This window comes from Carcharhinus amblyrhynchos, chromosome 26 (assembly GCF_965287045.1).
Source record: "Carcharhinus amblyrhynchos chromosome 26, sCarAmb.v2.hapA, whole genome shotgun sequence".
NCBI lineage: Eukaryota > Metazoa > Chordata > Chondrichthyes > Carcharhiniformes > Carcharhinidae > Carcharhinus > Carcharhinus amblyrhynchos.
Genome location: NC_137349.1, coordinates 38,925,128 through 39,047,023, shown reverse-complemented (window position 1 = coordinate 39,047,023; position 121,896 = coordinate 38,925,128). Strand labels below are relative to the sequence as shown.

At 47.8% G+C, this 121,896-nt stretch overlaps 1 protein-coding gene across 2 annotated transcripts; it reads right to left on the bottom strand.

The window, feature by feature from the left end:
* Positions 1-6,626: 6,626 nt before the first annotated feature.
* plppr3a (phospholipid phosphatase related 3a) lies at positions 6,627-108,635 on the bottom strand. 2 transcript variants are annotated; one of them, XM_080212885.1, is made up of 8 exons: positions 108,280-108,635; positions 69,074-69,196; positions 45,998-46,183; positions 42,651-42,780; positions 32,612-32,807; positions 22,285-22,342; positions 18,706-18,879; positions 6,627-10,578 (listed from the first exon to the last, which is right to left on the bottom strand). In XM_080212885.1, exons 2-8 carry the CDS (start codon positions 69,152-69,154, stop codon positions 9,283-9,285), a joined length of 2,121 nt encoding a protein of 706 aa, XP_080069011.1. In that variant the 5' UTR covers positions 69,155-69,196; positions 108,280-108,635; the 3' UTR covers positions 6,627-9,282. The 2 variants fall into 2 exon arrangements, with proteins under 2 accessions (XP_080069011.1, XP_080069012.1); XM_080212886.1 differs by lacking the exon at positions 108,280-108,635 and adding an exon at positions 57,982-58,076 and having other exon boundaries at positions 69,074-69,180.
* Between the last annotated feature and the right edge of the window lie 13,261 nt (positions 108,636-121,896).

Genomic DNA, 121,896 nt, shown 5'->3' with positions numbered 1-121,896 from the left:
TAGGGATGTAGGGTTGGACCTGGGTGGGATTGTGGTCAGTACAGACTCGATAGGCCGAAGGGCCTCTTTCTGTACTGAAGGGTTCTTTGAGATGGTCGAGCTACAGTACCCTTCCTGAACTTGGCACCTACATGCAGTGGATTGTATCAGTGAAGATGTTGTGGAGCGGAATCCAGCTCTATTTTGGAATTGGTCTTCCCAATCCTGTTGGATTCATATTTTGGAAAAATCAATGGGAAGGAATGGAAGTGATTCTCCTGCTTTTCCCAGACGGTGTGAGGATTACCTTGGCTTCCTGCCATCAGTTTGTACTCCTCCCAACAGGAAACTAATTAAAACCTGACAAAACTCATCACAACACAGAATTCATCCAAGGGACAGCTGAGAGGCTGCTTGACGAGCACAATCACTGCTCTGCAAACCCACCTCCTCATCGCAGAGCCACTGCTTGCTCTGCTTTCCCTCAATAGCAATCGGCCATCTGCTCCTGCCGACGTACCACAGCCCCTCACGTACTTACCGTCCTCTCTAATGACGGCTCCTCACTCTGCCAGCTGTCCTCTCCCTGATTCACCATAGGTGTCCTCACCCACATCAAGCCGAATGTGACTCCAACACAATTCTGGATGACAGTGAGTCAGACGGTGCAGGAGGAGGGCATTTGTTTCCGCACTGACTCCCCGACGGAGCATCTTACCCATGTCCTCCACCCCCCCCACCCCGATCCCCGTAACGCCGTGCATTTACCACTAAGGAGTTACGAAGAGCATTCAGGAAAGTGGGGTTCAAGCCACAATCGGGGATGTTTCGAGACTAGCCTCGTACTTCACGTCGTTAGTGTACGCTTAAACTGGGACCAGATGCTGGGCAACGCGACAGCTCAGTGACTATCACTGTTTGCTGTGCAGATACATGGATTCGGGCCTCTGTCTGTGGGAGTTTGCGCATTCTCCCCGTGCTTGTGTGGGTTTTCTCCGGGTGCTCCGGTTTCCTCCCACACCCCAAAGATGCGCTCTTAGGCCGATTGGTGTAACAAATTGTCCCTAAATTAGTCTTCCCTCAATGTGGAATGCCATAAGCATAGACAAGGGTCAAGGGTCAGGGGTCAGGGGTCAGGGCCTGTTTCCCGTGCTGTGTTGTTCTTTGTTCTTTGATTGGGCTGAATGGCCTACTCTCATAGAACATAGAAACTACAGCACAAACAGGCCCTTCAGCCCACAAGTTGCGCCGATCATATCCCTACCTACTAGCCCTATCTATAACCCTCAATCCCATTAAATCCCATGTACTCATCCAGACACCTCTTAAAAGACCCCAGCGAGTTCGCCTCCACCACCACCGACAGCAGCCGATTCCACTCCCCCTCCGAATGAAAGATTTGCCCCTCTCACTCCTATTTCTTCTGTTCTTACGCTGTACATGGGGTGGGGGGGGTGGCAGAGCGGTCAGCACTGCGGCTTCACACCACCGAGGACTTGGGTTCGATTCCCGGCTTGGGTCACCGTCTGTGGGGGGGGGGTTTGCACATTCTCCCCGTGTCTGCGTGGGTTTCCCTCCGGGTGCTCCGGTTTCCTCCCACAGTCCGAAAGACGCGTTGGTCGGCCGCGCTAAATCCTCCCTCACTGTACCCGAACAGGCGCAGGAGTGTGGCGACTCTGGGATTTCCACAGTGACTTCAATGCAGTGTTAATGTAAGCCCACCTGCGACACTAATGAATAAACTTTAAATGAAAGAAAGCATGCGCGTCGACCCAGTCCCGTCTCTGGATTGAACACAGTGACATTACCCGAAAGATGGTGAGAGACACACAATCAATGGGATCTTTTGGAAGCAGTTGCTATTGACACTCTGGATGAGATTTTCTGCCCCTGTTGAATGTCAATGGGCTTTTGGCTGGTCTCCCATGGGTGTAATGCCAGGGTGCAGGAAGGGAAACCCTAACTTGGCATCTCACTTAATCATCTCCAGCGCCAATATTGTTGTTCTTGCTTAAACTTCGGCTGAAATCACAATGTAATAATCTGTATTCCTTTTGAATATGAATATTGAAATTAGCCTAATCAAATATTTATTGCCTGGCATTACTACACACACATTTAAAGAATATGAATTATGCCTCGATCTATTAAGACTCTACTGTCTTTAGCCCCTGTTCCGGTAGATTGACTTGTTCTTTAAATTTAAATTGATTTGTCTCGGTTACATTTATAGATTTGCCTGTTGATAATGGAGGTCTGGATTGTGTTCAATGTTTGTATTGTGTCTTCTGAAAAGTGTCAGTTGTGCCTCAGCCAGCAACATTCTCACCTCTGAGACATAAACAGATTAATTCCAACTCTCTTCTCAAGTACTTAATCCAGGCAAATACTCCACGATGTAAGATATCTGCACCCTCCAGTAAGATCATGGCTCACTTTCTGTCTCAACTCCACCTTCCCGTACCATACAAGCTCTTTAAATTTGAAGTTTTATTTATTAGTGTCATAAGTAAGCTTACATTAACACTGCAATGAAGTTACTGTGAAAATTCCCGAGTTGCCACACTCCGAGCCTGTTCGGGTACACTGAGAGAATTTAGTACCTAACCGGCACATCTCTCGGACTGTGGGAGCACCTGGAGGAAACCCATGCAGAGACGGGGAGAACATGCGAACTCCACACATCATCTCCAAGCTTACATTAACGCTGCAATGAAGTTACTGTGAGAATCCCCGAGCTGCCACACTCTGGCGTCTGTTCGGGTACAATGAGAGAATTTAGTACCGAACCAGCACATCTTTTGGACCGTGGGAGGAAACCCATGCAGAGACGGGGAGAACATGCGAACTCCACACGTCACGTCCAGTGCTCAAAATCGAATCAATTCCTGGGCTGAATATCCTCAATGATTGATTTTCCGCAGTGCTCCTGGCTGGAAAACTCCAAAGGTTCACAAGCCTCCAGTTGCAGGAATTCCTTCTCATCGCTGTATTTAATAATCTGGCTAAAATAATGCAAATAATTTAAAATAAATAGAAGGGAATGCTGTCACAACGGGCGCGATCTAATTAGTTCACCAAGTCGAAGATAGCAGGAAGGCAGTGGGCAAAGGTAAAAATTAGCACAAATCAGTCTGCTATCCCCCCAGAAAGAGTGTGAAGGCCTCAAACATGAAATTAATGCAAGTTAAAAGGATTTACCTTGCTCCCACCCGGCTTCTTCCCATCTCCTGGAATGACAAAGGATATTCCTGGTGCGAAACATTGGCTCTGTTCTCTCTCCACAGATCAGGCCTGTTGAGATTTCCCAGCATTTTGTCTTTCAGATTCCAGCATCTGAAGGAGTTTGCCTTTATCTCGGCTCATCCAGCACGTGGGCTAATAAGGAAACAAATCTCGGTGCGGGTTAGGACCCGGGCAGCAGAGTTCTGCAATTAACCTCAAGTTAATTCTTACACAATTAGAAAGGAGAGCAGCTGAGAGGGCATTCAAATAGCCCAATCTCGAGATGAGGCATGCAAGAGGGTTTCAGCAACAGGTGAGCAGACGTCGCAGCAATGTTGGGCTGTGTTAGGGAGGAAACGTAGATGGTCTGAGTGATGGCGTGAATAGGCGTGGGTAACATAAGAAATAGGAGCAGGAGTAGGTCATCTAGCCCTTCGAGCCTGCCCCGCCATTCAATAAGATCATGGCTGATCTGAAGTGGATCAGTTCCACTTACCCGCCTGCTCCCCATAACCCTTAATTCCTTTGTCTATCAGAAACCTATCTACCCGTGACTTAAATATATTTAGCGAGGTAGCCTCCACCACTTCAACGGGCAGAGAATTCCAGAGATTCACCACCCTTTGAGTGAAGAAGTTCCTCCTCAACTCTGATCTAAACTGCCCCCCCCCCCTTATTTTGAGGCTATGCCCTCTAGTCCTGCTGTCCTTTCTAAGCGGGAAGAATCTCTCTACCTCTACCCTATCCATCCCCTTCATTATCTTATACGTCTCTATAAGATCCCCCCCCTCATCCTTCTAAACTCCAACGAGTGAAAATATGCCACAACACGACTGAACAGCAAGGTGGTTCTCACCGGCTGACGTATATCCCTCAAACCACGCCACAGATTACCTGGTTGTTGTCACATTGGCGTTTGTGGGATCTTGCTGTGCAGATCGTTTCTTACGTAAACAGAAGCGACCGAAGCAAAAGTGCTTCACTGACTTTTGAAGCAATTTGGGGTTGTTGTGAAATCAGGCAGAGCTCGATCCGGATGGGAAGCTTTCTTCCAAAAGGAGAACTTGGGATCTGCTCAATTAATTGAAATGACCGATTAGATTCTTGCTTCAATAACTATTTTCTCATAGAGTTCCTACAGTGCAGGAGGGGGCCGTTCGGCCCATCGAGTCTGCGCCAACCACAATCCCAACTCCCGTACCCCCACTCTGCTCATCCCCTGACACTGGGAGCAATTTAGCACGGCCAATCAACCTAACCCACACATCTTTGGACTGTGGGAGGAAACCGGAGCACCCAGAGGAAACCCACGCAGACACGGGGAGAATGTGCAAACTCCACACAGACAGTGACCCGAGCCGGGAATCGAACCCAGGACCCTAGCGCTGAGAGGCAGCAGTGCTAACCCACCGTGCTACCGTGCCGCCCCTTCTTGGTATCTATTTAGTATCTATTTTAATCTGCTGCTCATTAAACTACTATCCTGGTTTATCTGGGCTCATACAGGGAGTCTATACATTTTTAAAATATCTACTGATGAACAGAATCATAGAATCCCTACAGCACAGAAGGAGACCCTTCGGCCCATCGAGTCTGCACCAACCACAATCCCAACCAGGCCCTACTCCCGTAACCCCACATATTTACTCTGCTCTTCCCCCGACACTGGAATCAATTTTTAGCACGGCCAATCAACCTAACCCGCACATCTTTGGAGTGTGGGAGGAAACCGGAGCACCCGGAGGAAACCCACGCAGACATGGGGAGAATGTGCCACACAGACAGTGACCCGAGGCTGGAATTGAACCCGGGTCCCTGGCGCTGTGAAGCAGCAGTGCTAACCCACTGTGCTGCCCGCATTTCACATCTGAACAAAACTTGAATACTGAAAATACCGCTAGTGTTGTTTATACTGACACTCCAGTGAAGTAGCCCCTCAAACCAGCTTTCTTGTGTTGCTTTAGCAACAGGAAAGAAAAATATCTGTCTGACATGTTAGTGCTTGGTGCTTGTCATTGGGCATGTGTAGCATTTCTGTTCTCAAACGTTGTAATTCCTCAGTTCAGTTGCTCCATTCGCCACCCCAACCTTCTGTGGTAATTCGCACAACACCAACAAGTTACATTTAAATAACCCCTTAGGCAAACTAACTAAGGTGCCTGATCAGAGCATTATTAGACAAAATTGTAACTCTCAGCCACATCAGATGAAAGTAGGACAGGTGACCAAAAGCTCAGTCAATCTGATAGGTTTTAAGGAGCATCTTATAGAAGAGAGGCTGGGATGGAGAGACTTATGATGTGGAGATGCCGGCGTTGGACTGGGATAAACACAGTAAAAAGTCTGACAACACCAGGTTAAAGTCCAACAGGTATTTTGGTAGTAAATGCAACTAGCTTTCAGAACACTGTTCCTTTGTCAGATTTACATAGAACATAGAACACTACAGCACAAACAGGCCCTTCGGCCCACAAGTTGCGCTGATCACTTCTATACCTACTAAGCCATAGACCTATCTCTAACCCCCAATCCCATCAGATCCCATATACTCATCCAGAAATCTTTTAAAAGACCCCAGCGAGTTCGCCTCCACCACCACCGACGGCAGCCGATTCCATTCACTCACCACCCTCTGAGTGAAAAACTTACCCCTGACATCTCCTCTGTACCTGCTCCCCAGCACCTTAAACCTGTGTCCTCTCGTAGCGACCATTTCAGCCCGGGGAAATAGCCTCTGAGAATCCACCCTATCTATACCTCTCAACATTTTGTAAACCTCTATCAGGTCGCCTCTCAACCTTTGTCTCTCCAGGGAGAAGAGTCCCAGCTCCCTCAACCTATCTTCATAAGGCATGCCTCCCAATCCAGGCAACATCCTTGTAAATCTCCTCTGCACCCTCTCAATAGCTTCCACATCCTTCCTGTAGTGAGGCAACCAGAACTGAGCACAGTACTCCAAGTGGGGTCTGACAAGGGTCTGATAAAGGCAGGGAATGGTCAAGCTTAGCACCAAGGCAGCCGAGGATGAGGCCTGCATGATCAGCAGGAAGTGGTTGAGGCAGGGACATTGACAACATTTCTTTGGTAAGAAGTCTGACAACACCAGATTCAAGTCCAACCGATTTATTTGATAGTCAAATAAATCGGTTGGACTTTAACCTGGTGTTGTCAGACTTCTTACTGTGTTTACCCCAGTCCAACGCCAGCACCTCCACATCATAACATTTATTTGGACAGACACACAAATAGGAAAGGTTTAGAGGGGTATGGGCCAAATGCACTGACGGGTTCTATGATCCTATGAAGGCATGACCTGCCAGTGAACGAAGGGTTAAAACTGGGGCGGAGGAAGTATTGGTCCTCATAAAGAGAGGATTTAATACATGCTGCTTTTTTAAAACAATGTTTATTGAATTCACCATTAATTCTAAAACTTGCTTCTGTCCAAATGACACATTCAAAGTACAAAATATCTCAGTACATAAGAGGCTATCATTCAAATCACTAGCGTAGAGCACAATAATCGGCTTCACTAAATCGGGTATATCATTCCTCACAATTAATAATAAACTTATTCTATAAACAGTAATCATTCAGACAGACTGTTTACAACTAGTCTCCACCGTCTTTGTCAAGTTCTATTTACACACAACCAAATTTTTTTCAATGCTGGGTTTCCACCAGAGTATCTGCGGTTCAGTCGCGCAAGATTCCAGATTTCCAGGAGTCAACTTTAACTCCGTTCAACTCTTTATTGTCTCCATTTCATTTGATGGTGTCTTGTGTCTGTCTGATCATCTCTACTGATGGACAGACTGTCACTTCCAAAGAAAAGAAATATGCTGGAATATCTGCTCAAATTACCATTGACCGATGAACACACAATGCGGACAACCTCAATGACCCCAGCATTGAATCTCAAGTGCTTCCCCACTCCCCCACCTTGGTTAAATCCTCAATAAGGAATGGCATGGTTGCTGCGGTGGAAACTCCTTCTCGAGGTCTAAAGGGGGTTCGAGTCCCAGCTTCACATGAGTTGACGATGCTTAATAAAACAAAACTGTCCAATCTTTCTCACATCAGCACGCGTCACTAAACATTAAGCAGGCGACTATTATTTTCAGTTGCAAGTTACGAGTAAACATTCTGGCCAGAATTCGCCAGTCTCGCGTGCTCTAACGCTGCTGCCAGCGAGAACGGAAAATTTGGCGCTCAGCCAGAATCCACTGCAGCGGGACTGGAGAATCCCGGCCGCGGGCAAGATCGGAGAACTCCGACCTCTGTGTAGCTTTCAGAGCAAGGTGGTAACATTCATAAAAATGACTGTATACATTTCTAAACCTGGTCATTAAGAGGCTCACAGGCAGCTGTAACAGCACAAAAAAGAGTGACGCAACTGCTCGAAGGAAAAAAATGTATCGTAATTCTGTGCAAAGCTGCCCTTTGCTCCTGAACAGGTCAAGGGTTAACTGCTCCTCCTTCCCAATCCATACGTTTCTCACAGCACCAAATCCTTGCTATCCACACCTCCCGATCTCCAACGGAAGGGAAGGATAGTGGATCTTACTTGCTGGAGCTGGTTCCAGAAGCTGAATGGCCTATTCCCCTTGCTGCATTCCTCTGCACAGTTCTGGCACCAGCGTGAATCTTGGGCAGGCGTGGTGGACCTTGTAAAGGTGCAACGTGGGTGGATTGGAGTAACAATCAGCAAGTGGCTGAGAATTGGTTCATTCAGACTTGTGCTAATAAGTCTCAGTGCTAGCCTTGGGAAGAGCTTCAGCCGATCCCAAACCGTGGAATTATGTGCAAACTTCAGACTTAACCTAAAAGGAAATACACTCCAGACAGCATCATTTGCCACCCACACGCTAAGTCGGCACGGGTATTGATATGGACTCTAATATCTAATTAATATATTGCATTCCTATATATTGCTTGCATTTCAAAACTGGACATGTCCTACCTATTGACCTGATAGTTTATAGTAGAGCTATTTCAGGTTTTGCATTCTCCCAGATCATAGTGATCATGTGCTGGGATTCATTCACAATAGTTCTTAAACTTAAAACAAGAAAATGTTGGAAATAGTCAGCAGGTCAGGCAGCTCCTGGGGCGTTCGAATCTGAATTAACATTGTACGTCGATGACCCTCCAATTCTCTCTCCTCAGAGGCCGCCTGACCTGCTGAGTATTTCTGCTTTCATTTCAGATTCCCAGCATCTGTAGTATTTTGCCTTTGTTCAGTTTTTTTTCTCTTAGCTCAAGATTTCTGCCTCGTTCTAGCAAGTCAAGTGAGAGATCGCTCGGCTTGCCAATTTACAATCAATAAATCACGTCAATGAAAAAATTTTAGCACCCAACTATCTGTTATACAGTTTGCAGGTTCATGCCCACGCTTCTTTTGGCAGGGTTGGCTATTGTTTGGCACAGCTATACAAAATTCATTATTGTCTACACGTCTTTTACAAAGTCTCATGCTTGACTCAGGATGCTGACCAGAATATTAAATAGTATTACACCACTGGGGTTCAACTACTAATGACACTAATTCCATTTCTTGCTTCTGTAACCATTACCAATTTAAAACCACAACTTAAATACAAGACCACAATTCCAGAAGTTTAAAAGCAGATAAGAACACAAGGAACATGCGAGTTAAAATGGCCCGTACATCCTGGCCTCTTCAGTAAGTCTGACGAGCTTCGGGACATCCTGAGGTACGAAAGATGTTAGAAAGTGGAACCTTCTCTTCCTTAACAATAGCTGACCAATATCTCATGGAGTGTCTGGGACATTTAGGAATCGGATCTCTACTGCTGGCCCTCTTGCTTTGTTCTCCAAGTCAAGGGAAGGCTAAAACTGCAATTAAATCTGTACGTGGTATGGATTACCAGCTGGAAAAGTTTGAAGACAGAGATCTCCAGGGAAACTGTTTTATTGCTCCCAGTTTGTTCCACGTCGGAATAAATGTATTGCATGGATAGCTAATTCCCAAGAGTTAAGGATGGCAGAGTTGGATGCCCTGAAAGCTTCAACAGGATATGTACAAGAGGTGCCCCTCCATCGTAAGAGTCTTGCTCAGTCTTTGAATCTCCTGTTGGCTTGAAGTTTCTTGAAGTAAGCGTCCTGATCGCTATCCGCGCTGGCTTCCCGCTCGCCTAGGAATACGGGGTTGGGTTTTCTCCTTAGCGTCGAGTCCCGGCTCGAGGCAATGGTCAGCGTCTCCGAATTGGTTTCGCTCCTCTCAGCTCCGGCGACGTTGATCGTGGCCACGCTGCAGAAACGGGTATCTTCCTGTTCCAGGTCGCTGGCGGACGAGACCGGAGAGACGCCGCTGTTTTTGGCTGATCGGTAGCCCCTGTAGTCCCTGTTCAGGTCGTTCAACTCGTAGGCATCGTGGAGGTCCGTGCTGCCCTGGGGAGATTTCCACTCCCAGGGTCCCACCCCGCCGTTTCCCGAAGAGACGTGCACCACGGGGTGGGAGCCGTGCGCGTCGACCGTGACAATGCTCGAGGAGTCGCGCTCCGAAGGCGATTTGTACTGCGACGACTCCGAGCTACTCGATCCGTCAGAGTGTTTTGGCGTCACCGTTATCATGCTCTGCTGGTTCGACATGGCAATGACTTGCATGATGCGCGGTTGGTTATTGGGCCTGGGGACGCCCCCCTTCTCTGCCATGAGCATCCACTTGGCCCGCGCCGAGTTACTTTTGGGGGAGGTGCAGACGCTTCCTTGGGTCTCTTCGGGAATGTGGACCAGCTGGGAGGGCCCGGGCCTCGACTGGATCAGCACCCGCGCGCCGCCCCCTCTCTCGGAGTTCCTGGCTTGCACGGTGGGATACAGGGAAGACGGCGCCGGCTCGTCTTGGTCAAACCCCGCGCCCCTCAGCTCCAACGCCGCCCTCATTTGGGGCTGCGACTGGCTGATAGTCGGGTCGTGGTCCAAAGACATGCTATCGATCGACTTCTGCTTCCACTGGGAAATGAGCTGCTTGGACCGCGACGCGTCCATGGAGACGTGGATGGTCATGTGACGGCGGGCGGCTTCGTCCAGGTTCGGCGTGTTCACGCGGGGCAGGGTGTTGCTGAACGTCACCATGTTCTCCTTGCCCATGGGGCTGCGCGGGGCCAGCAGTTCCACATCCACGCTGGCACGCTTCAGGCTGTTCAGGGAGTTCTTCTCCCGTTGCGCCAGCTGGTGATCCAGGCCGTCCAGCCTGGGCTGCGGGTTCAGTTCGTCCGTGCTGAGGGATTTGCTTTGCTGATAGACAGAGTCGTGGCGGAGGTGGGTCAGGGGCCTGAGCCCACCCTTGGGGGGAGGTTTCGCGGGAGAAGCATCCTCCGAGGCCTTGAAGTTTCCGACAGCATGAAATCCCTGCGGAAGTAAAAGACGGAAGGATAATATACAATTTACCTGAGTGAGATACGGCTCGACTTTTTGAAATTAAGCAACATCTGTATGGAAGCGATATAGAAACAGTTCTTAATTTAAAAAACATTGTGCTAAGAAATAGGAGCAGGAGTAGGCCATCTAGCCCTTCGAGCCTGCCCCGCCATTCAATAAGATCATGGCTGATCTGAAGTGGATCAGTTCCACATTCCCGCTTTCTCCCCATAACCCTTAATTCCCTTGTCTATCAGAAACCTATCTACCCGTGACTTAAATATATCCAATGAGGTAGCCTCGATGAGCTATGTTAGCACCAGGGAATTAAACTCTGTTACCTCTCTGAAGTGGGCTTGGATTTTTCTCACTCACGGACTCTGTGCCATCATAACTTAACTGCATTTGTTTCCCCACTGGTACGGCATTCACCACAATCCCTTCATTGCGTCAAACCCTTAACTTGCATCCCTGAACAAAACTATAGCAGAAGAGCTCACAGCAAATGATCTTGTATTGAATGTGTAAGCCATGCGGCCCAACCAATGGTAAATGGATATGGTACGATAATAATGTTTTTTTTTTTCTTTTTCATTCACAGGTTTTAAGTCGGTCCGCCTTGTTGTCCAACGAGGGGCATACACGCGATGGGTCATACTTGGGCTGCTCTTGGTTGTTCGAGATTGGCCTAGTGCTTCATGTCGTTAGTGTGTGCCTAAACTGGACCAGATACTGGGCAAGACGACAGCTCAGTGACTATCATTGGTTGCTGTGCAGACACATGGATTTGGGCCGGTGTCTGTGGGAGTTTGCGCATTCTCCCCGTGCTTGCGTGGGTTTTCTCCGGGTGCTCCGGTTTCCTCCCACACCCCAAAGATGTGCTGTTAGGCTGATTGGCAGTACTAAAGTGTCCCTAAATCAGTTTCCCTCAATCTGGATGGCCATAAAACATTAGACAGGGGTCATGGGTGGAGAGGGGGACTGGTGGTGTTGAGATGGCGGCGCGGGTGGGCCTGTTTCCCAGGCTGTTTTTGTTCTTTGTTGTTCTTTGTTCAATCTGTGCTACGAGCTTCCTCACACCAAACTTAGTCTAATGCTACCAGCGTATATCTTTCAAGCCTTTGGCCAGAATTCTCTGGTTGTTCACGCCAGTGGGGTTCTCTGGTTATGCTGTGGTGAATGGAGACATGGCTGAGTGCCAAATTCTCTGTCCTCGCTTGCAGCAGCGGAGAATTTTGGCCATAAGTAACTTACTGAGGAAGGGTTTCGAAACCCAGCTTATACTTGCATTGCATAAAAGGTTACAGGATCAGACAGTCTTGGAGCTTACACCATGGAAACAGGCCCTTCAGCCCAACTTGTCCATGCTGCCCAGTTTTTAACCACTAAGCCACTCCCAATTGCCCACATTTGGCCCATGTCCCTCTATACCCATCGTACCCATGTACTGTCTAAATGCTTTTTAAAAGACAAAATTGTACCCGCCTCTGCTACTACCTCTGGCAGCTAGTTCCGGATACTCTGTGTGAAAAAACTGCCCCTCTGGGACCCTTTGTATCTCCCCCCGTCTCATCTTAAACCTACGCCCTCTAGTTTTAGACTCCCCTACTTTTGGGAAAAGATGTTGACTATCTACTTTATCTATGCCCCTCATTATGTTGTAGATCTCTATAAGATTATTCCTCAGCTTCCTACGCTCCAGGGAGAAGAATCCCAGTCTATTCAGCCTCTCCTTATAACTCAAACCATCATGTTCCAGTAGCATCCTTGTAAGTCTCTTCTGCACTCTTTCTGGTTTAATAATATCCTTTCTATAAAAGGGTGGCCAGAACTGTACACAGTATTCCAAGTGTGGCCTTACCGATATCTTGTACAACTTCAACAAGACGTCCCAACTCCTGTATTCAATGTTCTAACCAATGAAACCAAGAATGCTGAATGCCTTCTTCACCACTCTGTCCACCTGTGACTCCACTTTCAAGGAGCTATGAACCTATACCCCTAAGATCTCTTTGTTCTGTAACTCTCCCCAATGCCCTACCATTAGCTGAGTAAGTCCCGTCCCAGTTCAATCTACCAAAATGCATCACCTCGCATTTATCTAAATTAAACTGCATCTGCCATTCGCCAGCCCACTGGCCCAATTGATCAAGATCCCGTTAGAATCCTAGATAACTTCTTCACTGTCCACTATGCCACCAAACTTACTGACCATGCCTCTAAAATTAAAGATATAAAGCTTTTTAACATGATAAGGGGATTTGATTGGGGAAATGAGGGCAAATTATTTCCGCTGGTGGAGGAATCCTGGTCAAGGCAGTTGGAACAAAGCCAATTTGGAATGAAATCAGAATATGATTCTGTCTACGCAAAGGGTGGGATTTTCCGGCAATGCTCATCCTCAACCCAGAAAGTCCCACCCGAGGTCAACAGACCTTTCTATGGTTCGCCGTTTGCCTGCTCCAATTCCCGTGGAGGTCGGGACGGTAAAATTCACCCTAAAAGCGTCGAAAATCTGGAATTTTCTCTGCTAAAAGGCTGTCGATGCAGAGGGTCGGTTGACATTTTCAAGCCTACGGTGGCTATGCTTTTTTTTTGTTATGTAAACTTAGTAAAGCGGACAGAGCAGAATAGGGCTAAAACGCTGAAGTATGGATCTGCCAATGGTAGGACAGGCTAAAGGGGCTGAGTGGCCTCCTCCTATTACCAAATTTGTAAAATAGTCTAATAAATCATAGAATCCTACAGTGCAAGAGGCCATTCGGCCCATCGAGTCAGCACTGACCACAATTCCACTCCATAACCCCATACATTTACCCTAACTAGTCTCCCTGACACTGAGGGGCAATTTAGTATGGCCAATCCACCTAACCTGCACAGCGCGTGTGTTTTAAATGTTGAATCCCTTTCAAATGGCAACGTCGTCACAGAAAACCACACACACTGCGTCACAATTCTACAGTAATATGGAACGATGTTTAAGGCGTCTCGGTAAATGGCTTTCTTCACTTGTGATGGATCACTGCGCAAACAGCACCCGTCCTTTCTCAAGTCTCGTTTACAAAAGGGTTGCTTCAGTAAACCAGGACGCTGCTGTAACATTTGCTGAGCTATAATTATCCGAGAACCTTCACCGCTTGTCAAGTCCAGATGTATAATTAATGCCCATCGCCCACACTGTGGTGAAGGTCTCCATGGAAACAACGAGTTGGCAGATGTTGCGGTGGGCAACTCCTGAGTTATTTCACGACTCAGCTTATCCCCTCGCTCCGCGGTGAAACTCAGCAAGGTGCCACCTTTGTTGGTCTCGACTTGCAGTTGGACTGGGGGGCCTTGCCAGATGGGCTCACTGAAGGAGAACAGGGACGGGAGTAGGAAGCTGGCAAACAGCAGCAACGGCAATGCAGCCAAGAGAAGGAGCAGCAGCAATCTCTTTGACAGGCATTTGGTTCCCTGGTTGGGATCTAAGAATAACTGGCTCATTATCATTGCCTTTCCAGCTCGACCCAACCCATGAGCAAAACAGTGAGATTTTCGAACCAAGCTTGGCATTTTTAGAAATCTTGATCTGATATTCCGATACACTCCTGCCAATGCAGTATTATCATGCAAGATAGCTGCTGACACCACTCTGTCTGTGCGCACTAATCCGCACGTGCGCAGAAATCCAAAAATGTGCACGCGTTGGGTACTCCTGTTTCCTCCCACAGTCCAAAGATGTGCGGGTTAGGTTGATTGGCCATGCTAAAGTTGCCCTTAATGTCCTGAGGTGCATAGGTTAGAGGGATTAGTGGGTATAATATGAAGGGATATGGGGGTAGGGCCTGGGTGGGATTGTGTTCACTGCAGACTCAATGGGCCAAATGGTCTTTTAATCCACAGGCGATTCGGTCCGCCTTGTTGTCCAACAGGGGGCATACACGCGGTGGGTCATGCGAGGGCTGCTCTTGGATGTTGCCTAGTGCTTCACATCGTTAGTGTACGCTTAAACTGGACCAGCTGACGGGCAACACGACAGCTCAGTGACTATCACTGTTTGCTGTGCAGATACATGGATTCGGGCCGGTGTCTGTGGGAGTTTGCGCATTCTCCCCGTGCTTGCATGGGTTTCCTCCCACACCCCAAAGATGTGCTCTTAGGCTGATTGGTGTTAACAAATTGTCCCTAAATTAGTCTCCCCTCAATCTGGTTTCCAATGTGGAGTGCCATAAGCGTAGACAAGGGCCGTGAGTGGAAGAGGGGACTCACAATGTTAAAATGGTGGCGCGGGCTCGTTGGGCCGAAGGGCCTGTTTCCCGTGCTGTGTTGTTCTTTGTTCTTTATGATTTCTACGCCAGTTTACCCAGCACAATGCCAACTGGTGTTACTTTGTAAGTTGGTTATTGCAATATGCTGGAAGACTCCCTACAGTGCAGAAGGAAGCCATTCGGGCCATCGAGTCTGTACTGACTCTCCGAAAGAGCATCTTACCCAGGCTAAGCGCTCAGGATAAGTATAAGTTGGGTTCATTTCTCGTATTGACGCTAAAAAGACAGAAGCAGAAAATACTGGATAAACTCAGCAGGTCTGGCAGAGGGAAAGAGAAACACAGTCAACGTTTTGAGTCCACCGGCCCTTCTACAGAATTCAAAAAAGAATTAAAAATATGATAAATTATACGTTGGGAGAGGGGTGTGGTTCTGTTAGCGACAGAAGAGAGGCAGGGTTGCGGAAGAGGGAAACAGTTCAGTGGGAGCAAAACTGAACAACGAGAGATAAGTGATCATGTGGGGATGGGACAGGGGTTATTTTGGGACAAGCAAAGTGGTCTCCAGTGTAGAGGAGACCACACTGGGAGCAGTGAACACAATAAAACAGAGTTGAGAAGGTGCAAGTGAAACATTGCTTCACCTGAAAGGAGTGTCTGGGATCCTGAACAGTGAGGAGGGGGGTAAAGAGGCAGGCGTTACACCTATACTAGTAAATCTTATTCAAGAAAGCTACGGATGACTCAAGAGAAATGCTCTTCTGTGGTCGGGGTACGGAACAGAGAGCTTTACTCTCTAGCTGTTAGACTTGATGTGGAAACATTTTTTCTTCTCCTGCTTCCCAAAAGTGGGAACAGTTCCCAAAAGAGTGAATGCTTTTCCTAAATGTATAAACTCATACAAGATTGCGAGGGGCATGGATAGTCAGAAGCTTTTTCCCCAGGGTGGAAGAGTTAATTCCTCAGGGGCACAGGTTTGAGGTGTGAGGGGCAAGGTTTAAAGGAGATGTACAAGGCAAGTTTTTGACACAGAGGTTGGTGGGTGCCTGGAACCCATTGCCTGGGGAGGTAGTGGAAGCAGAGACAACAGTGACTTTTAAGGGGCATTTGAACAATAGGATGGGAATAGAGGGATATGGCCCCTGGAAGGGTAGGGGGTTTTAGTTGAGTCGGGCAGCGTGGACAGTACAGGCTTGGAGGACCGAAGGGCCTGTTCCCACGCTCTAATTTTCTTTGTTCTCAAGGCAGTCTGACTTAAACTATGCTGAAATCCATCTCTGTGTAACTAATGACAAAAGTGAGACAGTAACTAACAAAGAAAATTGAAAGGATATTAAATTGGATTCTGGTGGCTTGATATTGAGGGGACAAAGGTTAGATTTGGAATATAAATACTCTAATCATAAGATCATTTACTGTTAATGTCTTTTGATGCCCAATTAATGAGGAACTATGGTTCCAGGGCAAACCGCGTCCCCATTCTGGTGTTTCCTATCGATTGTACAGAATCAGAAACTGCCTTGTTAATAAACATTCCATCACTCAGGCTGGAAGTGGATTGAACTTAATCAAAATGCCTTCGTGTAGCAACGAGGACTGGGCTGAAAAGGAGACAAAACATCAATTGTAAACAGTGACCTGCAGCACAATTAAACTGGGAGCAGATTGCCCTGAGTGTGACGGTTTGGGCCGACAGGTTTAATTATTCAGTACTGGAGCTTCCCGTTTGATAATCAGCTAAACGTTACAATTCTCCGTGCTGTCTCATTGGCCAGGTATGGTGAAAGGGGCCACGCCTGATTGGGATCAATGACCTGGATCAACGGGGAGTTACAGTCACCATCCCATTGCTGCTCTACATTCCTCCTGGGACCTTCCCAAGCCCGGCTTTGCCAAAAACGCAGAGCGTAGTGTCCCTCGGAGAGATCCGCGGCAGCGGAGTGGAGTTGGAGAGAGTCAGCACAGGATACGGGCGACACGGTAGCACTGCTGCTTCACAGCTCCAGGGACCTGGGTTCGATTCCCGGCTTGGGGTCACTGTCTGTGTGGAGTTTGCACATTCTCCTCGTGGGTTTCCTCCGGGTGCTCCAGTTTCCTCCCACAGTCCAAAGATGTGTGAGTTAGGTTGATTGGCCATGCTAAATTGACCGTAGATGCATAGGTTAGAGGATTAGTGGGAAAAATATGTACAGATATGGGGATAGTGCCTGGGTGGGATTGTGGTCGGTTTAGACTCGATGGGCTGAATGGCCTCTTTCTGTGCTGTAGGGTTTCTACGATACCCACGTTTTACAGCTGCCATAAGGGCAATTTAAAATGTCCAGTTTGAACAATAGTGAATGAGTGAGAGAATGGGTGAATGAGGTGATTAGGGTGCATAGGTTGAGATAGGTGGTACATAGCTAAGTGGAGTGGGTGAGGTTGTAGCTGGGTGCGTCTGTTGGTGGGCGAGTAGTTGAGTCTGGGAGGAGTTGGGTGCATAATCAGGTCAGAGGTAGTTGAGTGGTCATGGGGGTTACGCAGGTTGGATGGTTGTTGGCGGGGGCTAGCTGGGAATGTTAGTTTAAGGAGTTGTTGAACTGGGGGGGGTGAACAGCGGTCGGCAGGTCAGTTCTGTCGTTACCCAGGAGTTAGAGAGGTTTCAATGCTCTCACATTTCTTGGGTAACTATTCACATAAGAGAGTTAGAACTATCTGAAGTCTTGAGTTCAGATTCTGCGACATTCACCAAGGGTGTCGGGGAGCAGGGAAATTGTTCTTTGGAAGTTGAAATGTCCCTGACAATTCTTACACAGGTCAGTGCGTCAGGACTATCACAGCGTCCCGACACGCAACTTAGTCGAATGTTCAGTCTCTTAACAATCTGGAGACCAGAAGATTTGGTTCATCGACTTCGACACTGCCAGATACCAGCCATGGCTCAGTGGGCAGCACTCTAACCTGTGAATCTCAAGTCCCATTCTAGGGGATGTTATGGCAGCACAGTAGTTGGCACTGCTGCCTCACAGCGCCAGCGGCCTGGGTTCGATTCCCGGCTTGGATCACTGTCTGCGTGGGTTTCCTCTGGGTGCTCCGTTTTCCTCCCACAGTCCAAACATGTGCAGGTTAGCTTGATTGGCCATGCTAAATTGACCCTTAGTTTCCCAAGATGCGTAGGTTTGGTGAATTAGTTACGGGCTAGGATATGTGGTCTGGCCCGTGTCAGATACTGTTCCGGAGGGTTGTTGGAGACTCGATGGGCCAAATGGCCTCCTTCTGCACTGTAGGAATTCTATGATTCCAGAGGTACAAATGCAAATCCTCGGCTGATAGTCCAGTATAGTTTTGAGGGAGTTGATTTTAGTAGATCAGATGTTGAACTGAGGTCCTATTGGTCCTCCTGATAGATCTAAGAGATCCCATAGGATTATCTGAAGATGAGGAAGGGGTTCTCCTAGGTGGCCTGGACCAACATTGATTCTTCAACCAATGTCAACGAACAAATGATCTCTATTTTTCCCATAGGATGGCTTGTGGGGAGTGTCAGGTTATGGCCTGTGATTACTGTTCAAAAGTACTGTGTTAGCTGTAAAATGCTTCCTACATCCTGAAGTCCAGAGTGTGGCTGTATGACTAAAAAGATGCTTGTTCTTCATTTTTAGACGACCTTCAGTTTCTTCCGTTGAGATTCCTGAGGGGCGGACCTGCTGGGAGCATCTCCTGACATCGCAGTGCAAATTTGGCAATGGCCTGTTTACAATGGGAGGTGGCAGAGGGAGAGGGGCTTTCCAGAAACTCACTAACCACCCCCCCCACGCTGCCGAGCATAGATTCGCACCACATTCCCGGCTAACCCAGCACTTACAAGATGACGTGAGAGGCTGCACACTCACCAGATATGCCGCGATTCCTGCCCCGAAAATGAAACCCACGTAGACATCGATGGGGTGGCTCCTGTACTGGGTAATCTGTGTCAGGCCACAGATACCGGCAGCAATTGCAAAGGCAAAAACTAGCACCGGCTTTAGGAGTTTGGTGCAGTCAGATATCGTCGAGTTAAAATACATCTGGCAAAAAAAACATAAAGATTTTGTTCAGTCCCTTAACATATTTCATCATTTAGTCAAGTCATGGCTGATTTCTATCTCAATTCCATTCACATGCCTTGGCGCCATATAAGAAATAGGAGCAGGAGTCGGCCATCTAACCCTTCGAGCCTGCCCCGCCATTCAATAAGATCATGGCTGATCTGAAGTGGCTCAGTTCCACTTTCCCGCTTTCTCCCCATAACTCTTAATCCCCTTGCCTATCAAAAACCTATCTACCCGTGACTTAAATATATTTAGCGAGGTAGCCTCAACCACTTCAATGGGCAGAGAATTCCAGAGATTCACCACCCTTTGAGTGAAGAAGTTCCTCTTCAACTCCGTTCTAAACTGCACCCCCCTTATCTAGAAGCTGTGCCCTCTAGTCCTGCTGTCCTTTCTGAGCGGGAAGAACCTCTCCACCTCTACCCTATCCATCCCTTTCATCATCTTATACGTCTCAATAAGATCCCCCCTCATCCTTCTAAACTCCAACGAGTACAAGCCCAGTCTATTCAGCCTCTCCTCATAGCTCAACCCCCTCAACTCCGGTATCAGCCTATCTCTTGCTACCCATACACTGACATCTATTGATCTTGGTCTTGAAAGCTCCAGTCATCTGCCTGCTACAGGCTTTCCGATGAAAAAAATTCCACATTTGTGTGAAACAGTGCTTTCCGATTATCCTCCTAACTGGACTCGTAATTCTTCTGAAATGATATGCCGTCATTCCTGAATCTGCCATTAGAACAAATAGTTTCTCCATTTCTACCTTGGCAAATCCTCTTGGTGTTATCTCATAGATTCTTATCATAGAACCCTACAGTGCAGAAAGAGGCCCTTCGGCCCATCGAGTCTGCACTGAACACAATCCCACCCAGGCCCTACCCCCATATCCCTACATATTATACCCACTAATCCCTCTAACCTACACATCCCTGGACACTAACGGGCAATTTCTTAGCATGGCCAATCAACCTAACCCGCACAGAAATACACCTGGATCAGATCATCTCGTGGCTTTTTCACAGGAAAACAAGTAAATTTATGCTATCTACTCTCGTAATTTAATCTCTAATCACAAATCTCAAATGACACCCAGCGTGGCTACGACAAAGGAGAGCTATCCTTCTTAACCTTTCTCGACTATTCTGCAGTCTTTGATATGATGCATCACACCATCTCTCTGCTACATCGCTCCACCAGACTCCAGCTGCACTGACCTGTTTCCCTTCTTTTCCGTCATATCGCTTCACTTGCGATGGCTTCCCTTCCAGCTCCCACCCTGTTATCACCAAGAATCAGCCCTCCCCACCTCACCAGTCTCGCCTACAACATCCACCCAGCATGGTTTTCACACACAGGCTGGCGGTACCCAGCTCTCCATCATCAACACCCCTCTCCACACCTCCAGAGCGGTTAAACAATCAGACCGCTTGTCTGACATCGAGTACTGGGTGAGCAGAAATCTTCTCCAACTGTACAAGAGGTGGCCCAAAATCTTCATCTTCAGCTCCCCGTCCGTGCTAACTCTCCAGCTATCAACTCATCCATCACCCTGGCAACTGTCTGAGACTCATCCAAACTGTTTGCGCCTTGCTATTATATTTGACCTCAGTGTGACATATCCACACCGTCACTAAGAATGTCTATTCTCACTGACATATCGTCTGGCTTTGTTTCTGCAGCTAAACCCCCTCATTCATGCCTCTGTTACCTCCAGACTTGATTATCCCAATGGCCTCCTAGTTCAGGATGGTCAACTGTCCCGTATTTTAGGGGACTGTCCTATTTTTGACGTCACTGTCCTACGTCCTGGGTCTCTCCCGAATTCTGTCCTTCAAATCTGGAGAACGCACAGTGCCACCCTCCTGTTGTGCCCACTCACTGACCTGCCACCCCTCCCCGCTCTCGGCAACCTGACCCCTCACCCCGTCCCTGTTCCGATCCCTCCTCTCCGTGCTCTCACTGACTTGACCCACCGCCTTGCTGGCCTTCACCCTGGCGTGCTCTCATTGACTTGACACCACCCCCCTCTCCCCGCCTTCCCCCTCACCCCCAGCGCCCGCTTCCCGCAAGCCCCCTGCTGTCAGACACAGGCAGCATTCCACCACCACTTCTCCCCGCAACGACCCTCCACTCCACAACCAGCTGCCCACCCCCCTCCTCCATTCCAACGGTTGGCCATTCTGTTCTAGTTCGTCTCCCACACTCTATTCGAGTCATTCAACACTCTGTTGCCTGCATCCTCACACTGATTCCTCAGGGGCGGCACAGTGGTTAGCTCTGCTGCCTCACAGCGCCAGGGACCCAGGTTCAATTCCTGGCTTGGGTCACTCACTGTTTGTGTAGAGCTTACACATTCTCCCCATGTCTGTGTGGGTTTCCTCCGGGTACTCCGGTTTCCTCCCACGTTCTGCATTGACCTGAACAGATGCGAGAGTGTGGCGACTTGAGAAATGTTACATTGCAGTGTCAATGTAGGCCTTACTTGTGACTAATAAATAAACTTTAACATTAGGCAACGCCTCAATATCAAAATTCTCACCCCTCCCCGTCTCTGAAATCGACCCCGGCTACACAGCCCCCTGAGATATTTGCACTTCTCCAATTCTGGTTTCTTGAACATCCCTGATTTTACTCCCTTCACCTTCAGCAGCTTGGACTCCAAGCTCTGAATTCCCTCTCTGACTCTCTACCTCTCTTTCCTCCGTCGAGACACTCTTTAAAAGCCTATCTGCTTGACCAAACTTTTAGCCTTGATCTGCCCTAACGTGGCTCTTTGTGGCTGGGTGTCAAATTTTTATTTTCAACACTCCTGTGAACCACTTTTGGGATGTTTTATAACATTAAAGCCACTATATAATATAACTGGTTATTATTATATTGTCATTAATCTGGTGAATCTCTGTTGTAGCCCTCCATAGCTGATCTATCTCTCCTGGGATGCAATATACAGAACTCTGTGCAGTATCCCAGACAGAGTCTGGCCAAGGAACTCAGGTGAAGACAGATGCAAGTGACACAAAAACCTGTTCAGATTACAACAGAGTCTCATCATTACCCCTCAGGGCTTTGCAATTTTATCATGGCATATTAGACAGTGTTGTCACACTCCTGAACACAAGCTCTCCGACTATTTAAGGAGTTGGTTATTATTTTCCTAACGGGAAAGTTTCTAAGATCCAAAATTATACCAGGGTTTGGGAACAATCCGATTCAATATAAAGGGAATGAATGGAAATAGCAGAAATAATAGGAGTGACTGAGGCATTCACAAACTCAATGAAAAGTAAATGTATTGAGATTCTGTGGAAGCTCAGAGCAACAAAATAATGACCATTATACGACAAGGATTTCCATGTAAGATTCAAACAAGGGACTCACCGAGATGTAGACTGCAGCAAAGGCCGAGATTGTGGCATGTTGGGAAGGGAAGCTTTTCCTGTGGATCAAACATAATGCAGTTTTATGTTAGTCACAGTGAGCTCATTGTTTATTCCAGTGCTGGGATCAGTAACTCTTCCTCCTAACTCTTTAGAAAACAGCCGTTTTAGTCATCGTGGCATTTCAACAGAAGGACGGGTGGCACAGTGGTTCGCACTGCTGCCTCACGGCGCCAGGGACCCGGGTTCAATTTCGGCATCGGGTCACTGTCTATGTGGAGTGTGCACATTCTCCCCGTGTTTGCGTGGGTTTCCCCTGGGTGCTCCGGTTTTCTCCCACAGTCCAAAAATGTGCAGATTAGGTGCATTGGCCATAGTCAATCGCCCCTTAGTGTCAAGGAGATTAGTGTGGTAAATATGTGGGGTTAAGGGGACAGGGCCTGGATGGGATTGTACTGAGTGGACTCTTTGGACCATACGGGCCCCTTTCTGCACTGTAGGGATTCTATGACCTAGCTCCATAGAACATAGAACACTACAGCACAAACAGGCCCTTCAGCCCACAAGTTGCGCCGATCATATCCATAACTACCAGGCCTATCTATAACTCCCAATCCCATTAAATCCCACGTACTCATCCAGAAGTCTCTTAAAAGACCCCAGCGAGTTCGCCTCTACCACCACTGACGGCAGCCGATTCCACTCACTCACCACCCTCTGAGTGAAAAACTTACCCCTGACATCTCCTCTCTACCTGCTCCCCAGCACCTTAAACCTGTGTCCTCTCGCAGCGACCATTTCAGCCCTGGGAAATAGCCTCCGAGAATCCACCCTATCTATACCTCTCAACATCTTATAAACCTCTATCAGGTCACCTCTCATCCTTCGTCTCTCCAGGGAGAAGAGACCTAGCTCCTTCAACCTATCCTCATAAGGCATGCCTCCCAATCCAGGCAACATCCTTGTAAATCTCCTCTGCACCCTTTCAATAGCTTCCACATCCTTCCTGTAGTGAGGCAACCAGAACTGCGCACAGTACTCCAAGTGGGGTCTGACAAGGGTCTTATAAAGTTGCAGCATTACCTCCCGACTCCTAAACTCAATCCCTCGATTAATGAAGGCCAGTACACCATACGCCTTCTTGACCACATCCTCCACCTACGAGGCCAACTTAAGAGTCCTGTGGACCCGGACCCCAAGGTCCTTCTGCTCTTCAACACTGCTAAGAGTCTTACCCTTGATATTGTACTCCTTCATCCCATTGGACCTGCCAAAATGGACCACTACACATTTATCCGCGTTGAAGTCCATCTGTCACTTCTCCACCCAGTCTCGCATCCTATGTCTCGCTGCAACCTCTGACATACCTCCAGACTATCCACAACTCCGCGTTAAGATTATGTCCCTTTACTCCAACTGGAATGAATAGTTTCTCTCTATTTACCCTCATTTAATCACACCTCATTTCTCGCTTTGGCAATTGGGAGGGGAGGTCTTGTGACGCAGTGGTTAGTGTCCCTGCCTCTGAACCAGAAGCCCTGGGTTCAAGTCCCATCCCAGGGCTTGATGACTAAGGAAGGTTCATTCCTAATAGCTTGAATGTCAACTTGTAAATCCTCCCAAACACACGCCAGACGGGAAGAATGGGGGCTATTGCTGGTCAGCCATGTGATGGAAAGAGTATTAAAGCCTTTACCATCACCGTCCATAGCTCCAGGCTACAGACTGCATGGACCAGGGATGCCATGGCAATACAGAATGGACGTCTACATGCTACAGTGAGAAAAAGCAATGGCTGAGGAATGTGTTAATAGAGCAAAAGGCTCTTGCCTATCCAAGGAACTGGGCCATTAACATAGAGCAGATGAAGACATTTTATGCAGAAGAATTAGTGGAGGAATTAGCACGACCATGGTACAGAAGTAGATCCACCGAGTTACAGCATTGATCTGACTGGCCATGGCCACAGTTCAGACTACAAGTGAAAGAGGAGCTTTAATTGTCGCAGTTTTTCATTTGACCGAATACGAATGTGAAAAAAAAAGTCAATTCTTTTTAGTAATACAAGGTCCTATTCTCTGGCGGAATAGTGAATAAGCCTGTAAAAATCCCTGGCAACGTACATAATAATTAAGCTGCTGGCTCGTGCAAGCAAACTGAGTCATTGCTATTCATATGGAAGTAAAGCTGGGTCACACTGCCAAGAAGAACAGATGTGGGCTCCAAATTATATGGCAGAACTCACCTCTTAAAAAGCTCGCAATGTAATAGGTTCTCAATCAGTCCAAAATGCCTCCTCGTAGTTAGGATGCCCAATCAATGCAACCAGATCCATATGAGATAAAAATTGATTAAATGATCTTTGATAAAAAAATTGAAATTCAGTCGTCTCCTTCTCTGAGCTCACCATGCTAAACTTCCCTGGGGTAATATACTGTCCAAGATCTGAATGCACCATTTTCTGCAGCTTCTATCTTTTCCACTGGCTCTCTTTGAGCTTATCTTGCTCACCTCCTGTTCCCTTAACCCGATTCCCACTAAACTGCTGACCACCCACATTCCCGTCCTGCTGATAACGCTAACCCTCCACCTCTCCCTCAAATTTGCCACCATCGCAACTTCCTCCCCACCACCCTGCCAAAAAAGCAACACTTAGAATCATAGAAACCCTACAGTGCAGAAAGAGGCCCTTTGGCCCATCGAGTCTGCACCGAACACAATCCCACCCAGGCCCTACCCCCATATCATACCCACTAGACCCTCTAACCTACTCGTCCCTGGACACTAAGGGGCAATTTCTTAGCACGGCCAATCAACCAAACCCGCACATCTTTGGACTGTGGGAGGAAACCGGAGCACCCGGAGGAAACCCACGCAGACACGAGGAGAATGTGCAAACTCCACACAGACAGTGACCCAAGTGGGGAATCGAACCCAGGTCCCTGGAGCTGTGAAGCAGCAGTGCTAACCCACTGTGCTACCCGGCTCTGAAATAGCCCAGCAAACCATTCTGTTGCATTAAACGGCTACAAAATAGGAAAGGAATGAAATTAGACTGCTCAGTATCAACCCCTTCATCGTCACTTGGTTCTTGGCCCTCTATCCTCACCCTACTGACTGAGAAATCTCCTTGTTATTAACTCTCAAATCCGTGTTAATCTTTCCTGCATCATCCTGTAAAGCGGATTTCCTGGTTGCTGCCACAGTACTGAATCGAATGGAGCTCAACCCTCAACCCCACCTGAGGTGGTCCCTCTGTTTGGCTGATGTCCAAAACTGGGTAAGCAGACATATACTCCATTGAAATATCGGAAAAACAGACGCCATTGTCTGTGTGTCCAGTTTCAAACCCTATTCATAGAATTTCATAGAATTATAGAATCATAGAATTCCTACAGTGCAGAAGGAGGCCATTCAGCCCATTGAGGCTGCACCGACCACAATCCCACCTGTCCCCTATCCCCATAGCCCCACATATTTACCTGCTAGTTCCCTCCTTGGTTACTCTGTAAGGGTAGACCAGACCATTCACAATCTTGGCATTTGAGTTGACGCTGAGATTAACTGAGTCCATCATCAAAAATACACACTCCCACCTCCACACCAGCGTCCACCCCTACCTCAGCTGAAACCCTCATTCAGGGCTTTCTTCCCTTTAGGCTTGGCTATTCCAATGCACTTCTTGCTGGTGTCCCACCTTCCCCCCTCCACAAACTTGAGCTCATTCAGATCTCTGCTTCCACTATCCTAACCCACGTTAAGTCATCTTCACTCATCGCCACTCCAAATTCAGCGCCATCTCTTCAACCTGCTCCAGAACTACGACCCTCTGAGATCTGAGGGGAGATTCTCCCCAAAAAAATTCCCAGTATCGGATTTACATAAAAGCTGGAGTAAATTCCGCTTTTTTTTTTACATCGGGAGTTTCAAAATGAATCTCTCGCACTCTGTGGAATGCACCAGCCTGATTCGCTCCAGAAACAAGCGGGCAGGCCTTTCCCCACTGGAGAGGCCGGCAGCAATAGTGCTGAGTGAGCCACTGCGCACGCGCTGATCCATCAGCGCCAAGGTCAGCACATGCGCAGTGGCTCCGTTTAGCCAGCTTCCCGATTACTGGCCAGCGCCATAACGCCCGCATTGCCAGTCGTGCAAGCCATCCCCCACGCTGGTCCCCTGAATATGCCTGGGCCAGCCTTGACACCCCCCCCACCCCCCCAGCACCGATCCCGCCCCCCCTTCCGCAGCTCCAACCCCACCCCACAGCAGGCCAGCCCCAATCATTGGCCTTCCTCCTTCTGTCAGTCAACCTCAAAAGTGCAGAGTGGTAGCGGGAGCTCTCACCCCCACCCCACAGAGATCACTCCCCGGAGGCCCACGCACATCAGTCTCCTGCCGTCAAAGCTTTCCATCTTGCACTCATCAGGACAGAGGCAAGAATGGCAAATTTCAAAGGGAACAGCAATTTATACAGCGTGAGAAAAAAGAGGGTGCAGTACAAATTGTTGCTGCTTTTGAAATTCAGCATTCTATCCTGATGAGTGCAAGATGAAAAGATTTGACAACATGTCTCTTTTTCAATCAATGCTCAAGTTCGGTACTGCCAAGCAACTGTTTTTCTTTCAATCGAAATAGCACTGTGGGAAATCTCGGGGGTGTTGTCTATCATAAGCCAGCTGATTGGAACTGGTACTGAGGCCAGACAAACATAGCAACTGAGCCAGAACAAAGAACAACCAAATGCCAATGGAATAAAGGGTCAAGATCGCAATGTTTCTGAAGAGCGACGATAAGATTTCCTACACTCCAGCTTGCCACGTACTCTCAATCATTTCTAATTGTTTAAAAATCAACGTTCAAAAATATTGGAAAGCCACTTATTCAATCAACCATATTCCAAATTCTGCTGCTTCACAGCTCCAGGGTCCTGGGTTCGATTCCCGGCTCGGGTCACTGTCTGTGTGGAGTTTGCACATTCTCCTCGTGTCTGCGTGGGTTTCCTCCGGGTGCTCCAGTTTCCTCCCACAGTCCAAAGATGTGCGGGTTAGGTTGATTGGCCGTGCTAAGAAATTGCCCCTTAGTGTCCTGGGATGTGTAGGTTAAGGGGATTAGTGGGTAAATGTGTCGGGATATGGGGGTAGGGCCTGGGTGGGATTGTGTTCGGTGCAGACTCGATGGGCCGAAGGGCCTCTTTCTGCACTGTGGGGTTCTATGATTCTACATTCTCTGAAAGGTAAGATTTAAATAGGAGCTTGAAGGAGTAGGCCATTCAGCCCATCAAGTCTGTTCCGTCAACCAATATCATGGTTAACCAATATGTTAATGCATTTTAGCTCCATATCCCCTTATCTCATAAAAATCCATCAACGGCTTTTAAATGTTCCAACTGACCCCCAAAATCCACAGCCTTTTATGGTCAAGAATCCCCAAGAATTTGGAAGGAAAAGTGCTTCCTGATCTCACTCCTAAATGGTCTGGTTCTGATTATGCCCCAATGTTCTTGATTCTCCCACCACAAGACAGGATCTAACCATCACCCCATGACATTCAATGGCATTACCATTGCAGAACCCCCTCCCACCATCATCCTTCATCAGCAACTCAGCTGGACTAACCACATAAATATGGTGATTATGGGAGTAGGAGCCCTGTGGTGAGTAACTCACCTCCTGACTCCCAAAAGCCCGTCCACCATCTACAAGGCGTGTTCTGGAATACTCACCACTGCCTGGGTGGGTGCAGCTCCAACAACACTCAAGAAACTCAACACCATCCAGGATAAAGCAGCTGCTATCCCCTCCACAAACATTCAATCCCTCCACAACCGACTAACAGTGGCAGTCGTGTGTACCATCTACTAAGATGCACTGCAGGAACTCACCAAGTTCCTTAGACAGCACCTTCCAAACCCACAGCCATCTAGAAGGATAAGAACAGCAACTACCTGGGGGATACCACCATCTGGGAGGTTCCCCTCCAAGTCACTCACCGCCCTGACTTGGGATAATATCGCCGTTCCCTCACTGTCACTTGCTCCAAATCCTGGAACTCCCTCCCTAACAGCACTGTGGGTGTATCTACACCTCAGGGACTGCAGAAGACAGCTCACCATCATCTTCTGAAGGGCAACGAAGGATAGGCAATAAATATTGACCTTGCCAGTAACGGCTGCATCCCATAAATTAATTATAAAAAAGGAATTAGCTCTCTGTATCCAGCCTGTAGAATTCTTCCAATATTTTAAAGACTTCAATCAGATAATTCTAAATCTTCTGAACACAAGGGAATCTTGACTCATAATTTAAAGCTGCAATTCCCAGTATCATTAAGCCTTTTTATTTAAAAAAACTTACTCTAATTATAAAATTATATCCTCAGTGTAGGTCTTATTAAAGTCAGTACCTCCAGGGTTCAAGGTCGAAACACTGCCAGTCCCTCAACCTATCTTGACTGGTGATATCAGGTCCTTACTCCATGCCAAAAGGATTTGCAATTCAGGAAGGATTGTAATGTATTTTAAAAGCGAGACTCTGATTTTTTGTGCTTCCAGCTACTTAATATCCCATTCATTCCCTGCTTTCTGGCAGTCAGAGTCTAATCTAATTAAAGCGTTTATATTCCTCACGGCCTCTCCTGTCTATGCCGCAGAAATATCATTTGTTGTGCCTCTATTCTTGCTATCAAACATCTAGCAATCTTGGCTCTTGTGTTCCTGACTTGTCTTTGAATATGACTTCTTTTTCTGGCTTGCTGTTGAAACTTGAAGTTTCTCTGCTCTCCTACTCCCGTCTCAATGTTCCTTGGATGTACATCAGGCAGTTCCATCACAGGTTTCAGCTTTAGGTGATAGGTACACGGGGGCGGGTGTCTGGTGAAGCCGGCCTTGTTAACTGCAGGGAAGATAGAAAGGCCTGGGAAGTGTTGTGATCGGAGAGTCAGCACCAACACATAGTGGATCAACCTTAGTGAAGCAGGCCACGGCCAAACTCTATGCACAACAGAACTGGAGGGGTGCCAGGGCTGTGGAGCAGGAGGTCCCTCAATTTAAATCACGGAACCGTACTGGGGGGCATCGCATTGGGAAAGCCACATCCTGCTGTACCTCTGACCACTTTTGGAGGTCCCCATCCTATACCCTCAATCACCTCTGACCTTGTTCCCTTCTGGAACCTGGGCCTACCACTAGCTGCCACTGCCCCTGGAGAGCTACTGGCCTCCGATTGGCTGGAAGCTCTCGGCGAGCATGCTGGGATGTCTACTCCAGCGAGCGTCCTTAATCCTCAGCCAAGCCTGATATTGGCCAGTTAAGTGCTCGATGGGCACTAAATTCTGGTGAGCATTCTTCAACTCAGGACGTTTCTGGCAATCAATAGATTCCTATGGGTCGTCCAACATATTTTATGGCTCGCCTGTCTCTTACATCGGAGCTATTGGGGATCTTTTGTGAATGTCTGTCTAAGCTGTGTATGTTTATCGATGTCTCTTTTTACATCGTAAAAAGTCTGACAACACCAGGTTTTAGTCCAACCTATTTATTTGATAATATACTCACTAGCTTTCGGGGTTACCCCCTTCGTCAGGTGAATGGAGAGTTCTGGCCTCAGACAGAGCATATAAAGCACAGACAGTTTAGAGATTACTGATTAAAATGCGAATCCTTACACCTAACCTGCTGTTCAAGACCTGAAGTGGCTGATAATGTGAGTGGAAGGAGCACTGATCACAGTTTAAAGAGATGTGTATTGTCTCCAGACAGTACAGTAAGTGAGGTTTTGCAAACCCAGGCAAGTCATGGGGGTTACAGATAGTGCGACATGAACCCAAGATCCCTGTTGAGACCGTCCTCATGTGTGCGGAACTTGGCTATCAGTCTCTGCTCAGCGACTCTGCGCTGTCGTGTGTCGTGAAGGCCGCCTTGGAGAACGCTTACCCGAAGGTAAGTACTGTACTGTCTGGAGACAATACACATCTCTTTAAACTGTGATCAGTGCTCCTTCCACTCACATTATCAGCCACTTCAGGTCTTGAACAGCAGGTTAGGTGTAAGGATTCGCATTTTAATCAGTAATCTCTAAACTGTCTGTGCTTTATATGCTCTGTCTGAGGCCAGAACTCTCCATTCACCTGACGAAGGGGGTAACCCCGAAAGCTAGTGAGTATATTATCAAATAAATAGGTTGGACTAAAACCTGGTGTTGTCAGACTTTTTACTGTGTTTACGCCAGTCCAACGCCGGCACACCCACATCATGACTCTTTTTACATCCACAGGTGATTGGGTCCGCCTTGTTGTCCAACAAGGGGCATACACGCGGTGGGTCGTGCGAGGGCTGCTCTTGGATGTTGCTTCGAGAGTTGCCTAGTGCTTCACGTCGTTAGTGTACGCTTAAACTGGACCAACTGACGGGCAACACGACAGCTCAGTGACTATCACTGTTTGCTGTGCAGATACAGGGACCCGGGTCGGATCTCCGACTTGGGTCGGTGTCTGTGGGAGTTTGCACATTCTCCCTGTGCTTGCGTGGGTTTTCTCCGGGTGCTCTGGTTTCCTCCCACACCCCAAAAACATGCTTTTTAGGCTGATTGGTGTCAATAAATTGTCCCTAAATTAGACCTCCCTTAACCTGGCGCACGTATAATTCTCTAAATTTGCACCCCCTTTATTGTGGTGTCCAAGAGGCGTAGACAAAAGTCGTAGGTAGAAAGATTGGAAAGAGGCGCTCACTGAGTGTTAAAATGGGCGGGGCGGGCTTGTTGGGCCGAAGGGCCTGTTTCCTGTGCTGTGTTGTTCTTTGTAACTGCTTATATATGGGGGCTACAGGGAGTGGGGGGGGGGGGGGGGTCGGGGAGTGGGGGGTTGGGGGTTAGCTCCTGCTGGGGGGAAAGACCCCTGCTGCAAACGTGAAATTCCACCTCAGGCCCCGAGCACAAAACTCTTGGCTGACATTCCAGGGCAGTGCCGAGGGAATGCAGCTCTGTTGGAGGGGGTTGTCCTTTGGATAGAATATTAAACCTGCCTTTCCTCTCAGAAGGACGTAAAGGATTCCACGGCGTTGCTTTGAGGAAGAGTCGGAGAGCTTTCCCTCGTGTCCTGTCCAATCAGCGATTAACATAATCAGGAGAAACAGGTTTATTGGGTCATTATCGCTTTGCTGTTTGTGGGAGTTTGCTGCGTTCAGATTGGCTGCCACTTTTCCACCGTTACAACAGTGATTACACTTTGAAAGTACGTCATTAGCTGCAAGACCGTAAGACGTGGAAGTAGAATTAGGCCACTCGGCCCATCGAGTCCGCTCCGCCATTCACTCACGGGTGTTTTGTTTTCTCAACCCCATAACTCCTGACCCCCTTATTAATCAAGAACCTATCCGTCTCTGTCTTAAAGACACTCAGTGACCTGGCCTCTATGAAAGAGGCTCAGTAAGCCCAGCTAGCCACCTCCGTTACTCAAAAGGTGTCAAGGGACATGGGGCAAGAACAGGAGTATGCGTTGAGATAGAGGATCAGCCACGATCACACTGAATGACAGAGCAGACTCAAAGGGCTGAATGGCCTGCTCCTGCTTCTATTTTCCAGCTTTCGAAATAGAGAAAGGCAACAAAGAAAGGAGCAATGGTGACGGTACGTTACAGCTCATTCAGGGGGTCCCAGTTGCACCTTGACATGTTTGTTGTAGTCTGGAGCTCTGGATAGAGCTGGTAGAGACTCCAATGTTAGAAATCATAGAATCCCTCCAGTACAGAAAGAGGACCATTTGGCCCGTCGAGTCTGCACCGACCACAATCCCACCCAGGCCCTACTCCCATATCCCTACATACTTTACCCACTAATCCCTCTAACCTAAGCATCTCAGGACACTAATTTTTAGCATGGCCAATCAACCTAACCCGCACATCTTTGGACTGTGGGAGGAAACCGGAGCACCCGGAGGAAACCCACGCAGACACGAGGAGAATGTGCAAACTCCGCACAGACAGTGACCCGAGCCGGGAATCGAACCCAGGACCCTGGAGCTGTGAAGCAGCAGTGCTAACCCACTGTGCTACCGTGCTGCCTCCTTACTCTGGCAATTTCTTTGCCAAAAGAAAAGTATGTCACTGTAGACGTTCTTTCCATTACATGGCTGACCAGGAATCCCTGCCGTTGGAAGGATTCACAGGTCGATGGCCAACCAGCTTGGCCATGTTATGAACACACCTTCTTTGTCAAAGGACAGGAGGGAAGGGACTCAAACCCAGAACTCCTGGCATCGAGACTGGGACACTATCCGCTGCACCACATGACCACAGAATGGGTAATAGCAATGCCTGAGACTGAGGATAAATCGGTTACCTTGCGGAGACGATAGCGTGGTGGTCTGAGCCAGAGCAGATATCCTTTGTGATGTACGGGTTGTTGTCACAGGAGATGCCATGCAGGGTATAGTTGGGCTTACACACTGTTAGAAAGAAGGGAGCGTGGTAGCCAGTTGCTAGCTGGATGATGTCAGTCACAAGGGCTGTAGCACAGAGTCCAAATACATGCACACCTGCAAAACCAAAACAGAGAGAAGATCATTGATGTTCATTCTGACCACAGCCCATTCTGCAAGAGGTAAATGCCATCCCTGACCCCTACTCGGACCATAGCCACTTCCACCTACAAGTGGGACCTCATCAGTTACCCCCTCCAGGGTGAACTGTGTTAGCTGAACGGCTGGACCATCACCATATTAGAAGGAAAGAAAACATCAGCATAAATCCCACGGGAGGTCTCAGGCAAGGTCAGTGCCTTCAGCAGGTAAAGGCTAAAAGGAGGTTAGCTCAAAGCCTTCCAGCTCCATCTGGAGGAGCATTCACAATGCTAACACGGGGACTTACACCCAGGCTACACCTCGCAATGCCAAAAGAGTGGCAGAAACAGGGACAAATAACTGAGAAACGAGGCAAGAATCTTTTCTTTCATTGCTGGTTAGCCCAGCCTCCCTAATTGCCCTTGAGAAGGTGGTGGTGAGCTCAACCTTTGCAGTCCATGTGGTGTCGGTAGACCCACAGTGGCGTTAGAGAGAGGGTTCAAGGATTTGGACCCAGCGACAGTGAAGGAACAGCAATACATTCAGGATGGTGTGTGACTTGGAGGGGAACTTCTAGGGGGGGGGGGTGTCCCCAGGCACCTTCTAGATGGTAGAGGTCACGGGTTTGGAAGGTGATATCCAAGGATCTTTGGTGAATTCCTGCAGTTCATCTTGGAGATGGTATATCTGGCTCCCGCTGTTTGTCATGGGCGGAAGGAGTGTATGTTTACAGTGGCAGCATACACTTAAGCAGGAACACGCTGATGGCAGATGAGAAAAACAGCAGGCTTAATTACATGGCTTCACAACTATCCGCTGATAATAACCCCCCAGTCCCACAGCAAGACTATGGTAACTTGGATGAGATAGCAGAGAGAAACAGATTTGCATACCCAGCCAGGGGAGACAAGATAATGTCATTGGATGAGAAGGGAGGAAGGAAAAGTGAAAGTAGTAACAGTTCGTCACCCTATCGTTCTCCAAGTACAAATAGAGATCCAAAGAGAATGGAATAAATAAAGTTAATTGATCCTTGTCTACTTTTCCCAAATCATCTCAACTTAATATCCCGAGGGAGGTACCTTGAGGAGAAAGTTCCCAAAAATAAATTTCTTTGCCTGAAGAAAAGTGTGTCACTGTAGCGTGACATTTGTAAATCTATCTGTAATTATTCCGATAGTTATAGAGTTTGCAGCACAGAAGCAAATGGTCGCAGGAAGTCAATGTAGGTGTACACATGTATCCTTTCACCCCGTCTGCAGGTAAGAACATAAGAAATAGGTGCAGGAGTCGGCCATCTAGACCTTCGAGCCTGCCCCGCCATTCAATAAGATCATGGCTGATCTGAAGTGGATCAGTTCCACTTTCCCGCTTTCTCCCCATAACCCTTAACTCCCTTGTCTATCAGAAACCTATCTACCCGTGACTTAAATATATTTAGCAAGGTAGCCTCCACCACTTCAACAGGCAGAGAATTCCAGAGATTCACCACCCTTTGAGTGAAGAAGTTCCTCCTCAACTCCGTTCTAAACTGCAACCCCCCCCCCTTATCTTGAGGCTGTGCCCTCTAGTCCTGCTGTCCTTTCTAAGCGGGAAGAATCTCTCTACCTCTCCCATGGATCTCATTCTGCACCGGAACAATTCTGTGTTTCTACGATCATCCATCCTATCAACATATCCTTCTATTCCCTTCTCCTTTCTGTACCTCTCTCTCTTTCCCTTAAATGGTTCCTGCTGATCAACCCAGGGTATCAGCCTAAAGTCCATTCAGCATGCTAGAGACTACTGTTTCTGATAGCTGCTAAAAAATCCAGCACTGTTAAATGAGAGGGGTCAGGCCCAATTTTAACCATCAGCTGCTTGCAATAAAACTAATCTTTAGTGCTGATTGCCTCGATCTTGCTTTGTCTAGACTCCAATCCTGGGCAAAGACCCTCACACGCTCTCAATGCAGCTATTATCCACCAATTAATGGTTAATTAATCCTGCAATTTGAACTATGGGCTCATCTCAGTGAGATCTGAATTAAACCTGTCAGGGTGTGTTTCCCTTAGGCTTTGGCAACCTCCAGAGAATTGATATTGCTCTAAACACTGGGAACTAAAAGACAGACAGATTTCCAGCGACGCGCAGGAGCCTCACGCAACGTGCTCACTGCGTCTAAAATTTTGTTGCTGGTCGGACTATCTTCATCTCTTTGCTACAGGGAGAATTATTCATCAGTGCAGCTCCCCGACAAGGCAGCGAGATCCCTCTGGAGGAAACTGCTCAGATGGCAAAGCATCCAACAAAGTAAAAACTTTCTTTGAAGTAAAGGGCAAAGAGGCAGATGTTAGCTTTCAAATTCATTACCAAAGCAAAAATCAAAGGCAGTAATGATCTTTTATAACAGAGACGAGAGTCAAATCCAGATTGAGACAGCACCAACTGCTGGAACACATCCCCACAAAGTAAGTTGTTGGGGGCTGGATGCAACTGGACTCGCCACAGTGGCTACAAGAGCTGGTCAGAGGCTGAGAATACTGCAGTCAGTAGCTCACCTCCTGACTCCCCAAAGCCTACCTACAAGGCACAAGTCAGGAGGGTGATGGAATACTCCCCACTTTCCTGGATGGGTGCAGCTCCAACAACACTCAAGAAGCTTGACACTACCCAGGACAAAGTAGCTCTGCTTGGTTGACACCAACACACACATTCACTCCCTCCACCACCGATGTTCAGTAGCAGCAGTGTGACCTATCTACAAGATGCACTGCAGAAATTCATCCTTAGGCAGCACCTTCCAAATCCACCACCACTTCCGTCTAGAAGGACGAGGGCAAAAGATACATGGAAATACCACCACCTGTAAGTTCCCCTCCGAGCCACTCATCATCCTGACTTGGAAATATATCGCCGTTCCTTCACTGGGTCAAAATCTTGGAATTCCCTCCCTAATGGCATTGTGGTCAACCCACACAAGATGGACTGTAGTGATTCAAGATGGGAGCTCATCACCACCTTCTCAAGGGCAACAAGGGATGGGCAATAAATGCTGGCTGAACCAGCGACGCCCATGTCCCACAAATAAATAGAGAAAAAAGTTACACAGTGTGAATCCATTCAGTTTAAACTGACTCTGTGTGGGGTCCCAGTTGATTACTCCTCCGTGATGTGGTTAAGGTAGCGCGTGTTATTATAGAACATAGAACATTACAGCGCAGTACAGGCCCTTCGGCCCTCGATGTTGTGCCAACCAGTGGAACCAATCTAATGACCCTCTAACCTAAACTATTCCAATGTTATCCATATGCCTATCCACTGACCATTTGAACACCCTTAAAGTTGGCGAGTCCACAACTGCTGCAGGCAGGGCACTCCACACCCTTACTACCCTCTGAGTAAAGAACCTACCTCTGACATCCGTCCTATAATTACCACCCCTCAGTTTAAAGCTATGTCCCCTCGTGTTAGCCATCACCATCCGAGGAAAAAGGCTCTCACTGTCCACCCTATCCAATCCTCTGATCATCTTGTACGCCTCAATTAGGTCACCTCTTAACCTTCTTCTGAGTTGAAGCATTGTGGCTTTAAGTCCTGCCCCAGTGACCAAACACAACTTCTAAGCTGACACAGCGGTGCATTACTGAGGGAGTGCTGCATTGCCGCCTTTCCAATGGGATGTTAAACCCCTCAGGCAGAGGCACAAAAGTTTGCATGACACCATTTGAGAGGGAGGGGAATTCTCCCAGTGTCTTGGCCAATATTTATATAACTCAGCCAACGTCACTAAAAGAAATGATCTGGTCGTTTATCTGGTTGCAGTTTGTCGGAATTTGTAGCGCCCAAATTGGCTGCTCCCTCATGTCACAGCAATGACTAAATTTCATTGGATATAAAGACTGCAGAGGGATCTGGATAGGCTGAGCGAGTGGGCGAGGACCTGGCAGATGGAGTATAACATTAGCAAATGTGAGGTTATCCATTTGGTAGAAATAATAGCAGGAGGGATTATTATTTAAAGGGCGAAAAGCTGCAGCATGCTACAGTGCAGAGGGACCTGGGGGTCCTTGTGCATGAGTCGCAAAAACCCAGTCTGCAGGTGCAGCAGATGGTCAGGAAGATGAATGGAATGTTGGCCTTTATAGCGAGGGGGATAGAATATAAAAGTAGGGAGGTCTTGCTGCAACTGTACAGGGCACTGGTGAGGCCGCAGCTGGAGTACTGTGTGCAGTTTTGGTCCCTGCATTTGCGAAAGGATATATTGGCCTTGGAGGGAGGAGGTTCACCAGGCTGATACCAGAGATGAGGGGGTTAGCCTATGAAGAGAGATTGAATAGACTGGGTCTGTACTCGTTAGAATTTAGAAGGTTGAGGGGGGATCTTATAGAGACTTACATGATAATGAAGGGGATGGATAGGGTAGAGGTAGAGAGATTCTTCCCGCTTAGAAAGGATAGCAGAACTAGAGGGCACAGCCTCAAAATAAGGTGGGGGCAGTTTAGATTGGAGTTGAGGAGGAACTTCTTCACTCAAAGGGTGGTGAATCTTTGGAATTCTCTGCCCGTTGAAGTGGTGGAGGCTGCCTTGCTAAATATATTTAAGTCACGGGTAGATAGGTTTCTGATAGACAGGGGAATTAAGGGTTATGGGGAGAAAGCGGGAAAGTGGAACTGATCCACTTCAGATCAGCCATGATCTTATTGAATGGCGGGGCAGGCTCGAAGGGCTAGTGGCCTACTCCTGCTCCTATTTCTTATGTTCTTAAAGTACCAGAGGAGGTTCTGTGGTTCTGAAATCATGATGCATATGGACAATCCTTTTTCTCTCTGCCAATGGAGTGCTGGGAATAGGGAGGGGCGATATGGACGGAACCCAACTAAGGTCCAGTCATGTACTTAACTATCCAAGTAGCAAATTATTAATCGCCAACTTCAACTGCCCTGATGTTAATCGGTATAAGGGCATAGGTGTTACATTCCCTGATACAATCGTGGACAGGCTCCCTTCATTGCTAACACAGCAATCCATTTATAATGGCCAAAAATGCAGTTAGTCAACATAAGTGTGGAGCCAAGAAGAGTTTCCTGCTTTTCTGGCTAATCAAATAGGATTGGTAAGGAAGGGAATTCCAGCTGAGTGCTCGGCTGATGAAGATGGATAACCTCGGCGGAGGGGGGGGGATTATTTGTTAGAAAGCCTGGTAGAATTCATATGGTGTCCAGAGCAGGTCTGTGACTAATCTGATTAGTGTCTGATAGGAGTGTAGCTTAAACTAGACACGCAGCGATATTGTGCTGACTGTCCCGGGGCAGTCAGAGGGAATTTGACCAACGCGTGCAAATAAGCTGTGGCTAGTGTTACCCTGATCATTTCTATTTGTGACATTCCCAATCAGGGTGGGTGCCTTTGCAGCTTTGCAAAGTGTGTAGAGCAGGATCATTACGTTAATTCCCAGTTTAAACCACCTTACTTATCAAAATTAGAGAAAAGTGTGGGCTAGGGTGACTTTGAAGAGCATAAGAACATAAGAAATAGGAGCAGGAGTAGGCCATCTGGCCCTTCGAGCCTGCCCCGCCATTCAATAAGATCATGGCTGATCTGTCGTGGCTCAGTTCCACTTTCCCGCCCTCTCCCCATAACCCTTAATCCCCTCTCTTATCAAGAACCCATCAACCCGCGTCTTAAAAATATTTAGCGAGGTAGCCTCCACCACTTCAACGGGCAGAGAATTCCAGAGATTCACCACCCTTTGAGTGAAGAAGTTCCTCCTCAACTCCGTTCTAAACCGCCTCCCCTTTATCTTGAGGCTGTGCCCCCTAGTCCTACTGTCTTTTTTGAGCGGGAAGAGTCTCTCCACCTCTATCCTATCCATCCCATTCATCATCTTATACGTCTCAATGAGATCTCCCCTCATTCTTCTAAACTCTAACGAGTACAAGCCTAGTTTATTCAGCCTCTCCTCATAGCTCAATCCCCTCAACTCCGGTATCAGCCTAGTAAACCTCCTCTGCACTCCCTCCAGGGCCAAAATATCCTGTTTAGTTGTTTAGTTTGTCAATGAATACTGATACACTGAATTCCTTCACCCGAGGGCTGTACCTGTTTCTGTCTGAGGTAGACATCGTCTTGTACATGAGCTAGGTGCTGGGGAGAATTATCAGGGCCACAGGGAGCTAGCTTTGATTAACTAAACCCCTGGAGAAATTTCCCAAGATTTTCTTCCCCAAATGGGTCTTTTTTTTTAAATCCACTCTTTTTGCCTCTCCCAATCGACAATGTGGTTTCTGGGTAGAGGATGGGGTTAAATATTTACGGAGATGGGTTTGGAAGCAGGATTGGGAGCGAGGTGAGAGGATCTCATGTCGAGGCGGATCCCAGTGTGATCTCACTCCTGAATGATCTTCTCAGGTACAGGATCTGACCAGAAACACCCACTTGGCAACAGCAGGAAGCTAATGAGACTCAGTGAAGTCCCCAAATTGGTGACACTGCTGGGATCTTCCTGATAACAGATGGGATTCCCATGGAGGCTGGAGCCAGTCATTGACTGGTGACCCTGGGTTGTAGGGGAATTATGAAGGGTGAGTAAGGCACCCTTTAAATCTTCCTCCTGTCACAGCAGTGGGTGCCAGAGGATCTCCCCTCTGCAATAAAGGCCATATTTGATCTTCAGAGGGCTCCCCCACGTTGAAGTGCCCCTGCTATCTCCTACACTCAATAGCACCCACCTCTCTCGGTTCAACTTTCCATCACTGTGGACCCTCCTATTGAACATAAGAAATAGGAGCAGGAGTAGGCCATCTCGCCCTTCGAGCCTGCCCCACCATTCAATAAGATCATGGCTGATCTGAAGTGGCTCAGTTCCACGTTCCCGCTTTCTCCTGCCCATTCTTTGCTCCACACTCTATCCTCAACTGGATTGGGCTCCTGGAGGGAGCTTGTTAATTGGCTGCATCATGACTGACATCCTGCCCCTGAGATTTCTGGACCCAGTAAGAAGTCTCACAACACCAGGTTAAAGTCCAACAGGTTTATTTGGTAATAAACCTGTAATAAATCTCTGCCTGTTGAAGTGGTGGAGGCTGCCTCACTAAATATATTTAAGATGCGGGTTGATGGGTTTTTGATAAGCAAGGGGATAAAGGGTTATGGGGAGAGGGCGGGAATGTGGAACTGAGCCACAACAGATCAGCCATGATCTTATTGAATGGCGGGGCAGGCTCGAAGGGCTAGATGGCCTACTCCTGCTCCTATTTCTTATGTTATGTTCTTATAAACGCCACTAGCTTTCGGGGTTTGCCCCTTCGTCAGGTGAGTGGGGAGTTCTGATCACAAACAGTGCATATAAAGGCACACACAGTTCACAAAATACTGATTAGAATCAAGGTGCAGACAATGTGAGTGGAGAGAGGGTTAAGCACAGGTTAAAGAGATGTATGTTGTCTCCAGACAGGACAGTTAGCGAGATTTTGCAAGCCCAGGCAAGTCACGGGGGTTACAGATAGTGCGACATGAACCCAAGATCCCGGTTGAGGCCGTCCTCATGTGTGCGGAACTTGGCTATCAGTCTCTGCTCAGCGACTCTGCGCTGTCGTGTGTTGTGGAGGCCGCCTTGGAGAACGTTTACCCGAAGATCAGAGACCGAATGCCCGTGACCGGTTCTGGACCAACTCAGCAAAATCCGACCCTGTGTATTGTGCTGCAGACCACATGCTGTATGTGACTGACTGGAGGAACAAGGGGATCTTTTCCTATCTGTCAGTGCTTGTATATTTGGACATAACTTTGGTCTATACTGAACTCTACAATACAAGTTTTGAAATGGGGAAAATGAATGGCATCATCTGACAGCATCAAAATCATGTCCAGTATTGGTTGAGGTTAGTTATAGGTGTAATGTCCTGCCTGTGCTCCATGTGAGCTGTTGAGAACATGGTACTGAGTAGACCCCATACAATAAAGCAGGATACTCTATCTATATAGACACACAGCCAGTGCTCCTAATGAGAAAATCCCTCTCAATACATTTGAACTGACGCTGGAGAATCCAGTTTCATTGCGGACAGAACTATCAACCATCACGACCCAAGGCTGTAGGACTCTCTTGACGAAACTCCTCCACTTTCCACTCACCACTACTCACATTCAGAAAGGTCCTTTGAAGTCCATCTCTTCAACGCTGCCTGAACGCAATTTATTGCGGTCGCTGGAATCTGAACCCAAAGGAGAGAATGCTGGAAAATCTCAGCAGCAAAGCTTTGACAGAGGGTCAGCTGGACTCGTTTCTCTCCTCACAGATGCTGCCAGTCCTGCTGAGATTTTCCAGCATTCTCTCTTTTGGTTTCATCAGCGCTGACATTCCCCTTCCTCCCCACTCATTCCTTGACTGCTAATCACTGGGGCAATCCATTCCACCTCCAAGGATCAGATGGAATCTAAAGACAAGGGTGCCGTTCTAACATGATGTTATGGACATGTAACTATCACAGCTCATCACACTCTGGGCGGGGTTTATGTCTTATATCTAGGCTTTTCAGAGAAATACAGGGGAGAATTTTACCTCCCTCAAGGCAGATTCTGAGGTGGGGTGAATGGGTGGGATTCTCCCCCAGGGTCCAGTCCACCCTGATCCACTTCTGTATCTACGGAGGCACTCAGGGGGCCCAATTCAAGTTTCAGACTGGCAGGAGTAGGGAGGTTACGTTAGAGAAAAGACTCAAGTGGGAATGGGTTTGGGGGGTGGGGAACCTCACCGTGAAGGCCATTTCAGATTTGGGGCACCCTCTCCTCTGAGACTTTGGAGCTCTGGCCCTCCCCCCCGCCCACCACACACCCAGACTACCCTCAAAGCCACGATCACACCTCCCAAAACCCCAGGGTGTGCCCTACCCTCCTGCATGGGACTTCTCCAAGGTCCTGTGACTTAGTCCCAGACAAAGAGTACCACTTCAGGTTACTGCTGCGCTGTGCTTGGTGGGTCTGGAGAGCCAGTCAGACCCGCTGACCAAAGGCAGACGGAATCCCACCGGCTACCAGTCAATGTGAGGGTTAAGTGGGAGCGTGCTTTTGAAAGTCGGTGGTAGTGGGTTACGTACCCATCCTCGGGGTGGCAAGTGCCGAGCTCTCTACAGCCTTACAATTCTACCCATAGAAAAACCCCTCGAGCCCGTGGACACGTCAAGCCTTATGATCAGCGGTCTCCAATCAAAAGTCAGAGCTCCTATATGGGTACAGATAGAGCGAATGCAAGCAGGCTTTTTCCACTGAGGCTAGGGGGAGAAAAAAAACCCCAGAGGGCATGGGGTAAGGGTGAAAGGAGAAAAGTTTAAAGGGAATATTACAGGGGGGATCTTCACACAGAGAGTGGTGGGAGTGTGGAATGAGCTGCCGGATAAATGCGGGGTCACTTTTAACATTTAAGAAAAACTTGGGACGGGTTCATGGATGAGAGGGGTGTGGAGGGAGATGGTCTGAGTGCAGGTGAGTGGGACTAGGCAAAAAAAAAACGGTTCGGCACAGACAAGAACGGCCAAAAGGCCTGTTTCTGATGTAAGTTTCTATGGTTCTATAACATTGGCTGGCTAATCCTTATTTTCCTTGGCTGCATTAATCTGACCAAAGTGGAGTCTCAATGTGTAATCTGCGCCCCTCAATGAAGATTTACCATTTGTTATGAACTAATTGACAGAGATCGATTGCTGCGATTAGTCACTGACCCCCATTACTGTGGATCATTGCCAGAGTGGGTGCAAGGTGAACAAGATGTCTTTGTCCAATAATTTTGACATTCCTACAAAGTAATTTGACGAACAGCGTGTACAGTATTACAGAACCTACCAACAAACCTTACAGTCCGCCTCAGGAACGAGTTGAAGTTACATCCTCCCGCATTAATGCTGCCCTCGGAACCTTCTTTGTTCTTCAGTTTTGATTGGCAGCAGTAGACGATCCCTTCTCCAATCATAATCTGAAGCAAAAGATAGGAGAAGTGTGATGCAAAGAAAACGGCTGCAAAATATACCCTCCGCGATTTAATCTGTCCCCGTAACCGTTTCACCCTGGTGATTTCACACCCTCCATCACAGTTCCAGTTGGACTCCAGACTCAATCGAGTTCCGAGACCCAGTAGGCAGTGTAATTCCAGTGAAGACACACTCCTGTCCTCGTCTTGAACTGAAGATGCGATCCTTAAGGTTAGGTTCATTTAATGATGCTGTTTTTAAAATGGATTTTCACCCACAACACTTGCATAACCTCACCCTCTGACAGTATCGATGCCGCCGACACTCTAACCATGACACTATTCACATCCCCAACCCTGATTCCAGCTTTCATCCCTAACAATCCAAAGATGTGCAGGTTAGGTGGATTGGCCATGCTGAATTGCCCCTTTGTGTTCGGGGGACTAGCTAGGGTAAACGCAGGGGGTTACGGAGGTAGGGCCTGGGTGGAATTGTGGTTGGTACAAACTCGATGGACCGAATGGCCTCCTGCTGTACTGTAGGGATTCTATGATTCCAATACTCATGTACCTTGCCCGTCTCTGACAATGTTTCCACCCACACTCCCACAATTCTCGCCCCCGACAATCCTCGCCCCCTCCCTCGCCCCTCACAATTCTCACCCCGCTCCCTGAGCCCCAAGTCTCAACCCCTCCCTCAGCCCCAACAATTATCACCTCCTCCCTGATCCTCAACAATTCACACCCCCTCCCTCAACAATTCACACCTCGTCCCTGACCCTCGACAATTTGCATCCTTCCCTCAACAATTTGCACCCTCTCTCCCTCAACAATTTGCAGCTCGTCCCTCTCTTTCGACAATTCACACCCTCTCCCTCACCCTCAACAATTATCACCTCTTCTCTGTCCCTCAACAATTCGCACCTTCTCCCTCACCCTTGATAATTCTCACCCCCTCCATCCTGACACCTCTGGGGCATTTATTTGGGGGCCTATCACCTTCCCTCCATCCTGATCATGTCTGGGGAGGGGAGACCCATGGACAAAGCCTACTTAATGGCCTCATTCTGCTACCGTTGCCATTTAGCCACTTAGGAATCCTGAAACCAAACCCCTTAACGTTGATGAACAGGGTGTACTTTTAAGAACATAAGAACGTAAGAAATAGGAGCAGGAGTAGGCCATCTGGCCCTTCGAGCCTGCCCCGCCATTCAATAAGATCATGGCTGATCTGTCGTGGCTCAGTTCCACTTTCCCGCCCTCTCCCCATAACCCTTAATCCCCTCTCTTATCAAAAACCCATCAACCCGCTTCTTGAAAATATTTAGCGAGGCAGCCTCCACCACTTCAACGGGTAGAGAATTCCAGAGATTCACCACCCTTTGAGTGAAGAAGTTCCTCCTCAACTCCGTTCTAAAACGCCCCCCCTTTATCTTGAGGCTGTGCCCCCTAGTCCTACTGTCTTTTTTCAGTGGGAAGAGTCTCTCCACCTCTATCCTATCCATTCCATTCATCATCTTATACGTCTCAATGAGATCTCCCCTCATTCTTCTAAACTCCAACGAGTACAAGCCCAGTTTATTCAGCCTCTCCTCATAGTTCAACCCCCTCAACTCTGGTATCAGCCTAGTAAACCTCCTCTGCACTCCCTCCAAGGCCAAAATATCTTTGCGCAGGTGCGGCGCCCAAAGCTGCACACAGTACTCCAGCTGCGGCCTCACCAATGCCCTATACAGCTGCAGCAAGACCTCCCTACTTTTATATTCAATCCCCTTCGCTATGAAGGCCAGCATCCCATTCGCCTTCCTGACCACCTGCTGCACCTGCAAGCTGGGTTTTTGCGACTCATTAGCATAACAAGAGTCCCACACCAGGGAGGGGAGAGAGGTGGGAGTGCACCAAACAAACGTTAGGATAGAATTCGGGTGGATGACTGATAAAATGGTTTGTTACGACTGAAGGCTAAAGACCTAAAGACATTTGTAGCTTGTGAGTGATGCCGATTTCAACATTACGTCAATGACACGTGGAGAGTTCTCCCAATCTCCTACTGTCATTCCAGAGAACCATCAAGCGGATAAACAGAGAGACGGCCACTTCTGCCAATCTCAGTCTCAGATACGGGGTGACTTGGGGAGACCACCTGCAGAGATTTACCCCGATACCGGGCCCCTGAGACCTCACAACACCCAAATACGTAGATGACCAGCTTGTTCGTGAGCGACTGTCTTCACCCAGGAAGTTCTTCACTAGCCCTCGATGAAAATACTCCAGGAAGTGCTCAGAGGAGAAAAGGTTCTGCTAACTAATTAAACACTGTGACCCCTGCAGCCCGGAACGTGTGATTTGTGGACTTTGGAATGTCCTGGATTATAGAATGAGGTTGGAATGCTTCGTCACAAATGCATGAACCACAAAACACCATAGGTATAAATATTTACCCGGAGTGTTATAGGGTGATCATAGAACCCTACAGTGTAGAAAGAGGCCCTTCAGCCCATCAAGTCTGCACCGAACACAATCCCACCCAGGCCCTACCCCCATATCCCTACATATTATACCCATTGATCCCTCTAACCTACACATCCCTGGACACTAAGGGGCAATTTCTTAGCATGGGCAATCAACCTAACCCACACATCTTTGGACTGTGGGAGGAAACCAGAGTACCCGGAGGAAACCACGCAGACACAAGGAGAAACTCCACACAGACAGTGTTTGTTTAGAACATTTCCGCACTACTGGCGTTTCAGTAGATTTCCGCATTGAAGCGATTACACTGCAAGAGCAAGTATTTACTGTAACCTTCAGGACACAAAATAACCCTGTTTCCCCAATCTGTGATGGGGATGGGCTAATAAAGTCAGAGTCCCAGGTTATCCCTAGTTGTGATACTTAAGAAGGTTCAATGATTTTGTTCGCTCAATGAAGAGGAAACTTCTTCTCTGGAGGATGGGTCTTGAATGAGGGGGGCAAAATCTTCAAATTAGAGGGAGGCCATTCATGAATCGTGTCACTTCTACAAAGGGCAGGGGAGATTTCAAACTCTCGCCAGCAAATTGAGGTCAGGGGTCAGCTGAGTGTCAGATTTTTCACGGGTCGGACCATTAAGGCACAAGTAAGTGGAGTTGAGGGACATCTCAACCATGGCGGAGAACACTCGAAGGGCTGAACGGCCTCTCGCTGTGTCACTGTCAAGCATTGCTCGCTGAACGTTACTCACAGAGGCTGCAGGTCCAGCAAACGCTAGGCTGAGCAGCATCAGTAATGGGATGAGTTCCTCGCTGGGTTCCACGTAGGGCATGCTCAGTGCACGGTCGTAACACTGAAACCCCACTTTCGCCGGTCTGAACAAGTCCGTCAGCTCCAGGAAGTAAAGAGTAACGATCGACGACGCCACGATGGGAAGCTGCAACATGAAGAGTAAACATTAGCACAACACTGACGTAGAGTCTCATCACCAGGAATTACACAACGTGTCAAAATACAGTTGGATGCACTTGAAGCCATGGGGGCACAGCGGTCAGCACCGCCGCGTCACAGCACCAGGGACCCAGGTTCAATTCCGGCCTTGGGTCACTGTCTGAGTGGAGTCTGCACATTCTCCCCGTGTCTGTGTGGGTTTCCTCTGGGTGCTCCAGTTTCCTCCCACAGTCCAAAGATATGTAGGTTAGGCGGATTAACCCTGGTAAAATGCATGAGGTTACAGGGATAGGGAGGACGGGGGAGATGGGATGGGGTGCTCTTTCAGAGAGTTGGTGGAGTCTCGATGGGCTGAATGGCCTCCTTCCGCACTGTTAGGGATTCTATGAAAAGAACACTGTGATTTCAATCCCCACCATGGATAGTACTGAGGGAGGGCTGCTCTGTGAAGTCCCGTTGCTCTCAGGGTTCTTTAAGATGAACCGAGCTCCCATTTCCCTGTACAGGGGGGATGTCAAGATCCCATGACAGCTATTCCAACGAGTACTTGAAATGTTCCCAGCAACTGCTCTTCATAAATAATTGGTTGCAAATGCAGAGATGTGCCCGGTATACCTGACATCTATGGCTAGTGGTTACTGATACTTATCATGTCAGATTATCTTCACGCCTCTGTCTGTGTACGGACGGCCAGGGTCAGGGTTTAAAAATAGCGGGCTGGAGCCCACACCGGGATTTCCACCATTGTTCCCGTCATGTGGGATTTTACTGCAGCGGGCACTGGCAGTGAGTCGGCCCACAGCAATACCACCCTTGCCCTGGGTAGTTTAGACTGTTTGCTAGTTCCATGGAGATGGCCACATTTTGGTAAGCATCGTGATTCATGGCACTTTGGGGGTTTTGGTGAATATTAATCTGGAATCTTTTGACAGGTATTTCAAAAATGTTGACAACTTCACAGGTCACAGTGATTTTAATACAACGACTGCTGACAGGCCAATCTTTAAAAAAGGTGAGTGACTACGAAGTTGACTAACATTGTGAAATCCTCATTTGCATTCAACAGTATTGAGATTCAGATTATCATGTGACAGTTGAACATTCTGCACGTTGATTGATAGCCCAGCCATCTGTTGAGCCTTTGAAATAACTGAACAGATTATCTGAACAGATGGCTTTGACTGAAAACCAGCCATTTGTTCCTTTACTTCAAAAGTTTTAATGTCAGTGGTTCTGGAGGTTTTGTTGACTCAGTTGTGCAAGGGGATCTTATTGTGGATGCTTGGCTGAGCTCCAAGCCCGACTAATGGTGTCAACTCAGCAGGGTCTGTTGATAGAGCTCTGAAGCAGACTGTGAGCTTTGTTCTGATTGACAGTTTTATGAGCTCTTAAGAGGATTAATGACTTTTTAAAAAAGGTTTTTAAATGGCTGTTACTTATTGTGACAGTTTCTTGAGAAACTCAAAGACGTTCCAATGTTGTTATAGTGCTCATGTTCTTTCTTTAGCAAGTAGATAAGCGTGGGGGTTAGGTTTAAGGAGCCTAACACTTATGTAGTGAAATAGGCTGATACTTCAACAGATAGAGTGGACCACCTAAGAATCTGCCCATATTTCTTCCCACGTCTGCCCTTCTGAGATGGCAACGAGCCTACCCCCAACATCCCACCATGAAAATAGTCACTGCGGGCAGCAGATGCATTTGCAACAACAGGAAATAGCCCAACCTACGATTCCCACCTCAAAGACGAAAATCCGAGTCATTGACTTTCTCGTGGAAATCCACAGGGAAGTAATGAGATGAAGACTAACCCAGAGCCAGAGGGGGAATTGGGACAGTGTCCAAATCTTTTGTCAAAGTGGAATGTTTTAAGGACTGTCTGAAAGGAAGAGGGAGAGGTAATGAGGCAGAGGGGTTTGGGAGTGGAATTCCAGAGCTAATGGCTTAGGGTAACGAAGATACAGTCACTAATGGTGGAATCATTAACATCAGGGGTGTTGAACATGCCTGAATGAGAGGAGTGCACATATCATAGAGGGATTTGGGGATGGAGAGATAGGGAGTGATGTGATCATGGAGGGATTAGAAAACACCAATGAGAATTTTAAATTGAGGCAATGCTTGAGTAGGGTAAGTCAGCAGCCACGGTGAGGGTGTGGGAGTGGGTGGTGTGATGGGAAACTGATCACGACAGCATTAAATAATCAAGTCTGGAGGTCAGAGAGGTTTTTTTCAGTAAGATTCAATATAAGGACACCCCCTGGTCTGCATGCACGCTGAAACTATTGTGCACCTTGAGGAGGGGAATTCATGTGATTTTCACAGGCTGAGGGTCAGCCAGAAGCGGTGGTGAGCTGTGTGGATGGGCAGGCTGTCCAGTTATATCTGCTTCAGTGTTATAGCCCTGTGCACACTGGCCAGGCTGAAGATCAAAGCGGAAACCATTTGGTGGTGTGTGTATCTCAGTCCCTCACTGAGCGAATACTGGGAAATCTCAGCTCATTCATACCGTGACACAGGACACAGGACTAATCAGTATATCAGTGGGTGGCGTGGTGGCGCAGTGGTTAGCACTAACACTTCACAGCGCCTGGGTCCCAGGTTCAATTCCTGGCTTGGGTCACTGTCTCTGTGGGTTTGCACCTTCTCCCCGTGTCTGCATGGGTTTCCTCCGGGTGCTCCGGTTTCCTCCCACAATCTGGTTGGGGTGCATTGACCCAAACAGGCGTCGCAGTGCGGCGACTAGGGGAATTTCAGAGTCACTTCATTGCAGTGTTAATGTAAGCATTACTTGTGACTAATAAATAAACTTTATATTGTTCCTCTATGTCATTTAGGGAGCTTTTTTTTTTAAAAACATCTCTCTGTTACTCACTGGTAAAATTTGTCCCTGGGCAAATATCTTCTACAATGGAAATAGGACTGTTAGTTGGATGATGGTTCCATAACAATTGGGCACATCCTGGAAATACAATGTTGTGTTGAACACTGGGAAGCTAATAGTGACAAGGTTTTGTGTGCTAAAGAAATTAAGTCTGTAACTCTGGTCACCAGTCACTGTCATCTGGTGTGACACAGGTCCAGTTACCATTTGGCCTGATATAGTGACCCCTATCCAACTACTGGACTCATGAGTGACATCTACTGCACCATCGTGAAATTTCCATTCCTCACACTGACACTTTAATGCTAACTAATCCCAAACTGCAGCCAGTGTTACATCACTCACTGAACCCACTGGAACTGTCCAGAGAAATCTCTCATAGCGTCCTGACAACTGACCTCGAGAGGAGAATTTCACCTTGTTTCGGTTCAAACTGAATCTTAATCCCAGAAGCTGAAATTTTTCTTAACTTGATATTGTCAATATTTTACAGGTACAACTCTGAGGCAAAGTTTAAACAGAAATACAATCTCAGGGCTCAGGAAATGGGACAGGTTCATGATCGGATGCTCAGGCAAACAGCACCTCAGCTTCGCAATGTGAGTTTGCGCCCATCCAAGCTGGAGCGATAGAGGAATGTGTTGGGAAGACACATCCACACCCCCTGCCAGCACCCCCCTTGCACCTCCTTCATCCCCCTCGCCATTCCTGCCAGGGGAAAGAAACACTGACTAATATAGCAACAGTGGCCTGAATTTCACCTTCAGGGTGTGCCCAAAGCTGGTGGTCCCCCCACCCCCCCCAGCTTTTTCCTAGATTGGAAACGCACATTACGAGAGGGGCGAGGTATAATTTGGATGCTAGAGGGTTTTTCGCACAGAGGGTAGTGGGGGTATGGAATGCTCTGCCAAGTAAGGTGCTGGAGGCAGGCACGCTGGAGTTGTTTAAGGGATACTTAGATAGGCACATGAGCGGGATGGAGATGGAGGGATATAGGAGACTGTTTTAAATAAGGATGAAGAGCCTTGGGACGTCCCTGGGAATCAACTGATTCCTATGGACCTTCCAACATATTTTCTGGCTCACTTGTTTTACTTTTGAGCTTCTGGGGATTCCCTTGAATGTTTGCATAAGGATGTGCATGTTATTGATGTTTTTCTCTTTTAATCCACAGGTGCTTTGGTCCGCCTTGTTGTCTAACAAGGGGCATACACGCGGTGGGTCGTGTGAGGGCTGCTCTTGGATGTTTCATGTCATTAGTGTACGCTTAAACTGGACCAGATGCTGGGCAACACGACAGCTCAGTGACTATCACTGTTTGCTGTGCAGACACATGGATTTGGGCCGGTGTCTGTGGGAGTTTGCGCATTCTCCCCGTGCTTGCGTGGGTTTTCTCCGGGTGCTCCAGTTTCCTCCCACACCCCAAAGATGTGCTCTTAGGCTGATTGGTGTAACAAATTGTCCCTAAATTAGTCTCCCCTCAATGTGGTTTCCAATGTGGAGTGCCATAAGCGTAGACAAGGGTCATGGGTGGAAGAGGGGACTCACAATGTTGAAATGGCGGCGTGGGCTCGTTGGGCCGAAGGGCCTGTTTCCTGTGCTATGTTGCTCTTTGTTATATTGCTGTCACTATGTCCCTGGTGTCCCTTGCCTTGTGTAGCATCTGGAGGTAGTTTGAGCGTTGCCTGCACACCCTAGCCGCTGATTAATGGTGTCTGTGGCACACCCTCCTGTCTGGAATAACCTGCGGGCCCTGTACAAACTGAGGCCGTGCCTCTCCTCTGGAAACTCTCTCGCTGGGATGCTGCCCTTGCTCAACTGGCTTCCTCCCCCTCTTTAGATGAGGTCTAACCCACTGGATGCACTATCCCATTAGAGCAGACGCAGAGGAGCAATGAGCTGCTATAATCCTGGGAGAAACCTTCCCGGGAAGAATTGGAATGCAGCAATAGAACATTCCAGCGCAGTACAGGCCCTTGGGCCCTCGATGTTGCGCCAACCAGTGGAACCAATCTAATGACCCTCTCACCTAAACTATTCCAATGTTATCCATACGCCTATCCACTGACCATTTGAGCGCCCTTAAAGTTGGCGAGTCCACAACTGCTGCAGGCAGGGCATTCCATGCCCTTACTACCCTCTGAGCAAGGCTGGTTTGAAACACTACTCGGGGATAACTCTGTGTCGCACAGTGATGAACTCACAGCGACAGAGAATGCACTGGTTCTCCAGGCCCATGGACGAGGGAATTATAAAAATGTGTTTTCTGTCCACCCGTCTTGCCTGTGCGCTGAACTGAAAATCACACTGGCAGCGTTAAATCTTAACTGGCTCTTTAATTGTCGGTGGGTATGCTTATGACTCACACACACACACATCTGACAACCTTGAAATCATGCGCAGCGAGGTCAAGCAGAACAGCCAAGATCATTTGATGCTATTTTACATTTGGTTGGGAACATGCCCGATCATCAAAAGTAAAATTCTGGCCAATATTAGGAAAGATCACTAATTACGGAAGGTCATTTGGCCCAATGAAGGTTCCTCCTCCCAAAGACAGTCTACAACCCACAGTGATGTGATAGACCCCACTAATCTATGCATCTACGGTCAATTTAGTAATAGCCAATCAACCTAACCCACACATCTTTGGGCTGTGGGAGGAAACCGGAGCACCCGGAGGAAACCCGTGCAGACACGAGGAGAATGCGCAAACTCCACACAGGCAGCAACCCGAGCTGGGAATCGAACCCAGGGCCCTGGAGCTGTGAAGCAGCAGTGCTAACCCACTGTGCTACTGTGCCGCCCACTAACAGGGCTACACTGTTTAGTCCTGTTAGAATTTTATAAGTCTATTTAAATATGCTTCTATATATGTATATATATTATACGCACACTGGGGGGGAAGAAATGGGCGGGCGGGGAGAGAAAGCGGCGGGGGGTGGGGGGGAGAGAGATGGTGGGGGGGAGAGAGAGGAGATGGGGGGGAAGAGAGTGAGAGTGAGAGTGAGAGGGTGTTAGTGAGAGTGAGAGTGAGAGGGTGTTAGTGAGAGTGAGAGTGAGAGGGTGTTAGTGAGAGTGAGAGTGAGAGGGTGTTAGTGAGAGTGAGAGTGAGAGGGTGTTAGTGAGAGTGAGAGTGAGAGGGTGTTAGTGAGAGTGAGAGTGAGAGGGTGTTAGTGAGAGTGAGAGTGAGAGGGTGTTAGTGAGAGTGAGAGTGAGAGGGTGTTAGTGAGAGTGAGAGTGAGAGGGTGTTAGTGAGAGTGAGAGTGAGAGGGTGTTAGTGAGAGTGAGAGTGAGAGGGTGTTAGTGAGAGTGAGAGTGAGAGGGTGTTAGTGAGAGTGAGAGTGAGAGGGTGTTAGTGAGAGTGAGAGTGAGAGGGTGTTAGTGAGAGTGAGAGTGAGAGGGTGTTAGTGAGAGTGAGAGTGAGAGGGTGTTAGTGAGAGTGAGAGTGAGAGGGTGTTAGTGAGAGTGAGAGTGAGAGGGTGTTAGTGAGAGTGAGAGTGAGAGGGTGTTAGTGAGAGTGAGAGTGAGAGGGTGTTAGTGAGAGTGAGAGTGAGAGGGTGTTAGTGAGAGTGAGAGTGAGAGGGTGTTAGTGAGAGTGAGAGTGAGAGGGTGTTAGTGAGAGTGAGAGTGAGAGGGTGTTAGTGAGAGTGAGAGTGAGAGGGTGTTAGTGAGAGTGAGAGTGAGAGGGTGTTAGTGAGAGTGAGAGTGAGAGGGTGTTAGTGAGAGTGAGAGTGAGAGGGTGTTAGTGAGAGTGAGAGTGAGAGGGTGTTAGTGAGAGTGAGAGTGAGAGGGTGTTAGTGAGAGTGAGAGTGAGAGGGTGTTAGTGAGAGTGAGAGTGAGAGGGTGTTAGTGAGAGTGAGAGTGAGAGGGTGTTAGTGAGAGTGAGAGTGAGAGGGTGTTAGTGAGAGTGAGAGTGAGAGGGTGTTAGTGAGAGTGAGAGTGAGAGGGTGTTAGTGAGAGTGAGAGTGAGAGGGTGTTAGTGAGAGTGAGAGTGAGAGGGTGTTAGTGAGAGTGAGAGTGAGAGGGTGTTAGTGAGAGTGAGAGTGAGAGGGTGTTAGTGAGAGTGAGAGTGAGAGGGTGTTAGTGAGAGTGAGAGTGAGAGGGTGTTAGTGAGAGTGAGAGTGAGAGGGTGTTAGTGAGAGTGAGAGTGAGAGGGTGTTAGTGAGAGTGAGAGTGAGAGGGTGTTAGTGAGAGTGAGAGTGAGAGGGTGTTAGTGAGAGTGAGAGTGAGAGGGTGTTAGTGAGAGTGAGAGTGAGAGGGTGTTAGTGAGAGTGAGAGTGAGAGGGTGTTAGTGAGAGTGAGAGTGAGAGGGTGTTAGTGAGAGTGAGAGTGAGAGGGTGTTAGTGAGAGTGAGAGTGAGAGGGTGTTAGTGAGAGTGAGAGTGAGAGGGTGTTAGTGAGAGTGAGAGTGAGAGGGTGTTAGTGAGAGTGAGAGTGAGAGGGTGTTAGTGAGAGTGAGAGTGAGAGGGTGTTAGTGAGAGTGAGAGTGAGAGGGTGTTAGTGAGAGTGAGAGTGAGAGGGTGTTAGTGAGAGTGAGAGTGAGAGGGTGTTAGTGAGAGTGAGAGTGAGAGGGTGTTAGTGAGAGTGAGAGTGAGAGGGTGTTAGTGAGAGTGAGAGTGAGAGGGTGTTAGTGAGAGTGAGAGTGAGAGGGTGTTAGTGAGAGTGAGAGTGAGAGGTGTTAGTGAGAGTGAGAGTGAGAGGGTGTTAGTGAGAGTGAGAGGGTGTTAGTGAGAGTGAGAGGGTGTTAGTGAGAGTGAGAGGGTGTTAGTGAGAGTGAGAGGGTGTTAGTGAGAGTGAGGGGGTGTTAGTGAGAGTGAGGGGGTGTTAGTGAGAGTGAGGGGGTGTTAGTGAGAGTGAGGGGGTGTTAGTGAGAGTGAGGGGGTGTTAGTGAGAGTGAGGGGGTGTTAGTGAGAGTGAGGGGGTGTTAGTGAGAGTGAGAGAGGGTGAGAGAGGGTGAGAGAGGGTGAGAGAGGGTGAGAGAGGGTGAGAGAGTGAGAGAGTGAGAGAGAGAGAGAGAGAGAGAGTGAGAGTGAGAGTGAGAGTGAGAAAGTGTGTGAACAGTCAATGAAAGACTTATTTATATACCAGTCTCCACATGGAGATAGTCCTTCCTCAGCTAAAGGCATATCACTTCCTCCGGCTTATCACACAGATTTACAGTAACAATGCAGAATGAAGCCAGCCCATCTCCAGCAGCACCAACAGTACGCTTCATTTTCACACCTTCCCTCTCCAATACATTTCATGGCAAAAATTGACAAGTCAATGGGAAAGCTGTCAGCAGGTTTGCACTTTAGCACAGCTCCCTGGAGAAATGGACTGAATATATCCGACTTCATTACCCTCCTGTAAATGAAAACATTTGGAAGATTTTTTTCCCCTCCCTCCCCTGACACATGAGCAATCTTTTCTATTTATTGCCTGCCAGCGAAGGCTATCTTCGTTTCTTCACCCGTTACAGAGGAAGCAATTTCCAGCACAAATCTCTTTCAGGGCTTTTATTGTTGCTGGAAAGGGATTTGCTCAGTCCCAGCTCCCAACTAAAACAAGGGAAAAGGGAGCTTGCGTTGCTACAGAGCAGCTCACAGCAATGAGGCACTGTCGGAAACACAGTGATTCATTCCTGCCCAGCAAACTCCTACTGAATAATCAGAGCCTGGATTTATTACATGCTGGCTGAGAGATGAATACTGGCCAGGTTAGGAGGAATAACTCTCCCCACTTCCTGCTGTTTTTCCAATACTCAGGAAGCTCTTTCAAGTCCTGAGGGGGCAGTCGGAACTGCAGTTCAAAATTCTACCCAAAAGGCAGCATCCCTGACAGTGCAGCACTCCTGCAGTACGGCACTAAAGTTTCAGCCTGGATCAGACACCCCTGGAGTGGGACAATGAACCTTGTCATCCAAGTTTGACTAAGTTAGTGCAATAATCCTGGGTAATCCGTCACAAGTGTGGTGAGGGTTCTTGCTTCATCGCACTATCAGGCTGTTAGTCCTGTGACAAAATTATTCTGCAGTTCCCTTGTAATCTGATGACCGACTACTTTAAATGTGTGACCCACTAACCACCTGACAGTCACCACATCCCCTACTTACCCCACCCACCCCCCAGGTATTGATCTCTCTCCCAGATGGGCCTTCCTATCCAATCTATTCAAGTTCCTGATAATTCTATCCATCTCCACTGCCAATCCACCTTCCTCTCTTCCAAAGAAAACCACCTCACTCTCTCAAACCTTTCCTCACGGCAACAATTCTCTCTCTCTCTCTCTCTGTGAACCTTCTCTCCAACCTCTGCTATGCAGCCACACCCTCCCTTTAAATGCAGTGGCCAGGCTTACTGCCAACACTCGAGCAATGGTCTAATAGTTCAGGCATATCAGGGGAAGGGAGGGGGGGTGGTGGTGAGGTGGGGAAGGCCGGGCGCTGGGGGCCAGGGTGTTGTGTAGAGAGGGGGAGAGAGAGAGAGAGAGAAAAAGAGAGAGAGATATTGGGAGAGTGGGGGTGGGAGGGAGGGGCGCCAGGGGCCAGGAGTGTTGTGGAGCGAGAGAGAGAGAGATTGGGGGGGTGGGTGGGAGGGAGAGGGCCCGGAGGGGGTGGGGATGCAAGGAGAGGGGGCACAGGGATGCAGGAAGGGGGGCAGGGGGAGCGGGAGGGGGGCAAGATATGTTCTCGGAGAGTCAGTGGGAACTCGATAGATTGAATGCCTCTTTCTGTACTGTAGTTTTCTAACACTTGTGCAAATGCAAGAACACTTACATGTACAAAAGCGCGCAGACAGAAGTTCATTTGCTTCTAAAGAATTGTGTGAAAAGAGAAAAAAGTCACAAGTTTGATATTCTCCGATGAGAGCATCACTAATAAGGTAACACAATGCCTGCCCACTGATCTGATTTACCGTTACTTTACTGCTGATACAGAGCTGTCCATCACGTCAATACTCTCAGTGCAGCTCTGCTTAATACCCATCAGTCAGAGAGTTGCTGCATTGTGTGTGGCGGGGGGGCTGGGGTCAGTGTCCCACTTGAGTTCCTTCAGCTTACAAAGCAAGATTCAAGGCTGTGTGATTGTGTGTACGAGCTGCTTATTGACAGGGTAAGATTCAGGCTGGGCAGGGTGTCAGCACTAAACTCAAATCGGCTGGAAGGAGGGGGGGGGAGAAAGCTCTCACAAGCAGAGCTAGTGAATAATCGCACAGTAAACAACATGTTCATAATCACAACAGACTCATCCACAAAAAGATATTGCATTTATATAGCACCTTCAATGTAGTTAGACACGTCAAGATGCTTCTCAGGGGCATTTTCATAGAATCATAGAACCCTACAGTGCAGAAAGAGGCCCTTCGGCCCATCGAGTCTGCACAGGCCATAATCCCACCCAGGTCCTACCCCCATATCCCTACACATTTACCCGCTAACCTACGCATCCCTGGGCACTAATGGGCAATTTAACACGGCCAATCAACCTAACCCGCACATCTTTGGACTGTGGGAGGAAAGGGGAGCACCTGGAGGAAACCCACGCAGACACGAGGAGAATGTGCAAACTCCACACAGACAGTGACCCCAAGCCGGGAATCGAACCCAGGACCCTGGAGCTGTGAAGCAGCAGTGCTAACCCACTGTGCTACCGTGCTGTGTTTGCTACCATGCAGTGTTCAGATAACATTTGGCAGAGCTGGATATTGCAGTATTAAGTAAAAGGTAAAGTTAGCATTATTCTAAGCGACCGTAGGCTGCTTTCCCCTTTGATGGGGGAGAACTGACTGGCAGTGATTTAACCTGAGGGTCATCACACTTCAGATGAACAGCAATGTTGAGAAGATGGTCCTTCATAAGTAACCTCAGCCAGCAGAGGGATTGAACCCACACTGCTGGCATCACTCTGCATCATTAACCAGCCATCCAGCCAACTGAGCTAAACCGACTCAGTTTAAATAACTGCACTTAACTAACAGTTTGGTCATAGAGATTGGTTTTAAAGAATAACCTGAGGAGGAGAGAGAGTGGTGGAAAGGTTTCCAGAGGGAATCCCAGAGCTTTGGGCCCAGGGTAACTGACCAATGTTGGCACAAAGTTAATCAGCATTGCAAAAGAGGCCAGAATTAAAGGAATACAGAGTTCTGTAGAGTCCCAAATAGCCAACCCTAAGGTAGATTTCGGGAATCTGCGGAGGTTTGACTTCCGATGGGCGAGTCTCTGTTCCCTGGAACCCTCCAAAACAGTTTCCGAATTCAGTTTAGGGACTGCAAAGCATTAGTGTACCTTTAAGAGTTTTTTTTTCTACATCATGTTTTCTGCACTTGTAAACAGGCCATTTTGGCTTTTTATTATGGCACTGGCTTGTCTGGAAACGTCCTTTAATTGCTGCTTAAAGGGGGTTTGTTTATTTTTATGTGGGACCTTTTATGGCTCTACGTTGCCAGGAGAAAAAAATGGTCAGCAGGTCAGGTGACAGGAGCTCTTTTGTTTTCAGTTCTGAGCTGCAGGTTTGAGTTTTAGAAGGGACAGCAAGCTGAAAAGAGGTGTGTGTCTCTCTCTCCCCCTGGTTTTGGAAATTCTGCAGGTTAGCTGAAAGCCTTCTTGGAGTAGAAAGTCTGCTGTTGGTGGTTTGACAGTCTCTCCTTGGCGCTCTGGGAAGCTGTTCAGGCTTCAAACTGTTCTGAGTCTATCAAGAGAACTGCAGAATTCATCCAAAGGACTCAATTCCAGTATCACGTGAGTATTAGTCTTTGCTGTGCTAAACTTGGGTAAAGGGAAGGTTTTGATTTAATTGGTTCTTTTGTGTTGTTTGTACTTGATAGAAGTTATTGCTAATATTCTTACTATACAAAATAACCATGTTCTTAAATAAACTTTGTTTGATAAAAGCTCCCTAGTGAGTCATTTGAATCGTACCTGAAGTAAAACATCTCATGCTTATCCTAGCCAAATTCAAGATGCAAAACTTATGATGCAGGTGGGCTCCATAAAAAATCTGTAGAGTTTCTGACCTGAACCGTAACAATAGAACTAAATCAATAACAAATATTTCACACCCATCATCACTCAAGAGAATGAGGACCATAGAATCGCTACACTGCAGGAGACCATTCGGCCCATCAGGTCAGCACTAGCTCTCTGACAGAGCATCTTACCCAGGCCCACCCCGAGCCTATCCCCGTAACCCCACGCACATACCCAGCTAATCCCCCTAACTACACAACTTGGGACACTAGGGGGCAATTTTAGCATGGCCAATCTACGCTAACCTGCACATCTTTGGACTGTGGGAGGAAACCCACACAGACACGGGGAGAACACGCAAACTCCACACAGTGACCCGGGGCCACACTCGAACCCGGGTCCCTGGTGCTCTGAGGCAACAGTGCTAACCACTAGTCTCCTGGGGATACATGTTGGGAACTTGAATTGTAATTTTTCTGTTTGACATCTCCCACTCATTCTGTCAATGAGGTCCCGATAATGCATCCCTGCTACACAAAGCATTGCAGCAATAGATTTTGTTCATAAAAACCTCTCCCCTGACCCCACCCAGCACCACACATTTTATTGCGGATTGACCTGTGGCCTGTCACAAGGTGAAAGATGGTATTAGACATCGCGCAGTTACAGACTGGTCATTTTCTACAGCTCCAACTCCCGCATTAGATTCATCCTTATTTCATCCATCACTCAGCTTCCACTTTGCTGTGTTGACCAGGTAAACTGTGCAAGAGATCAATCACTTACTGGCAGATAAATCTAGTCAGGCTCCAGAACACTCACAGGGCCTCACACACAACCACTGCATTGTCAGACAGCAGTGAGTAAAGCATCAGGATTTCCTTAAACATCTGGCCAGTGTGTGCAATATGCACTACCGAGTATAAATTATAAATAACACATTTTAAGAACATAAGAAATAGGAGCAGGAGTCGGCCATCTAGCCCTTCGAGCCTGCCCCGCCATTCAATAAGATCATGGCTGATCTGAAGTGGATCAGTTCCACTTTCCCGCTTTCTCCCCATAACCCTTAATTCCCTTATCGATCAGAAATCTATCTACCCGTGGCTTAAACATTTTCCACAAGGTAGCCTCCACCACTTCAATGGGCAGCGAATTCCAGAGATTCACCACCCTCTGAGTGAAGAAGTTCTCCCTCAACTCTGTCCTAAACTGACCCCCCCTTATTTTGAGGCTGTGCCCTCGAGTTCTGGTTTCCTTTCTAAGTGGAAAGAATCTCTCTAACTCTACCCTATCTAGCCCCTTCATTATACGTCTCTATAAGATCCCCCCTCAGCCTTCTAAACTCCAACGAGTACAGGTCCAATCTCTCCTCGTAAGCCATTTTGGGAACATCCTGTGAAAAATTCCAGGTAGGATGGGCCCGACTGGTCAATTCAGCCTTCCCCATGTAGCTGCAATGATATCAGCTTCTCCCATCCACCATGGAATTTCATGAGCAAATCCAGTAACGTTCCAATTCGGGAAAACCCCGTCTGGAAGACAAGGAGAACTTTAGGCCCAGAAAGCTTGTCCCTATTTGATAGCTGAGTTTCCCAGAGTACATTTTCACCTTAACAGTATTGGCACTAATCTAGTGGAACAGATTGTCCTCTGAACAAGGGCATCTGATTTTTCATTCCTTTGTTATCGCAGCGATGAAAGTTCGGGTGGGTTCCACAATGGACAGGAAACTTGTTCTGTCTCTGCAGGGAGACAATATACTTGCAGGGAGGTTTGCTAGTGTTATTGGGGAGGGTTTAAACTGGATTTGCAGGGGGGTGGGAACCAGAGTGCCAGAGCAGATAGTGGAGCAGGGGGTGAAAATAAATGATGTCAATAGTTGATGCAAAATCACCAATGGAAGGGTTGTGTGTGGTGGTAATAATCTTTTGAGGTGTGTCTATTTCAATGCCAGGAGTATTGTGGGGGAGGCAGATGAGCTGAAGGTGTGGATTGACACATGGAATTATGACATTATAGCCATTAGTGATACTTGGCTACGGGAGAGGCAGGACTGGCAGCTCGATGTTCCAGGGTGCCAATGTTTCAGGTGTGATAGAGGCAGAGGGATGAAGGGTGACGGGGTGGCATTGCTAGTTAGGGAAATGTTACAGCAGTGCTCAGGCAGGATAGATTAGGGAGCTTGTCTACTGAGGCCATAGGGGTGGAGTGAGAAACATTAATGGGGTTGTGTTATAGACCACCCAATAGTCAGCGAGAATTGGAGGAGCAAATCTGCAGAGAGATAGCAGACAACTGCCGGAAACATAAAGCTGTGATAGTAGGGGATTTTAATTTTCCACATATAGATCGGGACTCCCATACTGTTAAAGGTCTAAATGGGGTGGAGTTTGTAAAATGTGCTCAGGAAAATTTTCTAAATCAATACATAGAGGTGCCAACTAGATGCAATATTAGATCTCCTACTAGGAAATGAGTTAGGGCAAGTGACGGAAGTGTGTGTAGGGGAACACTTTGGTTCCAGTGATCATAACGCCATTAGTTTCAACTTGATCATGGATAAAGGTAGATCTGGTCCTCGGGTCGAGATTCTAAACTGGAAAAAGGCCAAATTTGAAGAAATGAGAAACGACCTAAAAAAATGTGGATTGGGACAGACTGTTCTCTGGCAAGGATGTGATTGGTAAGTGGGAGGCCTTCAAAGGAGAAATTTTGACACAGAGTTTGTATGTTCCTGTCAGGATTAAAAGCAAAGAATAAGGAACCTTAGTCCTCAAGGGATATTGCAACTCTGACAAAGAAGAGGAGAGATAGATGTATGACATGTATAGGCAACAGGGAGCAAATAAGATGCTTGAGGAGTATAAAAAATGCAAGAAACTACTTAAGGAAATCAGGAGGGCTAAAAGAAGACATGAGGTTGCTTTGGCAGTCAAGATCAAGGATAATCCTAAGGTATATTAAGAGCAAAAGGATAGTTAGGGTTAAAATTAGTCCTCTTGAAGATCAGAGTGATTGGCTTTATAATGGAACCAAAAGAGATGGGGGTGATATTAAATGGGTTTTTTGCATCTGTATTTACTAAGGAAACTGGCACGGAGTCTACGGAAATAAGGCAAACAAGTAGGGAGGTCATGGAACCTATACAGATTAAAGGGGAGGAGGTGGTTGCTGTCTTGAGGCAAATCAGAGTAGATAAATCCCCAGGACCGGATAGGGTATTCCCTCGGACCTTGAAGGAGACTAGTGTTGAAATTGCAGGGCCCCTGGCAGAGATATTTAAAATGTCAGTATCCACGGGGGAGGTGCCGGATGATTGGAGGATAGCTCATGTTGTTCCGTTGTTTAAAAAGGCTCAAAAAGTAATCCGGGAAATTATAGGCCAGTAAGTTTGACGTCAGCGGTAGGTAAATTATTGGAAGGAGTACTAAGAGATAGGATCGACAAATACTTGGATGGACAGGGACTTATTAGGGAGAGTCAACATGGCTTTGTGCGTGGTAGGTCATGTTTAACCAATCTATTAGAGTTTTTCGAGGATGTTACCAGGAAAGTGGATGAAGGGAAGGCAGTGGATGTTGTCTACAGGGATTTCAGTAAGGCCTTTGACAAGGCCCCGCATGGGAGGTTAGTTAGAAAGGTTCAATTGCTAGGTATACATGGAGACTTAGTAAATTGGATTAGACATCGGCTCAGTGGAAGAAGGCAGAGAATGGTAGTGGAGGATTGCTTCTCTGAGTGGAGGCCTGTGACTATTGGTATGCCACAGGGATCGGTGTTGGGTCCATTGTCGTTTGTCATCTATATCAATGATCTGGACGATAATATGGTAAATTGGATCAGCAAATTTGCTGATGATACGAAGATTGGAGGTTTAGTGGACAGTGAGGAAGGTTTTCAAAGCTTGCAGAGGGATTTGGACCAACTAGAAAAATGGGCCAAAAAATGGCAGATGGAGTTTAATACAGGCAAGTGTGAGGTATTGCACTTAGGAAGGACAAACCAAAGTAGAATGTACAGGCTAAATGGTAGGACACTGTAGAGTGTAGTAGAAAAGAGGGATCTGAGAATACAGATACATAATTCCCTAAAAGTTGTGCCACAGGTAGATAGGGTCATAAAGAGTGCTTTTGGTACAGTGGCCTTTATAAATCAAGGTATTGAGTATAAGAGTTGGAATGTTATGGTGAGGTTATATAAGACATTGGTGAGGCCGAATTTAGAGTATTGTGTACAGTTTTGGTCACCTAATTACAGGAAGGATGTAAATAAGGTTGAACAAGTGCAGAGAAGGTTCACAGGGATGTTGCCGGGACTTGAGAAGCTGAGTTACAGAGAGACATTGAATAGGTTAGGACTTTATTCCCTGGAGCGTAGAAGAACGAGGGGAGATTTGATAGAGGTGTATAAGATTTTGATGGGTATCGATAGAGTGAATGCAAGCAGGCTTTTTCCACTGAGGCTAGGGGAGAAAAAAACCAGAGGACATGGGTTAAGGGTGAAAGGGGGGAAAGTTTAAAGGGAATATTAGGGGGGGTTCTTCATGCAGAGAGTGGTGGGAGTGTGGAATGAGCTGCCGGATAAATGCGGGGTCATTTTTAACATTTAAGAAAAACTTGGACGGGTTCATGGATGAGAGGGGTGTGGAGGGATATGGTCCAAGTGCAGGTCAGTGGGACTAGGCAAAAAAATGGTTCGGCACAGACAAGAAGGGCCAAAGGGCCTGTTTCTGTGCTGTAATGTTCTATGGTTCTAATAAATAAACTTTACTCCACATCTCTTTAACCTGTTGGACCACAAAGTTTGAGCAGATCATCTTTCTGAATCACGTCATGACTTTTGTGCATTGATAGGCATTTATTTTCGTTTCGTCCGATATCCCTTTAAGACCAAAGTGGGGTGCGGATTATTGGGAAAGCCAGATAATTGGTTTCCCGAGTGTGACGTCATTACGTTTCAAGAAAATGCAAGCGTCCTGGGGCTGCCGTACTGATGAACAGATAAGGGTGCAGCAAAAACTAATTGCATGGTGTTTTTCCTCACCCAAATGTTTTTAAATAGAAAGCACAGACAGAAATCTTTTTCCCCAGAAAAACAGTGTTTCCAAAACCACCCAAAGAGACAGCAAAATGCCTCTGAGGGTGTGGGTGTTTTTCAGAGAGATCTGTTTTGCTGTAAACAACTTGTGCTAATTAAAGGCAGATCCCACAATGTTTTATTGGGATGGTGAAGGAACGCATTCAGGCATCTTTGTGGTGTATTCGGATGGCTTCTTATGGGGTAGGGGTGTGGACTTTGAGTAATGTATTATTAATAAAGATTAGAGTGGAATTTAAAATTGAGAGTCAGGTTTAAGCAGCTTTTAAATCTATTGGTTTAGACATTAAGCTCTGAAGGTCTGGAACAGAATTAAATCAACAATCTTATATTGGGAGTGTTACTCCCGTTGCAACTAATTATACCTAAATCATTAAAGGGAATAGGCCAAATATTCTGACCTCCGTTGAGGATGTAGTCCTGTGCAAATCCTGACAAATCCATATTGGATTTCCCGGGATGTTTAAACACCAATTCTCTTGCTTCGCAGAACCCTCTGCCAAAGTCCCTGGGCAGAATTCTGGAGACTAGATCTGTCTGATGGTGGGTGGGAAAGGTGATGTGATCCCCACTGGCTGGCAGGGTGGGTACACATACACACATGCGCGCGCACACACACACACACACTCACTACCTTCCACGTTTCAATGTGAACAAATTAAAGTGGTACACTAAGTGAACATGTCTTGTACAGGTTCCCCTCCATCTCAAAGCCAGTACCAATCCTTCCATTTGGCTTCCATGCAAACATGGCATCCCCTCCTCATGCCTCCCAAGGAGGGATGAGCGGAATAACTTTCTGTCTGGGTTTGGGGAGTACAGGGACATCCTTCCCCCTGGTGCCACACACCAGCGTCTATCTGGACAGCACTGTGCTGCTGGACTCACAGACCCTCCTAGTGTCACTGGGTGGGATCAGTACTGTGCTGGTTAGGGAAGTACAGGAGTCTCCTTGCCCCTAGTGCCACACACCAGTGTCTATCCAGAGAGCACTGTGCTGCAGGGCTCATACAGCCATTGCAACAAAGGTCCAAACATCAACTGGGGTGGGGGCAAGGGCCTGACAAAGAGAGAGAGGAGGGGATGATTATGGAGAGCTGTGCAAGGATGGGGCGGAGGCTAGGGGAATGCTCACAGCTGCGGGCAGAGGGACAAGGAGGTGGATGAAGAGGGCAAACAATGGAAGGCAGAGGCAGTCCGAGGGGTGGAAGCTGGACCCTGTCTGACAAGCAAGAGGGTGAAAGGGGTATCACATCGCTTACTGTGAAGACTCCTGATGTGGTGGATACAGGTCCAAGAGGGGCATGGGCAGGTGACGGACTCCGGGGGAAGGCGGTTGAATCGAGGAACAGGCTTCGAGGCTGCGAGCCTTTTCCCTCTGGGTTGCTGACAGCCTGCACTGTCTGGTGAAGGCAACTGGGCTGGAGAGGGTGATATGAGTGTGCTGGAGTGGTAAGTAACATAGTGTTGGGACCTTTGAACCCGTCATCAGGTGAGGTTGTGAACAGATCAGCTGCTGGCCAGCGAAGAGAGTCAGAGGAGAGCTCAGCTCTGTGTAAATAATGAGGGTCCGCAGGATCCTGCCAGGCTGGTCAGCAGGACAGGTACTACCTTGAAGAAGCTGTGTTTCGGAAAACAGATTGGACTACAACCTCTCCTGAGTTTCTTCACAAAAGGCAGCACAGTGGTTAGCACTGCTGCCTCACCACACCAGGGACCCAGGTTCATTTTCGGGTGACTGTCTGTGTGGAGTTTGCGTGTTCTCCCAGTGTCTGCATGAGTTTCGTCCGGGTGTTCTGGTTTCCTCCCACAGTCCAAAGCCATGCGGATTAGGTTGGATTGGCTATGCTAAAATTGCCTCTTAGTGGCAGAGGTATGAACAGGGCAACTACACGGGTTTATGGGAATAGGGCCTGGGTGGGATTGTTGTCAGTGCAGGCTCAATGGGCTGAATGGTAGCACAGTGGGTTAGCACTGCTGCTTCACAGCTCCAGGGTCCTGGGTTCGAATCCCAGCTCAGGTCACTGTCTGTGTGGAGTTCGCACATTCTCTTCGTGTCTGCGTGGGTTTCCTCCGGGTACTCCGGTTTCCACCCACAGTCCAAAGACGTGCGGGTTAGGTTGATTGGCCATGCTAAGCAATTGCCCCTTAGTGTCCAGGGATGCGTAGGTTAGAGGGATTAGTGGGTATAATATGTAGGGATATGGGGGTGGGGCCTGGGTGGGATTGTGTTCGGTGCAGACTCGATGGGCCGAAGGGCCTCTTTCTGCACTGTAGGGTTCTATGATTCTACATTGTAAGAATTCTATGGTTTTCAGCATTCATCCCAGGAGGTGGGATTCCCGTAACAAGTGGATATTAACCTATGCTGTATTGTTTATTGGGAGGGTTTTGTATATTGGCTTTGGTTGGAACACATTCGAGATATTTCCTTAAGAGTTACACATTATCATGGTTGTTGTGCTTCTTGCTTGTAATTGTTAAAAGTACTTGCCAACTATCTCACTGTACACGTCAACAATATTCTTAATTAAACTTTGTTTTTGATAAAAGCTCCTCGTGGGTCAGTTGAAACGCTCCCGGAGTGAAACCTCCCCATGCTCATCCTCGCTGACATCAACAGAAAACTTTACAAATCCGGTCAGCTTCCTAGAACACCATGAAATATCCGACCTGACTTGTAACAGCTGGTAGTGGAAGCAGATACGATAGTGAGTGTTAAGGACAAGTACATGACTAGGATGGGAATAGAGGGATACCGTCCCCGGAAGGGTAGGGGGTTTTAGTTCAGACGGGCATCATGGTCAGTGCAGGCTTGGAGGGTCGAAAGGCCCTGTTCCTGTGTAATTTTCTTTGTTCACTACCTCCCCTTGCTGTGGTGGGAGTTCCACCCCAATCGATTAAGGGGCAGATGCCACTTGATGTTCTAAGTGCCCAATTAATGCCCACTTAAAGGCCTTCACCACACTGCCATTGGTATTGAGCAGTTGGCAAGCAGCGATTTGATCCAGGGGCTTCACATCGAGAATATTCCCACTGACTGCAACTCTCTGCCCTTTCCTGCAATCTCAAGCTCTCCTCCCATCCCACTGCCCACTCACCTTTCTCCAGGGATCCAGGATGAACCTTAAATGCCAGAGTGTATTAGCGGCAGCAGCCACTGAGATTAGGGGAGACTATAAAACAGGCTGGAAATTCATCATTCTCTATTTCCCAACGCCAACCAAGAATAAGTTAACCCTCGATGGGAACACGAACAAGCCAGGAAGGTTGCTGTAATGACCTGGACAGACTTACTGGGGAAAGGGAGCTACACTGGGAGTCTCTCTCTCTCTCCCCCGCCAGACATTCATCCATAACTGCAGCGCACACAGATCAATGTGACGGGGTGAAAGGTCATTCACTGTGGACCCAGGAAAGGTCATTGGGAGTATTTTCTGAATGGAGATGTCAAAAAGCAAAGTGATCTGGGAGTCCACGTCATTTAAAGCTTGTCACCTTGTTTAAAAACCAATCAAAAAGACCGAAGGGAATGTTGGCTGCTATCTCAAGACAGTCAGATTTTACATGGGTGGAAGTGATCCTTCATAAGAACATAAGAAATAGGAGCAGGAGTAGGCCATCTAGCCTGCCCCGCCATTCAATAAGATCATGGCTGATCTGAAGTGGATCAGTTCCACTTTCCCGCCCTCTCCCCATAACCCTTAATTCCCCTGTCTATCAGAAACATATCTACCCGTGACTTAAATATATTTAGCGAGGTAGCCTCCACCACTTCAACGGGCAGAGAATTCCAGAGATTCACCACCCTTTGAGTGAAGAAGTTCCTCCTCAACTCCGATCTAAACTGCACCCCCCCTTATCTTGAGGCTGCGCCCTCTAGTCCTGCTATCCTTTCTAAGCGGGAAGAATCTCTCTACCTCTACCCTATCCATCCCCTTCATTACCTTATACGTCTCTATAAGATCCCCCCTCATCCTTCTAAACTCCAACGAGTACAGACCCAGTCTATTTAGTCTCTCTTCATAGTCCAACCCCCTCATCTCCGGTACCAGCCTAGTGAACCTCCTCTGCACTCCCTCCAAGGCCAAAATATCCTTGCGCAAGTGCGGCAACCAAAACTGCACACAGTACTCCAGCTGCGGCCTCACCAGTGCCCTGTACAGTTGCAGCAAGACCTCCGTGCTTTTATATTCTATCCCCCTCGCTATAAAGACCAGCATCCCATTCGCCTTCTTGATTACCTGCTGCACCTGCAGACTGGGTTTTTGCGACTCATGCACAAGGACCCCCAGGTCCCTCTGCACTGTAGCATGCTGCGGCTTTTCACCCTTTAAATAGTAATCCCTCCTACTATTATTCCTGCCAAAGTGGATAACCTCACACTTGCTCAGTTGTCCAGAGCTCTGGTTAGACCCCAGTTGTAGTGCTGTGTTACACCTCAAGAAGGGACAATTGGCAGAAAAGATCCTGGAACAATACCGTAGCTTCAGCAGGAAAGCTAAACAAATCTTGAGAAAACAGGACACAAGAATGATCAGAGGGTCCCAAGTAGTCAGACACAATACAACTGTCTTTGGTGACCAGTTCTCATAATTCATCCTCAGAATGGACTCATTTGACAAGGATCCCATATCCACAGGATCCCTACAGTGCAGAAGGAGGCCATTCAGCCCATTGATCCTGCACGGACAACAATCCCACCCAGGCCCTATCCCTATAACCCCACATATTTACCCTGCTAATCCCTCTGACACTAAGGGGCAATTTGGCATGGCTAATCAACCTAACCCGTATATCTTTGGACTATGGAAGGAAGCCGGAGCGTCTGGAGGAAACCCACGCAGTCACGGGGAGAATGTGCAAACTCCATACCGCAGTTTGTCGGAATTGAACCCGGGTCCCTGCCATTGTGTGGCAGCACTGCTAACTACTGGCCTCCTCTTTCTCTGCGAAGACTATCGCCAGTTGATTCCTGCCCTCTGTCCTCTCATTCTTAACTGGCGGCACGTTGGCACAGTGGTTAGCGCTGCTGTCTCACAACGCCAGGGACCTGCCTTGGTTCGCTGTCTGTGCGGAGTCTGCATATTCTCCCCGTGTCTGCGTGGGTTTCCTCCGGGTGCTCCAGTTTCCTCCGAAAGATGTGCTGGTTAGGTGCATTGACAACGCTAAATCCCCCCTCAGTGTACCCGAACAGGCGCTGGAGTGTGGCAACTAGGGGATTCTCACAATAACTTCAATTGCAGTGTTAATGTAAGCCTACTTGAGATAATAATAAAAACATAAATAAATAAAAATAGTAACAGGCAGCTGCTCCTAGCCTCCATTTGCAGGGTAGTCTGTAAGGCTCAGTAGCATACTACTCTCTCCCCTCACTGCACCAGCTTGAGAGTGGTGAGGGGGAGCTACACACTCCCGGACTGGTACATCCATCTCTTTCATCGAATGATGGAGTAGGCTCCTTCAGTCATTATTCAATGTCAGCAAACCCTCCCTCACTTACACCAGAGTTGTATTTTTGAATATCATTGCCTATGGGCCAACTAATTGATCATTTATCACCATATTGGGCTAATTGACCTAATCTTTCACCTTTTGAGGGCCAGTCGTTTGCCTAACTAAAGTACAGTTAAAACGTGAGGCGTGTCCGTTACATTGGCAAGGTCAATAATGGCAAAGCATGACTTTGTAAATTGAGTTTGCGTCTTTATATGCTGTGTTTGCGAACACAGCTCCCATTCGCCTTGAAGCTCCGAAAGCTCGTGCTACCAAATAAACCTGGTGTTGCGAGACTTCTTACTGAAGTGGATAGAGCAGAGGAGACTGGCAGGAACGTTATGCAAATGTTGTACTGTCAGGAAGTCCACTCTGTTCCGTCCTGTGCTGGCTAACTGCTGCCTTATTATTTACCTGCGACACACGGTACGGCCACGTGGATGCTTACCTCGACAAAGTAGAAGCAGGGAAGCAGGGTCATGCTGTCCTTTGAGAGCTTCTTCTTCTGCATTTCCTTCGCAGAGATCATCCTGATGTTTTCCACGAGAAGGTTAGGAGTGAGTCACATATCCTGCCACAGAGAAAGAAGAGTTGCTTCAATTCCACAGCGATTTCACTCTGCTGACAACATAACCACATACGGTATAATGTGTGCTCTGAATTTATATACCTCAAGTATACAAACATAGAGCGAGGGGAGATTTGATAGAGGTGTATACAATTATGATGGGTATAGATAGAGTGAATGCAAGCAGGCTTTTTCCACTCAGGCTAGGGGGAGAAAATAAAACTAGGGGGTATGGGTTAAGGGGGAAAAGTTTATATCGGGGGGGGCTTCTTCACGCAGAGAGTGGTGGGAGTGTGGAATGAGCTGCCGGATAAATGCGGGGTCACTTTTAACATTTAAGAAAAACTTGGATGGGTTCATGGATGAGAGGGGTGTGGAGGGATATGGTTCAAGTGCAGGTCAGTGGGACTAGGCAAAAAAATGGTTCAGCACAGACAAGAAGGGCCAAAAGACCTGTTTCTGAGCTGTAAGTTTCTATGGTTCTAAATGCACATGAGCACCGCCAGCTACAAGTTCCCCAATAAATCACACATCCTCATGACTTGTAATGATATCACTATTCCTTCGCTGTCACTGGGTACTCCCTTCCTAACAGCACTGTGGATGTAGCTACACCACAGTATCTGCTTCAAGAAGCCAATCATCATCCCGGTACCCAAGAGAAACCAAGCCACATGCCTTAAAATCTATTGGCCAGTGGCTCTGACATCCATCATTATGAAGTGCCTCGAAAGGTTAGTCATGGCACGAATCAATTCCAGCCCCCCCAAAACTGCCTGGATCCACTACAGTTTGCCTTCCGCCGTAACAGGTCCACAGCAGACGCCACCTCCCTGGCCCTGCACTCAACCCTGGAACACCTAGATAAGAAGGACGCCTATATCAGACTCTTTGTTGACTGCAGCTCAGCCTTCAATGCCATTATTCCCACGAAACTCATCTCCAAACTCCATGGCCTCAGCCTCAGCACCTCTCTCATCAACTGGATCCTGAACTTCCTAACTCACGGACCACAATCAGTAAGGATAGGCAGCAACACCTCCTCCACGATCATCCTCAGTGCTGGTGTCCCACAGGGCTGTGTTCTCAGCCCCCTACTATACTCCTTATACATCTATGACTGTGTGTCAAATTCCCCTCCAATTCGATTTTCAAGTTTGCTGATGACACCACTGTAGTGGGTCGGATCTCAAACAATGAAGAGACAGAGAAGAGGGATGAGATAGAGAATCTGGTGAAAGGGTGCAGCAACAATAATCTCTCTCTCAACGTCAAAAAAAACAAAAGAGATCGTCATCGACTTCAGGAAACGTAAAGGAGAACATGCCCCTGTCTACATCAACGGGGATGAAGTAGAAAGGGTCGAGAGCTTCAAGTTTTTAGGTGTCCAGATCACCAACTGTCCTGGTTCCTCCACTATAGTTAGAAAAGCCCGCCAACACCTCTACTTTCTCAGAAGACAAAGGAAATTTGGCATGTCAGCTACGACTCTCACCAACTTTTACAGGTGCACCACAGAAAGCATTCTTTCTGGTTGTATCACAGCTTGGCATGGGCTCCTGCTCTGCCCAAGACCACAAGGAAATACAAAAGATCATGAACGTAGTTCAATCCATCATGCAAACCAGCCTCCCATCCATTGACTCTGTCTACACTTCCCACTGCCTCGGCAAAGCAGCCAGCACAATAAAGGACCCCCCACACCCTGGACATTCTCCCTTCCACCTTCTTCCTTCAGGGAAAAGATACAAAAGTCTGAGGTCACCTACCAACCAACTCAAGAACAGCTTCTTCCCTGTTGCTGTCAGACTTTTGAATGGATTTACCTTGCATTAAGTTGATCTTTCTCTACACTCTAGTTATGACTATAACACTACATTCCACAATCTCTCGTTTCCTTCTCTACGAACAGTATGCTTTGTCTGTATAGTGCGCAAGAAACAATACTTTTCACTGTACGTTAAAACATGTGACAATAATAAATCAAAGATGGATTAGAATTTTACCAGCCTTCCCACCATGGGAATTGGAGCGGGCGAGGGACAGTACATGGGAAGATCCATTGACCTCAGGTGAGGTTTTGTGGTTTCGGGATGAGCAAGGCCATAAAATTTTGCCCAGGGTCTGCAGTGGTTCAAGGCTCACTAACACATTCTCAATTACTAACTTACAATTAGAGATGGGTAAGAAATGATGGCCTTGACTACAGGGCACTGGTGAGGCCGCAGCTGGAGTACTGTGTGCAGTTTTGGTCGCCGCACTTGCACAGGGATATTTTGGCCTTGGAGGGAGTGCAGAGGAGGTTCACTAGGCTAATACCGGAGATGAGGGGATTGGACTATGAAGAGAGACTAAATAGACTGGGTCTGTACTCGTTGGAGTTTAGAAGGATGAGGGGGGATCTTATAGAGACGTATAAGATAATGAAGGGGATGGATAGGGTAGAGGTAGAGAGATTCTTCCCGCTTAGAAAGGACAGCAGGACTAGACGGCACAGCCTCAAGATAAGGGGGGGAGAGTTTAGATCAGAGTTGAGGGGGAACTTCCTCACTCAAAGGGTGGTGAATCTCTGGAATTCTCTGCCCGTTGAAGTGGTGGAGGCTACCTCACTGAATATATTTAAGTCACGGGTAGATAGGTTTCTGATAGACAGGGGAATTAAGGGGAGAAAGCGGGAAAGCGGAACTGATCCACTTCAGATCAGCCATGATCTTATTGAATGGCGGGGCAGGCTCGAGGGGCTAGGTGGCCGACTCCTGCTCCTATTTCTTATGTTGACCCAAATTAAACATTCATCCCACTATAGAATGTGCAATCAATAGAACATTCCATGACATTAGGACACTAGAAGAGTCTGGATAATAGGAGTCAGCCTGGCTGCAATATCATCACAGACACCCTCATTAAACGGAGAAATGAGGTGTTGCTGAGAGCTTTAGTTTCGACCAGGAGCAGAGTGACAGGATGAGGAAGGGTTCAAGTATTTGCACATGCGATGAGCACACAGGGCCGGACTGCCAGTAGTTCATTCAACTCAATTGCTGCTGAGTTACGGGTGTTGGCTGTCCAGAAACAAGAGGCTCTTGATCACTTGTCGAAAGTGGATTATTGATCTTGATCAAGCACTGGAGAGCTGCTGTTAATGTTGAGGATGAAGGATTCGGAAGCAGCTGTCGGCTAAAGCAGCTGATGTTGTCGGAAAGCTTCGAGGAGGAAAATCGCCAGTGACAGGTCCAGAGTCCTGCTAAATTGTTGAAGTTAGACCCAGAGGAAGAAGCTGAGGGCTTCACAAAATAATCTGACACACCGCTGCACTGACATTGCGGCCACGAGAGGACCAGACGATGCACTTGGATTCACTGACAAGAAAAGCTATCAGGTTATATTTCATCCAGCCGTTAGGATTGTAAAGGAAACAGTCCAATGGTGGTTTGGGGTAATCGAGGAGAGACTTGACCACACTGTTAGGCATGAGGACAGCAAGCAGGGCAGAGATTTGAGCCTAGGTGTGTCAATGTTCCTTCAGCTTCCTGACCTGTGCTGAGGTTAGCTGACCACAGGGAACGAGCGAGACTCTGAAATTGCAGAGACGTTGTAGACAAACAGTTAGTCAGGGTGTTACACTGATCGGCTCAGATATCAGTCCGGCAACACCTCCAGCTCACAGTACACAAGGCAATTGTTAAGAACAAGATATAGCTTTAGGTTTAATGTGTGTGTTAAGGAAGATGAAACTTGGGTTTGGTTTCAGTTTAGAGTTTTGTGAGAAGGGGCAAGTGAGTCTGGGGCTCTGTTTATTAACACGCAACAACACAAGAAGCTTGACACTATCCAGGACAAAGCAGCCCATCTACAAACAGCCACTCCCTCCACCACTGCCGCTCAGTAGCAGCGATGTGTACTATCTACAAGATACACTGCAGCAATCCACCAAAGATCCTTAGACAGCACCTTCCAAACCCGCAACCACTTCCATCTAGAGGGGCAAGGGCAGCAGATAAATGGGGAACACCCCCACCTGCAAGTTCCCCTCCAAACCTCTCACCACCCTGACTTGGAAAGATATCGCCATTCCTTCGCAGTCGCTGGAGCAAAATCCCTCCCTGATGGCACTGTGGGTCCACAGCACGTGGACTGCAGCAGGTTCAAGGAGGCAGCTGGCCACCACCTCCTCAAGGGCGACTAGAGATGGGCAATAAATGCTGGAAGAAATCCCACAACACCAGTTTAAAGTCCAAACAGGTTTATTTGTAGCAAAAGCCTCAAGCTTTCGGGGCAGCCTGTCCCTTCGTCAGGAGGCTGGGAGTTCTCAACTGGTGCTGTGGGATTTCTTTCTGTTTTACCCCAGTCTGACGCCAGCATCTCCACATCAATAAATGCTGGCCAGCCAGCCACACCCGGGTACCGCAAATGAATAGAAGTAAAATGGTTAAAAATACGGTAAAAATGATGATGTACCGAGCTTGGTTCCATTCTGGGATTTGTTTTATTCAGCTGGGATACTAACACGGAGCATTGACTGTGATCAGAGCCCAGCCTCACAAGGCACTGGGCTTTGGTGAAAATCCTACGCAGTCTGAGAGGGAGCGTTACTTCATTGGCACGGCCTTCACAGCAGCACACGGATCAGTCTAGAAGGCCGAAATTTGATGAAAAGAGGGGCCATGGTTAGTAATTCAGACTGAAGGGACACTGACGTTTGAGGGAAGGGGGCGGTGGGGATGCGATAGCGGTTAAATCGAAATTCTGTCAGGCGAAGGTTGCTGCCTCACAGCGCCAGGGACCCGGGTTCAATTCCAGCTTTGGGTAACTGTGTGTGTGTGTGTGTGTGTGTGTGTGTGTGTGTGTGTGTGTGTGTGTGTGTGTGTGTGTGTGTGTGTGTTTGTGTGTGTGGAGTTTGAACATTCTCCCCGTGTCTCCATGAGTTTCCTCCGGGTGCTCCAGTTTCCAAAGATGTACAAGTTAGGTTGGTTGGCTATGGAAGGGGGAACTAGCAGGGTAAATACATGAGGGGGATAGGCCCTGTTAGTGTAGACTCTATGGGCCGAATGGCCTCCTTCTGCACCGTAGGGATTCTACGATTCCATGAAGAGCGAGAGAAAGAGCAAGAGGGGCAGATGTTATCATCACAGCCCACCATGGGAATCGGAGAGGGCAAGGGTTGGACCATGGAAAGGTCCTTTGATCTCAGGCGGGATTTTCTAATTTTCGGGCGAGTGCAGCTGGAAAACCGCACAAAGTGGACGAGAGAGAAAGAACGAGACACAGAGAGAAGGAGAGAGAAAAAGAAAGAGAGAGCGCAAGAGAGAGAGGGAGGTTTAGGCGCGGAATTTGAGTCCAGGCCCTGCTGCTGCTAATAGCGGAGTGAAAAAAACTGTGGGACAGACAAGCAGCCTGAACTGGAGGGATATAGAGGTCGCGGAGGGACTGTAGAATAAGGATGTTACATAGATATGGAAAAGGCAAGATCAATTTGAAATTTTAAAAAGGAGAATTTTTAATAGAAGCATGACAGAACGAGGAGCCAATGCAGATTTGTGAGTTCAGGGTACACGGGTGTGATCGAGACTTGGTGCAAATTAGGAGATAGACATTAGAGATTCCGACAAGTTCATGTTTTTAGGGTGAATTGTGGGAAGCTGGTCAGGAGTACAGTAACAAGCTCCCCCCAGCAATCACATTTATATAGCACCTTCCATGGAGAACATGAAGCCACAAAGCGTACTTCAGTACTTGCTGAGCGCAGTTACGTTGTGACAAAGCATCCAACTTGTGCATCACCAGGTCCCACGAACAGTGGCGTGGTAATGCTGTTCACTCTATATTGATTGAGGGATGGAGACTGACTCAGGCACCCGAGGGCTCTCCCTTAATCCCCTGCAAAATGATTAGCAGGAAGCTTTCACACCTACCTGTCAGGACCTCGGTTTAACATCGAAATGATGGGTGAGGAGGGAACGCCAGAAGCAGCTGGCCACTCAGCCCCTCCATGCCTGCTCCCTCCATTCGGTAAGGTCACAGAGTTCCGATTGTGGGCCCCAACTCCACTTTCCTGTCCCCTTGTTGCGGACGACAACAAGATTGGTGGCATAGCGGACAGTGAGAATCTCCAATTGCAACAGGATCTCGATCAATTAGGCCAGTGGGCTGGCAGATGGAGTTTAATTTAGATAAATGTGAAAGGGAGAGAGTGTGTCCACTCAGGGCGACTGAGTCAGATGAGTCTTCTCCCGCTGCCATGTAGCACTCAGCAGGGAGGCAGTCCGAATCATCCTGTACGTCAGCAATGCCCAACGTTGCTGTAATCTCTAACACTCCAAACCCCCTACACCATCGAGTGCAGGCACTGAGACTGCAGCCTCGCAAACCTCATCTATTCCGTCCAAACTGTTCACCTTGCCTTGGATTCAGTGCCAGTGAATCCTTTACCTGACAGTGTGCCAGGGTGGGAGCGGGGGAGAGACACCACATCATAGCTGCTAATGGAAAGAGGAAGATGCAGACCTAGGTTGAGGGAGCTGGGACTCTTCTCCCTGGAGAGACGAAGGTTGAGAGGTGACCTGATAGAGGTTTATAAGATGTTGAGAGGTATAGACAGGGTGGATTCTCAGAGGCTATTTCCCAGGGCTGAAATGGTCGCTACGAGAGGACACAGGTTGAAGGTGCTGGGGAGCAGGTACAGAGGAGATGTTAGGGTAAGTTTTTCACTCAGAGGGTGGTGGGTGGGTGAGTGGAATCGGCTGCCGTTGGTGGTGGTAGAGGCGCACTCAAAGAACAACATGGGAAACAGGCCCTTCGGCCCAACGAGCCCGCACCGCCATTTTAACATTATTGACCCTTGTCTATGCTTACGGCATTCCACATTGAGGGAAGACTAATTTAGGGACAATTTGTTACACCGCTCAGCCTAACAGCTCATCTTTGGGGTGTGGGAGGAAACCGGAGCACCCGGAGAAAACCCACGCAAGCACGGGGAGAATGCGCAAACTCCCGCAGACACCGGCCCAAATCTATGTGTCTGCACAGCAAACAGTGATAGTCACTGAGCTGTCGTGTTGCCCAGCATCTGGTCCAGTTTAAGCGTACACTAACGATGTGAAGTACTAGGCTACTCTCGAAACATCCAAGAGCAGCCCTAGTACGACCCATCGCGTGTATGCCCCTTGTTGGACAACAAGACGGACCGAATCACCTGTGGATTAAAAGAGAAAAACATCAATAACATGCACATCCTTATACACACATTCAAGGGAAACCCGTTGGGGTCTTTTAAGGGACTTCTGGATGAGTCCGTGGGATTTAATGGGGTTGAGGGTAATAGATAAGCCTAGTAGGTAGGGATATAATCGGTGCAACTTGTGGGCTGAAGGGCCTGTTTGTGCTGTAGTGTTCTATGTTCTACCTATCTAAGGCTCTGCCTCGTGTACTATTAGATGCTTTTGCAAGCCTAAGGCATTTGTTCAAATCTATGGCTGGTTGATCTTTTAATTAATAGAACTCAGCGTTTTCTCTGTAACAGAACACTACACCGGAACAATTTATTATTTCATTTATGATATGTTGTCTAATGAATATAAAATGTCATATTAATACTCCGGATGATGGTAACAGCACACATTCCCTCCTTCAAATTTCCAAACACCCAACCTGTCACTGACTTCATAATCTGGTGAGTGGAAACACTCAGATATTTATCATTCTGAAAGTCAACAAAGCCAAGGGTTTTAATCTGTTCATTCTGGCACATTTAAAGATGAGATAACACTATTTGAAAAGGTGCTGTCGTGGACTGTTACCAGGATAGCAATTTGAGAATGAGGCCTGGGTTTTCGCACGGTTAGATAGACCTTGAAACCATTTCACAAAGGTGGGGAGGACCCAGTTCTGGGTTTCGCCTTCTGTCGCCGCATTATAAGAAAGATGTGGAGGCATTGGAAAGGGTGCAGAGGAGGTTTACCAGGATGTTGCCTGGTATGGCGGGAAGGTCTTATGAGGAACGGTTGAGGGACTTGAGGTTATTTTCATTGGAGAGAAGAAGGTTACGAGGTGACCTAATTGAGGCATACAAGATGATCAGAGGATTAGATAGGGTGAATAGTGAGAGCCTTTTACCTCGGATGGTGATGGCTAACACAAGGGGACATAGCTTTAAATTGAGGGGTGATAATTATCGGACGGATGTCAGAGGTAGGTTCTTTACTCAGAGGGTAGTAAGGGCGTGGAATGCCCTGCCTGCAGCTGTTGTGGACTCGCCAACTTTAAGGGCATTCAAATGGTCAGTGGATAGGCATATGGATAATATTGGAATAGTTTAGGTTAGAGGGTCATTAGATTGGTTCCACTGGTCAGCGCAACATCGAGGGCCGAAGGGCCTGTACTGCGCTGTAATGTTCTACGTTCGTTCCTGGCAGCTCCATTGGTGGAGTAGACATCTCCTGGACATCCCAGAACTTCTGTGGAGTCTGGTCAGCTTCTCTGTAACTCCTGGTTCACAGCTCCCCTGAGGCATCATGAACCAAAGCCTCAATTCAGGAACCTTTCAAGTAAATTTAACGTATCTTCCCCATGGCTACCATGCCCCTCATGTTCCAGGGCAATGCCTGAGCCTCGGGCTAGTGGTTTTAGCTGGGGGAAGGGTAATTATGAGGCTATTAGGAGAGAATTAGGAAGCATAGGTTGGACTAGGAGATTACAGGGACTGGGAACGTCTGAAATGTGGAGTTTTTTCAAGGAGCAGCTACTGCGAGTCCGTGATAGGTATGTCCCTGTCAGGCAAGGAGGAATTGGTAGGGCTAGGGAACTGTGGTGCACCAAAAAAGTTTTTTCGTTGGTTAAGAGGAAAAAGGAGGCTTATGTTCGGATGAGACGTGAGGGCTCGGGTAGTGCACTAGAAAACTTTAGATTGGCTAGGAGGGAGTTGAAGAGAGAGCTAAGAAGGGCTAAAAGAGGACATGAGAAGACTTTGGCTGATAGGGTTAAGGAGAATCCTAAGGCGTTCTATAGGTATGTCAAGAACAGAAGGTTGGTTAGGGCAAGATTAGGGCCAGTTGTAGACAGCAGAGGGAAGTTATGTGTGGAACCGGAGGAGATTGGAGAGGCATTGAACCAATATTTCTCTTCGGTGTTCACACAGGGGGACATGGATATAGCTGAGGAGGACACTGGGTTGCAGGGGAGTAGAATTGACAGTGTTGCAGTTGATAAGGAGGATGTGCTAGATATTCTGGAGGGTCTGAAAATAGATAAGTCCCCTGGTCCGGATGGGATTTACCCCAGGATTCTCTGGGAGGCAAGAGAAGTGATTGCTGAGCCTCTGGCTCTGATCTTCAGGTCGTCGTTGGCCTCTGGTATAGTACCGGAAGATTGGAGGATAGCGAATGTTGTCCCATTGTTTAAGAAGGGGAACAGAGACTTCCCCAGGAATTATAGACCGGTGAGTCTCACTTCTGTTGTGGGCAAGATTTTAGAAAAAATTATTCGGGATAGGATTTATAGTTATTTGGAGAGTAAAGAATTGATTGGAGATAGCATGGTTTTGTGGCGGGTAGGTCGTGCCTTACTAACCTTATCGAGTTTTTTGAGAAAGTGACCAAAGAGGTGGATGGCGGTAAGGCAGTGGACGTGGTGTATATGGATTTTAGTAAGGCGTTTGATAAGGTTCACCATGGTAGGCTTCTGCAGAAAATGCAGATGTATGGGATTGGGGGTGATCTAGGGAATTGGATCAGGAATTGGCTAGCGGATAGGAGACAGAGGGTGGTGGTTGATGGTAAATATTCATCATGGAGTTCGGTTACGAGTGGTGTGCCTCAGGGATCTGTTTTGGGGCCACTGCTGTTTGTAATTTTTATTAATGATCTGGATGAGGGTATAGTTGGGTGGATTAGTAAATTTGCTGATGACACCAAAGTCGGAGGTGTGGTAGATAGTGATGAAGGGTGTCATAGTTTGCAGGAAGACTTAGACAGGTTGCAGAGCTGGGCTGAGAGGTGGCGGATGGAGTTTAATGCGGAGAAGTGTGAGGTAATTTACTTTGGTAGGAATAACAGATGTGTCGAGTATAGGGCTAACGGGAGGACTTTGAATAGTGTGGATGAGCAGAGGGATCTAGGTGTATGTGTACATAGATCCCTGAAAGTTGGGAGTCAAGTAGATAAGGTTGTTAAGAAGGCATACGGTGTCTTGGCGTTTATTGGTAGGGGGATTGAATTTAGGAGTCGCAGCGTCATGTTGCAACTGTACACAACTCTGGTGCGGCCGCACTTGGAGTACTGTGTGCAGTTCTGGTCCCCACATTACAGGAAGGATGTGGAGGCTTTGGAGAGGGTGCAGAGGAGGTTTACCAGGATGTTGCCTGGTATGGAGGGGAGGTCCTATGAGGAGAGGCTGAGGGATTTGGGGTTGTTTTCGCTGGAAAGAAGGCGGCTAAGAGGGGGTCTTATTGAAACATATAAGATGATTAGAGGTTTAGATAGGGTGGATAGTAATAGCCTTTTTCCTCTGATGGAGAAATCTAGCACGAGGTGGCATGGCTTTAAATTAAGGGGTGGTAGTTATAGGACGGATGTCAGGGGTAGGTTCTTTACCCAGAGGGTGGTGAGGGATTGGAATGCCCTGCCTGCTGCAGTTGTAAATGCGCCAAGTTTGGGGGCGTTTAAGAGATCCGTGGATAGGTTTATGGACGAAAAGGGATTGGTTTAGGTTAGAGGGTCATTGTTTTGTAACTGGTCGGTGCAACATCGTGGGCCGAAGGGCCTGTTCTGCGCTGTAATGTTCTATGTTCTATGAGCCACTCCACATTGCTCCACATACAGTCCAACCTTCCATGCCCATTCGCCCAATAGGCAACATGTTATAATATGGCTTATTGTTCACGTACATTGCCAAATGCTGAGTGAAAAATAACATCCATCCATCAAGGTAGATAAATCTGTGGGATTGAAGAAGTGTATCCCAGGCTATTGTGGGAGGCTAGGGAGGAAATTGTGGGTCCCCTAGCCGAGATATTTGAATTATCGATAGTCACAGGTGAGGTGCCTGAAGATTGGAGAGTGGCAAATGTTGTGCCTTTGTTTAAAAACGGCTGCAGGGAAAAGCCTGGGAACTACAGGCCGGTGAGCCTCACATCTGTGATGGGTGAATTGTTGGAAAGTATTTTGAGAGACAGGGTCTACAGGCATTTAGAGACGCAAGGACTGATTAGGGACAGTCAGCATGGCTTTGTGAGTGGAAAATCATGTCTTACAAATTTGATTGAGTTTTTTGAAGGGGTAACCAAGAAGGTAGATGAGGACAGTGCAGTTGATGTTGTCTACATGGACTTTAGCAAGGCCTTTGACAAGGTACGGCATGTTAGGTTGTTGCATAAGGTTAAATCTCACGGGATCCAGGGTGAGGTAGCTCAATAGATACAAAACTGGCTTGATGACAAAAGCCAGAGGGTGTTTGTAGAGGGTTGTTTTCAAACTGGAGACCTGTGACCAGTGGTGTGTCTCAGGGATCAGTGCTGAGTCCACTGTTACTTGTCATTTATATTAATGATTTGGATAAGAATATAGGAGGCGTGGTTAGTAAGTTTGCAGATGACACCAAGATTGGTGGCATAGTGGACAGCAAAAAAGGTTTTCTCCAATTGCAACAGGATCTTGATCAATTGGGCCAGTGGGCTGACGAATGACAGATGGAGTTTAATTTAGATAAATGCGAGGTCACACATTTTGAAAGATTGAACCAGGGCAGGACTTACTCAGTTAATGGTAGGGCACTGGGGAGAGTCACAGAACAAAGAGATCTAGGGGTACAGGTTCATAGCTCCTTGAAAGTGGAGTCACAGGTGGACAGAGTGGTGAAGAAGGCATTCAGCAAGTTGGTTTCATCGGTCAGAATATTGAATACAGGAGTTGGGACGTCTCATTGAAGTTGTACAAGACATTGGTAAGGCCACACTTGGAGTACTGTATACAGTTTTCATCACCCTATTATAGAAAGGATATTAATAAACTAGAAAGAGTGCAGAAGAGATTACTAGGATGCTACTTGGACTTGATGGATTGAATTATAAGGAGAGGCTGAATAGACTGGGACTTTTTTCTCTGGAGCGTAGGAGGCTGAGGGCTGATCTTATAGAGGTCTATAAAATGATGAGGGGCACAGATCAGCTAGATAGTCAATATCTTTTCCCAAAGGTAGGGGAGTCTAAAACTTAGAGGGTGTAGGTTTAAGATGAGAGGAGAGAAAGAGATAAAAATGTCCAGAGAGGCAATTTTTTCACACAGATGATGGTGAGTGTCTAGAACAAGCTGCCAGAGGTAGTAGTAGAGGTGGGTACAATTTTGTATTTTAAAAAGCATTTAGACAGTTACATGGGTAAGATGGGTATAGAGGGACATGAGCTAAATGTGGGCAACTGGGACTAACTTAGGGGTTTAAAAGAAAAAAAGGATGGCATGGACAAGTTGGGCCAAAGGGCATGTTTCCATGCTGCAAACTTCAATGACTCTGTGACCCCATTGACAAGACTTCTTTAAAAAAAACACTATTGTTCCTAAAACCCTCTAAAAACTCGCTCGCTTAATAACAGATTGCAAACATTTTCCATCTCCTCATCTTGACCTAATGAGACATTGACAAAAGAGATCACAAGGAAAAAAATTACTGTAATCACTTAAAGATGTCAGCTAAACAAAGTCAACAATTCACATTAGTTTGCAAAAGTAGAACCCATGCTAAGCTAATCTTTTTATTAAGCTGGGCTCCCAGCCAAGCCTCATTACACATGCATGGCATTGTTATTGTCTAGCTCACTGGTAATGTACCTCATGCATACTGTGTGAATTGGAAAGGACAGAACAGCAGCACAGTGATTAGCACTGCCACCTCACAGTGCCAGAGAACTGGATGCAATTCCTTGGGTCACTGTCTGTGTAGAGTTTGCACATTCTCTCCATTTCTGCATGGGTTTCCTCCAGGTAGCCCAGTTTTCTCCTACAGTCCAAAGACGCACAGGTTAGACGGATCGATCACGCTAAATTGCTCCTTAGTGTCCAAAGGTGTGAAGATTAGAGGAATAGCCAAGACAAAACATGTGGGGTTACGGAGATGAGGTAGAGGGAAGGGCTGGGTGGGATACTCTTTTAGAGAGTTGATACAGACAGGCCGAATTTCTGACTGTAGGGATTCGATGGTTCTATGGGAAGGACTAGAAATCTCACAACACCAGCTTAAAGTCCAACAGGTTTCCTGTTGGACTTTAAGCTGGTTTTGTGAGATTTCTTTCTGATTAAGGACCAAATTTGGCATTGATTTGGTATAAACAGTATGAGGCATTTTAGGTGGTGGTTGGGGGAATCTCAGTTGACATGAATTGACATGCATGGTATAAGGGTCCATGGAGGGCGTGTGGGGGCTGGAGGGTATGAGGGGCAAAAAACCTCTAACACAACTGGAATAAAATTCCAGAGAGCTACAGTGGGCATTCTAATCAGCGTGTCCTGGCGATCCCTTACTCTCCCATGGCTGATAATACCCAAAGTAATCTCCCTTTTTTACCCGGTCTTCCCTATATAGTTGTATCCGTTCTCTATAGGGTAGCACAGTGGTTGGCACTGCTGCCTCACAGCGCCAGAGTCCTGGGTTCGATTCCCAGCTTGGGTCACTGTCTGTGTGGAGTCTGCACGCTCTCCCCATTGTCTGCGTGGCTTTCCTCCGGGTGCTCCCGTTCCCACCACGGTCTGAAAGACATGCTGGTTAGGCGTGCTAAATTCTCCCTCAGTGTTCCCGAACAGGCACCGGAGTGTGGCGAATAGGGGATTTTTCACAGTAACTTCATTGCAGTGTTAACGTAAGCCAGCTTGTGACACTAACGGGCTAGGTTGATTGGCCACACTAAGAAATTGCCCCTTAGTGTCCAGGGTAGCGGAGATTAGAGGGATTAGTGGGTACGATATATAAAGATATGGGGATAGGGTCTGGGTGGGATTGTGTTCGGTGCAGACTCGATGGGCTGAAGGGCCTGTTTCTGCATTGTAGGGTTCTATGATCTATTTCTCCAGCAACGTCACACACTCTTCATTGTTCTGGCAAGCCACACTGAATCTCATCAACTGGTACAAAAGTGACTCACCAGAACCACCTTCTCAGGGCAACTTGGAATGGGCAATAAATGTCCACCCATCACTCTTAGTGATGCCCATGCACGTGCCAGGAATTATTCTTTAAAAAAGAACTGTCCTGATCAGTATCCTCCCCTCCACCAGCGTTCCAACAAGTAGTTATTTGTAGAGTGTACCGTATATGAAACAAAACATTATTCAAATAAACAAGGATTACCTTCACAAAGCTTAGACCATAATCCAGATTTCTCCCCGTGGTTTGGGGAAATTTAAGCTGCCCTGAACCTTACAGCCCATTTCCAGAAGAATTTATTCCACACTATTTTTTTTAACTCACTCTGTTTAATCGGGAAGTTGGGCTGATTCTGTCAGCAGCTAAATGGAGATGTTCAGAGCCTTTCCCGGTTGTCCCAGGTGATTTGGGCCTCGACATCTGCTCCCCTACAGGGGATTGCTGCTTATCATTTCGGTCAACAGCCACGGGGAGCTTACAGCCGGGGCAATCCCGCTCTCGCATCAGTGACCAAAACAAAACCCCCTCTTTTCAGGTTTGCTGAGGACTTGAACCTGCAGCAAGTGAGAACGAGGGTCCCAGGAAGAGGCTCAAGTAAACACCCCACCTGACTCTATATTTGTTGCATCCGGTTTCTTAACAAAACAACAAAGAACAAAGAACAGTACAGCACAGGAAACAGGCCCTTCGGCCCTCCAAGCCTGCCCCGCTCATTGGTCCAACTAGACCATTCGTTTGTATCCCTCCATTCCCAGTCTGTTCATGTCGCTATCCAGGTAAGTCTTAAACAATCCCAGCCTGTCCGCCTCCACCACCCTGCTTGGCAGCGCATTTCAGCCCCCCACCACCCTCTGTGTTAAAAACATCCCTCTGATATCTGAGTTACACCTCACCCCCCCTCACCTTGAGCCTGTGACCCCTCCTGATCGTCACCTCCGACCTGGGAAAAAGCTTCCCACTGTTCACCCTATCCATACCCTTCATAATTTTGTACACTTCTATTAGGTCTCCCCTCATTCTCCATCTTTCCAGGGAGAACAACCCCAGTTTACCCAATCTCTCCTCCACTTTTTTCAACTTTCTCCCCTTCCCTCTCTTGCCTGCTTTGATTGTTTCGGTCAGTGGTACCCAAGTACACCTCTCGCATCACACCACGCCCCCCCCCCACAGCTCACCTCAACCCCGTCCACCCCACCCTCACTCTCACCTCTTCTAAGACTTTACCTCAGTGGCTATTCTTCATTAGTCCACTGAGACAGTCGGTGGCTGGCTATTCCTCCATGAGAGGCAACACATGCAAATTCAAAGACGTGATCCTCGAATATCGAGTCACATTGACAATGGACAGTTGTCAGAAAGCGGGAGACTCCTGCTCACAGGCACTGAGAGCAAGTTTAGTGCACTCAGTAATTGACTGATCTGTCAATTCACAATAGAATGAAACCTGGGACTCTCTGATCCAACGTCCAACAACACCTTATAATTTATACAATGTCTTTAACTTAGCAAATCTCCCCAAAATATTAATCCAAAGAAGATTAATCGAACAATGAGCCACAGAAGGAGACATTAGGGCATCTGAACAAAGATCTGGTCAAAGAGGTAAATTTGAACATGTGTTGTCAAACAGCAAAGCGAGGTAGAGAGCCAGAGAGGAACATAGAACATAGCACACTACAAGCCCTTTGGCCCTCGATGTTGCGCCGACCAGTGCAACCAATCTAATGACCCTCTAACCTAAACTATTCCAATGTTATCCATATGCCTATCCACTGACCATTTGAATGCCCTTAAAGTTGGCGAGTCCCCAACTGTTGCAGGCAGGGCATTCCACACCCTTACTACCCTCTGAGTAAAGAACCTACCTCTGACATCCATCCTATAGTTATCACCCCTCAATTTAAAGCTATGCCCCCTTGTGTTAACCATCATCATCCGAGGAAAAAGGCTCTCACTGTTCACCCTATCCGATCCTCTGATCATCTTGTATGTCTCAATCAGGTCACCTCATAGCCTTCTTCTCTCTAACGAAAATAGCCTCAAGTCCCTCAGCCTTTCCTCATAAGACCTTCCCACCATACCAGGACCAAACAGGAAGAGAATTTCCATGCCAACACTATTGTTAAGAGAACCCACCAAAGCCTCTACTTTCTCAGAAGCCTAAGACAATTTGGCACGTTCGCTATTCTCTCACTAACTTTTACAGATGTACCACAGAAAGCATTCTTTTTGATGCATCACAGCTTGGTATGGGCTCCTGCTCTGCCCAAGACCGCAAGAAACTACAAAGGGTCATGAACGAAGCCCAGTCCATCACACAAACCAGCCTCCCTACCCACTGACACTGTCTACACTTCCTGCTGCCTCGCAAAAGCAGCCAGCATAATTAAGGACCCCACGCACCCCGGACATTCTCTCTTCCACCTTCTTCCGTCGGGAAAAAGATACAAAAGTCTGAGGTCATGTACCAACCGAGTCAAGAACAGCTTCTTCCCTGCTGCTGTCTGACTTTCGAATGGAGCTACCGGTCTACATAAGAACATAAGAAGTAGGAGCAGGAGTAGGCCATCTAGCCCTTCGAGCCTGCCCCGCCATTCAGTAAGATCATGGCTGATTTGTCCTGTCTCAGTTCCACATTCCCACCCTCTCCCCATACCCCTTAATCCCCTTGCCTATCAAAAACCTATCAACCCGCGTCTTAAAAATATTTAGCGAGGCAGCCTCCACCACTTCAACGGGCAGAGAATTCCAGAGATTCACCACCCTTTGAGTGAAGAAGTTCCTCCTCAACTCCGTTCTAAACTGCCCCCCCCCCTTTATCTTGAGGCTGTGCCCTCTAGTCCTACACCCTAGCTGTGACTATAACACTACATTCTGCACTCTCTCCTTTCATTCTCTCTGTACGGTATGCTTTGTATAACGCACAGAAACAATACTTTTCACTGTATACTAATACATGTGACAATAATACATCAAATCAAAGTATTTCAAAGTGGGCCTTCAGCACCCAATGGTGGACTGATCAAACCAAAATATTGCAGAAACTGGAAATTATCGAATCCCAACAGTGCAGAAGGCCATTCGGCCCATCGAGCCTGCATCGACAATAGTCCCACCGGGCCCTATCCCCATAACCCCACCTATTTACGCTGCTAATTCCCATGACACTAAAGGTCGATTTACCATCGCCAATCTGCCCAGCCCACACATCTTTGAACTGTGGGAGGAAACGGGAACACCCGGAGGAAACCCACACAGCCACAGGGAAAACTCTGAAATAAAAACAACAAAAATGCTGGAAAAACTCAACTGGTCAGGCAGCATCTGTAGAGAAAATCCCAAGCTCCGCAGATACTGCAGGATCTGCTGAGTATTACCAGCATTTACATCATAGAAACCTTACAGTACAGAAAGAGGCAATTCGGCCCATCGAGTCTGCACCGACAACAATCCCTATCCCCATATCCCTACATATTTACCCGCTAATCCATACATCTAAGGGGCAACTTAAGCATGACCAATTAACCTAACCCACGCATCTTTGGACTGTGGGAGGAAACTGGAGCACCCGAAGGCAACCCATGCAGACACGGGGAGAATGTGCAAACTCCGCACAGACAGTGACCCGAGCCGGGAATCGAACCCAGGTCCCTGGAGCTGTGAAGCAGCAGCGCTAACCACCGCGCTACCGTGCCGCCCATATATTAGTGGAGTAATTCAGGTCGGGGCATGTACTGGGGGCTCGAATCGGAGGAACGTGGATATTTTGGAGGGTTGGTTGCGGGCGAGAGGATATCGCAGAGACTGGGGAGGGAGTGAAGTCACGTACTTGTTTGAAGTAGAACTCTGAGATCAAGGCATTGCTTAGCTAGGAGTTAGTGTAGTTCAACAAGCATAGCAGTGATGGGTGAACAGGAATTGGTGCGAATCAGAATGGGGAATAAAGTTTTCACCTAACTTTAAATTCATAGAAGTTGGAAGGTGGGAGCTGGCCAGGGGAACATTGGAATTCTAGACGTAACGAAGGCACGAATGAGAGGTTCAGCAGCAGGTAAGGTAATACGGAGCAGAGTTAGCTGATGGAACCAAAGAATCCCTACAGTGCAAGAGGAGGCCATTAAGCCTACATCGACTCCCTGATAGGGCATCTTATCTATATCCCATCCTATCCCATAATGCTGTGCAGTTACCATGGCCAATCCACCAAACCTGTGGACTGTGCCAAGGAAACCCAGGCAGAACGTGAAAACTCCACACAGTCAGCCAAGGTCAAACTCAAGCCTGGGTCTCTGGGGCTGCGAGGCAGCAGTGCTAACCACTGTGCCACTGGGCAGGCCTTTGAAGGTGGAAATAAAAGATCTAAGTGACGGCACAAAACATCTCATCAGAAGTTCATTTCGGGGTCAAATATGACATTGTGGGAGAGATTTTCCAGCCCTTTTTGAGAGATTGAATAGACTGGGTCTGTACTCGTTGGAGTTTAGAAGGATGAGGGGGGATCTTATAGAGACTTACAAGATAATGAAGGGGCTAGATAGGGTAGAGGTAGAGAGATTCTTCCCGCTTAGAAAGGATAGCAGGACTAGAGGGCACAGCCTCAAAATAAGGGGGTGGGGCAGTTTAGATCAGAGTTGAGGAGAAACTTCTTCACTCAAAGGGTGGTGAGTCTCTGGAATTCTCTGCCCGTTGAAGTGGTGGAGGCTACCTCGTTGAATATACTTAAGACGCGGGTAGATAGGTTTCTGATGGACAAGGGGAATTAAGGGTTATGGGGAGAAAGTGGGAAAGTGGAGCTGATCCACTTCAGATCAGCCATGATCTTATTGAATGGTGGGGCAGGCTCGAAGGGCTAGCTGGCCGACTCCTGCTCCTATTTCTTATGTTCTTACAAACGGTGGGTGAATGTTTCAGATGCATCTCCCTGGAGTTGTTGGCTGTAGGTCAGTTCTGCACTCTCATTCCTGAATAAGATGGTGCTGGGTCAGAGTCAAGGGATGCAATCTAGGCTGATAGTCCAGTGCGGTTCTGAGGGTGTGCTGCTGTGTCAAAGGTGTTATTGCTCAGAAAAGATGTAGGAATTTATCCTCTGACATGGATAATATTTCAGAGAACAGGAGAGTTTTCCCTACTGTCCAAACCAATAAATATCCTGCAAATAATAATCACTGAAACAGATTGTTTGGTAGTTTCATCTCCCTGCTGTTTGTGGAATCTTGCTGTGCAGTGTAATAGTCAGTATAGTTCAGAAGTACCTCACTGGTATTTTGAGACATTCTGAGACTATGAAAGACCGTGTATAAATTCGAGTCCTTTATTTCTTTCAGATACAAACGAATGGTCTAGTTGGGCACATGAACAGCGCAGGCTTGGAGGGCTGAAGGGCCTGTTCCTGTGCTGTACTGTTCTTTGTTCTTTAAAAAGTTAGTTTTCTGGAACATTCTACATGTTACAGGAGAGCGAGCTGAAGTGCCAAGAAATGGCTGGATTTTATTAGCCCTCTGGGAATGGGATCACAGATCATGGCTAGGTTTTTTTTGAATTCATCTGTGGGACATGGGCATTGCCAGCTGGCCAGCATTTATTGCCCATCCCTAGTTACCCAAGGGCAGTTGAGGGTCAACCACATTGCTGTGGGTCTGGAGTCACATGTAGGCCAGGCCAGAGGACAGCAGATCAAAGAACAAAGAACAACACAGCACAGGAAACAGGCCCTTCGGCCCAACGAGCCCACACCGCCATTTTAACACGATGAGTCCCCTCTCCATCCATGACCCTTGTCTATGCTTATGGCATTCCACATTGAGGGAAGACTAATTTAGGGACAATTTGTTACACCAATCAGCCTAAGAGCACATCTTTGGGGTGTGGGAGGAAACCGGAGCACCCGGAGAAAACCCACGCAAGCACGGGGAGAATGCGCAAACTCCCACAGACACTGGCCCAAATCCATGTGTCTGCACAGCAAACAGTGATAGTCACTGAGCTGTCGCGTTGCCCAGCATCTGGTCCAGTTTAAGCGTACACTAATGACATGAAGCACTAGGCTACTCTCGAACATCCCTCGTACGACCCACTGCGTGTATGCCCCTCGTTGGACAACAAGATGCTCTTCTCTAAAGGATATCAGTGAACCAGATGGGGTTTTTCCAACAATCGACAACGGTTTCATGGTCATCGGTAGATTCTTAATTCCAGATATTTCTTATTGAATTCAAATTCTACCAGCTGCCATGGTGGGATTCGAACCCGGGTCCCCAGAACATTAGCTGAGTTTCTGGATTAATAGTCTGGTGATAATACCACTAGGTCACCACCTAGTGGTATCGCCGGGCGGGGGGGGGGTGAGCGAGACAGGGTGAGCGAGAGAGATGCTGGAAGTGGTGTACCCATCATCCTCCTGCTGCACTGCCATCTTGCCAGCAGCAGGGCATGTGGTGGTGCATGGCATCCAACCTAGAGGTTAATTAAGCCACTTAATTTGCTAATTAAAGGCTTCTTCCCATCGCCACTGGAACTTTCCCAGTGCCAGGTTGGGGATGGGAGGGGGGAGGGGTTATGGCTTTATCACCTGGCACCTAAGGACTTTGCCAGGCGTCCCAGCATCAGCCTCATGGTTGGCAGGTCACCTATTCAGGCATTCTTTAACTTTGGGGAGGGGCCCCTCAATGGTAATGATACTTATAGCCCTCATCAATCACCCTCTCTCTGCTTCTCCTTTTCCTCATTCCCGTCTCCGAGATCCGGCTGACTGACGTGTTTCCATGGTGCCCTCATCTTCCAGGTACAATCCCGGCAATGGCCACAGCTCCAAGTCACGCTGCTGAGGATTATCACCCCCCACCCCCAAATTTTGGGTCAACTGAGATGATCCCTGAACACAACATTGGGCTAAATGATTACCTGGACAAGGTAAACTGAAGAAATCTGGGATGGGACAATAGTTAAAGAGAAAGAATCCTCTGAGCTTTTTAAAGGAGAGATGGAGGTAGCAGGGCCAAAGTTCCAGAAAACAAAGGTTGCGACGGTCCAAAAGAATATCTGGCAGCCAACCTTAGCAAAGCTTTGGCTGTTTTACATGTGCCTTAATAGAGCTTCAAATGCAAGTCTAACATGAGGTAAAAGCAACTGGAATCTTTGCGGAATTCATGGGCCGACTGTGTCTTTCCAGCCATTTCCGCTTTTTATTCCACTGTTTCAACACTTGAAATTTATTTTTTCCTTTCTCTTTTTCCTTGAGGTGTCCCCCCTAGCCAATCGCACAACTCAGCAGCGTCTAGTCAAACCCGGAAGCTTGTGAAGGGAACAGTTTCACGTTGACCAGAGGACTAACCCTGTTATAGCAAATGTCCACGTCGCTCTGTTGTACATTGTTCTTCATCACCAACAGCATATCCTCATACCCTAACCTACTCTGTAAGCCCAGGGTTCACGATCACCAACAGCTACCTGTTCACTGAATCTCGGAAAGGTCTGGATTTGGTTGAGTCAGTTTTCCCAGTTTCCACTTTTGGATTGGATATTACAAAGAACAAAGAAAATTACAGCGCAGGAACAGGCCCTTTGGCCCTCCAAGCCTACACGGACCACGCTGCCCGACTAAACTACAATCCCCTACCCTTCTGAGATTGGGTAAACTGGGGTTGTTCTCTCTGGAAAGACGGAGGATGAGGGGAGACCTAATGGAGGTGTACAAAATTATGAAGGGTATAGATAGGGTGAACAGTGGGAAGCTTTTTCCCAGGTTGGACGTCACAAACACAAGGGGTCACAGGTTCAAGGTGAGGGGGGGCGAGGTTTAACTCAGATATCAGAGGGATTTTTTTTTTTTTACACAGAGGGTGGTGGGGACCTGGAATGCACTGCCAAGCAGGGTAGTGGAGGCAGAGATGCTGGGGTTGTTTAAGACTTATCTGGATAGCCACATGAGCAGACTGGGAATGGAGGGATATAAACGAATGGTCTAGTTGGACCAACGAGCGACGCAGGCTTGGAGGGCCGAAGGGCCTGTTTCCTGTGCTGTACTGTTCTTTGTTCCTTCCAGTGGCTACATAAAGAGATAATAAAATTACCTGAGGGAAACGCTCCCAAGTCCAAAACAACAAATGTCAAAACATTTTCCCTTCTACCAACAAAAAATACTCCACATCAGTAAGAGATCTATTTGATATGACTCAACGCTGGTAGGCGAGAGAGAAGGGGAAACACAGACCCCAACACTTAAACGGTTACGTTTCAATTCAGGCAATCTTTTAACCACTTTCCAATTCTGTAGACTCAGTTGCAAATTGCTGCTTCCCAGTTTCAAGCGCTCCAGGATTTTTTTTCGCGCAGGAACAGATGTTAAGGTGGCTCGCACCTTACAAGGTGCGATTCTCTTGCATATTCAATCAGTTCTAAAGTGTATTGGGTTACAGGGTGCACGAGTCAACTAGGAACAAATGTGTACAATGGGCAAATAGCACCATGTTCAGGTCCAATTATCTTGTGTACTTAATCCCTCTAAATGGTGTTGGATTACAGCTTTTATATCGATGACCCTACAATTTTGTTTAGTTATAATAGCGCTACCTCTGTAAGCTACCTCACGGTTAGAGCGGCAAATTGCATCAACATCAACACACCCCATTATAATCTACAGAGACAATACATCTAATAGCAACTCAAGTGTCAGTCTGAGCCAGGGGCAACATTCTCACTTGCCACGTCAGAGCGCCATCAGTACAATCCCTCTTGAACCTGTTAAATAAACTGGTACTTCAGTACAAATAGTGAGGGAGCTGTGCCTTCAGAAAGATGTTAAGCTACACAGCGAAGGTTAAACGGAGGGTTCCAATCGGGTGGGCACAAAGAATCCCAGGACATTTTCAAGGAAGGGCAGGGAACTCTTCCGTAAAGAACTGAAAGAAGCATCTTTTATGAGCACAAGGGGGTCCCACTGAAGCTAATGATGTCTAAGTCATTAATTTTACAGCACAAAATAAGGGTCTTTGGCTCTGCTGCCTCTCAGTGCCAGAAACCCAGGTTCGATTCTCGCATTGCGTGGAGTTTGTATGTTCTCTGTATGACTGCGTGTATTTCCTCCGGGTGCTCTGGCTTCCTCCCATACATGTGCGGGTTAGGTGAATTGGTGATGATAAATACATTGGGTTGTGGGGGTAGGGTGGAAGGGAGGGCCTGCTCTTTCGGAGGGTTGGTGCAGACTTGATGGGCCAAACGGCCTACTTGTGCACCGTAGACATTCCATGTTTCCAGAGGAATGAGTACAAAATCTGGGCTGATTGTTCAGAAATATACTGGACTAATTGGCAACACCATTTTTCAGATCAGACGTTAAACTGGGGCCTCATTGAGCACGATGTGGAGATGCCAGCCTTGGACGGGGGGGGTAAACACATAAGAAATAGGAGCGGGAGTAGGCCATCTAGCCCGTCTCGCCATTCAATAAGATCATGGCTGATCTGAAGTGGATCAGTTCCACTTTCCCGCTTTCTCCCCTTAATTCCCCTGTCTATCAGAAACCTATACCCGTGTCTTAAATATATTCAGCGAGGTAGCCTCCACCACTTCAACGGGCAGAGAATTCCAGAGATTCACCACCCTTTGAGTGAAGAAGTTCCTCCTCAACTCTGATCTAAACTGACCCCCCCCTTATCTTGAGGCTTCTTACACAGTAAGAAATCTCACAACACCAGGTTAAAGTCCAACCAATTTATTTGATAGTAAACTCACAAGCTTTCGGAAACGCTGTTCCTTCATCAGGCGAACTCTCCATTCACCTGACGAAGGGCCAAACCCCGAAAGCTTGTGAGTTTACTATCAAATACATTGGTTGGACTTTAACCTGGTGTTGTGAGATTTCTTAGTGCCTCACTGAGCATCCAGTTAGACCTAAATACTTCCAAACGCTACTTTAAATGTTGTGAGGCCTCCTTTCAAACAGCGAGTGCCAGAGTCCCTCTGAGTGAAAACATTTTCCCTCAAATTCCCTCCGAATCTCCAGCCCCCTAAGTCCCCTCTGTGGTCACCTGTTCCAATACCTCCTCCCACGAAGGCAGAAGGCGCTAGAAAGACTCATAAGGTCTGGCAACATCGGTCACGAGCGAAACAGAGTTAAAATGTTTCGAGTCGAAATGGCGCTTCTTCAGAAAATCTGATCCTGCCTCTTGGGGACCTTTCATCTCTTCAAAAGGGCTATCTAAATGCAAATGAGGTTATGGATATTCTGTACATCCCTTTGGACGAATGACGCAGAAAGAATCACGAGGTAGGCTTGATAACTTGAACACTGGGAGCTCTTTATTAAAGTTGTGCACTCGTTCATAGTTAGATCTGTGAGTGCCCAACACAGTGCTGCTTCACAGCTCCAGGGTCCCGGGTTCGATTCCCGGCTCGGGGTCACCGTCTGTGTGGAGTTTGCACATTCTCCTCGTGTCTGCATGGGTTTCCTCCGGGTGCTCCGGTTTCCTCCCACTAGCCAAAGATGTGCGGGTTAGGTTGATTGGCCGTGCTAAGAAATTGCCCCTTAGTGTCCAGGGATGAGTAGGTTGGAGGGATTAGTGGGTATAACATAGGGGTAGGGCCTGGGTGGGATTGTGTTCGGTGCAGACTCGATGGGCCGAAGGGCCTCTTTCTGCACTGTAGGGTTCGATGGTTCTAGATTGTCCAGGGGTCACCTGACCTGCACTCTTAAAGGGGCAGTCCACACCTGTTAACTCTTGGCATTTACAGAATATTTTGCAGTACACAAGCCCCCCCCCCCCCCCCTCTTTATCGCCTCAAGTTTCTCTTTCCCCACCCCCCCAGTACAAAAGAACACCCCCTTTTCCTTCATTCCCCCACTACACAAATACCCCCGCCTTTCCACCACTCCTCACAAAAAAGACTAACTAAATGGAAAAGCTCCAGGGGTCAAGGAGGCAATGAGCCATAAATACAAGAGACAACAAGGGTCGGAGGTGAGCCAAACGAAAAGTGGCAGAGTAAGAAGATAAAAGAGGACATGTTCTCTCTCTGTCCGACCCTGAAAACCCAACATAAAATACAGATACCCCTACGATGGGGAGAAGTTATTTTCCATTCTTTCTATGTCCCTCCATCATATCCCCTTCAAGCCTTCTCTGCTCTAAGGAAAATAACCACAGCCTAGCCAGCTTTTCACCACAGCTGGTGTACCTGAAGTGAAATCTCTGTTACAATGAAGGAACTGCTGTTGGTTTTAGAATGACTTAGCTCCGTGGAAATCAGTTCTCTGGTCACTGGAGGTCCAGGAGAGGCACATTAATGTCAGTCACACCTCATCATAAGCATTTGCATTTAGACAACCCTGTCGCAATGGTGAAAACTCCCCCTAAGAGGCAGTACCGGATTTTGTGAAGAAGTGTCATATCGGACAAGAAATGTTTTAGCTCGGTTTCCTGTTGATCTGCTGAGTCTTTGTTGCGACGGATTACAGGAAAGGGAAGTGGAGTGACTACAACAATCTGTCCCTCAATGTCAGTACAATGAAGGACAGAGTCATGACTTCAGGAGGCATGGCGGAGGATATGCTCCTGTCTATACCAATGGGGATGAAGTGGAAATGGTCGACAGCTTCACGTTTCTAGGTATCTAGATCACCAACAAACTGTCCTGCTCTATCCCAGACTGCAAAAAACTACAAAGGGCCAAGAATGCAGCCCAATCCATCAATCAAACCAGCCTCCCATCCACTGACTCTGTCTATACTTCCCGCTGCCTCAGAAAAACAGCCAGCATAATTAAGGAGGCCACGTATCCCAGACATACTCTTTTTCACCATCTTCCTTTGGGGAAAAAAATACATAAGTCTGAGATTGCATACCAATTGACTCAATAACAGCTCACATTAAGTTGATCTTTCTCTACATCCTAGTTATGACTGTAACACTACATCCTGCACCCTCTCCTTTCCTTCTCTTCTCTATGTACAGTGTAGCGCACAAGAAACAATACCTTTCACTGTATACTACAATACAATCCCTACAGTGCAGAAGGCGGCCATTTGACCCATCGAGTCTGTACCGACCACAATCCCGCCCAGGCCCTATTCCACAGCTCCACATACGTACCCTGCTAATCCCCCTAACACTTTAGCATGGCCAATCAATCTAACCCACACATCTTTGGACTGTGGAAGGAAACTGGAGCATCCGGGGGAAACCCACGCAGACACGGGGAGAACATGCAAACTCCGCACAGACAGTGACCCGAGGCCGGAATCGAACCCGGGTCCCTGGCGCTGTGAGGCAGCAGTGCTAACCCACTGTGCCGCCACAGTACCTGTGACAAAAACATATCAAATCTTTCTGGGTTTTTAATTGGAGGAGATATTGGGGCAGGTGACCAAAAGTGTGGTTAAAGAAGTGGATTATAGGGAGGGTCTTAAAGTGAGGAAAGAGGTAGCGAGGCAGGAAGGTTTAGCGAGGGAATTCCAGAGCTTAAAGCCTAGGAAACTGACATTGTGTCTGACAATGTTCGGGTGAGGAGACTGGGAGGGACATACGGGAGTCATTCAAATGTTAACACGTGTATCAGTCTTCTCCGTCCCCTCAGGAACGCCACACACATTCAACGTAAAGCCGAAAGAACACACAGACTCGTGGTAACCACTTTCTCTTCAATCTGCACCCAATAAATAGGTCAGGAGGCAAAGCAGGTGAAAATTGGCTTGGCATTAGCGATTTGCAAATGGCCATGGTGCCCGCTCCCCTCACAGTACAATGAAGGTTTAAATGAGGAACAACCAAACCTTCAGACTTAACAGTGGAGGCACGTCAGCCTCTGATTTCACACAGTTCACATTGTGTTGTGCCCGTGACAACCCGTGGCCTGAAGGCTTTTCCATCTAATCCTCGGAGTATCACAGCGGCAAATCGGTAGGAAAACAACAACTACAGGCAGCTCGGAGCTCATTTGCTTCTCCCCAGCACTGCGTTAATGAAGGAATGTTCTACCACTCGGCGTTCCGCCCCATTACTCTCCGTGCCTCAAAAGCACAACTGGAAGTTCTTCTCTGTACACCACAAATTGCACAAAACATGCAAGTGGAACTAAGTTAATCAGTTTGCAGAGATGTGAGTAGCTCAAGACGCGCTGTATGTAACGTACACCGAGGGTGAACTTTCTAAGGTTGTAGCAGCTGAATCTGCATGTACCAGAACACTTTCTCTACACGTTCCATCTTTGCCAACTGCAACCACGCTTAAGGCCAGTCCCTGACTGATCCCGAACAGCAAACTATCTCTAGTGCCATTTAGAACATAGAACACTACAGCACAAACAGGCCCTTCAGCCCACAAGTTGCGCCTATCATATCCCTCCCTACCAGGCCTATCTATAACCCTCAATCCCATTAAATCCCATGTACTCATCCAAAGTCTCTTCAAAGACCCCAGCGAGTTTGCCTCTACCACCACTGACGGCAGCCGATTCCACTCACCCACCACTCTCCGAGTGAAAAACTTACCCCTGACATCTCCTCTGTACCTGCTCCCCAGCACCTTAAACCTGTGTCCTCTCGCAGCGACCATTTCAGCCCTGGGAAATAGCCTCCGTGAATCCACCCTATCCATTCCTCTCAACATCTTATAAACCTCTATCGGGTCACCTCTCATCCTTCGTCTTACCTGCCCATCCACACCCACCTCATCCCATTTCTAGTCTACTGCCTCCTTGATCTGTTTATCTCTAAACCTATCCTCCCCATTACTTACTGTACACGCATTGCTCAATTTAAATGTGCCTCCAATCCAATTTGGACCCCACTTCACACCTACTTTCCAACCACACCTTTGCCCTTTCCTTGTGGCTGCCACCACACTCCAGCACAGTCAGGACAAGATATTGACAAAGCTTTGGGCTTGTGCGTGTGAGACCAGGAGACTATTATCTGTCTGATCCAACTCCCAGTGGATGGCTAGTCGGCGAGCAGTGACATCTAGGAGCTGGTCTGAACATGTATAATCACACAGTGCAGAAGAGGTATTCACTCCTCTGCTCTTTGCCCATAGCCATGAAATCTGACCTCTCTCAAGTATTTATCCACTTCCCTTTTGATTGTTGGACTTGTTTCCACCAGCCCTTTAGGGTGGCACAGTGGTTAGCATTGCTGCCTCAGAGCGCCAGGACCCAGGTTTGATTCCTGACTTGGGTGACTGTGCGTAGTCTGCACGTTCTCCCACGAATCTGCGGGGGTTTCCTCCGAGTGCTCCCTGCCACAGTCCAAAGGCGTGCTGGTTAGGTGCATTAGCCAAGCTAAATTCTCCCTCAGTGTACCCAAACAGGCAATGGACTGTGGCGACTAGGGGATTTTCACAGTAACTTCATTGCAGTGTTCATGCAAACCTACTAATAAATAAACTCTCAATCAATGCATTCCAGATCACAACTGCGTACTGTGTAAAGATGTTTCTCCTCTCTGGCAGTCGGTCTAATAATGTGGCTTTCATTCATGAATATTCCCAAATGGCAGATCCAACATCATCTTAACTCACCAACTACAGAATATTGGGAACAACCAATGGGATACTAAAACAAATTGGACAGAGCTATTTGTATCCACGAGAGACTGACAGAAAGGTAACAGTGATTTCCCAGAGAATATATCCCCTCAAAACTACAGAGATAGGAAGATATTTTGAATTGTAAGTACTCACAATGTGGGAAATATGTGCGGACCAAACTCCCAAAAGATACAGGTTTTCTGTTGGAACGAGGTGGGCTCGAGGAGGAGTTCTTGGAATGCTGCCGGGATAATTTCCTTGAACAGTGTGTGTTGGAGCCGACGAGGGAGCGAGCTATCTTGGATCTGGTGCTATGTAATGAGGCGGGTAGAATTAGGGACCTTGCGGTGAAGGATCCTCTTGGAGAGAGTGATCATTGTATGGTGGAGTTTCTGGTGCAGATGGAGGAGGAGAAAGTGGGTTCCCGGACACGCGTCCTTTGTTTGAATAGAGGGGAGTATGGTAGGATGAGAGAAGAATTGGCGAATGTGGACTGGGGGAGTGCGTTGGAAGGTAGGTCTGCTGAGGAGCAGTGGAGGATCTTTAAGGAGATCTTTCTTGGTGCTCAGCAGAAATTTATTCCGATGGTTAAAAAGGACAGTAGGAAGAGAGGTAATAAGCCGTGGATAACGAAGGAGGTGAAGGAAAGTGTTAAATTAAAAGCGGAGGAATTTAGAGTAGCTAAGAGTAGTGGGCGAGAAGAGGATTGGGAAAGGTTTAAATGTCAACAAAGATTGACAAAGAAGTTGATAAAGGAGGGTAGGAGAAGCTATGAGGCTGGGCTAGCACTTAATATAAAAAAGGATAGCAAGAGTTTTTATAAATATATAAAAAGGAAGAGGCTGGCTAGGGTGAACGTTGGTCCTTTAGAGGATGAGAAAGGGGACCTAGTGGTAGGGGATGGGGATATGGCTAAGGTCTTGAATAACTTTTTTGTTTCTGTCTTCACGGAGGAGGACGTGAATAATTTGCCGGGTGTTAGCGATGGAAAGGTGGTAGGAATGGAGGGTCTTAATGACATTACTGTTACTAGAGAGGTGGTGCTCGACAGACTGGAGGGGCTGATTGTGGACAAGTCTCCAGGACCGGATGGAATGCATCCGAGGGTTCTGAAAGAAATGGCGGAGGTGATAGTGGATGCCTTGGTGGTTATTTTCCAGACGTCGCTGGATTCCGGGGAAGTGCCGGAAGATTGGAAAACGGCTAATGTTACGCCGTTGTTTAAGAAGGGTGCCAGGCAAAAGGCGGGGAATTATAGGCCGGTTAGTTTAACGTCTGTGGTAGGTAAAATGTTAGAATCCGTCATTAAGGAGGAAATTGCGAGGCATCTTGAAGGGAATTGCTTGATAGGGCGGACGCAACACGGTTTCATTAAAGGGAAGTCGTGTCTGACAAATTTACTGGAGTTCTATGAGGATGTGTCTAGGGCAGTGGATAGAGGAGAGCCGGTGGATGTGGTCTTTCTGGATTTTCAGAAGGCGTTTGACAAGGTACCTCACAAGAGGTTATTGCAGAAGGTCAGGGGACATGGAGTTGGGGGTAGGGTGTTAGCGTGGATAGAGGATTGGTTGTCAAATAGGAGGCAGAGAGTGGGGGTCAATGGGTGCTATTCGGATTGGCGGTTGGTGACTAGTGGGGTGCCCCAGGGGTCGGTGCTGGGGCCTCAGCTATTTACCATTTATATAGATGATCTGGAGGAGGGAACCGAGTGCAGGGTGTTGAAATTTGCTGATGACACCAAGATTGGGGGAAAGGCAAATTGTGCGGAGGGTGTGGAGAGTCTGCAGAAGGATCTAGATAGGCTGGGCGAATAGGCCAGGAAATGGCAAATGGAATTTAATGTTGGCAAGTGTGAGGTGGTCCACTTTGGTAGGAAGAATGGTAGGAAGGACTATTACTTACGTGGCGAAAAACTGCAGCAGGCGACGGTGCAGAGGGACCTCGGGGTCCTTGTGCATGAGTCGCAAAAACCCAGCTTGCAGGTGCAGCAGGTGGTCAGGAAGGCAAATGGGATGCTGGCCTTCATAGCGAGGGGGATTGAATATAAAAGTAGGGAGGTCTTGCTGCAGCTGTATAGGGCATTGGTGAGGCCGCAGCTGGAGTACTGTGTGCAGTTTTGGGCGCCGCACCTGCGCAAGGATATTTTGGCCCTGGAGGGAGTGCAGAGGAGGTTTACTAGGCTGATACCGGAGTTGAGGGGATTGAGCTATGAGGAGAGGCTGAATAAACTAGGCTTGTACTCGTTAGAGTTTAGAAGAATGAGGGGAGATCTCATTGAGACGTATAAGATGATGAATGGGATGGATAGGATAGAGGTGGAGAGACTCTTCCCGCTCAAAAAAGACAGTAGGACTAGGGGGCACAGCCTCAAGATAAAGGGGAGGCGGTTTAGAACGGAGTTGAGGAGGAACTTCTTCACTCAAAGGGTGGTGAATCTCTGGAATTCTCTGCCCGTTGAAGTGGTGGAGGCTGCCTCGCTAAATATTTTTAAGAAGCGGGTTGATGGGTTCTTGATAAGAGAGGGGATTAAGGGTTATGGGGAGAGGGCGGGAAAGTGGAACTGAGCCACAACAGATCAGCCATGATCTTATTGAATGGCGGGGCAGGCTCGAAGGGCTAGATGGCCTACTCCTGCTCCTATTTCTTATGTTCTTATGTTATGTTCTTATGTTCTGTATTCCAGTGATGTTGACTGAGGAATGGATATTAGCCTCTCCAGTTGTTCTTTAAAATAGCGCCATGCGATCTTTCACATCCACTTAATAAAGATAGCCTGCACTAATGTTTCATCCAAAGACAGCACCTCCTATTGCACTGGAGATATCGGCGTAAGTTGTGCACTCAAGTCACTTAAATTCACATTCTCTTAACTCAGTAGGGGTTGGCAATTTTCCAGGATCTGTGTCTCCAGGAATTAAAATCCAACCCCTTGACACCGCTGAGAATAAAGCATCAAAAAAAACAAGATATTTCCTTTAAATATTTCTTATTACCAGTTTGAAAATATGGGAAAATAAAGGCTGCTTGCCTGACAATCAAGCATCATCCGACTGTGTGATAGGTCTTTCCAATCGGTGTATGGAGGCACTGCGTCACAAAGATGGATGTGTTGGCCAATTAATGGCTGGAACTTTGGGGGCAAGCCAACTGATGGTGCAGTGGGTAGCGTTCCTGCCTCTGAGCCTGAAGCTCGGGGTTCAAGTCCCACTCCAAGGGTGGTGACCAAGGAAAGTGCATTCATAACGCAGCCAAAAAGGTTGAGCGTCAAGTTGGAAAACCCTTCCAAACACGCCAAGTGCTGACCGAGCCATGAGGAGAGGCTGAATAAACTAGGCTTGTACTCGTTAGAGTTTAGAAGAATGAGGGGAGATCTCATTGAGACGTATAAGATGATGAATGGGATGGATAGGATAGAGGTGGAGAGACTCTTCCCGCTCAGAAAGGACAGTAGGACTAGAGGGCACAGCCTCAAGATAAAGGGGGGGGGGGTGCAGTTTAGAACAGAGTTGAGGAGGAACTTCTTCACTCAAAGGGTGGTGAATCTCTGGAATTCTCTGCCCGTTGAAGTGGTGGAGGCTACCTCGCTAAATATTTTTAAGACGCGGGTTGATGGGTTTTTGATAAGAGAGGGGATTAAGGGTTATGGGGAGAGGGCGGGAATGTGGAACTGAGCCACGACAGATCAGCCATGATCTTACTGAACGGCGGGGCAGGCTCGAAGGGCTAGATGGCCTACTCCTGCTCCTATTTCTTATGTTCTTATGTTCATAAGAGCGGGGGAAACTCCTGGTCAGCCACACTTGCTGTGGAGTGGTGCCTCTCCAGCTATAAGCCCCTGGCAACACACTAGCAACCTGTTCTGGGAATTACTAGCTATGGAAACAGAGGAGAATCTGCTTTAGTGCAGCACTAGGCGCAGGAACATAAGAAATAGGAGCAGGAGTCGGCCATCTAGCCCTTCGAGCCTGCCCCGCCATTCAATAAGATCATGGCTGATCTGAAGTGGATCCGTTCCACTTTCCCGCTTTCTCCCCATAACCCTTAATTCCCTTGTCTATCAGAAACCTATCTACCCGTGACTTAAATATATTTAGCGAGGCAGCCTCCACCACTTCAACGGGCAGAGATTTCCAGAGATTCACCACCCTTTGAGTGAAGAAGTTCCTCTTCAACTCCGATCTAAACTGCCCCCCCCACCTTATCTTGAGGCTGTGCCCTCTAGTCCTGCTATCCTTTCTAAGCGAAGAGAATTAGAATGGAAAAAGAGACCTTGGCAAATACTGTTCATCCAAAATAAAAGCAGGAAATGTTCCTGAGGACCCTGAGGAACAAAAGGTCATTTGTTCATCACGAGTAATGGTGGACTCAAATATAGACCAGCTGGGTCCATTCAACTGGGTGGAAATGATCAGAACTTTACCCACAGGTGAACAGCCAAAAGTGTAGCATTCTCTACCCAATGAATGCACACAGATAGTGACCATTCACTGTCCCTGGCCATTACCTATTCTTACCCTCCCTCTAATTCTATCACACCCACCTCGCCACTATTTTTAACCACCTCCCGGCCCAACAAAACTACACCCTCGCCCTCAGGACCCTCCCCCTTGCTGGGTAACCAAGTGGCAGAGAGAAAGTAGGAAGACTTTCACTGTATACTACAATACAATCCCTACAGTGCAGAAGGAGGTTAAGATGTGCCACACGAGGAGAGAAGGAGCGGGCAGTGGCACAATCTTTCCAACCTCACTCACTCCCTTCTCTCCCTTTTCGATCCACTGAATTCAGCAAGTTCCGTGCTGAGGTTAAGTTACGCTAATATCTGAAAGGATAGCAATCCTAATGAAAAGCCACTCTTATCTATTGCGAGTGCTTTGTGAATTCAAAGGAAGAGTCAGTATCATCCCATCAGCAGTCAAGCCAAGTTCTGATGAACAGATTCAGGTCCACACGTGGAGAAACTCAGTCACTTCCCCTATTTATTCAGAATTCTTTATGCAAGTGTTAACACTTAAACCTGTTCTCAGTTGAACCAGGCATTTTTCAATTATTCAGATAAAACGTACACAGGACTTAGCATCTCCAGATAGTCTGATTCTCTGGGATCAACGATATCACAATTATTCATTCTCTTTTGTGAGGGCCAATTACATTACAAGCTCATCACAAGGGGGCCATCATCAAAAGGAGGCCATTCAGCCCATCAAGTCTGCGCCATCTCTCCGAAAGAGCATCTTACTCGGGGCCAGTTCACCCGGTAATCCCACACGTCGATTGTGGCCAACCCACACGTCTTTGGAGTGTGGGAGGAAGCCGGAGCGTCTGGAGGAAACCCACGCAGACATGGGGAGAACGTGCAAATCCATACAGACAGTGACCCAAAGCTGAAATCGAACCCAGGCACTGTGAGGCAGCAGTGCTAAGCACTGTGCTGGTAATCACATACAGAAAATCTGTTTTTTTCTGAAGTTGGTTGAGGGCGAAATAATGGCCAGCACATTGGGAAGAACTTCCCTGCTTTTCTACATTGACCCCAAGAGGATAGAAGGACATCTACGTATCACACTGTCCAAAAGACGATATCTCTGATAATGCAGCATTCCCTGAGAGGGGCCTTACTTTCTTGGTACTGCACTCCCTCAGGGCCGCACTACATTACTCCTTAAATCACAGGAATGGCATATAAACACACAATCTTTTCATTCCGAGGCGCAAGTATTAATAAGAGTCACTTCTGATTACTCTTAATTGCAATGGTGTGGGGGAGGGAAGCAGCTAATTTTCATTTGATTTCAATGCTTTAACCAATGGGGGGTTCGTTTTTCATTTATAATGCAACCATTCCATTGAAGTAGATGTACTGGCTACAAAGAATCTGTTAATATTCCATATGAAAGACCCCTAACCTCCACAATTATGCTGCGGTATTGTACGCCTTTATTCATTCTCAGCAGGCGGGCATCACTGGAGGAGCTAGCATTTATTCCTCTTTTCTTCTCAGTTGCGAAGCTGGTACATCACATTTTCATACAATCATAGAAACCCTACAGTGCAGAAAGAGGCCATTCGGCCCATCGAGTCTGCACCAACCACAATCCCACCCAGGCTCTATCCCATGTCCCTACACATCTTAGGACACTAAGGAACAATTTTAGCACAAAAAAAACAACTCAACCCGCACATCTTTGGACTGTGGGAGGTAACCGGAGCAGCCGGAGGAAACCCACGCAGACATGAGGAGAATGTGCAAACTCCACACAGACAGTGACCCGAGCCGGGAATCGAACCCAGGTCCCTGGAGCTGTGAAGCAGCAGTGCTAACCCACTGTGCCACCGCGAACTGCCTTCATTCTTCTTGGAATTTATCTTAGCATAGGGCAACTCTCTAAGCATTTAAAGGGCGGCACGGTGGCAAGCACCGCTGCCTCACAGCTCCGGGGACCCAGGTTCAATTCCAGCCTTGGGTCACTGTCTGTGTGGAGTTTGCACATTCTCCTCGTGTCTGCGTGGGTTTCCCCCGGGTGCTCCAGTTTCCTCCCACACTCAAGATGTGCAGATCGTCCAAGCTAAATTACCCCTTAGTGTCCCAAGATGTGTAGGTTCGGGGGATTAGCAGGGTAAATATGTGAGGTTACGGGAATAGGGTCTGGGTAAGATAAAAAGGTGGGTTGGTGTGGATTCAATGGGCCAAATGGCCTCCTCCATCTGCATCATAGGGATTCTATAAAGACACAGCACATGAGCTGGAGTGTCATTTGTGTATATCCAGCCTCGCTCCTCCGGACCTCTGATGGTTTTAGCCTACGCACAGCAAGAAGTCTCACAACCCCAGGTTAAAGTCCAACAGGTTTATTTGGTAGCGAATGCCACTAGCTTTCGGGGCTTTGCCCCTTCGTCAGCTGAGTGGGGGGGAAAAGAGTTCTGATCACAAACAGAGCATATAAAGGCACACACTCAGTTTACAGAATACTGATTAGAATGTGAGTTTTTACAGCTAATCAAATCTTAAAAGGTGCAATGTGAGTGGAGATAGCATGAAGCACAGGTTAAAGAGATTTGTATTGTCTCCAGACAGGACAGTAAGTGCGATGTTGCAAGCCCAAGCAAGTCATGGGGGTTACAGATCGTGTGACATGAACCCAAGGCTATGCAGTCCTTATGCCCGGCTATCCCCTTCACCTCAGAATAAAGGATCTGAGACAGCCAAAATCATGGAAGGTAAAATTGGGAAGTGGCACCTCTTCCCCCCCCCCCCAAACCCCTCAACCAGCCCCCAAACCTTCCCCCCAACCCAACACCACCTAAAAGACTGTCAGGCCAGAGAGCTCGCAGCCACCACCTATAAACAGGGAGAAGGTCATAAAGCCAATGGCACAGTGATTGGCACTGCTGCCTCACAGTGCCAGGGACCTGGAATCGATTCAGGCCTCGGGTGACCATCTGCATGGAGTCTGCACTTACCCCTCGTGTCTGCGCGAGTTTCCTCCGGGTGCTCCAGTTTCCTCCCACTCGCCAAAGATGTGCAGGTTAGGGGGGGGGATTAGCGGGGTAAATATGTGGGGTTACAGGGATAGGGCTTGGGTAAGATACTCTGTTAGAGAGTTGGTGCAAACTCAATGAACCAATGGCCTCCTTCTGCATTGTAGATGCTGTATATACTTTAGTAATTCTGAGGCAGGAGGCAGTACCTTTAGTTCCGGTTTGCAATCACAGGCTACTGCCAAGACGAACTAATGAAAATGACCTGAAGCTGAAGGTACAAGCTCCATTCATACTGTAGCCATGGGAGAGAAACCACTCGGCAGGACATGATATCACAGCACAGCACAAGCCAAGATCCCAGGTTGCTTGAGAGCCTTTTGCCAGGAAAATTTCCGTCAATGGAATGTGTCAATAAAAATGTTTCTTTTTTTATTGAACTAATTGAGCTGAGGGACGTCACTGACGTGGAAGAGAATCCATCTCAGGACACCCCTCTCAGTATCAAGCAGCTGCAAGACAGTTGAGGTGCTACATGAAGCTCTTTCACTCTATCCAGCTTCAGCCTCTTCTCAAGATCCTCCTCTCAATCCCACCCTGCACCTTTCTGCGTACGTTTGCCAATTTAGTGGCAGCTTTGAGCTATGGATCAATGTCCAGAGAGACCAGGGCTGCCAAAGCTCATTACGTACAGGCAAAGACCACAAACATATCAATTGTCTTGGTTACGTTTCATCCGCATTTTTCAAGGGAAATAACAAAGAGAAAGTGGAGCTTTAACCTGTGAAAGACGGCAGCAAAAGGAAACAAAGGAGTTTGAGAATCCAGCAGTTCAAATTGCAAAGTGAAATCTTCACCGAAACACAAACAAGGACTTCAGCTTGTACAATTTATTTCTGAACCTTACAATATAACAAGCACTGATCTGCCTCAATAAGCAGAAGACTAGGTATGAATGAATAATGATATGGCAAACAACATGAGGAGACAGAAAGAAAACATGTAATAAAAACTCTGCAGTGCAGAAAGAGGCCATTTGGCCCATCGAGTCTGCACCGACCACAATTCCACCCAGGCCCTACCCCCACACATTACACCCACTAATCCCTCTAACCTACGCATCTCAGGGCTCTAAGGGACAATTTTTAGCACAACCATTCAACCTAACCCGCACATCTTTGGACTGTGGGAGGAAACCGGAGCACCCGGAGGAAACCCACACAGACACGAGGAGAATGTCCAAACGGACAGTGACCCGAGCCGGGAATCGAACCCAGCTTCCCGGAGCTGTGAAGCAGCAGTGCTAACCACTGTGCTACCGTGCCGCCCTAATGTAATTGTACAAAAACAGAAAATGCTGGAAAATCTCAGCAGGTCTGACAGCATCTGTGGAGTGAGATTAGAGCCAATGTTTCCAGTCTGTGTCTCAGACCTGCTGAGATTTTCCAGATTGTCTCAGATTCCAGCATCTGCAGTATTTTGCCTTATCCGACTCTGTTCACAACTTCATCACGTCCCAAAAATGCTCTTAAACCATTTGAAGTCCAGTCACTGTTGCAAAAAACGTCCTTTGCTCCCCTTCACACACCCTCCAGTATTTATATCCCGTTGGACAGGCCATTCTTTGCACACATGCTGGTTAACATTACCAACACACTTTCAAAATGCTACCTTAAGCCCTGGGCTGGTGATCTGTCTGCAATATATATTGGCTCGGTTTGACAGTAAACTCTGCTTAGAATTCGATAGTCACAATTTCAAGTTTTGCTCTGGGGATTTGAACACACTCAGTCCCACACTAAGAGCCAAATGGCCTCTTGTGTCATAATGACTATAGTATAATGACATGGGACCCTATTATGGGTGGGAAAGGGTTAGAGGGATATGGGCAATTGGGAAAAGCCGGGAGGGCAGTATGGTGGGAATGGACCGGTTGGGCCAAAGGGCCTGTTTCCACGCTGTATGACTCGGTCCCATTGATGGGGGGGGTGGGGGAGAGAGGGGCGGGGGAGAGAGGGGCGGGGGAGAGAGGGGTGTTTATGGCCTTGCTCATCCCGAAACTGTAAAATCCCACCCAACGTCAATGGATCTTCCCATTGTGCACCCCCTCGCCCACTCCGATTCCTGTGGCGGGCAGGGTGGTAAAATTCCAGCCTACGACCCAAACACAGACGGGCCCTGGTCTCACCCCCAAAAAGCATCATCGACAATGAAGCATTCCCTCGGTATCGCACTGGCACGTCAGTCCAGATTACAGGCTGACTCCTCCACAGAAGAAGGAGTCACCTTCGACCCTCAGGTTCACGTGAACGCAGCCCCTTATCCATCACTGACAACTCGGCGTTGCACTAATCGGAGGCGGCATCCTTGACATTGGAGTTACACCAAATGTTACAGCGAACAAGGTGGGTTCAAGCCACATGTGGGGAGTTGAGGAGATGGTGTCCTCCAACGTCCTCTCTAACATCACTACATCACTAAAAATAACACATTATCCATCCCAACGGATGCACATCGGTGAAAAATAACAGTCATTACACTGCAAATAGAAATGTACATTATCCATGAATAAACCAAATCGTTGGAGTGCTCTGCAATGTTCTACTGGCAACCCTGGGACAGGGAACCCCCCTTCACGGAGATGGCCCACAATCACCAAAATGAAAAACAAAATCAGTCAAGTTAAAAGGATTGATAGTGAGACTGAGGAACTGGTTGACCTGGCTGGAGTGTGGGCACACACAGGGGTGGACAGCTCTGTGCCAGCTGTGTCCATTTATTCAGGGGAACCCCTCACTTCTGTGTGAGATGAGATTAATTTTCTGTTCACAAAGAATCGAGGAGCTTGATAAGATAACACAGCCCTGATACAAAGCAACTCCAGCCAGAGCCTGTCCTTGGTCCACACATTCAGCTTCTCGGCAAACAAGCCACAGATTCATTTGGTTAAAAAAGCTTGCTCACCTTTTGTTAACTGCAGGGATTGGACGGGGGTGGGGGTAGCTCAATGCAGTCTTCCTTTATGTGTCTCTCTCCCGTGCAGGCTGGAGGGGGTGCAGCGGGCTGGGGGGAGTCCTCATCCTCGTACCTCTCTAGGAATGGAGTCAGAGCTGCTGCGGGCCAGGGAGCGGCTCTTTCCAGGCAAAGGAGGAGAGGTGGGGGAGAAATGCCTCACTGCGAGCACCGCTGGCCGCCCGTTCCCGTCCACAAACGCCGGGGCTGGGGGAGAGGAGCTCCCATCACCTCCAGGAGAGGAGGGCACACTGCCCGGTCCCAGCCATGGCTCGCTGTTCACACAGCAGCCTCAGTGAAACACCAGCTCCAACACCAGCCTGCACACACTGAGGGAGCCCTCATCATAGACCTTAACCCCTTCACTGCAGCAGCACTGGGGGTGGGAAGCTTGTGCCTGCCTCCTTCAGGGCATTGTAATGAAATCCTGGCAAATTAAACAGCTTTAAAACACACCCCCACTTTCAGCTAGCTTATATGTAAAACATGTGTGCTTATTAATATATCTACACCACACACACACACACATATATATACAGTCTGAGCCTGTGTATGAATGTTTGTTTGTCTGGATGAATGAAAAAACATGTTACATGTTTGGTGAGTTTAGCACAACAGTTTGGATCTGTTTAAAACAACAAACTTCATCAAACAGAAGGATCTTAGGGCAGCAACTCCAGAAAGCAGGATCTGATAATGGTGCTGAGGGAGATGAGGGGAAAGTGGAGGGAGGGAGGGAGGGAGATGAGGGGAAAGTGGAGGGAGGGAGGGAGATGAGGGGAAAGTGGAGGGAGGGAGGGAGGGAGATGAGGGGAAAGTGGAGGGAGGGAGGGAGGGAGGGAGATGAGGGGAAAGTGGAGGGAGGGAGGGAGGGAGGGAGATGAGGGGAAAGTGGAGGGAGGGAGGGAGATGAGGGGAAAGTGGAGGGAGGGAGGGAGATGAGGGGAAAGTGGAGGGAGGGAGGGAGATGAGGGGAAAGTGGAGGGAGGGAGGGGAAAGTGGATGGAGGGAGGGAGGGAGGGGAAAGTGGATGGAGGGAGGGAGGGAGGGGAAAGTGGAGGGAGGGAGGGAGGGAGATGAGGGGAAAGTGGAGGGAGGGAGGGAGATGAGGGGAAAGTGGAGGGAGGGAGGGAGATGAGGGGAAAGTGGAGGGAGGGAGGGAGATGAGGGGAAAGTGGAGGGAGGGAGGGGAAAGTGGATGGAGGGAGGGAGGGAGGGGAAAGTGGATGGAGGGAGGGAGGGAGGGGAAAGTGGAGGGAGGGAGGGAGGGGAAAGTGGAGGGAGGGGAAAGTGGAGGGAGGGAGATGAGGGGAAAGTGGAGGGAGGGAGGGAGATGAGGGGAAAGTGGAGGGAGGGAGGGAGATGAGGGGAAAGTGGAGGGAGGGAGGGAGGGGAAAGTGGAGGGAGGGGAAAGTGGAGGGAGGGAGGGGAAAGTGGAGGGAGGGAGGGAGGGAGGGGAAGTGGAGGGAGGGAGGGAGGGAGGGGAAGTGGAGGGAGGAAGGGGAAATGGAGGGGAGGGGTGAGGGAAATGGAGGGGAGAGTGAGGGAAATGCAGGAAGGAGTGAGGGAAATGCAGGGAAGAATGAAGAAAAGTGGAGGGAGGAGTGATGGAGTGGAGGGAGGAGTGAGGGGAAAAGTGGAGGGAGGGGTGAGGGAAATGGAGGAGTGAGGGAAAGTGGAGGGAGGAGTGAGGTTAAAATGGAGGAAGGAAGGAGGGAAAATGCTTGTTGGCTTTAAGGAATATAAGAAAGGGAGAGCTGAGTCTCTGCTCACAGGAGTGCGGGAGTTATCCCCGATTAAAGAGCTTCGAAATATCCTTATTGCTGTAATGTAGCAAATGTGGCCACTAATTTGTGCAGAGATATAATATTCACCCCCCCACACACACACATATATGTATATATATATATGAAACAGAAAGTATACTGTAACCAGTTCATAGAGAGGAAGTAAATATTTTGGTGTTAGTTATTAATATGCCCTGTGTAAATGTTATGGGTTCCCAAATCACTGACAGTGAGAACTTTCAACAAAGAATAGTCTATTCACAAGCTCAGCAACTCCTTCAACACTTGTCCTCTGCCCACACTCCCAGGAATAACTCCCTCGCTCCCAGGAATAACTCCCACACTCCCAGGAATAACTCCCTCACTCCCAGGAATAACTCCCTCGCTCCCAGGAATTACTCCCACACTCCCAGGAATAATGTCCTCACTCCCAGGAATAACTCCCTCACTCCCAGGAATAACTCCCACACTCCCAGGAATAACTCCCACACTCCCAGGAATAACGTCCTCACTCCCAGGAATAACTCCCTCACTCCCAGGAATAACTCCCACACTCCCAGGAATAACTCCCACACTCCCAGGAATAACTCCCTCACTCCCAGGAATAACTCCCACACTCCCAGGAATAACTCCCACACTCCCAGGAGTAACTCCCTTGCTCCCAGGAATAACTCCCACACTCCCAGGAATAACGTCCTCACTCCCAGGAATTACTCCCACACTCCCAGGAATAACGTCCTCACTCCCAGGAATAACTCCCACACTCCCAGGAATAACGTCCTCACTCCCAGGAATAACTCCCACACTCCCAGGAATGACTCCCTCACTCCCAGGAATAACTCCCACACTCCCAGGAATAACTCCCACACTCCCGGGGATAACTCCCTCACTCCCAGGGATAACTCTCTCACTCCCAGGGATAACTCCCACATTCCCGGGATAACTTCCACAGTCTTGGGGATAACTCCCACAGTCCCGGGAATAATTCCCTCACTCCCAGGGATAACTCCCACATTCCCGGGATAACTTCCACAGTCTTGGGGATAACTCCCACAATCCCGGGAATAATTCCCTTGCTCCTGGGGATAACTCCCAAACTCCTGGGGATAACTCCCACACTCCCAATGATAACTCCCACACTCCTGGGGATAACTCCCAAACTCCCAGGGATAACTCCCACTTTCCTGGGGATAACTGCTGAGGGATAATTCCTACACTCCCGGGAATAATCCCTGAGGGATAACTCCCACAGTCCCAGGGATGACTCCCACACACACAATGATAACTCCCACATTCCCGGGGGGATAGCTCCCATGCTCCCAGGGATAAGTCCCACGCTCCTGGGGAGAACTCCCACACTCCCGGGGATAATCCACACTTCTGGGGATTAACTCCCACACTCCCTGAGGAAATCTCCCACATTCCTGGGGGATAACTCCCACGCTCCTGAGGGATAACTCCCACACTCTCAGAGATAGCTTCCACACTCCCAGAGGATAATTTGCGCGCTCTTGGGAATAACTCTCACACTCCTGGGGGATAATTCCTGCACTCCTGGGGATAAGTCCCACACTCCTGGAATATCTCCTGTACTCCCAGAATACACCCCACGCTCCCAGGGATAACTCCCACGTCCCCCAGGATAACTCCTGCATTCCCGCCATGTGGCTGGTTTCGTAGAAGCATCATCAAGTTCTCACATGATGTCTTGGTCCACCTCTTCCCCGTTTAGTTGGAACGCTGGTGTCATGAGATGCAAAAGTGTGCACCATTGAAAACTACATACAGACCATTGTGTAACATCCAAGTTAAATGAGGTCCAAAGATGTGTGGGTTAGGTTGATTGGCCATGCTAAGAAATTGCCCCTTAGTGTCCAGGGATGTGTAGGTTAGAGGGATTAGTGGGTATAATATGGGGGTAGGGCTTGGGTGGGATTGTGTTCGGTGCAGACTCGATGGGCCGAAGGGCCTCTTTCTGCACTGTAGGGTTCTATGATATACAGCGAGGCACAGATGGGGTGATGCAGTTTTGCATAGCCCATCGCGTCTCTTCCATGCCCTACCCACACCCCCTCCTCTCTTTTTGTTGTAGAAGGCTGAAATTTGAAGGCCAGCTCTCGGCTAAGTGATAATAAAGTCCCTGTTTTCAATTTCCTCAAGTGCCCTGAGCATGTGGGCACGCCAGCTGGTGGTGTGGTAGTCTTCCTACCCTGGCTGGTGTCCTGAGTGTGGGTGACCCAGAATGTTCCATCAGTTTGGGTGCGGAGTTCGCTGCGTTGGATCTGAAGTTGACTGGAGTGCTCTGATATCCGTTGGTGCTGGTTCCGATAGCTGTAGGAGATGATGGGGCACTATCTAAGGTTACCACAGTTCAGTTGTGGGGCTTGACTATGTACCGCTGATCCTGGCCACATGCTATTTGATCAGGTGTGAGAGGGCCGAGTCGGTGGGCATCGCGATCGTAATATGTTTTGCTTCTCAATCTGCATTGCATGAGGGCATCTTTCACCTTGTGCTGCAGCAGAACCTTGGCAGTCGGAATGGTGGTCCTGGTGCGCCTGGGAAACTGTATTGATGAGGGCAGGCCCTGTCATAGAACCCTACAGTGCAGAAAGAGGCCCTTCGGCCCATCGAGTCTGCACCGAACACAATCCCACCCCCATACCCCTACATATTTTACCCACTAATCCCTCTAACCTACACATCTCAGGACACTAAGGGGCAATTCTAACATGGCCAATCAACCTAACCCGCACATCTTTGGACTGTGGGAGGAAACTGGAGCACCCGGAGGAAACCCACGCAGACATAATAAGAACATAAGGAATAGGAGCAGGAGTAGGCCATCTAGCCCTTCGAGCCTGCCCCGCCATTCAATAAGATCATGGCTGATCTGAAGTGGATCAGTTCCACTTTCCCGCTTTCTCCCCATAACCCTTAATTCCCTTGTCTAGCAGAAACCTATCTACCCGCATCTTAAATATGTTTAGCAAGGTAGCCTCCACCACTTCAACGGGCAGAGAATTCCAGAGATTCACCACCCTTTGAGTGAAGAAGTTCCTCCTCAACTCCATTCTAAACTGCGCCCCCCCATCTTGAGGCTGTGCCCTGTAGTCCTGCTATCCTTTCTAAGCGGGAAGAATCTCTCTACCTCTACCCTATCCATCCCTTTCATTATCTTATACGTCTCTATAAGATCCCTCCTCATCCTTCTAAACTCCAATGAGTACAGACCCAGTCTATTTAGTCTCTCTTCATAGTCCAACCCTCTCATCCCTGGTATCAGCCTAGTGAACCTCCTCTGCACTCCCTCCAAGGCCAAAATATCCTTGCGCAAGTGCGGTGACCAAAACTGCACATAGTACTCCAGCCTCACCAGTGCCCTGTACAGTCGCAGCAAGACCTCCCTGCTTTTATATTCAATACCCCTCGCTATAAAGAGCGCAAGGAGAATATGCAAACTCCACACAGACAGTGACCTGAGCCAGGAATCGAACCCAGGTCCCTGGAACTGCAAAGCGGCAGTGCTAACCACTGTGCTAACCATGCCACCCGTATCTACCTGTCATGCTAGATTCCAACCTCTGAGGAATCTCAGCATGGTAATCTGTGTGATCCCGGGCATGTTTCTCTAGAAGATGTTTAGCTAATCGAACTGCCTGTCATCAAAAGCTCTGACAAAGGGTCATCCAGACTTGAAACGTTGGCTCTATTCTCTCTCCACAGATGCTGTCAGACCTTCTGAGATTTTCCAGCATTTTTGAACATGTGTTATCTCCTGCTCCACTGTCTCCACAAGGTGATGAGGTCTGAGTGGCGCCTTGCTCAAGTTCAGTGGATCAGTTGTGCCATCTATCTTTACTGCAGCCACCATTACTGAAACCCTTGTCTGGAGGAGTTATCACACCCACTGTCGTCATCCAACGCAGTTCATTGACTACTTCCTGCTTCCTGGTTACTGGTACTCGGAGCACAGCTAGTATCGAACCATCTAGTTTCATGTGATATACAACTGGTAGCTTACCAATGGCGTCACAGTTGAAGAAGTCTTTGTATGCTGTCGTTTCTGAGTCGTAGTGTTGTAGGGCAAGCACTTCTGGGCCAGTTTGAATCAGCCCCAGTGCAATAGAGCATAAAACACTACAGCACAAACAGGCCCTTTGGCCCACAAGTTGCGCCGATCACATCTATACCTAACAAGCCATAGAACTATCTGTAACTCCCAATCCCATTAGATGCCATATACTCATCCAGAAGTCTTTTAAAAGACCCCAGCGAGTTCGCCTCTACCACCACCGACGGCAGCCGATTCCACTCACTCACCACCCTCTGAGTGAAAAACTTACCCCTAACATCTCCTCTGTACTTGCTTCCTATCACCTTAAACCTGTGTCCTCCCGTAGCGACCTGGGAAATAGCCTCTGAGAATCCACCCTCTCTATTCCTCTCAACATTTTATAAACCTCTATCAGGTTGTCTCTCAACCTTTGTCTCTCTCCAGGGAGAAGAGACCTCACTCCCTCTACCTATCCTCATAAGGCATGGCACCCAATCCAGGCAACATCCTTGTAAATCTTCTCTGCACCCTCTCAATAGCTTCCACATCCTTCCTGTAGTGAGGCGACCAGAACTGCGCACAGTACTCCAAGTGGGGTCTGACAAGGGTCTTATAAATGTTGCCCCAAACACCATCACAAAGGGCAAGACAAACAAAATGAATGAAACAAAAGTTAATTTATTCAGGGCATGTTGGCCACTGCATTGAAACAGGGCATACCCTGGACAGCAAATACTTCTGTTTCCCACCTAAAATCCCTGCTTCCTTTTTTTTCTGATAGTTTGTTTGATACCCAGGTACTAATGGCTGTTTAAAATGTTAGGGTGGAATTTTCTTTCTTTCGCAGTAACAGTTGACAAACTAAATCACTGTGAACTTCATCAGCCATCTGATCCCTGATGAGTTAGACTTTTTTTGCCAATATTTTCAGCGTGTGCCTGTAAGATTGTATTGATTCATCTTTGGTTTCTTGGATTGAACACATGGCAATCCAGGATTTTACTGGGAGACAGATATCCTCAAGCCTTTTTAAGGAATTTTTCTGGCTTCTCAGTTTCCTCCTCTAGAACATAGAACATTCCAGCGCAGTACAGGCCCGTCGGCCCTCGATGTTGCACTGACCAGTGGAACCAATCTAATGACCCTCTAACCTAAACTATTCCAATGTTATCCATATGCCTATCCACTGACCATTTGAACACCCTTAAAGTTGGCAAGTCCACAACTGCTGCAGGCAGGGCATTCCACACCCTTACTACCCTCTGAGTAAAGAACCTACCTCTGACATCCGTCCTATAATTACCACCCCTTAATTTAAAGCTATGTCCCCTTGTGTTAGCCATCACCATCTGAGGTAAAAGGCTCTCACTGTCCACCCTATCCAATCCTTTGATCATCTTGTATACCTCAATCAGGTCACCTTCTTCTCTCTAACGAAAATAACCTCAAGTCCCTCAGCCTTTCCTCATAAGACCTTCTCACCATACCAGGCAACATCCTGGTAAACCTCCTCTGCACCCTTTCCAATGCCTCCACATCTTTCTTATAATGCGGCGACCAGAACTGTACGCAATACTCCAAGTGCGGCCGCACCAGAGTTTTGTACAGTTGTAACATGACCTCACGGCTCCGAAATTCAATCCCTCTACCAATAAAAGCTAACACACCGTACGCCTTCTTAACAACCTTATCAACCTGGGTGCCAACTTCCAGGGATCGATGCACATGTACCCCGAGATCCCTCTGCTCGTCAACACTACCAAGAGTCCTTCCAATAGCCCTATATTCTGTACTCCTGTTACTCTCACCAAAGTGAATCACCTCACACCTTTCCGTATTAAACTCCATTTGCCACCTCTCGGCCCAGCTCTGCAGCTTATCTATGTTCCTCTGCAAACTGTAACATCCATCCTCACTGTCTACAACTCCTCCGACTTTGGTCTGTCTGGAAAACAAAGGACTCAAATTTTTGGACTGCCTCAGGGCTCGCTAAGTTTAATAATGTATAAGCCTCTACATTTTTTGACTTGTCAGACAATGCAATACACCACGTTAAATATATCACTCCTTCTTGAACTTTTCCCAACTATCTGCAATATTTTCTTCAAAGGCAAATGGATCGATGTGGTAAAGTCCGTGTGCCATGCTGCCAACTCCTGACACCATGTAGATATTGTGGGTTCCTCAATCTCTGACAGCAAGCATTTTCAACAGAATAGTTCATTCACGAGCTTAGCAACAGCTTCAATGTATGCCCTGCCTGTGCTCCCAGGGATAGCTCCCACACTCCCGGGGAAGATCCCGCGCTCCCAGGGATAGCTCCTGTGTTCCCGGGGATAGCTCCCGCGCTCCCGGGGATAGCTCCCACACTCCCGGAGATAGCTCCCGTGCTCCTGGGGATAGCTCCCGTGCTCCCGGGGATAGCTCCCGTGTTCCTGGGGATAGCTCCCGCACTCCCAGGGATAGTTCCCGTGTTCCCGGAGACAGCTTCCAATCTCCTGGGGAAGCTTCCACACTCCCAGGGATAGCTCCCATGTTCCTGGGAACAGCTCCCATGCTCTTGGGGGGATAATTCCCAAGCTCGTAGGAAATAGCTACCATGCTCCTGGAGATAACTCTTGCACTCCCAGGGATAACTCCCGTGATGACAGGGATAACTCTCACTCAATCAGGAATAACTCCCACACAACCGGGGATAACTCCCACGCTCCCGGGAGACAACTTCTACATTCCTGGGAATTACCCCCATGCTCCCGGGGGATAACTCCCATATTCCCAGGAGATAACTCCTGCAGACCTGGGGATAACGTAGAACAGTACATCACAGTACGGGCCCTTGGGTCCTCAATGTTGTGCCGAGCTTTGTCCGAAACCAAGATCAAGCGATCCCACTCCCTGTCATCCTGGTATGCTCCATGTGCCTATCCAGTAAGCGCTTGAAAGTTCCTAACTCCACTATCACAGCAGCATTCCCAGGAAATAACTCCTGCATTCCCGGGGGTAACCATCGGAAAGCAGCAAAGCCAATGGCTGGTGGTGATGGTACAGAGTGCATCAAAGAAGAGTGGCATTAGGAGGACAACTGCCTGATTTAACACTCTTACTTTTTTCAATTGGCTTCAATTACCTGCTTTAATCTGCTCTCAGTGTGCCTGACCTGAGATCAGCAGGCAGCTTGAAGCCACACAAGTGTGCCCTGCTTTGCTGTACTTGACAGAACTTGGACCAATTTAAGCTGAATTTAAACTGAATTTAAAGTAATTAGAGCAGCAGCAGGAAACAGCGCAGCAGCTCCTGGCTTCAATTGACAGCTGGTCACCATAGTTACAGGTGATTAATGTTGAATTCAGGTGAACACAGGTACCTGTGCATTGAAGATTGTGGGCGCAATGTGATCAACCCCCATCCCACCCCAAACAGGGACAAGAAAATCACCAATCCATTCTGCGGATGTGGTTGGTGTTATGAATGGGGCATTATTTTAGGCAAATAGATTTCCTAGTTTGCGCATAAGACTGCAAACTAGAATCTAAGATCCCAGAATCTAAGGAAGGATGTGGAAGCCATTGAAAGGGTGCAGAGGAGATTTACAAGGATGTTGCCTGGATTGGGAGGCATGCCTTATGAGGATAGGTTGAGGGAGCTGGGACTCTTCTCCCTGGAGAGACGAAGGTTGAGAGGCAACCTGATAGAAGTTTATAAGATGTTGAGAGGAATAGATAGGGTGGATTCTCAGAGGCTATTTCCCAGGGCTGAAATGGTCGCTACAAGAGGACACAGGATTAAGGTGTTGGGGAGCAGGTACAGAGGAGATGTTAGGGGTAAGTTTTTCACTCAGAGGGTGGTGAGTGAGTGGTATCGGCTGTCGTCGGTGGTGGTGGAGGCGAACTCGCTGGGGTCTTTTAAAAGACTTCTGGATGAGTACGTGGGATTTAATGGCATTGGGAGTTATAGATAGGCCTGGTAGTTATGGATATGATCGGCGCAACTTGTATGATATGATCTAGATAGGCTGGGCGAATGGGCTAAGAACTGGCAAATGGAATTTAATGTTGGCAGATGTGAGGTGGTCCACTTTGGTAGGAATAATGGTAGGAAGGACTATTACTTACGTGGAGAAAAACTGCAGCAGGCGACGGTGCAGAGGGACCTCGGGGTCCTTGTGCATGAGTCGCAAAAACCCAACCTACAGGTGCAGCAGGTGGTCAGGAAGGCGAATGGGATGCTGGCCTTCATAGCGAGGGGGATTGAATATAAAAGTAGGGAGATCTTGCTGCAGCTGTATAGGGCATTGGTGAGGCCGCAGCTGGAGTACTGTGTGCAGTTTGTGGTCGCCGCACTTACGCAAAGATATTTTGGCCTTGGAGGGAGTGCAGAGGAGGTTTACTGGGCTGATTCCGGAGTTGAGGGGGTTGAACTATGAGGAGAGGCTGAATGAACTAGGCTTGTACTCATTAGAGTTTAGAAGAATGAGGGGAGATCTCATTGAGACGTAAAAGATGATGAATGGGATGGATAGGATAGAGGTGGAGAGGCTCTTCCCGCTCAGAAAGGACAGCAGGACTAGAGGGCACAGCCTCAAGATAAAGGGGGTGCGGTTTAGAACGGAGTTGAGGAGGAACTTCTTCACTCAAAGGGTGGTGAATCTCTGGAATTCTCTGCCCGTTGAAGTGGTGGAGGCTGCCTCGCTCAATATTTTTAAGACGTGTGTTGATAGGTTTTTGATAGGCAAGGGGATTAAGGGTTATGGGGAGAGGGCGGGAATGTGGAACTGAGCCACGACAGATCAGCCATGATCTTATTGAATGGCGGGGCAAGCTCGAAGGGCTAGATGGCCTACTCCTGCTCCTATTTCTTATGTTCTACGGGCCGAAGGGCCTGTTTGTGCTGTAGTGTTCTATGTTCTATGAAACTCAATTATGTTTAAGATTCTGCCAGCCTTTCCACTATTTTGTTTCAGTCTCCCCTAATTTCACCGTTACTTGCGTTAGTAGCTCACTAGATTCTCCTCAGAACACCTGAAATAATGAAACAAATTTGCTGTTATTACAACTTCCATACACCAAACTAATAGACATGCAATTTGCTCTTAATTACATTATACGTCATTTAAATTATCGAATCATTCAATTTTTACGATGTTGCTTACATAGCTTAACTCCACTGATTTGGATAATTCAACTCTATTTTAGTTCAATCAACAGTTTTGAATGACAAGAATGACCCACTTTATTTTTATAGAACGTAGAACTCTGTGTGGAGTTTGCACATTCTCCTCGTGTCTGTGTGGGTTTCCTCCGGGTGCTCCAGTTTCCTCCCACAGTCCAAAGATGTGCAGGTTAGGTTGATTGGCCCTGCTAAGAAATTGCCCCTTAGTGTCCAGGGATGTGTAGGTTAGAGGGATTAGTGAGTATAATATGTAGGGATATGGGGGTAGGGCCTGAGTGGAATTGTGTTTGGTGCAGACTCGATGGGCCGAAGGGCCTCTTTCTGCACTGTAGGGTTCTATGATTCTATGATAGAACACTACAGCACAAACAGGCCCCTCGGCCCACAAGTTGCGCCGATCATATCCATACCTACTAGCCCTATCTATAACTCTCAATCCCATTAAATCCCATGTACTCATCCAGAAGTCTCTTAAAAAATCCCAGCGAGTTTGCCTCCACCACCACTGACGGCAGCCGATTCTACTCACCCACAACCCTTCGAGTGAAGACTCAGATTGATTGACTGTTTCCAATTACAATGAGCTGAGATTTGGGATAGCTAGTGATTTGCTTTGGGATTTTTAACGTAGGGAAACATTTGAACCACAGTGGAAGAATTGAGTCTTCGGGAGAGACTTAGTGAGGCAGAATGGAAGCTTAGTTAGGGAGATGGGATTTGAAAGGGTTTTTTTTTAAGGCCCAAGGGATATGAAGATATCCAGTGAAGAATTTTGAAGAATGAAGTTACGAACTGGTCGGAAGCTCAGTTGCCAATGGTGGAGAGCATGTAGATGGTGTCAGAATCAGAAATGTGGAGGGGACTGGAGTATAGAAAACAAGGGGTTCTTGGGAAGAACTTGGAAGTGAAGAGATATTTTTAAAATTCAACTAGTTGGAATCTAGTGTAGATTGTCAAGAATGAGTAATGGAAGAGTTAGGTTAATCCAGACCTGATTATTCTGCAGAGTCTTGGATAGTTTGGAGTTCACCAGTGAGGTCAGAAGTTCAGCAAGGCGAGTGTTGATGAAACTTCGCCCCTATTATTGGCATCACTTTCTGCAGAGTTAGGGAGAGAAACCTGCAGCAGGGACTAACAATGTAAGACCTTCACCTGGTTGCATTTGATGTTCATTATCGCAATTTCTCTGGCAAGGACAGGATAGGAACAAAAAAAAAATCATTTAGGAATGATGGGAGCAACTCCACCAACAGGGTCTCTGCCTATTGGATACCTGACCTGGAGAATAGTCGATGGAGCCTTACATCGGAATGGAGGGGCTGCCCCTTCTTTGGGGCATTCTATCCAGTGTCTGGGCTAGTATTTTTCTCTCACTCAATGTCACAAAAAAGACTGCTTCTTCTTTTATTGTTTGTTCCATGTTCTGTGTACAAATTGGACAGTGCACTCCCCACATTATAACAGTGATTACACTTCACAAGTACTTCATTAGCAGTGAAAAACTGTGGGAGGTGCTGAGGACGTAAGAGACGAGACATAGATCGCCATCATTCCCTACTCTGCAGTCCGCTGCTGCTTTAGGCCAGCAACAAACAGGCCCCAGAATGACCTGGCTGTAGACCTGGAGTATCTTTCTGCCTCGCTCAAAGTGGAAGGATCACTGGTTCTCAGATGTTACTCACCACTGAATCCATGCCCAAATGAGTTGAGGTCAAACTGATTGCACGTGAAACGCGCACAGGTCAATTTACCCGAGGGCGATCAGACAGCATGGCTTGGAGGGCCGAAGGGCCTGTTTCCTGTGCTGTACTAATCTTGGTTCTTTGAAAAGATAATCACTGGAGACGAGAAATGATTTGCAGTAAGTCAATAAGTTAACGATACAGGCAGCGAATGAGGGTAAAGTGAAGATCTCCTTGACAACGGATGAGATATTCGAATGGTGTGGTTTCTTGGGAAGGTGATGGCCTCGTGGTATTCTCGCCAGACTATCAATCCAGAAACTCAACTAACATTCTGTGGACCCGGGTTTGAATCTCGCCAGGGCAGATGGTGGAATTAAAAAAAAAAATCTGGGATTAAGAATCTACTGATGACCATGAAACCATTATTGGAAAAAACCCATCTGGTTCACTCATGTCCTTTGGGGAAGGAAATCTGCCTTCCTTACCCGGTCTGGCCTACTTGAGAGCCACAGCAATGTGGTTGACAGTCAAGTGCCTTCTGAAACGGCCTAGCCAAGGGCAACTAGGGGTGGGCAATAATCGCTGACCAGCCAGCAATGCCCAGGTCCCAGAAATGAATACAAAAAAGGGTTTGACTTAGGGTGATCCTCAGGACTCAGAACAAGATGCCAGCCTGTGCCTTTGACCATTTTGCTCATGCCCCAATCTTCATTTTATCTTCGGTCCAGCTTGAGACAACACTTCCTCAAATGGAATTCTAACTGTTGCAAGCAAGGATTAATCCCAGCTCTCTCCGTCCCAGCTTGGACTTACCTCACAGTGCGTTGCCTCAGAGTTTTTCCACATTAACCTCCCTCGCAGGCCGAGATTT

What these genes read in the sequence shown, in the direction of transcription:
- plppr3a (XM_080212885.1), bottom strand. Translation starts at nt 69,154, where the DNA reads ATGATCTCTGCGAAGGAAATGCAGAAGAAGAAGCTCTCAAAGGACAGC. An exon ending in GCGGACTGTAAGGTTTGTTG is followed by an intron (nt 32,808 to 42,650) that starts GTAGGTTCTGTA and finishes TTGGTTTTGCAG; the next exon opens with GTGTGCATGTATTTGGACTC. An exon ending in TTGCTGCAGTCTACATCTCG is followed by an intron (nt 18,880 to 22,284) that starts GTGAGTCCCTTG and finishes TTTTTTTGCCAG; the next exon opens with ATGTATTTTAACTCGACGAT.